This window comes from Amblyraja radiata, chromosome 15 (genome assembly GCF_010909765.2).
Source record: "Amblyraja radiata isolate CabotCenter1 chromosome 15, sAmbRad1.1.pri, whole genome shotgun sequence".
Classification (NCBI taxonomy): Eukaryota; Metazoa; Chordata; class Chondrichthyes; order Rajiformes; family Rajidae; genus Amblyraja; species Amblyraja radiata.
Window position 1 is genome coordinate 48,522,405 of NC_045970.1, and position 128,407 is coordinate 48,650,811.

At 41.1% G+C, this 128,407-nt stretch overlaps 1 protein-coding gene across 1 annotated transcript; it reads left to right on the forward strand.

The window, feature by feature from the left end:
• Positions 1 to 4,576: 4,576 nt before the first annotated feature.
• Positions 4,577 to 116,486, forward strand: pten (phosphatase and tensin homolog). Its single transcript, XM_033034368.1, has 9 exons — positions 4,577 to 5,776; positions 58,345 to 58,429; positions 78,020 to 78,064; positions 92,163 to 92,206; positions 92,807 to 93,045; positions 98,799 to 98,940; positions 101,251 to 101,417; positions 110,550 to 110,765; positions 112,833 to 116,486. Exons 1-9 carry the CDS (start codon positions 5,698 to 5,700, stop codon positions 113,019 to 113,021), a joined length of 1,206 nt encoding a protein of 401 aa, XP_032890259.1. The 5' UTR covers positions 4,577 to 5,697; the 3' UTR covers positions 113,022 to 116,486.
• Positions 116,487 to 128,407: the final 11,921 nt, after the last annotated feature.

Consider the following 128,407-nt stretch of genomic DNA (forward strand, 5'->3'; position numbering starts at 1 on the left):
GAGAGAGAGAAAAAGTTCAGTGTGTGTGTGTATATATATACACTTACTCACAAATCCCCACCTACACACACATATTATATTGGATATCATGCTCCAGTCCAAGTCTCTATTTAAATGTAATTTCTATATTACCAACCTAACTTTTTGTACCAAATTATTAATTCTCGCATTTTAACCTATGGTATTAAATTTAAGCATGGAGTGTTCTTACAACAGTTTCAACTGTAACGGATAAAGCTGCCTCTTTAAGCTACCAGTAATACATATAGGGTGCTTCTTTTTTCCCCCCTTCTATTTTTATCTGGCACATTATCTCCAAGAATGGTGGAAGGCATCCATTTGGAATGAGAAAATAATTTATCATCTTATTTTACTAATCAGTTTATTAGAGACATTAATTATCGTTTAATAAGTCTCTAATAAACTAATTAGTAAAATAAGATGATAAAAAATAATGCTCTCATTCCAAATGGATATCTTCCACCATTCTTGGAGATAATGTACCATAAACAAGTGGAAGCAAAAAAGAAGCACCCTGTATGATATAAAGTGCTGGAATAACTCAGAGGGACAGGCAGCATCTCTAGACAACATTTCAGATTGTGACCCTTCTTCAGAATCAAGAAATGTCACCTATCCATGTCCTCCAGAGATGCTGTCCAACCCGCTGAGTTACTCCAGCACTTTGACATGCCCAAAATTCCAGCATCTGCAGTTCCTTGTGACACCCGATATGACTCCAATCCAAGTGGATGGTCAAATGGGAGAAAATGTTGGTGACAAAGCAATTTTCAATACAGTGAGATATAATAATCCTGTATACTCTCCTCGACACAGCGGTAGTTCAAAATTGAACTGATGAATACATGTCCTGCAAGGACTCTTGGGAGCATTGATGTACAGAGGGATTTGGAGTGCAAGTCATTACCCCCTAGATATGGCAACACAAGTGAATGGGATGATCAAGAAGGTGTGTTGCATGCTTGCCTTCATTGGCCAGGGCACTGAGTATTAAAGTTTGCAGGTTCATGTGGCTACTTGCTCTGAAATGTAGCCTTTTCGGCAACATTTAGAGTATTGTATGCGATTCTGGTTGCCACACTATTGAAAGAATCTAGGGACTGTGTATTGCATGTTCAATGGAATGTTGCCTGGATTGGAGTGTTTTAGCTACAAGGAGAGGTTGGACCAACTTGGCATGTTTTCTCTGGAGCGTCAGTCCTGACAAAAGTATATATTATCAGAATTACGTGAGTCATAGATAAGGTAGATCTTTGTCCCAGGATGGAAATGTCACAAACTAGAGGCCATACGTTTAAAGCAAGTATGGGGAAAGTTGAAAGAAGTCTTTTGTTTACAGACAGTTAACAGATAGTAAATAAAGGTATATGAACCACATGCAGGCAGATGGGATTAGTTTAGATTGGCATTGTGGTGGGAGCAGACATGGTGCGCTGAAGAGCCCGTTTCATGCTCTATGTAAACTGCAAGTTTTGCACTATAATTTTATGTTATGATTTTATTTTCAGGCGAGGAACAATGAGATTTAAGGTTGTGCAGGTCTGCAGGAAACTGTCCAGTCGCGGGCTGCAGTGTAACAGGAATGAAGACGTTTTTGTTTCAATGCTGACTTCACACCCATCCATACTGTAAACTGAGCTGTAAATTCTGGGAATGATAGGACATTTACTGCAGTTCTTTCCCTGTAGGCCATACGTTCATGATATATTCATGAAGTTGAGATGGCACAAGATTATTTTGATCTGAGGAAATGTGTTCAAATGACCCATCATCAGCATTTGGTCTTGTATTACTTCATCCACAATAAGAACAGGTAACGCTAAAAATACTCATCAGGCAGCATTTGTAGAAATAGAAACAGATTTAACCTTTCAGATCAAAGACCCTCCAACAGAAAGGTGAGAAAACAAATTTGTTTCAAGTGGCAAAGGGTGCGTGGGGGAAGAAATGCTAGAACAAAGGAAATTCTCCAAGGATTGCCACAGTGATGACATTTTTTTCATCAGCAATTTCAGGTAGAATGAAGAAATGCAAAATATATGGTAATATTCCTCCCACATCGTTTGTCAAAAATGCAATCAAGCCTATTGCTACAACCATTATTTTCATCTTTTTCCTGCTCCCTTCATTCTCTCTCCATATATTTTTGAACAAGGGCTTTTCCTTCCTATCTACAATAATCTGTCAGAATAATGTTCCTCATGGCCATTATACCGTAAAAGGGGTGGTAATCTTTTTGACACTTTTACTTTATGTGTTGAAAACCTGCTGAGTCAGCACATATCCACCGATCACAAACCTACTAGAGAAATATAGCCTCTGCCAAAAATCAGCAAGATGCCAGGGAACTTGAATAATTATTTCAATATAATGATCAGTAATTTAAATTTTATTTTGGATCTTTAGCATCTGCAGAATTTTATTTTCCCCTGGTTTCTCCACCTATCATTCTGGTTTTGTGTTCCCCTCATCAATGAGCACAGAAATATCCCATGTACTTATTTTACTACTTCATGGCCATTGAAGCTAGGATGAGATGTGGTGGGATGGAGGGGGGTGTTTTCCCCTGCAGTTTCATGTCTTAACCTTTTTTACTTTCCCTGCCACATAATTTGAAAATCAGCAACAAGGTAAAGTCCAAATACAGTGAGAATCATAATTTCTTCAAACTATCCTGCAAAAATCTGATGCTTTATCACCTTGCAAGCAGGAACCTGGACATCTCATTGTCATGCATTTCCAAGACCTGGTTATCTTCTTGCCTTTACTGTCTGAAGAACTGAGTCTAAAGAAGGGTATCAACCAGAAACAAAACTTATCCTTGTTCTACTCCAGCACTTATATCTAGTGTTTATCTGTTGTCCTTTACTGTGGGTAGAGACCCTTCTTCAGATGGAGAGAGAAACTAGAGATATGGACTGATGAGGTGTGAAAACGACAGATTAAAGCAGACGGTGACAAGGCAATGTAGAATGGTTTTCATTGCTGGCTGAGGGGAAGGTGACAAGGAGGCAAACAATCAATAAAATGTCACTAGTTTCACTGTCAGGTATAAACCAAAGATATAGACAAAATGTTGGAGGGTAGACAAAAATGCTGGAGAAACTCAGCGGGTGAGGCAGGATCTATAGAGCGAAGGAATAGGCGACGTTTCGGGTCGAGACCCTTCTTCAACTAGTCCACCAGTTGTAGTCTTAAAACTGTTGGGAGTAACTCAGCGGGACAGGCAGCAACTCTGGAGAGAAGGAATGGGTGACGTTTTGGGTCGAGACCCTTCTTCAGACTAGTCCACTAGACAGTTGTAGTCTTAAGACTGATTGAAGAACTGAGAGTCCGGCCTGAGACTAGTTATAGTCTACAACCAGTAGACTGGTCTGAAGAAGGGTCTCGACCTGAAACGTCACCCATTCCTTCCAGAGATGCTGCCTGTCCCGCTGCGTTACTCCAGCACTTTGTGTCTTTATCTTCGTGATCCTTTACCAAGATGGCGCCGCGACGTCGCCAAAACCTCTACATATAAATTAAAAAAAAAAGAAAACGCGCGCCGACCACATCCTATCGTACAATGGGGAACACGGCCACCTCTTGACACACCTGCTCTCCTCATACAGGAGAAATGGCACCGTCCCGCATAAGAGCAGATCATCAGGGGAGTGAAGGATTATCAGGGTCACAGTTTAAGGATAAGGGGGAAATGTTTTAGGACCGAGATGAGAAAAACATTTTTTACACAGAGAGTGGTGAATGTGTGGAATTCTCTGCCACAGAAGGTAGTTGAGGCCAGTTCATTGGCTATATTTAAGAGGGAGTTAGATGTGGCCCTTGTGGCTAAAGGGATCAGGGAGTATGGAGAGAAGGCAGGTACAGGATACCGAGTTGGATGATCAGCCATGATCATATTGAATGGCGGTGCAGGCTCGAAGGGCCGAATGGTCTACTCCTGCACCTATTTTATATGTTTCTAAGGGGGGGGGGGGAGATGTTCGGTGCGTCACCTTCTCCCACCGAACCACGGCCCTGCCCTCCTCCTTCTACACAAGTTAATCTTCTATCTACCCAACTACTACCCCGAGCGTTCTGCATAAGAATGATTTGCTCCTCTCCGCTTTACTCCGAAGACCTACTCTTTTTTTATTCCGCGTCTCCCGAGGCCGGAGCGGGGTTCCCAGCCGTCACTGACCCAGCCGCCATTGAGCCGGCGCTGCGCTGCCGCGGCCGCTTCCCCTCCTCCCCTATATATAGAAAAAATCGCAGCGGTGGCACGTGACCGCCGCAAGTAGTGCCGACCGTGTCACGCCGCGGCCGCTTCACCAATGTGGTAATACTGATTTAATTCACCTCATAACTCGCCACTCCCCCCTCCCTTCCTTCAACCGCCACCCCCCCCTCTCTCAACCAGAAACTGGTGCAATGCACACCAACCTATACAAATCTGCAAAAATAATCAATTGATTGATGGATGGATGGAGGGAGGGAGGGGAATACAGCAGGGGAAGATCGAGTTGGAGGGACTATGTCTTTTTTTTTAATAGGCGGATGGTTACACTCTCCTCCCCCCCTCCTCCTCTCAGCTCTCGAGGGCATTGCGCTTTTTTTTTTTCCCTGGGAAGCCATGATGGAAGTTTGAGAGTCCGGCGGCGGCAGCAACAGCAATAGCAGCAGCAACAGCGACAGCAGCGCCTTGGAGAAGGAAGCAGGGAGCAGGGGGTGGGGAGCTGGAGTCGGTGCCGTGGCCCTTGCTGCCCCTGAGGGGGGCCCGAACTGGAGCCCGCGGCCTCGGCCATCGAGCGAGGAAACCAACCAACCATCCATCCAGCCAAGAACCGTGTGAAGCGGGTCCCCGGTTTTGCTGCTGCTGCTGCTGCCGCCCCCCCTCTAATTTCTCCCCTCCTTCCTTCCTTCCTTCCTTCCCTCCCTCACACTCTCTCTCCCTCCCTCTTCTTCCCTCCAGTTTACCCACATACCTTTAAATGATTAATTTGCGGGTTGGATCCTGGAGTGTGGATTATATCTCGCCGTTTGACCGAAGCAAAGGACCGGCTGCGGATGTATAGTTTTTTTTTTAACGTAAATATATATATATATTTTTAGGGAAAAGAAACATCTGTTTCGTTTTAACCCCCGAATATCCCCCCCCCCCCCCTCTCCCCTCCCCTCCTTCCCCTTCCCTTCCTCTTCCTTCTTTCCCCCCCCCTCCCCCTTTTCCCCCCTTCCACCTTGAACCACTGGTGAGGGTTTTATTTTCTCCCCCCTCCCCCCCCCCCGGGCGGCAGTAACGGCGGCGGTGGAGGTGATAGTGGAGGAGGAAAATTCGCAGGGAGAGACGGTGAATGTGGCGACCGCCCCCATCCTCCTCTCCTCCTCCTCCTCCACCACCACCACCTCGTCGTCCCGCAGCACTGCTTTCACTTTTGCCCCACCACGGATTATTTCTCTCCCTTCCCCGCGACCCTTCGTCGATGGTGATCTGAGACGAGCCGCCGGAGCAAAACCCCGGCGGAGATTATTAACGGGAGGCTGCTGCGTGGCTTGGATTCGCCGTGTAGGCCTCTGTGTGTGACAGTAGCCGTAATAAACCAGAAGCCAAGAAGGAGGAGGGGGGGGGGAAACATTTCCACATCCTCCTCCTCTACCACCACCACCACCAACCACCTATTCAGCCGGGATCGCACAGACATGGCTTCGAGAATCAAAGAACTTGTCAGCAGGAACAAGAGGAGATACCAGGAAGATGGATTCGACTTGGACTTGACATGTATCCATTTTTGTTTTTTGGGGGGGGGGGGGGGGGGGTGGTTAGAAAATACAGTTGGCAAACGGTTTCTCGTGTGCGTTAAGGATGGTTTGATTGGAGAAGTGCACATAACGCCAAATAGTGTTTAGTTTAATTTTGGATAAAAGAAGCGCAGGCCTGCCCTCATAATTTTTTTTGTTGCATTCCCATACTTTCCAAATTCTGATTTCGCAGTTTTAGGTAATAGGCAAGTGACCGCAAAGAGGTGTCTGGGTGAGTTCTTTAACACTTACATCTGATTAAATATTTGTCGGCCTATGCATTGTAGATTTAATGTGTAATGCCATTATAATCATTTCTTTCTGTACTGAGGTACCTATTGTGCAGATTTAGAGCTGCCATGCGTAACCTCTGCGGGAGGGGAGGGGTGGGGGTGGGGGCACTACCTATTGTATGAGTGCGGATAGATTTTGGCCTAGATAGGAATGACTGAAGTTCTATATCAAATATTTGATTTTTTCTGGCATGTTTTTTATGGTTGGTTTATGTTTTTTTAAAGCTACTTTTCCTCATACTTTTGCATCATCTTTTGTATAATTAGAGACAGTCATATAGCAATAGCTGTTCTTTCATATCACTGTCTTGAGAGATTAAGTAATCCCTGATTTTAGTTTGATTTGTAAGCAATTCCTTTATCTAATGAAATGCTTGTATGAATAGTTTTTATTTAAAAAAAATCAGGTTATCGTGTCTTGAGTGAGATAGATGGTTTTGGATGTTTTAAATGAGTAGGTTGTGTCATCAATTTATTGATCTTGCCAATATCTTTGATCTCATTTTTTTTAGTAGTAGTAGTAGTTTAATGGTAATCAGAAAAGTGGGTTTGCAAGAGGAATTCTCCGACCAGTTTGTGGCTAGTGATGGCACTATGTGTCACATTAAAATTACAGAATACGCTGTCTGATCTTGTTACATTAAGCTTTCTATTTCAAATCCTACTAATGGCTGACGAGTATGTATATTGTTAGATTTAAGTAGTTTTATGCCCTGCAATTTATTTGAGTTTTTCAAAAAAAAATGCAGTGTCCTCTTTCTAATATCATGTAGTATCTCTGACATGTGTCCAAATAAGTAAAACTTTGTTTGTATTTGTCTTGTTGATGAGATGCAAATTATCCAAACCCAATCCAAGATTCACATTTATTTTTATAGGTAACCCTTTGCACTGTGGCTGTTGGTATATTCGTACATTGGCATATTTAGATAATTTTGTTCATTTTCTGGTCTAAGTGCAAGTTATGATGGTTTTGCATCATCAAGTATGTTGAAGTATGGGTTTGATAATTTTGGTCAGTTTTGTAAATGGAAGCTGTAGAGTTCAAGGTATCCATCTCATGACTTTGATTACAATTATAAAAAAAACATGCCACATGCTATTTGTCATAATTCTTGATATGTAAGAAAATATTTCATGAATTTGTTGCATTGTCCTCGGGGAAAATTAATATATTGGTACCAAACCTTCATCTGAAATCTTATGAAATTTAAAAAGTTTGTATTTTGCATTGCAGAGTTTTTCTTGGTTTTGTACAATCAAGCCTTGCTCCTTTGCCATCGTGATTGAAGCGACCTGTGAAGTAATATATGATCTCAAAAAATAAAAATTGGTACTCGAGTAGTTAATACGAAAATGAGTAACAATATGGTAGTTTACAGTAAACATTGCAAATATTGTGCAACTTGTCTTGCATTAGTAGCCTAGTTTCTCATCTATAATCCACGTCGGTAGGAAATATTTATGGCTTAACTGTCCTAGCATTGCAGTTTAAATTAAATAGTGCAATAGCATTCAAATAATTTAGTCACAGATGGCTGTCATCTGTTGGGGACTTGGTGACACTTGATGACATGGGCTGGAATAAGACTCATTGCATTCTTTATCTCTTTGATATAAGGAAGGGGCAACCTATTTTAATGGTGCTATGCAAATGTACGGTATTCTAAGAGTGATATTAGGCTCTGTACTTTATGCTTGTGTGTCAGCAAGGCTTAGCAGTTAGCATTCCTGCCTCTGAGTTGATGTAGGTTCAAATTCTAGTCTTGTATTTAAGCACAATGTTGAGTTGCACATTGAGAATGCCATCCTTGGGATGCAGCACTAAAGAGGTGTAATGTACATCAGATCAATTGCTGCTTGCAGACTTTGACCATTCCATTATCCTCTTTGAAAATCAGCAGGGACATCATAGGCAGGATAGATATTTCTCCTGCATTGCATATAATAAATTAGTCATTTATTTCATTGCTATTACGGGGGCGTTTCCATGTTCGAGCAAGAATACTAATATCTGCCTGTATAATATTTATTGAATTTCACTATACTTCATATTTGAAGCACTTCAGCTTTTTCAGGTAAATATTTGTTTTTACGCAAATGCTTGTGTGAGATCAAAATACAAAACGTTATGGTAAAAAAAATTTTGGTACATTAGATATGAACACATTTGAAAGTAAGTAGCACAATAGAGTTGAGAGGAAGTTTAGAATATGTCAATGTTATCCAAGAATAGGTTGCCATTCATGGAAGGTAGCATTGTACATTATATATGTGATTAACTTTGTCCCTTGAGTGCTTTTTCTGTGATGACCAAGGTTTTGAAGGTGGAGTATCTGTAATGAAATCATAGCATAATAAAATGTATCTATCAAAATAGTTTTGACAATAAATGTTTTTGGGTGCTGTACCTTAACATTTGCTTGAATGGATTGCAGCATGTTTTATAGTTGCTTCTAACAGTACTCTCCATGTTGCTTGGATGAATGCTATTTAGATGCAAATCTTGTAGCTCTTAGGAATTGTCTCAAACCTTAACTGAGTTCTTAGGACGATTTTCTTGAAGTCTGTTTGGCAGTGGGCCAGAAATGAGAATTGAGTTTTGAATAATTTCTCTTTGGCCTCGGTGAAACGGTTTTGTTTCCCCCTAAACTGCCTCATTTCCTAGTGATTCTATCCATGCTCAATAGATTGAAGAGAATTGCCGCTGTGGATTACTTATAGCAAATGTGATTGGAAGCAAGATGGTGTATGGTCATATTATTATTTTACTTAAGTAGGTTTATTTAGTCTCTGGCAAACGAGAAAGTGAATTAATAATTCTCAGTAGAAGAGATTTTTATTATCTGTGGCAAGATAGAATGCAATAAAATACTTCCAATGATTATAAAGTACGTTTTGACTCTACGTTGTATTTTTCCTGTTCACTGTGTCTAATCAGTGATGTGATTTTGAACCAACTAGATTTTAAAAATCCTGATCAATTTTAGAACAGCTTTTGTTCATTCTTTTCTATGAACCTTCACGGCATTGTGACCTGAGACACAAAATAATCAGTGCGTAGTGCTAATTTATCCATTAGGGGTGGATTTATTTGAAAGATAATGTAAACATTACTCAATCAGTTAAAATGTAAATAAAATGGATCTGTATGGTTGGAAACGTTTGCTTTGCATTTTGTGGTCCAATTCAATAGGTTGTTAAGGGAGATTTTCCATTGGAATAGAAAACTAATGAATCACTAATTTTACTTCCAGTAACTATTCAATAGTTTTTTGGTTTTAACTGAAATATTAAAGTGTGACTGCGTTTGGAAATATCCATTGGCCAGTAATAACAGATAACATTGACTCGTGCAGCAAGCAACTGCAGAATTCAAGATCAACATTGATCTGTCTGATTTGGGCAAATAAAATGAAAGTCTAATGAAAATACAATGAAAGGTTATGGGGCTCCTTTCAATCTCTTTAAATTAGATATTATGCAACCCCAACACCATTCACAAAAAGGTATATTTAAAATGTAAACACAAAATACTACCTATGAAGGAGAACATTAGAATTTGTTCTCAATCTCCAACATGGGCTCACTGCTAACAACAGCAATTGTTTTTCTCCTGCCTTCCCCAATTTCTAGACTTTCCAAACAGTTTCTAAAAATAAACAGTTCATGATATCTCGCCAAATTTTTGGTACATCCCCTGGCCTTATGATTTTTAACTAATAGGAGCGACTGGTCCACCTGAACATGTACTTCAAAACAGTCATGGAAGACCTTTCTTCTATTCACCAAGCTCATTTGGATGCCTGAAAATGTGACCTCACCGTTGCCTCTTTTGGGTTGTCTTAAGGACTCTCTGATCATGTGAGGGGGCTAAAACTGAAGAAAGGTGCTTTCAAACTTGGTATTTTTATTTTTTTAATTGGACTAACCTAGCATTGCAATGGAAACACCTGTAGCCTTGTATTCCTGGTTTCAGAGTAAGAGAATTTGTATATTTATTAAATCCCTTTTGTGACTTGATGTCCCAAAGTGCATTGAGGTTGATGAAGTACTTTTGAAATGCAGTCAATACTGCACTGTAAGAAATCTCGCAGACAAGAAATATAGAGGAAGGGTGTGCATGTAACAGTATGGTGATGACCAGATTGCCTGTTTTCAGTTATATTGGTCAAGGGATAACATTACATTGGATACCACTGTGAATGCTGTAATTTCAAATATATATTTCTACATTTGGAGTTTAGATGAGGTCTAGATTTTGTTAGGTTCGAATCTCACTCCAAAAATGTATTTCTGATTTAGAGTACAATCACTTATCTGATGCCTATTTTCCTTATCTGGTTTATGATCTTAAATTGGGTAATGCTGCATGATTTTAATATAAAATTAACAAAGATAATTGTAATGTTGTATTGACTGTTGGACTGTGATAAACGTTGATAGAATTGTAGTTTGGTAAGCTTCCTGCAAGTTTATGGGGTAAAAATTATCTTGCTATGGAACCTAATGAGTCCAGCTCCATCAGCACAGACTAGATTTTCAACCTGTATAGTTTGCTGGATTGAGACAAAAACCAGCATGAGGGGGAAAAAAGGTAAAGTAAGTAAATATTTTGCACACTTAATGATAGCACCAAACTTGGTGGCGTAGCTCACCATTATGGTTTCAGAAACTTGCTGATTTGAAATATAGCCGAGCATTTTTAATCAGTTGGCATATATGGAAGTGCCATTGCGTGTAGTTCCTTTTTTAGAAGGTGGAAGTGATAAAGAATGCTAAGACTTCAGAAAATGAAGAATAAGTTAACTCTTTGGATTTCAAAAAAAAATATGTTGAACATTAATGTGCCTATTCCTGTGCTCATTCTTTTACTTTTTGAGTGTCATGTTTATTTTTCATCACGTGTACATCTTAAATTTACAGAATCCTGTAGCTTATCCACATATTTGTCTGTTTCCATGTCGATTGACCAGTGCCATCTGTTTGAACTTAGTAAAGGAAAACATGTATTCTTCAAAATATATTTTGATAGTTGGCCATGTGAATGCCATAGTTGGCATTGCTGCAAGTATATTGGAGATGACATTTTTTTCAGGTAAGGAAAGGAATATCCACTTGTATATTGGCTCGACGATCTTTCAAATTTAAGGTAGACAAAGATGCTGGAGAAACGCAGCGGGTGAGGCAGTATCTATGGAGCGAAGGAATAGGTGACATTTCGGGACGAGATCCTCCTCCACCTTTTGTAGGGGGTAGGGGTAGGTAAGCTGAGAGGGCATTGTTTTCCTGGCTGATCATGAGAGTAAAAATTAAATGGAATAAGAAAACATTACAGTTTCTAGTTGCTGTGAAGAAGCATTTTGTAGTTAAAAAGACAAAAGTTGATCCAAGCTGTATTATTTGGGCATCCTGGACCATTTGGAATTAGGGATTTTATTTACGACTGAGTCCATTGCTCTTGCAGCAAAAGCCTGGTTGTTCGTGCGTAATGTAATTCTTGTAGTTGTGCAAAGCTCTTAATGAAAGGCCTTTCCATATAAGCCATGTGTTTCTTTCAGATTTGATGATGGTCTGCCTTCGTTAAATACTAACAAATGCGAGAAAGTATTTTCTCATTCCGTATTCACGTTGGTGTATAGGTGGAGGATTTCTCCAACTTAATGCTTAGCTTTTTCATTGGTATTAGTTATTACATGATTCAATTCTGATTTTGAATGCGTGCTTTTGTGAAAGGGTCTGTGCGATTTATACAATATATGTATCAATTGTATCTGTTCTGTACATTTTACCAAGTGAGTGCAATTAATATTTATTGTATTGTGAGCATGTTTATACTCTTAATGCACAACATGGCATCAATAATTTGGCCAAACGTGACCAGTTCAAGTCAATTCTTAGTGGCTGAGGAGACCGTCTCAGAATGGAGAGAGCCATGAACGAGAGTTGTGGAGATGATTCAGATGGTAGCAGAATAACCTGATGTATTGGGATGTGGCTGTAGTTAAGGATACGTTCTATATGTTGAGTGTCAAAGGTTCTTAGTCCATTGTAAAATTTATGGAAAGTCTATTTAGCATGTGAAATTATATCCACTTTATGGAAATTATGGTTTTATTACACTTAGATTAAGGAGAAATGCAGTAAATGTCAGAGTTTTAGTAGTGCAGGTGTTAATTGGTTTTCATGCTTTCATACAAATGAATGTATTGATATTATTTGACAGTTGTGCAATTGACTGATGGTGCATTGAATAGATTTTCCATAGAAGAGTGCCTTGTGTGCTGAATGATTCGTGTTGAGGTTGAATCAGCTCTTGCATATGCAAGATTACGGATTTAAAAAGATAGGTTATAGGGTATTGTGTATAGAAATGAATTTGAGCAATTGTAAATCAAGATTCATGGAGGCAATACTTTAAATTATACCACAATGATTTGTATCACTAAATAGTTTGAGTTTTTGTCTCCAATTCTGCATTGGGAAAATCTTCTGAAACAGAAGGGCATGTATTCTAGTTCATTGTTAATACACTATTGATTCCATAAGTTGGTGTAAAGTTCAGACAGATGTATGATGTGCATATGAAATAAAAAGAAGTGTAAAGTACAAAAGTGCTAATTACCAGAGCACATGCTCCTAATTTGCTTGCAGAGCTTTGTTGATCATTTGAGCATATTATAAATCGTGCTTTATCCGTGCCTCCTGTCTCCACATATATGACCTATGTCAACCTTTCCATCATAAATTAATTTTGTTTGCATCATGCCATAACCCTGTATAGACAATGCAGAATTGGTTTTATTAATACATCTTAGTTTTCGTAATGAAGTCAGCTTTTCATGTTAGTAATTTGTCTTTGTGAACTGACAATTACTTAAAGTGGAAAAATAGTGACCAGATCAAGAACCTACTTAAATAGATTTTTGGGGAGATTAGGAAGGCAATGAGGTATGTTGGATGGATTACAAGATGATTAAAGTATAGGAGTAAATGTGTCTTGATGCAAGAAGCCTTTAGGAGACTGGATTTGAAATATTGTTTATAACTTTAGTCTCCTTGTCTAAAATCAAAGTGTGCCATGGAGGAACTAGAGTGAAAAATCAACTGGCTGATCAAGGGTTGGTGGTTTTGCAGTACGAGACTAGGCTTGTGTTCTCAAGTTTCAAGAATGAGACGAGATCTCAGTGAAACCTGGAAAACTTTGTGTTGACATCATGGCTGAAACGTTGCAAATAAGAGGTTTTGGTCTCGGAATAAGGCCATTTAAGACTGATGAATAGAAATTTCTTCATGCAGAGAATGGTGAACCTTTGGAATTCTATCTGCCCTGAAAAGAATAGGACAGCAATCACGGAGTTCATTTATAATGGAGATGGACATTTCTGCATGTCAAGGAAATTGAGGGATATAAGGATAGTACAGGAAAATAACATTGAGGTAATAGATTACACACGATGACTGGTGAACAACGCTAGAAGGGCTAACTGGCCAACTCGTTATTTATTTTAACCTATTTCAAACAGTTAAGAACCCAAATATTCACCGCAATTGATTAAAATGTTTGGCCAAACTCGATTTCAGAATTCGTTCTTGCCACTTAGAATGAATAAGTCTGAAGGAAAGTTTTGGCAAACTAGACAATTTCTAGAGTGGGCCCACATGTACAAAACTTGCCTGAAGTCAGTATTAAAGAGAAAGCTGAAGCATTGGCAAGGATCCTCAGCCAAAAGCACCAGTAGTGGTTGATTCATCTCTTCCGCTTCCAGTGGACCCAGCGTGATAGATACGTATCTTCGGCCAATTCATTCCATGTGATGTCCAGAAAGGAATTGGATGAAGCAAAGAATATTGTCTCTAAAAACATTCTGCAAATAGTACTGAAGGCTTGTGTTCTAGAACCCTCCATCATTGTCCAAGTTGTTCCAGTGGCACTGGTGTCCACCTGACAATGTTGAAAATTGCCCAGTAGTGTCCTGCCCAAGAAGAGCAGGAGAAATCTAACCAGGCAACTACTGCCCCATTAGTTTATTCTCGATCCTTAGTAAAATTAAGTAGCGACAGAGTTGGACTGTGTGGAAACTGGTCTAACTTGCCAACACCAGGGGCCACAGTTTAAGAATAAGGGGTAGGCAATTTAGAACTGAGATGAGGACAAACATTTTCACACAGAGTTGTGAATTTGTGGAATTCTCTGCCTCGGAAGGCAGTGGAAGCTGATTCACCAGATGCATTTAAAAGAGAGTTGGCTCTTAGGGCTAACAGAATCGAGGGATGTGGGGGAGAAGACTGGAACGGGGTACTGATTGTGGATGATCAGCCATGATCACCTTGAATGGCAGTGCTGGCCTAAAGGGCTGAATGGCCTACTCCTGCACCTATTGTCTATGTATCTAAATATGAGGGATGATCTACAAGATAACAAAAGGCCTAGATAGAATGGATATGGATAGGATGTTTCCAGTAATGGGAGAGTCTAGAAGGAGAGGGCATAGCCTCATAATAGAAAGACGTACATTTTTGAATGGAGATCGGATAAATTTCTTTAGCCAGGGGATGGTGGATCTGTGGAATTCATAGGCACAGGTGGCCGTGGAGAGCAAGACATTGGGCATTATTAAAATGACAGCTCTCCCTGTCTGTGGAAGAGTTTAGGCACGCACAAAGCCAGAGTTGAAATAATTCTCAATGCCTAGGTATAGACTAAGAAATGTTTACTGGTGCCACTGTGAATTCTTAAATATCCTTGGATTTTTTTTTTCTGCCATTTTAGCCTGCACATTTTATCACCAGCATGATTTATTTTGTTGTTGATACAGGCTAACTAATTATTAGCTTGCTCACAAAAGTTTGGATCATTTTTAAACTGAAGATTAGGAGTTTTAAAAAGTTAAAGTAGTTGGACTTTGAAGATCAAAATGCAGCCATGTGTTAACTTTTTGTAACTAAAGATGGATCAACTTCTGGCAAACAGTCAATTTTTTTTTAAACAAGCAATCTACTCGATCTCAGCCGGTCAGACAGCATCTGTTGGGGATGGAGCGGGGGGATGAATTGTCAATGTTTCATTGTGGATATAGTGGATGCATTAGTAATAATCTTTCAAAACTCTTTAGATTCTGGAGTAGTTCCTGAGGATTGGCGGGTAGCAAACGTAACCCCACTTTTTAAGAAGGGAGGGAGAGAGAAAACGGGGAATTACAGACCAGTTAGTCTAACATCGGTAGTGGGGAAACTGCTAGAGTCAGTTATTAAAGATGGGATAGCAGCACATTTGGAAAGTGGTGAAATCATTGGACAAAGTCAGCATGGATTTACAAAAGGTAAATCATGTCTGACGAATCTTATAGAATTTTTCGAGGATGTAACTAGTAGCGTGGATAGGGGAGAACCAGTGGATGTGGTGTATCTGGACTTCCAGAAGGCTTTCGACAAGGTCCCACATAAGAGATTAGTTTACAAACTTAAAGCACACGGCATTGGGGGTTCAGTATTGATGTGGATAGAGAACTGGCTGGCAAACAGGAAGCAAAGAGTAGGAGTAAACGGGTCCTTTTCACAATGGCAGGCAGTGACTAGTGGGGTACCGCAAGGCTCAGTGCTGGGACCCCAGCTATTTACAATATATATTAATGATCTGGATTTGAGGGAATTGAAGGCAATATCTCCAAGTTTGCGGATGACACTAAGCTGGGGGGCAGTGTTAGCTGTGAGGAGGATGCTAGGAGACTGCAAGGTGACTTGGATAGGCTGGGTGAGTGGGCAAATATTTGGCAGATGCAGTATAATGTGGATAAATGTGAGGTTATCCATTTTGGTGGCAAAAACAGGAAAGCAGACTATTATCTAAATGGTGGCCGACAAGGAAAAGGGGAGATGCAGCGAGACCTGGGTGTCATGGTACACCAGTCATTGAAAGTGGGCATGCAGGTGCAGCAGGCAGTGAAGAAAGCGAATGGTATGTTAGCTTTCATAGCAAAAGGATTTGAGTATAGGAGCAGGGAGGTTCTACTGCAGTTGTACAGGGTCTTGGTGAGACCACACCTGGAGTATTGCATACAGTTTTGGTCTCCAAATCTGAGGAAGGACATTATTGCCATAGAGGGAGTGCAGAGAAGGTTCACCAGACTGATTCCTGGGATGTCAGGACTGTCTTATGAAGAAAGACTGAATAGACTTGGTTTATACTCTCTAGAATTTAGGAGATTGAGAGGGGATCTTATAGAAACGTACAAAATTCTTAAGGGGTTGGACAGGCTAGATGCAGGAAGATTGCTCCCGATGTTGGGGAAGCCCAGGACAAGGGGTCACAGCTTAAGGATAAGGGGGAAATCCTTTAAAACCGAGATGAGAAGAACTTTTTTCACACAGAGAGTGGTGAATCTCTGGAACTCCCTGCCACAGAGGGTAGTCGAGGCCAGTTCATTGGCTATATTTAAGAGGGAGTTAGATGTGGCCCTTGTGGCTAAGGGGATCAGAGGGTATGGAGAGAAGGCAGGTACGGGATACTGAGTTGGATGATCAGCCATGATCATATTGAATGGCGGTGCAGGCTCGAAGGGCCTAATGGCCTACTCCTGCACCTAATTTCTATGTTTCATGTCACTTGTTGCTCCAGATTTCAACCATGTCTTTTGTGTCCCTAGATTTTAATTTTCTGTATTTGAAATGCATAGTTTGATAACTTATGTAGTTCTGCTTTGGAATAAAATAGGTAATGGTATTTGTCTTGCTTATCAAAGCATCCTTATTGGTGATGATGACCAATACAAAGTAATTTACAATTCTGGGTGTGCCGTCTCTATGTTGAATTCAGTGATCACAGACTATAAAATATGTGCCCTACCCTGTGCCATAAATGCCTGATGATATCGCATGCTGGTTTTTTTAAATAATTGGTTCGCTGTTCTATGGATTTGCAGGAAGTGGAGATATATATATTAACATTTGTGAGCCTTTTCAACTTCATTAAATAATCTCGGATCTCCAACTCCTTATCACCAGAGGAGATCCTATGCACCACTGATATGGATTACCTCTTTATCCCAACCATCCCCTTCCTCTTTGCATCTCCTTATGATTTCCATGCCTGTGCAGGTCTTTATAATTCCCTTTTTATATTAATGATCATTCTCTTCTCATAGGTAGATAAACATGGCGGAGAAACTCAGCGGGTGAGGCAGCATCTATGGAGCGAGGGAATGGGTGACGTTTCGGGTCGAGACCCTTCAGTCTGAAGAAGGGTCTCGACCCGAAACGTCACCTATTCCAGCATTTTTATCTACCTTCGATTTTTCCAGCATATGCAGTTCCTCCTTAATGTTCCTCTTCTCATATGCTACATTTACTCCTACAGTTCCTCTTCTCATATGCTACATTTACTCCTTGAATTCCTTTCCCCATTTGCCTGATTTCTTGCAAGGGTCACTGAACATTAATCTCATCCTTGTATAGCCTTTTCTCTTTTGCCTTTACTCACAGGAGCACTATTTCTTATTCCCTTACATTTTTCCCAGAAGGAAGGTATTTAGATTTGCTCTTTAAAGATCATCCATTAATCCATTTCACTTTTAGCTCCACATAGAACCATAGAAAATAGGTGCAGGAGTAGGTCATTCGGCCCTTCGAGCCTGCACCGCCATTCAATATGATCATGGCTGATCATCCAACTCAGTATCCCGTACCTGCCTTCTCTCCATACCCCCTGATCCCTCTAACCGCAAGGGCCACATCTAACTCCCTCTTAAATATAGCCAATGAACTGGCCTCAACTACCTTCTGTGGCAGAGAATTCCAGAGATTCACCACTCTCTGTGTGAAAAATGTTTTCCTCATCTCGGTCCTAAAAGATTTCCTCCTTATCCTTAAGCTGTGACCCCTTGTCCTGGACTTCCCCAACATCGGGAACAATCTTCCTACATCTAGCCTGTCCAATCCCTTAATAATTTTGTAAGTTTCTATAAGATCCCCCCTCAATCTCCTAAATTCTAGCGAGTACAATCCGAGTCTATCCAGTCTTTCTTCATAAGAAAGTCCTGACATCCCAGGAATCAGTCTGGTGAACCTTCTCTGCACTCCCTCTATGGCAATAATGTCCTTCCTCAGATTTGGAGACCAAAACTGTACGCAATACTCCAGGTGTGGTCTCACCAAGACCCTGTACACCTGCAGCAGAACCTCCCTGCTCCTATACTCAAATCCTTTTGCTATGAATGCCAATATACCATTCGCTTTCTTTACTGCCTGCTGCAGCTGCATGCCTACTTTCAATGACTGGTGTACCATGACACCCAGGTCTCGTTGCATCTCCCCTTTTCCTAATCGGCCACCATTTAGATAATAGTCAGCTTTCCTGTTTTTGCCACCAAAGTGGATAACCTCACATTTATCCACATTATACTGCATCTACCATGCATTTGCCCACTCACCCAGCCTATCCAAGTCACCTTGCACCCTCCTAGCATCCTCCTCACAGCTAACACTGCCCCCCAGCTTCGTGTCATCCGCAGACTTGGAGATGTTGCATTCAATTCCCTCGTCCAAATCTTTAATATATTGTAAATAGCTGGGGTCCCAGCACTGAGAATTGCGGTACCCCACTAGTCATTCCCTGCCATTCTGAAAAGGACCCGTTTACTCCTACTCTTTGCTTCCTGTTTGCCAGCCAGTTCTCTATCCACATCAATACTGAACCCCCAATACCGTGTGCTTTAAGTTTGTATACTAATCTCTTATGTGGGACCTTGTCGAAAGCCTTCTGAAAGTCCAGATATAACACATCCACTGGTTCTCCCCTATCCACTCTACTATTTACATCCTCGAAAAATTCTATAAGATTCGTCAGACATGATTTACCTTTCGTAAATCCATGCTGACTTTGTCCAATGATTTCACCACTTTCCAAATGTGCTGCTATCCCATCTTTAATAACTAATTCTAGCAGTCTCCCCACTACTGATGTCAGACTAACTGGTCTGTAATTCCCCGTTTTCTCTCTCCCTCCCTTTTTGAAAAGTGGGGTTACATTAGCTACCCTCCAATCCTCAGGAACTACTCCAGAATCTAAAGAGTTTTGAAAAATTATCACTAATGCATCCACTATTTCTGGAGCTACTTCCTTAAGTACTCTGGGATGCAGCCTATCTGGCCCTGGGGATTTATCGGCCTTTAATCCATTCAATTTACCTAACACCACTTCCCGGCTAACCTGGATTTCACTCAGTTCCTCCATCTCATTTGACCCGCGGTCCCCTGCCATTTCCGGCAGATTATTTATGTCTTCCTTGGTGAAGACGGAACCAAAGTAGTTATTCAATTGGTCCGCCATGTCCTTGTTCCCCATGATCAATTCACCTGTTTCTGACTGCAAGGGACCTACATTTGTTTTTACTAATCTCTTTCTCTTCACATATCTATAAAAACTTTTGCAGTCAGTTTTTATGTTCCCTGCCAGTTTTCTTTCATAATCTATTTTCCCTTTCCTAATTAAGCCCTTTGTCCTCCTCTGCTGGTCTCTGAATTTCTCCCAGTCCTCTGGTAGGCTGCTTTTTCTGGCTAATTTGTACGCTTCATCTTTTGCTTTGATACTATCCCTGATTTCCCTTGTTATCCACGGATGTACTATCTTCCCTGATTTATTCTTTTGCCAAACTGGGATGAACAATTGTTGTAGTTCATCCATGCAGTCTTTAAATGCCTTCCATTGCATATCCACCGTCAACCCTTTAAGAATTAATTGCCAGTCAATCTTGGCCAATTCACGTCTCATACCCTCAAAGTTACCTTTCTTTAAGTTCAGAACCATTGTTTCTGAATTAACAATGTCACTCTCCATCCTAATGAAGAACTCAACCATATTATGGTCGCTCTTGCCCAAGGGGCCACGCACAACAAGACTGCTAACTAACCCTTCCTCATTACTCGGTACCCATTCTGGAATAGCCTGCTCTCTCGTTGGTTCCTCTACATGTTGGTTTAGAAAACTATCCTGCATACATTCCAAGAAATCCTCTTCCTCAGCACCCCTGCCAATTTGATTTACCCAATCTATATGTAGATTGAAGTCGCCCATTATAACTGTTTTACCTTTGTTGCAAGCATTTCTAATTTACTGTTTGATGCCATCCCCAACTTCACTACTACTGTTAGGTGGCCTGTACACAACACCCACTGGCGTTTTCTGCCCCTTAGTGTTTCGCAGCTCTACCCATATCGATTCCACATCCTCCAAGCTAATGTCCTTCCTTTCCATTGCGTTAATCTCCTCTCTAACCAGCAACGCTACCCCACCTCCTTTTCCTTTCTGACTATCCCTCCTGAATACTGAATATCCCTGGATGTTCAGCTCCCAGCCTTGGTCACCCTGGAGCCATGTCTCCGTGATTCCGACTATATCATAATCATTAATAGCTATCTGCACATTCAACTCATCCACCTTAATACGAATGCTCCTTCCATTGAGACACAAAGCCTTCAGGCTTGTTTTTAGAACGCTCTTACCCCTTACATACCTTACTAGCCAGGTCCCTTCACATACCATTTAAGTTAGCTTCTGCCTAATTCGGAGTTCTTTGGATTTCCTTTTCCTCTTCCATTATGAATCAAAATGGCCAACCATTTTTCTTTTATGCACCCTCTCTGAACACCTGGAATGTTTTCAAGCATGTTCTCTTTATTTTAGAGCCATGTTTCATTTCTACACTCATAATCCCACATCTTATTCGCAATGACTCGCAATTCATCACCTATGTTTTGTGTGATTATACATGTTCTCAAACAATTCTACATTTTACATGCACTGATAAATAACCATATTCTGGTTTTCAACTGCAGAAGGACCTCTTTGCTCCTATACTCAATTTCTCGCGTTATGAAGGCCACGGCCAATATTTGAGATTTTTGGTGTAGTTTATAAATATCGAATAACTAAGTAATGTATAGTCTATACTAGATATTTCTCCTCTTATGGAGTATATTTAAGTTTGGAGCCTTGTCATGCATTTATACCCTCAAAATAGTCGGCAGGTTATTTGGTAATGTAATGCAGAAGTCCTTGAGGAAAATTTTGCTTTATCAGTTGCATTCCAAAAATTAATTTGCTAATTTGGATTGAACCTGTCACATGGTCTCGAATCCTCCATTGTTTGCCAACTGTAATGGTAAGCATTGGTCAAAATAGTGCAGATTGTGTACCAAGGGAATGATCTTGGGTTTGATTTGTATTTTATGAAGGAAGGAGTCTAATTTATCAGTTTGATAGTCAATGACTTTATTTTGGCAGCAGAAATTGAGTAGAGTGCAGATGCAAGGAACTGATGGAATCTTAAGCAAAACAGTGCTGGAATAACTCGGCGGTCAGGCAACATCTGCGGAGGGAATGGATAGGCGCTGTTTGGGGTCGAGTCTCAAAAAGGATCCCAATCCGAAATGTTGCCTATCCATTCCCTCCTCATCTGCTGCCTGACCCATTGAATTACTCCAGCGCTTCGTATTTTAATCAAATGCAGTGTGTATTTTGCTTATTTACAAAACCAACATTGACTTATTACAATGAAAATGGATTTTACAGATGTTAGATTATCAATTGGTAAATCAAAACATTGTTTTAAAACTATCAAAGTTGATAGTTAAACTGTTAATTTGCAAGTTCACTTGTCTCCAAAGAAACTATAAATCTAATCCAAACTTGAATGATTGGTAGTTAAAACTGTCAATTTATTAGCGCAGTTCCTTTTCTTTACAAAATGAAAAGCAAAATAGTTTCATCAGGTCAATTGATTTGAGCTTCTGTTAATGTGTGATTATAATTTAATCTACTCAGAAGATTTAAATGAAAGTGATAGAAATAAGGATGTAGTACTTGAGGAATGGCATTTGTTCTCCAGGGAACTATTGACTTAGCATTCTTGTGGCAAATTAGACACTTTGAAAAGGTTGAAACTTAGCTGTTCTTGTGTAATTGTGAAGTGCACCAGAAGTTGACCGCCTTGATCCCAAGAGAATCTGCTAAGTCATGGTACTACATATTCTTGGTTTAGAAAGAAATTTGCAACTTTGTGGAAAAATTGTATAAACCATACCATCTACTCGTGTCTTGGCTTAACATTTGCTCCTCTGTGCGTTTGTTTCCTTCAGATATAGCTACTTCAATAGACTTCTGCCAACCTCCCTTGATCACTTAAAAATATGAGGACATCTAAAACTTGCATTAAAACTTGTTCACTCATCATCCATGTACTTGCAGACCTACATTAGCTCCAGATAATACTATTCATCAAATTTAAAATGCTCATCCTTGTTTTCTTTATCCCCATCTTATCTTTTCCGAGCTTTTACCCCGCTGAGCTATCTATGCTTTTCTAACTGGCTTTTCTGTCATCTGTGAACTTAACTATTCCACCATTCAGCCTCTGAAGTCCTCTGTTCTGGAATTCCCTATTTATACTTAGCTGCCTTTCTACCTATTTCCTCCTTTTAAAATTTGCATCAGCACCTATCACTTTGGCTAAGCATGTAGTCATCTGCCTTATTATTTCCATAGATGGCATGTGCTAATTATTTTTGTTAATGTTCATGTGAAGTTCTATGGGTTACTCATTGCATTGAATAAAAATTGTCAACGTATAATATTTCTATTGAAGAGAATGGGGCTTGTGCGTTTGAATTAGATGTATTTAATTTATTTCCGATTCCTATTTTTCACAAGGGATTTCTGTAATGGCCCTGAGCATATAAGATAACATCTGATTGTAGCTATGTCAATGTGAATTATTTGTTGTGACAGAGGTCCAGAATCCAAATTGGACCCATGTCCCTGGAGCTGGGAGGCGGGCATCATAGACTGCTGCCCTTGGAATGGAAACAGTCACTAGATTAGCGTTTCACCCATATATACGACTGGGGGAAAAGCCAGAACATTGTACTGATTTTGGATGATCAGACATGATCAAATTGAATGGCGGTGCTGGCTCGAAGTGCCGAATGGCCTACTCCACCTATTTTTTTTTAATGTTTCTATGTCAAGATAACGGTGGGCCACCACCAGTGTATTCTCTGGCATTACCCTGTCAAACTAAAAGTTCAATTTTCTGTGTCTAGCAGTGGATGGAGCAATTAAATAATTTTACTTGTTCAGTAAATTCATTAATTAGCAAATGTGGCACAGCGTTAGCAGCGCCGGAAACACGAGTTCGATCCCGACTACAGGTGCTGTCTGTACGGAGTTTTACGTTCTCCCCGTGGCCGCATGGGTTTTCTCCGAGATCTTCGGTTTCCTCCCACACTCCAATGACGTGCAGGTTTGTAGATTAATTGGCTTGGTATAAGTGTAAATAGTCCCTAGTGTGTAGGATAGTGTTAGAGTCTGTGGATCGCTGGTCGGTACGGCCTCGGTGGGCCAAAGGGTCTGTTTCCGTGCTGTATCTCTAAACTAAAACAAATGAGGAAAATCTTCCTGATTAATGAGCAAGTTGTCTTGGTTTATTAGGATTATGCTTTCCTGCCGGGTTGGCCAGCCGGTAGCTAATCAGCACAGTCTGCACAATGTGGGGCTTTCTGAGCATAGGTGTCCGATTTCATCTTTTCTTTGGAGGTAGACCGAGGCCATTCACTCTATTGTGTTTATAATAACCCACACTCTTGCCAGTTTTTCCTGCAAGCTAACACAGTTTTGCACCTCAGTTTCAAAGCCGGAGCATTTCACCTTTTTTTAATAAGACGTAGCCACATTAATGTTATGCCCAGCGTACTGTCCTTCGACAGCTGTTCAGTTGGCACTTTGTACTCCTTAGCTTTGACTTGTAGCCAGGGAGTCCAGCAATGAAGATGGCAGCTTGGCCCTGGTGGTGTGAGAGAGACAGGATGAACTTGAATGTCATTTGTACCTTTTTTCTTAGACTCCCACCTGTGTTACTGTGAACCTGTGAATCATTCCTTCACTTCCTGCTCGGATGCACTGGGATGCAGTCACAAATAGTGGACCAGTTATAATCACTGCTCACATTTAAAGGCTTGTCATATCACGAGATGGGCGTTTGTGACTACATGCAATTATCCGCAGTCACCATCTCTTGCCTTGGCCCAGGAGAGGATGCAGGAAGTGGTTTGCTCGTGTTTGGCCCTTTCCTGTTTCTGGCCAGAAGGCATTGATATACATCCCATCAATCAGCCAGAAGCATGAATGATGTTGATACTGCAGCTAGAGGAGGCATTTGCCAATAATAAGGCTGGGAGATTTCACTGGAACATGAATTCTCTGTGGAGCTCAGTATTCCTATGGAGGCCCAGTGTTTAACTGGCTGGGAGATGGGCAGCAGGTACACCAGTGCCAACTCATGATATGAAAGCTTGTTAGTGAGAGTAGTAATTACTGTAGATAGACACCAAATGCTGGAGTAACTCCATAGGACCGGCAGTATCTGGAGATACGGATTGGATGATGTGTCGGGTCGAGACCCTTCTTCAGACCCAAAATATCCAGCATCTGCAGTGCTTTCTTACACGTAGGATGGGGGAGGGATGGAGAGAGAGAAAGGGTTGCGTGAAGTTAGAGAAGTCAATATTCATACCAGTGGGTTGTAAGCTGCCCAAGCGAAATATGAGATGCTGTTTTTCCAATTTCCGACAGTGACTGAAACTGTAATATTACTGTAACTGGCCCACTGCACGTTCCCAGCCTATAGTAGCAAACTTGGTCCCAGGCAATAGCAATACTTGCATGCGCACGCACACCCGGACACCCACTCGCGTGCCTGACTGCCAACCACCCTGTTCATTCTACACTGGTAGCCATATCGTTATACTTAACGTCCATTAATTCCAGTGTACTTGCAATTCTTTCCATCTCTGTAACCTTTCATTAGGAAATGCCAGTTTGAGAATCGTTTACATACTGCGTCTGTACCTTTTTGATCCGTGGTAACTTTCCCATCTTTCCTCGCATCTTAAAGATTTTGTTTCTGCATCTTTCAAGTGCCTTTCCAAACAATTGTCTGACCTTCCAATATATGAACCATTCTTTTATCCCCTCAGGTGTTCAAAATTATGCCTTAAGAACCAAGAAGCTCTTTAATTTTAGGTTTCTAAAGGGCCTGTCCCACTTGGCGATTTTTTTCGGCGACTGCCGGCGTCATATCAGTGTCGCCAAAAGATTTTGAACATTTCAAAATCCAGCAGTGACAAAAATATTGCGACACCTGAAAAAACACTGCGCGTCAATACGCCATCACACCACATCAAGCCGCAAATTTTTCGGTGACCTGATACGTCAGTCAATGATGCCGGCAGTCGCTGAAAAAATCACCAAGTGGGACAGGCCCTTAATATTTGAGCTTGTTATCTGATCTTTAATCCCCCAGTTTTATTCTTCTAAGCCTTTGTGATGCCCTGCACAATAGGACTTAGTTTAACATTTCAAAGGCAAATCAAATCATGAAATAATTGACTAAAACTTTATTCAGTTAATAGCGCAGCATTGTAGATATCATTCCTCTAAAGTTTTTACCTTAAAATGAAAGTTTTGGTCTTGTATGAATAGCTAATTTATAGCCAAAGAGTCTACATTTTGTTCATAGCATCCTAAATTGTAAAATTAAGATCATAATAAATGGTGCACTTTTTTTTCCATGTTCGTTGAAGATTTAGTGGCTTCTGTTAGTTGTTGGAAAGATCAGTTCTATATGTGATAGCGGCACGTTTCTAGATCTCCGAAGGTCACTTGTTTTCTGTGTATGTATATAAAGGAGCAAAATAGCAGTAAATGGAAATTGAACATGGGTGCTGTATAAAAATGAGTGGCCTTTACGTGTATATGAATGGACTGTACTAGGCTTGATCAGCATTTCTGAGAATTGGCAAAGTAAAATAAGGAATTAGGCATAAGGAAATCTTGCTTTTAAAAACATCTTGAATATGTCATACATGGAACAACATGTCGCAGAGGTTGACACTGAGACGCCATGGGGACATTTGTTCTAGTTTCAATGTTGATGAGAGATTAATCCAGGACGTCGGAGTAATTTTTGGCTTTTTAAACGTGTAAAAGATCTGATCAGAATATAATCAGTTATATTTTCTCTGCATACTAGAAATGTATTGGTGGCAGAAGTGTAAAATATACATTCAAAATGACATTGGTAAAGTCCATCGTTATTGTCAATTTGTAGAAACAAAGAACTGCAGATGCTGGTTAATACACAAAATGACAAACAATGTTGGAGTAACACAGCAGGTCACACAGCATTTCTGAAGGACTTGGATAGGTGACGCTTTGGGTCAAGACTCCTCTTCAGACTGATTGTTGGGGGGGGGGGTGGGGGGGAGAAGGAAGCTAGAAGAGAGGATAGGCAGGACAAAGCATTGTCAGAGATGAGAACAAAAGTTGTAAGACTGATCAAGCCATCACTTCACTTTATATAAAATTGTAATTTTTGTGTTCCATTCAAGGTTTAGGTGTTGCTAACTTGAGATAATCGAACCACTTGATTGTGAGATTCAAGAATTAGGCCCTTAATTATCTCTGTGGATCTTGCTTGCTTTCCTGTTATTCTGAAACGGTTACAGTGATCACCTATATCTGGCCTTCAAGATCAGTCGATCCTGCAGATTCTACCCTGAATTCTAAACTTGAGAAATATAATTGCTTGTGAAGTTGGTATGCTTTTGCAGACTTGGAAAGTCGTCATTTGATAGGATGCAAATAATAAAGATATACTTAGTAGCTAAAATGTGTAGGAAAGAACTGCAGATGCTGGTTTAAATCGAAGGTGGACACTAAATCCTGGAGTAATTAAGCAGGTCAGGCAGCATCTCTGGAGAGAAGGAATGGGTGACGTTTCGGGTCGAGACCCTTCAGTCTGAAGAAGGGTCTCGACCCGAAATGTCACCCATTCCTTCTCTCCAGAGATGCTGCACTACCCGCTGAGCTGCTCCAGCATTGTGTGTCTATACTAGTAGTCATTTGGATAGGATCTATTCCTTCTACAATGAGTGTAGTCTGGAGTCGACTCCATTTTTAAGCAAGTTAACACTTTTTTTGTTAATTTGATTATTTTGTACAGTACTTCAACTAGTAAAGTTTATTGTTGCGTGTACCGAGGAACAGTGAAAAGCTTTTGTCGTGTGCTAACCAGCCAGTGGAAATACTATATATGATTACAATCAAGCCATCCAACATGATAAAGGGAATAACATTTAGTGCAAGGTAAAGTCTGGTCAAAGATAGTCCTTGGTGTCTTCAATGAGGTAGATAGTGACTCAGGACCACTCTCTAGTATGTAGGAAGGAACTGCAGATGCTGGTTTACACCGAAGACCACTCTCAAGTAGTTCAAGAAGGAACTGCAGATGCTGGAGAAACTCAGCGGGTGCAGCAGCATCTATGGAGCGAAGGAAATAGGTAACGTTTCGGGACGAAACGTTACCTATTTCCTTCGCTCCATAGATGCTGCTGCACCCGCTGAGTTTCTCCAGCATTTTTGTGTACTCTCAAGTAGTTGATAGGATGATTCGGTTGCCTGATATACAGCTGAGAAGACACTGTCCCTGAATCTGGAGGTGTGCGTTTTCACACTTCTGTACCTCTTGCCCGATGGGAGACCGGAAAAGAGGGGTGACTGGGGTGAGACTCATCATTGTCTCACCTTGCTGAGGAAGCATGGAGTGTAAATGGAGTCAATGGAAGGGAGGTTGGTTGGTGTGATGGTCTGGGCTGTGTCAACAATTCTCTGAAATATCTTTGTCTCTTAAAGATTGGTTACTTAGAGTGACATTGTCAAAGCAACATGAACTTAAATGGGAAAATTAAAATTTCTGTTTGGAAATACTTTTTACACAAATGAATGCCATAGAAATAAATATGTATTTAAAATAATGCAGTGAATGAATGAATATGTTTATTGTCATTGCACAATACTGTGCAACGAAATTCCATTACATCTCCTCCGTTTAAAAAAATACAAACACGACAACCATTGACACATATGTACACTTATTAGTAAAATAATAAATAAGTATTTAAAAAGAATTAAAAAGAATTTGGCGCCATTTCTTGGAATTACATTTTGCTTCCCCAGTGTTCTCTGTTGGAATTAAGCTATTTTATCGCACATGGGTAGAAACTATTTTTTAGTCTACAGAGCCTTCAGAGACCTGAATCGCCTCCCAGAGGGTAGCAGAGTGAAAAGGTGATTGGCAGGGTGGGATGTGTCCTGCTTGATATTTGTGGCCCGGCGCAAGCATCATCATCCAAGGAGGGCAGTTGAGCGTTTGTAATGCTCTGTGCAGTTTTTATAATTCCCTGCAACGCCCTCTGTGCAGTTTTTATAATTCCCTGCAGCGCCCTCCCAGTGCTGGATGAACTCAGCGGGTCAGGTAGCATCTTGGGTGGGAATGGCCAGGTGATGTTGAAACATCGTTGGTCCATTCCCTCCACAGATACTGCCTGAATGAAAGATTTCTTCCAGCATTTTGTTTTTTGCAAGATTTTAGTGTCAAGAGTGTGTTGTCTCCAATATTTTTAAATAGCTGTTTGAGACATTTTGGGTCTAGACCCATGTGGCTTATCCTTTTCAAACGGGATGGTGAAAATTTATTACAGGCCAAAGTGTGCTTTTGGCAAACTTGATTGCTTTATCCTTGATTTTTTATTTTTGGTTTAATAAGATTTGTAGAAGTATAAATTTTGTATCTTTATTTTACTGGTGGCTTTTCTAAGGAATTTAGGGAAGTGAAACAAAATGCAATTTATTTATCTTTTTAATTACTTGTGATTGGAAATTGATTGCTTGTAACATGCTGTGGCAGATATTTAAATGAAATGCTCTTTTAAAGACATTCCTTTGTTTTAAATACTGGAAATTTAGATCTATGTACACAGTGAAATGTCTGAGAAAGTAGTTGTGCTGTCATTTGAAACGGGAGCCTTTGGTAGCAGCATTCCCAACAGGTAGAGTTGGTAAGCAACTTTACCTGATTTTATTTGAGGAGAAATGTGTCTCATGACCCCACAGCCATAAGTGAACAAGAAAGTGGAACGGACCCATTGAGAAACAATATGTTTGAATAATCTGCAGTCTCACATCTAACAGGATTCAGAAATACAACAGCAGTTAAAAAATAAAATAAAATAAAAATTTATTGTGCTCCCTTTATATTGGTGGGGGGAGGGGCATGATATTTTGAATATTAATTTTGTGAAATCATATAAAAATAGTTAACTAGGACATAACTGTGCTGGATATGTTTTGCCAAGTGAGATTTCTGTTATTTGAGTCGGGTCATTTAACGTAGAAGATTCGTATGAAAAATATTCTGTGTTTTTTTTTTGCCTCTGCGTTGTTTATCTATGTTCTCAAGCTGTTTGGATAGTGTTGTAATCCATATTCTTGGTCGTAAAACATTCTATCAATTTGATCCTAAATTGACTTAACAAATAGAAATAAAAGTTATTTTTGAAAATTCTATTTTGCTTTGTCTGTTCTGTTTGTGGCAAATGTATCTTTCGACACTTATTCTGCCATTTCAATAATTGTTGCGTAAAATAGGGTCCGGATTTGTTTGCTAATAGTGAACTTCTTTGGACAAAGAGTTCATCGTGTTAATAATTTGATACATTTGTGCCAAGACAAAGTAATTCTGTAGATTATAAAAGTTAATTGAAGTTGTCAAAACTAGCTGAATAATGTGTACTATTTCTGGTGATCATTGCTCTTGTGTCACCAAGTAATGAAATATTATGTTTTGAGAAAGGGTTTTGTTTTAAGCAGATGCTATCAAAGCATATTGTGTAAAATTCTCCAAAAGTTCCTTTTCCAGGGATGTTGTATTTAATTTGTAATCCGGAGCATTTATTTTTATCACTGATTGCAGTACTATATTGTCTAAAATTATTCCTCTTTAAGACATACAACTACAATTTTTTGAATGCATGTGAATAATTTAGAAATTTCTTGTTTTCTGTATAACCCATATCTGGCTTTCTGCAAAACATTCTGCTTAAGTTATTGAAACTTCCATTTAGTAAGTACATTTTTGAAGTAGAGGTTACAGTTACTCCAATCATGGGACAGCTTCTGTATCTTTCATGTCGCTAAATATTAGGTTGCCTGACTGGGTACCAGCAGCTACATGAGAATTTCAATTCTCTGAGGTAGCAATGCAACAGAAACAACTATTTCATCTTATTTTGCTTAGATGGGGTAGTAATTTTAGACTTCTAGTTCTTAACATCTTCCTTTGAGATTTATCAGATTAATATTAAAGAGATCTATATTTGTTTGAGGCTAAGCTTTGTTTGGACTTATTATTAGCAGTTTAGTGTTTGATTTTAAATTTGTAAACTTAATTATTTGGCAATTTATCTTCCATGTATGAGTTTTCCCAAACCACTATTTACATATATCTCCAGTTGAAGGTCTGAAGTTTTATCTGCCACTGTTGTATCTGGTCTGAGAGGCATTGCTTTGTTAGAAGAGAAGCTTTGTGTTCACGGTATAAACGTGACTTGACAATGTTGGAACTTAAGAGCAGAAAAGTGAATTAAACAATAGGTAAGCTCATTACTCAGTGCACATCTTTAATAGATGCCTGGAGCAACTTGCATTCTGTCTGTATGTTGTGTTGTGCTTGCTTGGTGTGGTGAGCTCAAGCTAGTTTACATACCTACATCACCACAATGCAACCACTTTAATGGATTCAGTTGAAAAGTGCAAAGTATTCACCCCCCCTCCTCCCCCCAATAGTTTCCATTTGATCCTATTATTGTCTGCTTATTTTAATGTGCATTTGGTTGAGATCTGAAGATGAAGTCACATTGAGATTAAGGGCAGAGATCTGATAAAAAGTTTGAAAAAAAAAATTCTGTATTGTATTTCCAATGTATTTGTTTTGTTTCATGATTTAGCAAAAACTGTTTTGTTAGCTGTTAAGGAATGTGCCAAATTAATGCTCTTAATCTCAATATCAGAAGCATAATTTTGTAGTGGTTTTGAAAATACAAGTACAGGTACAATTATAATTATGTTGCTCACAATGATAAACAAATGAGAAAGTGCACCACACCTAACTCAAGAGTTTCTCCAAAACCATTACTTAGACCTCAAAGCATCGATATGTTCAAATTATTGTCCAGTCTGTCAGTGCTCATTGTTTGAAGTAAATTACACACTTCTCTGTTCAAATAAGTAACAGATTGAAACAATACTGAAGTGCAAAATAGATGAGAGCAAACAAGGGTCAGTGGTTCCAATAATAGGAATCCACCTTACAAAAATTGAATACGCTTTGGCAGTGAAACATCCGTAGGTGAATTTCTATGGTGGATCTAACAAGATATCTGTGCTGCACCACTGTGACTATATGGAGGTCTGAGTATTACATTTTGGAAGTAGAAGGTAGCTGACTTTGTTGCAATTTAGCCTATGTAAATCTCTGTGTTCTGTAGATAATTAAATGGTAGATCACAGATGATGGATGATTACTTTGTGTGCTTATTTAATGAGGGTTCAATTTCAATTATAAGATTACAGTGAGGCAAGCAGATGATGCTAATGTTTTTTTTCCATCTGATGAAACAACCATTCTGTGTGGCATCGTGTGTATTCACACTGGTATGCAAAATTGTACTCTTCTACATTGGGTTGTAATATAGTTGTACAATTAATTTAAATCTCTTTGGTGCAGTCTGAAGAGTCGTGTCCTTGAAGCAAGTGAGACCTTTTGGAACCGGTGGCTCAGTCAGTTTGGTGACGAAAAATTAAAACTGCAACAGATTTACTTGCAACTGCTGAATGAGTTAAGTTGTACGTGATCCAGGAAACTGTTGATGATCAGCACGGCAGCTTTGTTCATATATGGCAATGCAGGGATAGAGCCGTCCCAAACCTGGTGGACGACTTTCTTGCGTTGAGAACCAGGTTCACAAGTGGAACCATTTCCGAGGGCCATGCACATGAAGGCAATGTTATTTTAACCATTTGTAAGCTGATACCAATTTCAAGGGACCCGACTGTTGAAATTAGCAATTCATCTTCAGATTGCTATCAAAGAGAAAAAAAATGTTTATTTTAAATGCAGTATCTTTGTGTGCTTTGTCATATAATTTGTTTGAACTTCTGTTTTAAAACCCTTACCAGTGGTGCGCATTCACCCAAATACAGTCTCCCATGTTGTGGTTTTCACAAGTTGCATGCAGGTTTTCTGATTTTGATGGAGATTACCAGAGTCAAAGGTGACCAAATATGCACAGGCGCCCGCTCTAGTTCACCCAAATAAAACAAGATGGCTTATCCCAGTAGTGGTGATGTTCCCTCCAGTGGACCAGCTTTTTGTCTAGTCTTTCTGGCCATATCTGGGGATTGCAACTGAACTAGAGAGAAACAACTGGCAGGTCAAAGTTTGCCTATGGGTTATTATAAGTCACTACACCGAGAACAGGCCTTTTTCATGCACATTCTGCATGCAGTGCAGTGGGATGGTTCTGTATGTATGGTCAAATAAATGTTTATAGGTTCTTTGCTGTGGTCATAAGTGATAGGAGTAGAATTAGGCCATTAGGCCCATCGAGTTTACTCCGCCATTCAATCATGGCTGATCTATCTCTCCCTCTTAACGCCATGTAGTTCTAGTTTTTGAGCATGCTGAGTGCAAGACTCGGCTTTGGGATGCTTAGTGAATGAGCCGGTGACTGTTTTGGAGCTCGGCTTTAAACAAGCGTAAATGTAACTGTTGCCTGCATGTTATAGCTCAACTACTTTGGTTAGAACAACGTTGGTCTTGGATTATTTTGCTGGAGGTAGAGCGTTATTTTGTTACAGAAAAACTCCAATAATCTGTAATCGGACCGCACAGAAATTCCATATTGCAAACCGCGAGTCCATGCATTACGAGCCATACCGAAGCCCTATGTGAATAACAGAAGGAGCGCACCATCGCGTAAACCACCAATCTGTCTCTGCTGCCATGTGCTCCTGGACCTGTCTGAGAATGGATCTGTAGTTCTCCAGTCAGTCTTGAGTCACCCCAGAATCAACAGGGAGGGAGTGAAAGCAAGTCATCCTCTGACCCAGGGACTGCCGAAGAAGGTGGTTTTCACTGGATGCATTTCAGCAGTATTCTTGCAAATTGTTTGACTGCCTGCAAACTTTGAACTTTGCAAACTTAAAGTTCTGTAATTTTGGGTAAATGGAATGTGTTCGCCACGTGAGCAACCATGTTTTAGTTTTTTTCGGTTTAATCTTAAATTATGTTTTTTTGTGTTTCTGATATAATTGAGCCTTTAGTTATTTGATACACCTTTTTGACTCATTTATATCCATCAACAGAAAAACAAGCTTTTAGACAAAGTATCTTCTGTGATTCAAAGGTTGCGAGCTGTCTTCAAATCACTTAATTTAGCCATTATAAATGTGCTTGGACTTGGAAAAACGTTTGTGGATCTGTTTGCAATCTATTTAATGTTCGACAATATTTCATTATCACTAGTGTAGTTGTTGGGAAAGCAGTAAGTAACCTGCTGGTTACTGCATGGAAAACTTTTAATCTGAAATTTGCTGAACAAATAGTGGGTTTAGTTCATAAACCCAGAAGTTATAGGGGCAGAATTGTGCAAAATCGGCCTATCAGGTCTACTCTGTCATTCACTGAATAGCACGCAACAAATGCTTTTCACGGTACACATAACAAACTAACCTCAAGCTCAATCATGGTTGATCTATTCATTATCAGTCGAAATGCTGCATATAAAAATAAATTGGGGAAAATTGACGTAAATGTTAGGGTCATTTTCATCAACATCGCTGCATTTAAAGTACAAACTGCATGTACGACCATGTCAGCTGAATGCAAGAGTTGAATTTGCCAAATTTGTTGGCAGGAATTATGCAAAGATGGCTTCAATCTTTCCCCATGGCAAACACAATGCATGTGGTTTTAGATCTGTGGCCATCTGATTCAATCCCACAAATTGAGTTCCATGTGACAGGTGATTGCAGCATATTTGTGTCATGCATCGTTTTCAGTGTCAAATAATTGCTGTAAGACTACCACGATGTGACAAGTGTACAGAGCACTGATAATGTGGGCACGTAAATGCACACATTAATGTAATAAACAATTGGTTAGAGGCTGAGATGATCTGGATCTGAAATGCCATTGGTCAGTCCACGTCCCTCCACAGACTCTGCTTGACCTGCTGAATTTCTCCAGCAGTTTGTTTTGTGCTCTGGATTCCAACATCTGCAGTCTCTTGTGTCCCTGATAACCAATGATTATGGGTTGGATGTAATTGCTCCTCTTCCTGACAATAAGGCTCGAACAAGAGACCAGCACATCAATGTCTTTGTGTGTGAAAATGTCACTAAAATGACTTGTACTGCACTAAACTGCATTGTGCCCAGAAATGTTTGGTTTTCCAGTGGGCCAGGAGTTCTGATGGTGAGGTCAAGTTGGTGACTTATACGTTAAAAAAATATGCCAATGTATTCAATTTCTAAGCTGTATTTCCTCCTTGAACCGAGGGCGCCGCACGATAGGCAGCCCCGTCAACGGTCTCTTTTTTTGTCTTTTTTAAATATTTTTAGTGCGTTTTAAAATTTTGTGTAAATGTTCTCCGGTTTGTTTTATGTGGGGGTCGGGGGAAACTTTTTCCGGTCTCTTAACTTGCCGGGGTTGCGATTGTTTTCCGGATCGTGTCTCCGGTTGCTCTGTGGCCTGCCATCGATGGAGCTAGGGGCCTCCTCTGACTGACTTTGAGTCCCACTGCGGGGCATGGATGTAACATCGGAGTCGATCCCTTGCCTGGGATCGCTCCAACTGCGGCCTGTGGACTTTACATCATGAGCTCGCAGTCACGGGAGAGGCTAGTCGGGAGCTCCAACGAGGCAGAGGTTCGACCAGCCCTGACACGCGGTTCGATTGCCCGGCGCAGGGGAGCTGACATCCCCCGATGATCTCACCGATGCGGAGGGCCAAAATGCCACTGGCTACTGGAGTCAAGATCGTCCCATCAACAGAGGGTTCGAGGCCCCCCGACCGCGGGAGAGCAAGGAAGGGACGAGATTTGAACTTTTTTTCGCCTTCCATCACAGTGAGGAATGTGGAAGAGTCAGTGTGGTGGATGTTTGTGTTAAAATGTTTTTTGTGTTACTTGCTTTTTATTTGTATGACCAACTTGGCAAATGAAATTCCTCATAAAACATACTTGGCTAATAAAGTATTATTGTGATTGGGATTGTTAATCAAAGAATTATAACAGCAGATCTTTCTGTTGCATCTTAATGTCATTTACAATAGTGTTTATTACAGCAGAAACTCAAGCTTACCAGAATTTTAGAAGTCTTGAAAGTACTCCGTTGTACAATCTCTAGGTTCATTTTAAAATGCAGGGACAGTTGTGGTATGTTGTGCTTTTGTTCAGAACCAAGTATCAGTCAATTATATTTCTCTGGAAGACTATCGTGGTTGTGATTTTTAAGTTGCCAATTTTTGCCTTCTGTCTGTGTTTTTAGTTTATCAGTCTTCAAACCCAAGATAGATCTTCTTTCTAGTTTAGAAATAGAGCGCAGAAACAGGCCCTTTGGCCCACCGAGTCCCTGCTGACGAGCGATCCCTGTATACTGCACTATCCTACATACTAGGGACTATTTATTTTTAGTGCAGAATACACTGCTGCAGTGTTAGCTCCAGAGAGAGTGCAGATAAAAGAAAAGTGCAAGGGCTGCAAAGAGGAAGTTTGGAGATTGGAAACTACAACCCTCATTTTATGAAAGGTCTATTAAGCAATCTGATAACAGCTGGGAAGAAACTACATTCTGATGGGAGAAGAGGAAATGACAAGGATGCAAGTTGTCCTTGATTATGCTGGTCTTGTTCTGTGACAAGATCGCAATGATAAATAGGAATCCATAATACCAACATGTCCTTCATGAAATGACCGCTGTGCTTTTGGTTTTAGTGAACCAAATAGGGGTGAACACCAATCCATTCCGTAATCAATTAAAAACCAGCTACATTCTTGATACTTGTGCAAGCAAGAACTTAAAGCTTCAAAGAACTGTTAAATTCAGCATTTGCAACTGACCCGAATGTGAACACAATCTTGATGCAGTAGACTGGATTTAGCAGTTGTAATGACAGTGCAAGTTTTTGCCTTCCATTATTTTGAGCAACTGAGCAAATTTGGGTTTAAAGTGAAAATCCAAAGATTGCCATCAGTAGTTTGGCATTCTTCTGTCGGTTGTGCTATACAGGGAACCCGATAAATTTATCAGTGTGTCTTGAGCTATTGTCAAAAAAAAAAAACAGCAATAAAATGACAAAACAAACATCAGATGCTCATTTACAAAATAAGACAGTGATGGAATAACTCGACGGGTCAGGCAATATCTCTGAAGAACATGGATAGGTGACATTCCGGGCAGAGGGCCCTTCTTCAGACTGACTGGGTGGGGAGGAAAGGGGGTGAGGCAAGAGAGGAAGAAAGCTGGAAGAAGAGGGACAGGGCAAAGCAAGGCTAGTGATTAGTGGATGCAGGTGAGGGAGGGTTTTGTTAGGCAGATGGTTGGACAAAAGCCAGAGATGAAAAGACAGAAGGTGTGAGACAAAAGCATTAAAGGGTTGCAAATTGTGAAGCTAGAGGAAGAACTGTAGGCGGAGGGGAGAAATGGCTGCGAGAAATGGCTCTCTCCCTGCTCCTCACTTGGAGGAGCAGGGAGAGAGGAAGCGGTGGTGGAGGGAGAGGGGATTTTTTTAGTTATGTACAATTGGCATTTTAATTCCTCTGCCCATTCCCATACTGACCTTTCTGTCCTGGGCCACTGTTAGTGAGGCCACACACAAACTGAATGAACAGCACATCATATTCCTCATATGTAGGGGGTGCTTACAACCCAATCATATGAAAATTGAATGCTCTCATTTTAGATAATTAAACAATTCTTCCCCCTCCACGTAAATTCCTTCCTCCAACTTCACAATTCACATCATCAATCCTTTTGTCTCACACCTGTTTTTTCTTCTCTGGTCTTAGTCCAACAATCTGCCTATTTACCCCCCCCCCTTTCCTGTATCCACCAATTACCTGCCAGTCTTTGTCCAGACCCTCCTCTCTTTTCCATCTCATTTTTCCCCTTCCTCACCCCCACAATCAGTCTGAAGAAGCGCCCCATTCCGAAACATCACCTATCCATGTTCGTCACAAGTGCTGCATGAACCGCTGAGTTTCTCCAGCACTTTGTTTCTTTGGTACAACAGTAAAACACGTTGAAAAATTTAACATTTGCTAAAGTTCTCATTGGTGCATTAATTATAATTAGTGTTTAGCAAATACTTTTGACCCTTGAACCTAATTTTATTTATGTTCTAATTCCCCGATGTATCAAGATTTTTTTTAATGAATCTTAGTTTGCACAGGTTTGATAGCTTAAATGTACATTTTTCGGTCTTACTAATGTTTAATAACATAAAAATCCGCATAAATATTTTTGCTCTCTGCTATGGTACCTGTATCTTTTAGAATTTAATGTAGTCAGATGCTATGAGAGGCATCTGCTAGAACTAATGGAATCAAGCAAAAATTTGCACTGAGTTTGTTATAATCTACTGGGGAGTTTTGGGGTCAACATAAAGCTTCATTGTTACTCTGACCTGAAGTGTTAGTAACTATTCACAGATTAATGAAAACTGTAAATGGTACAAAGAAACTTCTGTGGCATCTTCCATCCTTGTCTACATTGCTTTTTCAAAGCAGTGTTTGTGGTTTCTTTGGTCGATAGTTTTTCTGTATATTTGTGATAAACTTTTTAGTTTTATCATTCTCAGATTACAAGTTATATGAGTGGAATTAATAGCACTTGATAAATTAAGATGCATAACCGAGTAAAACTATAGTACAACAAATGTTGCTTTATTAGTAGAATGTAGTTCATCTTGTTGGGTGAATCAGTGCGAGCTGATCAACGTGTGTGAAAAATCCTCTGGTCTCTAAACGTACTTTCTATATCTGTAACAACCTTATCATCAACACTTACCAATTCTGTTTCTTGTTCATTAGTGCTTCTACTCCATTAATTATGTGTGGTCTATTATTATACCTTCATGTGATTACTTGCTGCCCTTTAGTCTTCCTTATTAAATTGTTAATGCCACCCTTTTATTGACATATTTGGCCCCTCGCTGGTTTTATGATCTCAAAACTTTGGATTCGCGCATGGCCCTCAGCAGACTATCTGTATTGAATATTTTTACATGAACGAATATAGATAGAACTGTTAAGGGCAGCACGGTGGTGCAGTGGTAGAATTGCTGCATTGCGGCGCTTGAGACCTGGGGTTCGATCCTGACTGGGGTGCCGTCTGTACAGAGATTGTGCGTTCTCCCCGTGATCTGCGTGGGTTTTCTCTGGGAGCTCCGATTTCCTCCCGCACAACAAGGACATGAAGGTTTGTAAGTTAATTGGCTTGGTAAAATTGTCCCTAGTATGTGTAGAATAGTCGTAGTGTGTGGGGATCGCCGGTCGCCGTGGACTTGATGGGCTGTATATCTGCGCTGTATATCTAAACTAAACTAAATGCAAAACAGCAAGACTGAGAGGTTCAGAATGTTAGGGAGAGCAGTGGATTAAGAACTGATTTGAATGAGGTGAGATTATTGACTAGATGAAGTGGCAATATCTTTGTTACAATTAGTAACTTATTTTAATTTTAAAATGTAACCAGATTTGCAGAGATTATGAATTGAGAAGATGCCTGATTAATCATTGATAGATTTGTTTTTAATCTACACAATAAATGGAGCTATTTATCTGTAGTTGATAGTCAACAAATGTCATTAATTTAATGGGATGTGGTGATAAAGAATTGACATTTTTTTCAGCATGTATGGTTGTGAAGTGCCTCAGAAGTGATTCATTCTTGAAGAACAACTTTTGTATAAGACCTGGAGCATGCAAACAGGGGTAGTAATTGTCGAGAATGGTAAAATTATCGAGATAGTGTTTTTTGTGCGCTTTGCGTAGGAATTATAACTCGTGATTATGACTCGTGATTATAATTCACTTATGATTTAGCTAATTGTGAGTTCCAATTAGTTCCAGAGATTGGAGTGTACAATCGTTGCGTACAACTTGGTGCAATACTGAGGGTATGCCTTGGTTAGAATTGGTATCATTTTGCTGTGGTATTAAACTTGTGCTTTGTTCACTTCCGCAGTTGATGTGATTTATGTCATGGTCTAATTTAATGAGCATTGGGATTCTCTAGTTCCTGACTAATATTCACTTTTCAATCAACATTTGTCATTCGTTGTGAGTTTGGCAGCACATTGGTTGCCATATTACAGTTGTAACAGGTTCAAAAGTGCTTAAATGACTAGAATAATAGTATGCAAAATGGCCAGATTGACAATCCAAATCTCATCTGCGGGCTTATTGTCCATTGTGTTGTGTTTAATTGTACGCTGATATCTTTAGTTGCATGAAAACCACACAAATGCAAGTTTATTTGCAGCCTTATTTCTATTCTGACTAGTTACAATTAGCCAGAAGCCAATAATAGTTTTCTTATTTAAATAGTGGTTTGTTTTGTGTTCGACGATATAATTAGTTTGAGCTTGCTTCTAGTCCTTATCAGACTTGAAGTCTGAAAGCCACTTTGGATCTATAGTGACATGGCAATCATTCTTGATTTTAAAATGTTCATTACTTCAAGTAAATTAAACTTTCATCATTCAAATAATATTTATTTCATTGGTGTTTAGCGTTTCATTTTGTTTAGCGTTTTGTCCATTCTCGTGTGCGCCTCTAGCAAAACAGTTTCCCAGTCAAACGACATAAATTTCAAAATGTTGGATCTTTTTTCCCTGATCCTTTTCTTAGCACCCCACCTCTACTTTGCTCTTTAGTTTCTGAAGATAATCCGGCATGTGTCCACATGGATCACTAAAAGAATGTCGACGAACTATACATCAAGTTCTTCTGGAATAAATCACTGGAATAAGTTCTGGAATAAACGAACCAGCTAATGGAGGCGAAACATGTTGAACCCAGAACACGCAACTAAACCCCTAGATCCAGGTGGTATGTTATGCCATATACTTTGGATAATTGTGGCGTTTCTGCTTGTGGAGATGGAACACAATTAAAAAAATATATATAGGAAAGAACTGCAGATGCTGGTTTAAATCGAAGATAAATACAATATGCTGGAGTAACTCAGCGGGACAGGCAGCATCTCTGGAGAGAAGGAATGGGTGATGTTTCGGGTCGAGACCCTTCTTCAGACTAATGAGTGGAGAGCTTGTGTTTGTCACAATTCTCCCTCCCTACCTCATGGAAACGTTCAACAGCAATATTGGCATTAAATCCCAGAATATTTCAACAAGCTGGATCTTCAGAATCTCCCCAGAGACCAAATATAAATGGCAATCTTTGGTAAAATGAGAAAGGATGCTACAAGAAATATTCTGCCTCAATTCATTCTTTAACTTGCAATTGTCATTGATCTGCAACCATTGGTCTTCAACCACTTTTACAAATAAAAGTTTCTCCACCTTGACAAATTTACTCGAGATCTCTTAACTTCCAATTGTGCCATTTTGGAAAGAGTTACGATAAGCTGTCTACCAACGAGTGTTTTTCTTGCTGGAATACATGATAGATCTTTGCTTGACAGCAAATAGAATTGATTGCTCTTTTGCTGCTATTTTCACGTGGCTATTTGGCAATGTAGAGCAATCTGCAGACAAACAGTTTCTGAATCATTGAAAAATGAAATGCTAGATGGGCAAGAATGGTGTTGGCTTCCAACCAATGCTAACATGCTGTGGTTGCAAGCTGGAGGTGGCAGTTTTAATTATAAGATGTGCCATGCAATTGCCAAATTTCTGAAAAGAGCAGTTGTGTTTTTGACAGACGCTTAGTGTTCATCATTCAGATAGAAAGAGAGGAGCCAACCAGATGAGTTCGTTACCACCCTCCTCTATGTTGCTGTTTCTGAGGCTGCAAATGACTGTGCCCACCATTGGTGGTGAGTTTTGGGACACTCCACACTTTCACAATACTTGAATGGACAATATAAGTGCACAAAATTGACAGCATAAATGCAGGGTTTAACTATTGGAACCAAAGATTGTATTTTGTTGGTCTCCTGTCACCTAACCTGTATTTAATAACATTTGATTATTGAGTAATCAATGAATATTTACAGATGCTCTCAATCTGCTTTATTTTCAGCAAATATTAATTTATCATCGTTTAAAACATTAGCGACACAGTGGTGCTGGTTTGCAACGGGACCGGTGGCGGATGCACCACACATCTCTGTCCTCCAGTTCCTGTGGACTTCCGCTGCTGGAAGTATAGGATTTTGGTGTGTGTGTGTGTGCACTTTATCATCATTCCTTGCAATACCATGTACGACAGTGATCGCAACTTCTACTGAAGCGAAGATGGCCTTTGGCTCGCTAAAACCTCATCCGCCCCTTGACAGGTCTTGTTTTTGGTCCTGCTGGGGGTCCACAGCCTCCTCCTCACCTGACAAACCAGGTGGAGGAGACGGTTTAGACGCCGACTATCCGACCATGGAGCAGATAGCACGGGATTGTATATTACCCGTGGCGGAGGGAACTCCCCCAGGACCTGACATGAAATACCAATTGACCAGTCGACCAATGCATGAAATATCAGCAAATACCATGTTTGATGATTTCTTAAAAGTTGGTGTCTGAATTGGTCTGAAATGTGAATCTAATTAGGGTTATGTTGCCAATCTGAATGTAATGGTTCTATTGTAATTCCTGCAGATATATAATCCTAGCATTTAAAAAACTCAAGCTCTTTGCTTATTACTTTGCACTTTTCATTATTAACAGGCTTGATAATGTAGATCTTATTTTCTAAAAAAGTTCAGATGTCATAAGTTTGTTAGGTGCACTGTTGCTGCAAATACGATGCATTTCATATGAAGAAATTCCAGCGTAAAAGTCCAATGACCTGAGAACTTGCAAAACTGTTTGGGTAGAAGTGGGGTGGTGCCAGAATATTGGTGAGCATTTGTTTCATGTCCTGTACCAGCTGGGACATGTGTAAAACCACAAAATAATTTAAAGACGAGAATTTTGAAGGTGGACTAATTAAAGGTGTGAGTTGTGATTACTGGGGTGATGGTTATACAGGATAGATAGATTAAAGGTGATTATTTTGTTTTTCAGTGAGTTTTGTGTGACAAAAAATAGTCCTATTTCTAATTGTTGAACCCATTGTTATATTACTAATTCATAATGTCTAAATGGATAGGTTAGAGCTGTGGAAAAGGCAGAGTGGTATTGGTTGCATTTTAACGAGATTAAAAATTAATAATTGCTCCTTATGTTCTGAGCTTCCTGTGGTAGCAGAGTAACAATATGAATTGATTATCCCAGCCGTTTACAATTATATTTTCTTGCTTTTGAGAAATTTCAAAAAACACATTTTTGACTAGAACAAAATGTGTGTACCCTTTTATGTGTTGGTTTCACGTAGGCAACTGTGAATTTCTGTACTCGCTTCCTATCTTGTACTCCAAAAAGCAATTGCATTTACTCCAAAAACAAATGTTTTTTTAAGGAAATTCAATCAAAATTTACTTTCAAAATAGTTATTACTAAAACACTCAGAAATATATATAAATGGTCAAACAATAAATTGTGTTAAATAATGCAATCTAAATCTTGTAATGGATATGCTATCCATTCCTCCTATTACAAATATGGGATGTCTTGTGTCCATATGCCATCCCCAAGGTCCTTTGAGTATAATCTGACATCTCGTGAGTGATCAAGTCTTCTGGGCTTGAGCCTCTATTTACACACTCTTGCTCCACAACATGTTACAAATTTCTTCAATAATAAAGTAGAGAGAATGGTTGAGATGCTCAGCAACTCGGGCAGTGTCTATATATATATATATATATATAGAGAGAGAGAGAGAGATAGAAACTGGGTTAACAGTTCAGGTCAGTCACCTCAGGATGTTTGGGAGTGGCTCCATCCAAGACCTCAAGAAATTGCAGAGAATTGTGGACACAGCCCAGACATCACACAAAACAAACCTCCCTTCCATTGACTCCATTTATACCTCAGGCTGCCTCGGCAAGGCCAGCAGGTTATTTCAGGCCTGAGTCGCCCACTCCGTCTTCTCTCCTTTCCCCTCTCCCCTCTCCCATCGAGAAAAAGGTATAGAAGTGTGCAAACGCACACCTCCGGATTCAGGGAAAGTTTTGTCGCAGCTGTTATCAGGCAACTGAACCATTCTACTACAATTAGAGAGCAGTCCTGAACTACTATCTACCTCATTGGAGACCTTCGGACTGCCTTTCATCGGAATTTATTGGCTTTATCTTGCACTGAACATTAACCACGTTATTCATTTTATCATGTATCTGTACACTGTGGATGGCTCGATTGTAATCGTGTATTGTCTTTCCACTGACTGGTTAGCACGCAACAAAAGTTTTTCACTGTACCTTGGTACGCATGACAATAAACTAAACTTTCCTCCCAGATACCCGAAAACTGCGATGTTGCACAATTCTGGTTTCAGCCGTGCTCAGCAATGTGTCCTAGTTTCTCTGTCCAGCTTCAAAATTTGAATGGAGAAGTGTGGGAAGGTTTAAACCAAAGGTAGACACAAAAAGCTGGAGTAAGGCAGCATCTCTGGAGAGAAGAAATGGGTGATGTTTCGGGTTGAGACCCTTCAGACTGGTTAGAGATAAAGGAAACAAGAGATATAGATGTAGAGAGATAAAGAACAATGAATAAAAGATATGCAAAAATGTAACGACGATAAAGGAAACAGGCCATTGTTAGCTTTTTGTAGGGTGAAAACAAGAAGCTGGTGCCCGAAACGTCACCCATTCCTTCTCTTTTGAATGGAGAATGTGTTTTGGGTCATTGTTTTTGGAAAAAAAGCTACATTATTGGAAGTCTGGTTATTTGGATGAGATATTACTTCCCCTCTTGCATGAAAACAATATCTCGGTACTATTCAAAGAGAAGTAAGAAATTCACCCAGAGACCCTGTTAACATTTTTTCTCTGAGCAGCTTCTTTTAAAACTGGCTATCTGGACATTTGCCTCCGGGATATTTTGTGCATTTTGCTGTGGCAATTAATTTATCATACTTCCTCATATTACAACAGTGACTTTTAACCAGTACTAACTCAGATTTTTTTTGTTTTAAATATTCTGAAGATGCTTAATTTATCATTGTATCTCATAATACACCTTGTACTGCTAGTAAGGATTGTGGCTACTGGCAATGCTGCTGTAGGTTTAGTTTAGAGATGCAGCGCGGAAACTGGTCCTTTGGCCCACCGAGTCCGCGCTGAACAGCAATCCCCAGATACTAGCGCTATCCTACACACACTCGGAACCATTTTTTAACATTTTTATGCCAAGCCAATTAACCTACAAACCTGTACGTCTTTGGAGTGTGGGAAGGAAACAAACTTCTCGGCACAAACCCATGCAGGTCACGGGGAGAACGTACAAACTCCACACAGACAGCACTTGTAGTCAGGATCGAACCCGGGTCTCTGGCGCTGTAAGGCAGCAATTCTGCCGCTGTGCCACCGTGCTGCCCTATAGGTCTAATATATTTTGACATTTTTTTGAAATCGTGAATATATGTCTGATTTCCATGTCTTCCAGTCACGTATCCATGGAACAACATCCAACTTATTCAAGCGAGTCAGTCACATTGATTTGAGTAGCATTTTCCTTTATCAAGAATGTTAGATCAAGGCTTACGGTCTACCTTTAATTCAGTACAACTAAACAAAACCTACAATTTTTAGTCAGTAAATTTGTTTAGTTGGGTAACGCCCTTAAAATCTTTAAAATAAAATGTAAATATTGGCACTGCATAGTTTGGTTCCACAGATAATGAATTACTTGCAATTACAGATTATTTTGGGGCATCTGGTTGATTAGTTAAGGGCCTGTCCCACTTTGATTTTTTTTTTCCGGCAACTGTGGCCGTCAGTGACTGACGCCTGCAGTCGCCGAAAAACAGTCAAGTTGTTCGACAGGCTACGACATAGTTGACGTCACGATGCGACAGTCTACGTTGGCCGATGTCCCCATTTACAGCGACAACATACGACAGCACCCATGACATCCTGTGACCGCACAGACATCAAACCGTGACAGCCAAAGTCAACACACGTCCACCCGCGACACGATATGGCAAGATACGATGGGCTGCGTCACTGTCTACGACACCTTTGACTTTGTCCTTTACCATCTGGACGCCCGCAGCTACGGCTGCGGAGGGTGGAGGTCCCGACCACGGGGGAAAATGGAGGAGGCCTGGCCAAGTTCTGTGCCTTCCACCACAGTGATGAATGCTGTGGTGGATGTTTGTGTTATATTTTTATTGTGGTTGTGTGTTCTTTGTTATTGTACCGCTGCTGACAACCCAAAATTCCACCGACCCTGGTTGTGTGGCAATAAATTCAATCAATCAATCTCAGGACAACAGGTTGACGCATGATGATGCAGGCTGTCGCAAAATGAATTAACCAAGGTCATGACCTTGCATCGCCGGGCGTCACCTGCAGCCTACGTCAGCGTGCGACAGGGCGCACGACATGATAAGACACGCAGGTGTCGCGGAAAGATTTTGACCGTTCCAAAATCCAGCGGCGGCAAGGAGCCATTGCGCGTCATTACATGTGTCACGCCGTGACAACCTCTTTTCAGGCTGTCGCTGAAAATGTCGCCCAAGTGGGATAGGCCCTTTACTATCTCTGTCCCTTGACTCCCATTTTACTAACTACTTTGTGCCGTTTTCAAATGTCCAATTGAAAAATTGGTGTCTTAAAACGTGGTAGGATTTTTCCTTGGCCTCTCAAGTTGATAACTCTGGGTGACGTGCCAGCAGTATGAAAATTGAGTGAGTGACGTCTCTATTATAATAGTTGTCAACAGAGGTAGTGCTGAAATCAAATTTGACACCAGAGAATAAGACATCCGATGACGAAAAGCTTGAAGCAGAGCAAGCAAACAATGGGAGAGGCAAAGAAAATCTAAGGCCCATGGCAGCTGAAAGTACAACTGTCATGCCAGTAATAGAATCATTAAATTAGACATATATGCAGAGGCTAGATTTGGAAGGGTAAAGATGTTTGAGAGAGGTTGCGGTGAGCAGATGAGGTCCTTTTCAGACTTCAAACTAAGGATGAAGATTTTAGAAATTGGGCACAGTCTGTGGGATCTGGTTCAGATCAGCTAGTGCAGGCATGAACAAAACTTTCTAAAAAAGCAAAAGCCCTGAGAACTAGCATGGAATGAAAGTACTATATTTTCATATTCACTATTGGATATGAAACCTGAATGAGAAAATGACTGCATTTCCTTGAGGATTAGCTTTTGTCAATGTTTCAGTGGGACAAAATGGCCGTAGCAGACAAAAATCTCTTCAAACAGCGTTTTTTCTCCCCCCCCCCCCCCCCTTACTAGTCTGATGTGCTTTGAGATGCTTTATGTTTACTGTTATGCTTAATGCTCTAACAGTTGCTTGGAGTGTCAATAAAGGCCTTTGGCCGATGAACTAAGGGTGCATCCTGGAAAACAAAAGAAGGTCGCTGGTCTGTCTAGTTTGAATTTCACAAAGGGACAACGTGTCCTTGGCAAATTTTCTTCGTTAGTTTTAGGGTCATGATAACTTTAACCTTAACTGAGGGAGCACATACTTTAAGTTGAAGTTCATAACTGGATTTTTCAATTATTGTTAGCTTTAAGTATTGGAGAGAGAGGTTAAATAGTCGAGGTGGTTTGTTAATCCAATTAAACTGATCGTGGTCTTTAGCTACCAGTTTTACATATCCCCAAAACCCTTCTGCAGTTTACAAAGAAACATTTATCCTACTCTTGAATATACTAAATGACATTGGTCTCAGGTAGAGTATTGCAAACATTTGCAATGGTTTGATTGAAGAAATTTCTTATTTTAAAGACTCACTATTTTAATATGAATTCTCCTTCAGTCTTAAATGGAACATAGGACAGTACAGCTTCAGCCACAATGTTTATGCCAAATGTGATACCAAGTTAAACTGATTTCATCTGCCTGCATATGATCCATGTTTTACTGGCATCACCTTGCAATCGTCTATGCCTATATATAGGCCAGAGTTACCATGTCTCTCCTCATAGAAAGTCCTTTAATCCCCAAAATTCATTTGGTGAGCTTTTGCTGCATAGCTTCTGAACAGGTATATTCTTTAAATAAAAGCACTTGATTGTGCGGTTCATCAAGTATGGTTTCGCCAAATTCTGCACCGCAATAGCAAGCTTAGCTTGCTTGTATATTCTGTCCTCTTTGCAATTAAGTTAATTAGGAGGAAAAGTAGAATCTTTAATTACTGTACCTGATCACACTGTGCATTCCAACAAATAGTCTATCGCCATTTGACATGCTGCTTTTCTAGTTTTCTTGATGGCAGTCATGTATTTTCCTTTTATATATTCTATATCAGCTGTCCTTTTGTCAACCTTACCTGTGCATATCTGTGAGGCACTCCACTGGTCAGTGTCTGCCAGCTTGGAAAAGTGACCTGTTTTCCCCTCCTGGTCATGTGCAGTAAATGTTTGTGCTCCTAGTGTTTTGCCATTTATACATCCAAATATACTGCATCTATTGCCTTGTCGTAAATATTTTCAGCACAACTATTTTTAGTGGCTCTGCCGACTCACGTTATGCTTTTCTAAGTTGTGTTAGTGCCACCTTACTCGTGAATCCAGCATTGGTCCACTACTGCTGACGTTTAGCCCACTTGTTTATAAATTCAATTATCTGTATCCCTCTATCTTAATTCAGACATGTGTAGTTTAGAAATGCAGCGTGGAAACAGGCCCTTCGGCCCACCGAGTCCTCGGTGACCAGCGATCCCCATACACTACCACCAGTCTACACGCTAGGAACAAATTATTATTTGTACCGAAGCCAATCGCCCTACAAACTTGTTCGTCTTTGGAATGTGGGAGAAACCCCACATGGTCACGGGGAGAAAATACAAACTCCTCATAGACAGCATCCGTGGTCGGGATTGAACCCAGGTCTCTGGCGCTGTAAGGCAGCAACTCTACCTCTGCCCAAGATGTTACATTTGCTGATTTGCATTATTTGGAACCAGATTCAATGGAGTATCCCAGTTAATTAATTTGGCTTTCTGAGTTTTGTTAAATGAGCACGTTGACTGGCTTTAAATGTTCCCATTAGATAAACGTTCATGAGTTTAGCGCCAGTTTGTGTAAGTGGGTGAAAATATTGTTATGTGAAATGTCGAAGGGTAATCATATTGTAGCATAAAAATCCTGATCTCTCATGACAGTGCTCGCTGATGCAAGTCAAAAATCATGTCCAATGTCTCAATCGCACAGGACTGAGAAGGTCCCTCTCTCCCTCGCCAGTTCTGTCAGACAATGTAAGTTTTTTTTTTGATGGACCTGCTATGATGATTAAGCAAGATGTTTGCCAAAAATAATTTTCGTATGTTTTGTGCATTTATTTTATTTTTTCATTTCATGTTTAATGGTAGCTATCTGATGCCTGATAATTTGCATATTGCTTACACCTCTTGGCCTTATTAAATCTCATGATTGCTCATTCTGAACTCGAAGTTATGCTTTTTAAGGGTTTGAAGAATATTGGTCTTTTCTAGTGGAAAGCATAGGGAAAGCTTCTGAGTGACCTCAATACACTAGAGGCACTGCCCCGACTTGCGTAATAGGCGACATGTAATCTCGCACTTGCCTAAACAATTCTTTAAGCCCGTTGCTTTATTTTCCAGTTGCTTGTCCCAGTAGCAGTGGGCTGCTGCCGTCATATGAGGCCGTTTCCGCAAGCCAGCCAGCTGTTGACATGAATGCTCCCATGTGGTCTTCCGACTTGCGTAACATCTGACTTGCACAATAATTCGCAGGACGTAACCTTACGCAAGCCAGCGAGCGCCTGTATTTGTTAAAAAAAATAAAGGGCACAAAGTGTTTGAATAACTCAGCGGGTTGGGCAACATCCCTGGAGAACATGGATAGTGTGGCGGCTCCCAAGGGTCGTGCCATCATACTGTCGAACCCCTCGGCACGGGAGTGGTTCAGTCCGGAGGCGGCCCTTAGCCAGAGGGTTTAAAGGCAGGGGTTTGGGTGCCATCTTTCTCTTGTTTGGTCTTCCCTACAACCGGGAGGCCCAACCTCGGCCTCGAGGGCGCCTCCCTTCACGGCTCCCTCCGCCTGTCATTCCACCTGTCCTCCCGCCGGTCCCTCGACCAGTCCCTCGACCTGTCCCTCCACCTATGTCTCCGCCAGCCCCACAATCGGCTGACTTCCGCATGCGGGCCGGCCGGGTCGTGCGCCCGCCGGTGCGTTTTGTGCCTCTGGTTCTGGGGGGGGGGAGGGGGTCCTGTGGCGGCTCCCAAGGGTCGTGCCATCATACTGTCGAACCCCTCCACACGGAGTGCACAATAAAGGGCAGAAAGTGTTTGAATAACTCAGCGGGTAGGGCAACATCCCTGGAGAACATGGATAGTGTGGCGGCTCCCAAGGGTCGTGCCATCATACTGTTGAACCCCTCGGCACGGGGTTTGGGTGCCATCTTTCTCTTGTTTGGTCTTCCCTACAACCGGGAAGAACATAATTAAAGGTGCCTCTCAAAACACTGGACTTCGTGCTTCCTTTTGAGACCCACGCACTACATTGGTGACCCCCGACGCTCCATTGGCGTCATGATGGAGAGAAGAGAAAGCCCTACCTCCTCACAGGCTGGCCCGGCCCTGTCTCTGGACGCGGTCTCGGTGAAACTGCCCAACTTCTGGACCACCCGGCCGCTCATCTGGTTCCAGCAGGCGGAGGCCCAGTTCAACCTGCGGGGCATCACAGTCGATGCCACCCGCTTCTATTACCTGGTGGGGGCCCTCGACCAGGACACGGTTGAAGAGGTCAAGGACTTCCTCGCAGCCCCCCCGGACACTGATAAATATCTCGGCCTTAAGGAGCTCCTGCTCCAGATTTATGGCCTAAGCAGGATGGAGCGTGCTGCTAGGATCCTGCATATGGAGGGCCTAGGCGACCGACGGCCATCTAGCCTCCTAAAGGAGATGGTGGCTCTACTGGATGGGCACACGCCGTGCCTGCTATTCGAATATACATACCTGCATCTGCTGCCGGCCTACATTCGTCTGCAGCTCACAGACGCCTCCTTTGCTGACCTCAGGGCCCTCGGGAGGCGCGCCGACGGGAGTGGTTCAGTCCGGAGGCGGCCCTTAGCCAGAGGTTTTAAAGGCAGGGGTTTGGGTGCCACCTTTCTCTTGTTTGGTCTTCCCTACAACCGGGAGGAACATAATTAAAGGTGCCTCTCAAAACACTGGACTTCGTGCTTCCTTTTGAGACCCATGCACTACAATAGTAGACATTTCGGTTTCGGCAATGGAATATGGCATTTCTGAAGGGCCCCGGCCCAAAACTGCGCATCACCTATTCACGTTCTCCAGGGATGTTGCCAACCCCCCCTGAATTACTCTTTGCAGTCCCTTGTTTCTACACTATTTGTAAAGTATAATATTTTCTTTTGAAAATATTTTCTTTTATCCGATTTCTTTAAGGGTTCCAGGCCAGTAGTTGGGAAGCAGTGAATAGTTAAATATTTTTTCTTTCAAGTTTAATTACTTTAAATACTAATAAACATCAGGAAGGTTAATAATAATAATGTGCCTTTGATTAAGGAATAAAATAAATCTCTATTTGCCAAGCCCAAATGTTGGTTAAGATGCATAACTGAAGCATTCACAAGTAGAATGAGTCAGTTGATTTAAGATAGAATGCAAATCTTGGAATCAGTTCAGTAATTTGTGTAAAATATTGTGCACCAATAGGTATATCACAGCTGTTTGTAATTAAGTATATGAAATAAATGGTTATAAAAAAAATAATTGGAATTTTGTAGGATATGTTAATGACATTGCCAATTTCAGCATATTTTGATATTTGTATTGTCATTTACTGCTTGCTGCAGATTTCATTTAACAGTCAATCTCTAATTGCTTGCAGATTTCCACTATTTGCAGATTTTTTGATTCTCAACTTTCTCATAGTCCTCTTTGAAATGTGCAAAATATTGTCAATTAGGCCCAATTGTACCTTTGCCCAGAAATATTATCTGCCCCCATAATGCAAAACCCGAGTGGCTAAAGGTTAAATTGCTATAAATCGCTTTGCTGATGCCAAGGTCACACTAAGCATTTCTGCACATACTTGTCTTTTGGGGGGGTTTTCCTGAAAGGATTATGTAATGATTAGAAAAATTATGATATGCCTTTTGAATGTGGAGAAATTTCCACAATGTTTTTTGGCATTATCAAACTAGATTGAACATATTAATTCAGGTGACCCAAATGCTTGGCCATTGGCATATTTAACAATGCTAATGATGAAAGGGAATAGAGTCAAAATTCAAGAGAGTTTATTGTCATGTGTCCCAGATAGGACAATGAAATTCTTGCTTTGCTTCAGCACAACAGAATTATAGAAAGCATGAATACAGAACAGAACAGTGTGTCCATATACCATTGTATAAATATATACAAACATGAATAAATAAAACAGATAAAGTGCAAAGTTTCAGTTGAGTTCAATAGCCTGATGGCTGTGGGGAAGAAGCTGTTTCTGAACCTGGACGCTGCAGTCTTCAGGCTCCTGTACCTTCTACCTGAAGGTAGCAGGGAGATGAGTGTGTGGCCAGGATGGTGTGGGTCCTTGAAGATGTTGCCAGCCTTTTTGAGGCAGCGACTGCGGTAGATCCCCTCGAGGGCAGGGAGGTCATGAAGTGTTGCACAGGGATTTCTAGAATTTGAGGTTTATGCGGCAGAAAGCATGGCTGGCAATGGTGGGGTTGAAGAAAATTTGTGTGAGGCGATTATTGGAGAAGCAGAGAGATCTTGCAGGGTATGGGTCTGGAGATTGGAAGGGTTGGGGAAGGAAAAAGTTAGGAGGGATTTGAAAAGAGCAATTAGAAATTTACAACTCGGCTCCTGATTCTGCATCATAAGTCCGAGGTGAATGGGGGCTAATCATTGGGAAAAGTAGCATCAAGCATGTTTTGCATGAACTTGTATTTAAGGAACTGCAAAGTTGGAGAGAGCAGGAGAACTGTCAGATTCATTGGAAGTTACGCCAATAATGAGTTACGATCAGCAAATCCTATGAGGCTAATGTTAAGCAGGTAGAAGTAGGTGATTGGGTATTAGAAGGAATGATGTCAGAAGATCACGTAATCCATGATGGCCAGAAAAATACAGTGGAACCTGCGTGTTCATAGAAATTAATTTTGCAGTGGAACATGCTATTTTTTGTTCACATGGAGACAAAACGAATGCTTGATGTGTTGCTTTGTTCATGTCGTACTTAGAGGCAGCTAAAGTCATTATTTTCGGAGTCATCGATGCAGGCTGTGCTCTGATCTGCACCTTTTCATACCTCTTGTTTCCCCCTCCCCAACTCTCAGTCGACCCGGCAGCAATACATTTGCTGCTTGGATTTCTCTGAGGAGCATTGCTCTAAAAAGGACAGGTGTCAAAATATGTGGTAGACAAAGATACTGGAGAAACTCAGTGGGTGAGTCGGCATCTATGGAGAGAAGGAATAGGTGATGTTTCGGGTCAACGCCCTTCTTCAGACTGATTAGGGGGGGGGGGGGGAGAAAGGAAGTCAAAATATATGGTATTTTGCAGCCAGGCTTTTGTATTTTGTTACCAGCTATAAGGTGGGAGGAGAATGAATGGACATCTCCAAGCCCCAATTTACAGTCTAACATTTTCTGAAGGAGTCTGAAGACAGGACCAGTCCCAAAACGTCGCCCATTACTTCTCCCCAGAGATGCTGCCTGTTCTGCTGAGTTACTCCAGCATTTTGTGTCTACCTAACATTTTCCTTTACCTTTTGAAACTGACTATCCGTGTCACCTTGACGAATATGGACAACATAAAATTATCATTTTGTACCAAGTTAATAAATGCAATTGTCTTGCATTCAACAAACTCAATGCCAATTTAGAAAAATTGCAATGCTCGAAATATGACAAAAATGGAGATGCTGCCAATATTCAGTTGGTCAAGTGGGATCTTTTTCCCCACAAATGCTGTCTGATATCGTTTCCAACATTTTATTTTATCGTAAGCTAAATGCCACATGAACCTGCTAATTTTCTGTGTTACCGTGCTTGAATTAGTTCTGGTTAATGAGTTGTAGTGGGGAGGCTGACAGATTCTCAAGGGACAGGTGTGAGCTTGGAAAGTTAAGACACTGGCACTGCAGGTTCGACTCACCTGAGGGGGCTTTAGGAGCATGTTTTAGGGAGTGACCAATCATTGGTTTGTGATAGATCCTGGATTTTTGTAGCAAAATTCTACGCTGTTTTGAAAACTGATATACCCAGCTAATGATGAAAGCAATGTCCCAATGTATGAGAATTCAGCTCATCTTTCCTAACAGCCAATTGAATTTGTGTATGAAGGAACTACAGATGCTGGTTTACACTGAAGCTAGACACAAAATGCTGGAATAACCGGGACAGGCATCATTTGTGGAGCGAAGAAATGGGTGAGGTTTCAGGTCGAGACCCTTCAGACTGAATTGAATTTGCCTAGTGTAAAGAGTGAACTTTCATTTCATCACCAGGCAATACAGTATTTCATTGGTTTCTATTTCAGCTGCAGCTGATGTATAGGTATTTGTGTACCAGTGTCGGAAAGTGCGGATAGAGAAAAAGTGCAAGGGCCACAACAAGGCTAGGTTGGAAGATCGGGAATTCATCCCGAGCATATTGAAGGACCATTCAAAAGTCAGATAACAGCTGGGGCAGACGTTGTCACAAAATCTGGTGGTGCATGCTTTCAAGCTAGCGTATCCTCTGTCCAGTAAGAGAGGGGAGAAGAAAGAATAACCAGTGTAGGAGCGCTCCTTCATTATGTTGGCTGTCGAATATAGATGGAGTTGATGGCAGTATGTGTGGAAGGCGTGGTGTGTTGGGGAGGCTGGTTTGTGTAATAGCCTGGACTGCTTTGACAAGTCTGAAGAGGATCTCGACCTGAAACGTCACCCATTCCTTCTATCCAGAGATGCTGCCTGTCCCGCTGAGTTACTCTTAACATTTTATGTCTATTTTCGGTGTAAACCAGCATCTGCAGTTCCTTCTTACACTCAGTAGTTTCTTGCTGTATTTGGCAGAGCAGTTGCCAGACCAAGCTGTGATGCATCCTGACAGGATGCTTGCTATGGTATCATGGAGTTTCGACGGTGTAAAGTCACCCACCTCTGCACTCTCAATCTTTTCACTTAAAATTGGTGCCAGACTACAAACCCTATGAAAATATGGGAATGGAATACTTTATTGTCACATGTGTCGAGGCACAGTGAAATTCTTTGCTTGCGTACCCAAGGTATACCTAAGGTGTTCTGGCAAGCCTAGCGATGCACTGTTCAACTAATTTGAATATTTATTAGTCACTTGCTGTAACTTGACAACTAAAATATTCAGCTGAGTATTCTGCAGCAGAACTTGTGCAAGTTCTTCCTCTGGGGGACTGGCATCTGCCATGACCTTGTCTTGTGACTTGGATATAGACCATTTGTGGTGTTGCCCAGAGCACACTATTCTCAACGTTATACCCAGTATTAGTATTTAAACTTTTGCCTGTAAGTGTGAAATCAAGTGATTGTGCCTCTATCAATATCTTTCACCATTTTAATCTCTGGTTTAATTTTTTGGACATAAAATTAAAATTTTGCAAGGATAACATTGCTAGAAGGGGAGAGGTACATGCCACACCACCTCCAACATACACATTAAGTAGATTTTTAATTGCTTGAAGGAGTAGTAATGAAATGCATTCACCTTCTATTACTTCAACATTTCTGTTGGTCCTGGTCTTGGCCATAGCTGCTGTTTAGTTTAGAAATACAGCGGGGAAACAGACCCTTTGGCCCACTGAGTCTATGCTGACCAGCCATCACCCGTACACTAGAACACTAGGGACAATTTACAAATTTTACTGAAGATACTTCATTTACTAATTAACCTACAGACCTGTATGTCTTTGGAATGTGGGAGGAAACCGGAGCACCCGGGGATAGCCCACACTGTCATGGAGAACGTACAAACTCGGTGCAGACAGCCCCCGATTTCAAGATTGAATCCAGGACTCTGGCGTTTGTAAGGCAGCAACTCTACCACTGCACCACGGTGCAGCCCCTGTGCTGTTGTGGCATTGGACCTTTTTGACTGATATGTGAATACATCCACATTTGTCCCCTGCTAGCTCGTAGCTACTGCCATCTTGACCTATGACGGGTAGATTTACTTGAGTGTTGAGCAATGTGGCTGTCAAGGGTGAGCAGCAGAAAAATGTGCACAGATTGTGGAGATGTGAGAGTTGTGGAGCAAGAAAAGTTGGATTGAACTATTATATGAAATAGATTTTGGGCAAATGAGTGGTGGGGAATTTGGTGAACTGAGCAGTTGCAGAAGCCAGCCAGGAAGATATGAGAATATTAAATGTGCTGACGTTTTGTGACACAGCATCCAGCACTGACTAGTGGCATTGAACTGTCATTGTAAACTGATAACCCTGCACTCTGAATACTCTCTGGATGGTCGCCTTCCCCAATGTATTTACAGGCACTCTGGAAGCTCTGTCATTCTACATATAGACATTGGCCCCATATTTTGTGGTTATTGTCCCAAGAGTCCAGATACTATTTTCAAAAGTAGTTCAGTGTATTGTCACGTGTACCAAGGTACAGCGAAAAGCTTTTGTTGCATGTTAACCAGTCGGCCGAAAGACAATACATGATTACAATCGATCCATTTACAGTGTATCGATACATGATAAGGGAATAACGTTCAGTACCAGGTCTAGCCAGCAAAGTCCGATGTGAGGGTCATCAAAGAGTAGCCCATGTATCTCTTTCAGTCCTCTTGTAAACTGATGCTATAGAACAATGTTATAGGCAATTCTCTTGCTTTTGTAAGCTATTTGTTAAGATGCCTTTCATTATCTGCTGTAGATAAAAATGCTGGAGAAACTCAGTGGGTGAGGCAGCATCTATGGAGCGAAGGAATTGGTGACGTTTCGGGTTGAGACCCTTCTTCAGACTGCTTTCATTATCTGCTGATCTCTGGCTCACTGCATTCAATGTGTACAAAAACCCCAGCCTCGCGTTTGTGATCATCTGAAAATGTTCATAGTTCCTGAAAATGTTTATGGTACCTTGATTACGTGCGTGGAGGCTGCGTTTATAATGCGTAAATGTTTTAATAGATTATGTTGTGAGCAATTCCTGCACCAGAAATGCAAAAGACTGAATATTTTAAGTTCTGCACTGTTGGAAGTTCTATCCTAGGTGTTGATTGCTCCTTTCAAATTAACAATTAGATGTTTAATTTTTACAAACAAAGCTTAATTGCTACACTGTCTTGTGTCACACAGGAGGGGCAACACCTATCTTGTGAAGTTTCATTCCCAATATAATGAATTTAAATTAATGCCAGCGTTTTAAAACATGGTTGATCTCCCTCTGTAAAATGTTGGCTCATAGTGGAATGACGATAATTCAGTGTGGAATGACGATAATTCATAATTCTTGAACACTTTGTCTCATTTTTGTGTACCATAATTCAGTGCACTTCAGGTTATACCAAAGAAAGGCACAAAGTACATTCTGTTTTCTCTTCAGATCGTATAAATCTTTTGCCTTTTACTAAAGACACAAAGTGCTTTCAAAGACACAGGCAGCATCTCTGGGGGGGGGGGGAAAGGATGGGTGAAGTTTCGGGTCGGGATCCTTCTTCAGTGAGTTACTCCAGTACTTTGTGTCTATCTTTGGTATAAACCAGCATCTGCAGTTCTTTGCTTCTACACTTCAGGTTAGACATCCCTCCCCTCTCTTTATATCGACCATCTCCCTTTTACAGTTTCAGTCCTAATGCAGGGCCTCGGCCGAATGTTGACAATTTCTTATGCAGGACCCCACCTGCCTTGGGAGAGAGCCCAATGAGTCATTTATCTGATGCTAGTCCTCCTGTACCAGCTCCTTAGGCATGTATTGAACTGTACTGCTTCCTATTTCTTACCTTGCGCTAGGTGGCACAGCTAGTAATCCTGCGATTGCAATGCTGGAGGTTCTGTTTATTAACCTACTCACAAACTCCATGAATTCTCTTTGCAGATCAAGTCATTGGTCCCAATGCGGCCCTTAACCTCTGGCTGCATGCTGGCACCTCTCAGAATGTCTTGTGCCTATTCATAAACATTGACTCCGGCACCAGGGAGGTAACACACCGTCTCTGGAGTTTTGCTTGCAGCCACTGAACGCTCGTCTCTGTCCTTGACCATGGAGTCCCCTATTGCTATCGCTCAGCTAGACTTGGCCCTATCTTGCTGTTCAACAGAGCATGATATGGTGCCACTGTCCTAGCTGCTGTTCTTTGTCCCTCAGAAGCCATCAACCCCAGCAGTAGAAATTTGGCCAGTGACTTTCATCTAATTAATATGGCAAATAAACTTTTAATTGTTGGAGAAAAAGAATAGGAAACATTTTGGGTCGGAACCCTTCTTCAGACTCGGTTCTGACCTGAAACGCAGCTTATTATTTTTCTTGTTAGATGCTGCCTGACCCGCTGATTTACTCCAGCTTATTGTGTCCGTCTTTGTTTAAAACCAGCATCTGCCGTTCCTTCCTGCACGACTTTTAAATGTTGTTGTTTTTATAAGTTGATTTATTTAGAAGAACTAAATATTTGTATGGTTAAAATGCATGGGGAATTACTATTCAGTATGTATCTTAAAACATGAGCTTCAAACATTTTAGCTCTTAGTGAAATTGTATATTGCTAGGGTCCAGCAAGTGAAGAATGGACTTAACATTTTAAGTTGTAGTCATCAGTTAATATCTTGTTTACTCACATTATATGAACCTGCTTTTCCAATTAAAAGCAATTTTATTATGCATCTATGAATAGCTATTTGCAGAATTATCCATTTTTCTTCCTTAAATATATTTCTGCAGAATATTCACTTTCATCTTGCTGTAATCTAAGGACGATTATCCAAATAAAATGTCAAATCTGTATAAATTTTCAAAATGAGTCATTTGCATTTTGATCATTTGTTCTTTACATTACTAGTTTTTTTTGACTATCTGCCACAAATGTTATTGTCCTTAATTGAAGTTGTCAGATATTTATCCAAACATCATTGCCATGGGATTTCCAGCTGAGAGACTTGAAGGCGTCTACAGAAATAACATTGACGATGTCGTGAAGTAAGTACCTGAAATCAGAAGTAATTTTTCATCTTGATAGATTTTTAAGTTTCTCTCCACAAATTAAGATGGAAAATTGTCAACTGAAACCTCTAATAGCATTTTGCCGCACAAAAGGATAAAGAAATTAATGTATTTGATGGTCTTATATTTTACCTTGTGTCTCAATTTTAATTTAATTTACTCTTGGAGAGATGGGAAGAGATTGTGTGATAAAATGACTGGTTCATTTGATGATTGTTTTAAAACCCTCAGCATCTGAATTTTAAATGCTCATATTTTTACTTTTTTGAGAAGGAATTTGAATTGCATCTTTTTCTTAAAGGTTCTGTGGCGATCTTGAACTCTACTTTATATCTCTTTACCATAGGTTAAATGATTATTTAATGGTTTTAGATTCTTGTAAATGCACTGCCCAGTTCTAATCCATTTTTTCCTAAAAATATGCTTGAGATAGGCTGACCAAGAATTGTTAGAAAATCTTGCGTCAGGGATTTTTTTAAGCTATTTCATTTACGTCAGACATCCTGTGCATCAACATCACAAAATAAAAACTGGAGGATGAACATTTTCCAAGCTACCCTGTGGAATTTCTCAGTGAAGTGCAATGACTTTTGATGCTTAATTTTGCTGATAAAATGTTTTTATTACTGTTCCTGTACTTAAACTTGAAAATCACTGTAAATCTAAAACTACATGAATGCAACAAAATTCTTGATTTAGCATGTCACTTATCTTAGAATAGATTAATTGGGTATCAATGTCATGCGAGATTTTTTTTTTTTTTTGCTATCCTTTGTTGTAAAATAATGTACTTTGCCATTTATAATTCTAGATATGCATGTTCAGTAGCTCTTAAATGTTTTCAAAATTATTAAGTAGTGTTGTTTTTAATAACTGGAACATTTGTTTTGGCGAGGCCAAACATTCTATCAAAGTGCATCTCAATGATGTGGTTGATACTAAACTTGAATTTATGACACATATGAAGTTTTGCAAATGTTTTATGTATTATCACGTCCACATGTGTGTCTGGGCAATTTGCACATTGTCTTTGGCCTTGAAGTGCCAGCATGCGTTGTTCCTGCAGCATTTTGGAGCATTGCTGCGTGTAGCCAGAAAATGTTGCTTTGTGACTGTGGCCTGAAAGACATTGCAATGCATTAAATAGTAGTAATTTGTGCACCTCTTAAAATTAAAATTGACTTAATAAAGGAAAGGTTGAATGCCATGTCACAGAAGTTGATGTTGCTTACAGCTTGCAGTTGTTTAGGAGACAAGATAAACTCGGAGTTCTTCATTGCAAGAGGAAAATGCCTCTCAAGCTGATGCAACCTGATTATCGCCAAATGAGGAAGTATAACTGCAGAAACAAGGAGCTGCAGATGCCGGTTTACAAAAAAAGACAAAGCTGGAGTAATTTAGTTGGTCAGACAGCATCCCTGGAAAAACATGAATAGGAGACGTTTTGGTTCGGGACCCTTTAGACAGTGTAACTGCAGGTTGTGTTATCGATCTGAACAGATGTAGTTAATTATCAGGCGATTGTATAAAATGTCTGAATTTATGCATTTCACCACAAATGACAGCTTGCCTACTTTCAATTGCTTATTAATTTTCTATAATCTTTAATCTCCCTTTTTAAAATAGTTTTCCAATTAGCTGCAAGATATTTTTTGACTTGCTTTAACCATATCCTGCAGCATAAAATCCTCCATTGTAGGTGTCCTCTAAGCATGTTTCTATATTTATTCCAAGCATAGCCTAAAATATTAAACTTGCTCTGGAAATGATCAGTTATTGTGTATAACATCTTGCAATCTTAAGAGCTTCATAACATATTTCCCTTATGTTCCAAATAAACTGTTTTTGCTTAACTATGAATGAATGTTTTTTTCTGCATAGAATTTCCTTCTTGAAGATCAATACACATTTTGCACTCTGACAAAATGCTTTCTAACATTTCTGCATGACAATTATTTTTTTTCAGTTGTTGAGCAATTTAAATGGGAAATGCAACACCTGCACCATCACACATTCACCACCCAACACAATTAAAAGGCCAGTCTGAAGAGTGCTGACCCGAATCATCGCCCATCCTTTTTCTCCAGAGATGCTGCCTGACACACTGAGTTACTCCAGCATTCCAGTTACTCCAGGGTCGGCAGAGGGGTGGCACGGTGGCGCAGCGGTAGAGTTTCTGCCTCGCAGAGCGTGCAGCGCCAGAGACCCGGGTTCGATTCCGACCACAGATACTTGTCTGTGCCATGTTTGTACGTTCTCCCCATGGCTGTGTGTTTTCTCCGAGATCTTTGTTTTCCTCCCATACTCCAAAGATGTACAGGTTGTAGGTTAATTGGCTTGGTATAAGTGTAAATTGTCCCTCGTGTGTGTGTGTAGGATAGTGTTAATGTGTGGGGATCGCTGGTCGGTGAGAACTAGGTGTGCTGAAGAGCCTGTTTCCACGCAATATCTCTAAACTAAACTAAAAACATGGTCTAAATCTTCGGAATATTCAGCATCTGCTGTTCCTTTCTACACAATTAACATAATGTTGCTTTGCTTCCTGTTTGGTTTCATCTTGTCCTTTTTCCCTTCATTTTGTTCGGTTTCTCTTTTAAATGTTTAGTATGTGTTTTTGCTCTGGGAAAGCTACATAGCTGGAAATCAACGTGTTTTCCATCATAGATATTGCCAGTGATATTTCTATAAGTTTTCTCCTTACTGAGGATTTCGTATTTCGCTCACTTCTCCTACAAGTGCCACCTTAGATTAGAAAAATCTCAATTCAAGACTGCCTTTGATTTTTTGTTTTTAACTTCCTGTCATAGTTCTTGGACATCAAAGATCAGTTTTCTTTCTTTCTGTCCACTGCTTTCAAGGGATGATTGGTTGCCTTAATCAGATTGAACTGTATAACACTCTAACGTGGTGACCTCATCGTTGCAATTTATTGATCTGGGTACACAGTTTATCAGCCTGTGTCCTTTGTGGTGTCGCAGTTTCTGATTTAACATGGATATGTTGGGTTGGTATCATTTTCCGATATCTCTTCCTCAAATGCTTGAGTATTACTTAAAATGTGTGCCATAACTAAATTTATTTCTTCCACTGTCTTAAAGTCTTTTACATAACTGGGGCAATTTTTCTAGGATTAGTGAAGCCAATCTTTAAATTGTGAAAGAGGCAGTATGGTGCTATGATTTGAGTAATTGTGGGTGGTTAGTGATAAATGAGCTAACTTGGCTTAGCGCAATTCACTCAAAATAGTTACTGTCATTCCAACAATCGGAGATGCTGTGCATCTCAGGAGAGTAATCTTTATTTAAGAATAAGGGGTAAGCTGTTTAGAACGGAGATGAGGAAATACTTTTTCCACACAGAGTTGTGAGTCTGTGGAATTCTCTGCCTCAGAGGGCGGTGGAGGCCGGTTCTCTGGATACTTTCAAGAGAGAGCTGGATAGGGCTCTTAAAGATAACAGTCGGGGGATATGGGAAGAAGACAGGAATGGGGTACTGATTGGGGATCAGCCATGAGCACATTGGGGAAACTGATCATTTTCCCAACTTGACGCCATTTAGATAGTAATCTGCCTTCCTGTTTTTGCTACCAAAGTGGATAACCCCACATTTATCCGCATTAAACTTCATCTGCCATGCATCTGCCCACTCCCCCAACCCGTCCAAGTCATCCTGCATTCTCATAGCATCCTCCTCACAGTTCACACTGCCACCCAACTTTGTGTGATTTGCTAATGTTACTTTGAATCCCTTCATCCAAATCATTGATATATATTGTAAATAGCTGCGGTCCCAGCACCGAGCCTTGAGGTACCCCACTAGTCACTGCCTGCCATTTTGAAAGGGACCCGTTAATCCCTACTCTTTGTTTCCTGTCTGCTAACCACTTCTCTATCCATGTCTACCCCCAATACCATGTGCCCTAATTTTGCCCACCAATCTCCTATGTGGGACCTTATCAAATGCTTTCTGAAAGTCCAGGCACACTACATCCACTGGCTCTCCCCTGTCCATTTTCCCAGTTACATCCTCAAAAAATTCCAGAAGATTAGTCAAGCATGATTTCCCCTTCATAAATCCATGCTGACTCGGACCGATCCTGTTACTGCTATGCAAATGTGCGGCTATCTCATCTTTTATAATTGACTCCAGCATCTTCCCCACCACCGATGTCAGGCTAACTGGTCTATAATTCCCCTAGCTATTCCACATAATTTTTAGTTCATTCCTCAGATATGGTACCCAAAATTGCTCACAATATTTCAAATGCGGCCTTATCAGTGCCTTGTAGTGTCTCAGCATCACATCCCTGTTTTTGTATACAAGCCCTCTTGAAATAAATGCTAGCATTGAGTTTGTTTTCTTTACTACTGAATCGACTTGCAGATTAACTTTTTGGGAATCCTGCAACTTTTTGGGAATCCAAGTCCCGTTGCACCTCCGATTTCTGGATTCTCTCCCCATTTAGAAAATAGTTTATGCCTTTATTCCTACTACCAAAATGCATGACTCCACACTTTGCTTCACTATATTCCATTTGCCACTTCTCTGCCACTCTCCCATCCTGCCCAAGTCCTTCTGCAGAGTCCCTGCTTTCTCTACACTACCTGCCCTTCCACCTATTTTTGTATCATCCGCAAACTTGAACACAGTAATTTTATCCATTTATCACCACACCTGGAGTATTGTGTGCAGTTTTGGTCCCCTAATTTGAGGAAGTACATTCTTGCTATTGAGGGAGTGCAGCATAGGTGTACAAGGTTAATTCCCGGGATGGCGGGACTGTCGTATGCTGAGAGAATGAAGAATGAGAGAATGGAACGACTGGGCTTGTACACTCTGGAGTTTAGGATGAGAGGGAATCTTATTGAAACCTTATATAAAATTATTATGGGTATAATTGTTATATGTTATATGTTATTAAGGGTTTGGACACACTAGAGGCAGGAAACATGTTCCCGATGTTGGGGGAGTCCGGAAACAGGGGCCACAGTTTAAGAATAAGGGGTAAGCCATTTAGAACGGAGAGTTGTGAGTGTTGAATTCTCTACCTCAGAGGGCGGTGGAGGCCGGTTCTCTGGATACTTTCAAGAGAGAGCTTGATAGGGCTCTTAAAGATAGCGGAGTCGGGGGGATATGGGGAAAATGCAGGAACGGGGTACTGATTGGTCCGCCATGATCACATTGAATGGCGGTGCTGGCTCGAAGGGCCGAATGGCCTATTCCTGCGCCTATTGACTTTTTTCTATTTTCTATCCAAGGTAGACAAAATGTGCAGGAGTAGGCCATTAGGCCCTTCGAGCCAGCACTGCCATTCACCGTGATCATGGCTGATCATCCACAATCAGTACCCGCTTTCTGCCTTTTCCCCATATCCCTAGACTCCGCTATCCTTAAGTGGTCTATCTAACTCTCTCTTGAAAGCATCCAGAGAATTGGCCTCCACTGCCTTCTGAGGCAGAGAATTCCACAGATTCACAACTTTCTGGGTGATTTCACAGATTCACATGCTGCCTTCCATGCAGTTTTATTTGAGAACTGGGTATTGCCTACTACCTATGATGTTTGTACCTGCACTAAAGAAGTAACCGTTTATTGAGTACAATTGGATTCCCAATGAGCTGGACATTTTTTGTATTTGTAATGGTCAAAGCGAAAAGGTTAGGAAACCTACTAATAAACTATTACATTGATGGCATGTCTTGTATAATTTGCTACATTGCTATGCCGCAAGAAGTGATAGAATATGGGTGCAATTTTCATCCAAAACAATTAAATATCTGAGTAGGAAGGAACTGCAGATGCTGATTTAAACCGAAAATAGACACAAAATGCTGGAATAACTCAGCAGGACAAGCAGCATCTCTGGATATGAATGGGTGATGTTTTGGGTTGAGGCCCTTCTTCAGACTGACTGTCAGGGGAGAGGGAAACGAGAGATATGGAAGGGTAAGGTGTGATAACGAGAGATCAAAGGAGACGGAAATCAAGGAAAATTACTACGGTGGAATTTTGCATCATGCACAAGTTTTGATTAAAACCCATTAATATCTGAATGAAACAAAACAGTCTGAACTAAATAAAACTGGTCAAAATTGACAGTTTAACAACTGTAGGATTATAAACTTGTAACAGTGCATGACTGCGCATTATAAGGATGATTAAGAATTTTTCTTTAAAAACACTTATTGTAAACTAATGCGTTCCAAAATTTAGAAACCGCATGGCTCATAAGTTAACTTTTTTTTAATAGATTATGTAAAGAATTGGTGAGGAGTTGAGGCTGGAGGAAACAAATTGACAGATGAAGAGAAAATGTAGGCGTTATTTAAGACAATGTCACGGCATATTCAGGACGAATGTATTCCACTGCAAACGAGAGTGAGGGGCCATGGATAAGTAGTCATAGAGTCATACAGCACAGAAACAGGCCCTTTGGCCCAACCTGCCCATAAGGAGAAAAATCAGGTTCATATCTCAACTCTAACCCTTTTATCAGATCTGAAAAACCTGAGGTTTGTAAATACTTGTTTTCAACTCTTTATAGATTTTAAGTAACATCATTCACGATGTTAAATGTTTCTCCCTCCGATGTTGTCTGACCTGAAGAGTGTTTCCAGCGCGTTATTCTATTTTAATCGTTATCCGCTTTCAGGTGCTGATCAGTCATTCAACTATTGGAGTTTTACTGCTTTTGCCTCCTAAATTTTGAATTTGCTTTGAGCCATTCCTAAGCCATACTTTGGGCATTGTGCAGTTATGAATTCAAGACCCTGAGAAGGATTTGGAGTGCTGAAGAAATAACAAAAACTGTGTAGGTTGGTGTTACAAGAATTATGTATGATGCTGCTGGTGCGACTGAATAGACCATACTTTGTTTGGAAGAAGAAAAATGAAGAAACATCGCAACCCTTCATAATAATCAATAGGACATAATATGAGATAGCCACCAACAGATCAGATGAAGAATTTGGATTAAATGCATTTTCTCACGGAGTTAGATTCTGCATTTGTGACCAGCAGTGTAATTCTGGGATTTCGGCATTTGAGAAGATTGATGTACACATAAAAGAGAATAGGATGAAGAGGTGAATTAATTGGTGTTGAAAGACTTGACACTTTCCTTGCCTTGCTGGACCTCATGGCCCATTCATGAGCTGATGAATCTAGAGGTTGAATATTACAAAGAAATGGTGTTTATGCAGAAAAGCTCATTTTTAATAGTTTGGCAATGTTTTTGAATGTCTCAACGTAAAACTTTAATACAAACAAAAAAACCCCAAAGCTGAGTAATGTCAAACTATAATTGTTGCCTTGAGGTAACAAAGTACTGTGCCAAATTAAAGTTTAATACAAAAGGATATATTTTACAAAAATATTCTTCTATGGAATTTCTAGTTAATATATTTACAGGACTTGTGGTTCAACGTGTCCAGTTTAATATTTGTTCCGTGAGCTGCTACCCTTTCATCTAATCCCATCAACATATCCTGCCATGCTCATGCAGCTTCCATTTCAATACACCTGGTGGCTTCACCTGTTCTTTGTCCTGGCAAGTTCTATATTTTCTACACAAGAAAATATTGTCTTCTATTTATTGCCTCAAGTTCCGTCTCCCCGTTAGTTATAACAACACCACCTCGGTATCTATCTTGGTCTCCGTAAAGAGTGCAAGAACTCTAGGCAGTTAAATTTCTCTTGACAAGCAGAAACCCATTGATTTTTTTTTTTTTTAATGGGCTGCCACAGTGGGCGCAGCGGTAGAGTTGCTGCCTTACAGCGCTTGCAGCGCCGGAGACCCGGGTTCGATCCCGATTACGGGTGCTGTCTGTACCGAGTTTGTGCGTTCTCCCATGTCCCCGTGGTTTTTCTCTGAGATCTTCGGTTTCCTCCCACATTGACGTATAGGTATGGAGGTTAATTGGTTTGGTGTATGTGTAAAATGGTCCCCAGTGTGTTTAGGATAGTGTTAATGTGCAGGGATTGCTAGTCGGTGCAGACTCAGTGGGTCGAAGGACCTGTTTCCACGCTGTATTTCTAAAATATTTGAAGAACTGAATGGTTTGCATTGCTCCAGTTCTATGCTACTAAATTATTTCTCGTTAAAACCAAAACTTGACGCAATTTTTAAAATGGCATCATTAATCCGTCCTGTTCATTTTAGTGGTTTTATATTCCGTGACCCTAGATCTTGTTCACTCCGTGTTTCACTTGTTACTCATTCGTTTTCTGAGAATTCTGCCTCCCCATTATTCTTCCAATTAAAACATAATTAATGACTATGCTATCCAATGTATGAAATGTGTTCAAGACACTTTATAATAAGTGCACCTTGCTTCTATTCCAAGTTTGTTCTGAGTTTGTTCAAGTTCTGAGTTGCAGAACTGTCAATTGGAATCTGCTGACGGTGAAACATAGTCTAATAGTCTTGAACTTGCATTAGGAGAGTCTAATGTATTGAATTTTCATATTTAGTTTGGGTCAATTCACTGTCACATCGAATGATTTTTAGTTTAGTTTAGAGACACAGCGCGGAAACAGCCCCTTCGGCCCACCGAGTCCGGACTGACCAGCGATCCCCGCACATCAGCACTATCCTACACACTATTGGACAATTTGTACATTTATACCAAGCCAATGAATCTACAAACCTGTCTGTTTTTGGAGTGTGGGAGGAAGCCGAAGATTTCGGAGAAAACCAACACCGTGACGGGGAGAAATTACAAACGCCGTACAGACAGCACCCGGAGTCAGGATCGAACCCGGGTCTGTGGCACTGTAAAGGGCCTGTCCCACTGTATGAGGTAATTCAAGAGTTCGCCCGAGTTTAAAAAGAAAAAAATCAAACTCATGGTAAGCATTTAGAAAGTACGTAGCGGGTACGTCGGAGCTCGGGACGTCCCTTAGCGGCTCGTAACGCTAACGGCAGGTACTTGGGAAACGCGGTAAGCTCGTGAAGACTCGTGAAGATTTTTCAACATGTTTAGGATAGTGTTAATGTGCGGGGATTGTTGGTCGGTGCAAACTCAGTGGGTCGAAGGGCCTGTTTCCACGCTGTATTTCTAAAATATTTGAAGAACTGAATGGTTTGCATTGCTCCAGTTCTATGCTACTAAATTATTTCTCGTTAAAACCAACATGTTGAAAAATGTCCACGAGAGCCCCGAGTACCTACGAGTGGCTATTACCGTAATTCTCAGAGTTCGAATCGGGAAACTTGGGAGAACTCTTGAATTACCTTGTACAATGGGACAGGCCCTTTAGGCAGCAACTCCACTGCTGTGCCACCCACGATTCATTCATGATTGAGAAATAATAGCATCATCCATTTTCAGGCTTTGCTAATTAAAAATGTAGGAAACATTAAACATTGAAAGCAAACGTGCCACATAAACTTAGACGTTACATGTCAGTCAGTCAAATTCAGTGGTCAGACAACACTGGTTATAATATAGACAAAAATACTGGAGATACTCAGCGGGTGAGGCAGCATCTATGGAGCAAAGGAAATGGGCTCTTATTTCCTTCGCTCCATCGATGCTGCCTCACCCGCTGAGTTTCTCCAACATTTTTGTCTACCTACGATTTTCCACCATCTGCAGTTCCTTAAACACTGATCTAATAGGTTATTTGATTTACTTTTGAGGTTACTTTTTTTCAAGTAAGCGGTTAAATAATTTGTACGTGAACTTGATCTGACCTATGCGTTGCATTGTCTCAATCATTTCCTTCTGTTTCAAAACCGGACATCTGTCATAAGAAATGATACAATAATGTAAGAGCCAATAATGAATTCCATTAAATAGTAAACAATGGGCACAAATTCACTTGAACAGGGAACTACAAAAGTCACCAATTCTTGATGCCAGCAGCATAATCCTGTGAGAGTTGGAAATGAGTATAGGCAGAAGGATGGGGATGGTTAAGAAAAGGTCAGATTGAATAGATTATGGAAAATTGGTTCTATTTACTGTTAAGAACAGAGGGTTGTTTTAATGTGGTAGGCTGGTAAAAGTTAGTGTACAAAGGGATGTGTGTGTGTGTGTGTATGTATGGGGGGTACATCAGAATCAGAATCACACTTTATTCACCAAGTATCTTTTGCAACATGAGTTATTACATTGGCCAGGTCAGTCATACAATTAAAAGCAACAGATCACTCAAAAACACATTTTAACATGAACATCCTCCTATACATTCCTCACTGTGATGGAAGGTGAAATAAAGTTCAAGTCCTTCCCCTTAGTTCTTCCTCGGTCGTGGGCCTCGAGCCTCTGTTGACGGGATGGTCTTAACCTCCGTAGCCGGCGGCGTTCGGGCCCTCCCTGTCGAGGTGATCCGTTCCCGCATCGCGGGGGGATGTCGGGTCCCCTGCGCTGGACGATCGAACCTCGCGTTGGGGCTGGTCGAACCTTCAGCGACGTTGGAGCTCCCGACTTGGCCTCACCCAAGACTGCGAGCCCTTGATGTTGATTCCGCGGTGGGAGTGATCCCAGGCAAGGGATCAGCTCCGATGTTACGTCCGTGCCCCGCGGTGGGGCTCACGACAGTCCGAGGAGGCTTCCAGCTCCATCGATGATAGAGCCCGGGGAATGTGATCCGAAGATGATCACATCTCTGGGAAGGTAAGAACTTGAAAAAAAGTTTCCCCCGATCCCCTTCCCCCCTCCCGCCCACATAAAACAAACCGAAGAACATTAAAACAAAACTTTTAACAAACTAAAAAATAATAAAAAGAGTGAAAAGACGAACACACTGCCGGCAGAGCTGCCATCTCCCCGGCGCCTCTGGTGGTCATGAAATGCTGATACAAGATGGATTTAAGGATACACTTTGCCCATTGACAGATTTTGGAGCTAAGTCCAGTATGTTGTTGGAGTGAGGGACAAGACTGGCAGGAGTAGCGAACCCTGAATGATGAGAGAATTTGAGCCCCTGGCCGGAGGTAATAGGACTGAAGGGCAACTTTATTGCACAGAAGATAGACACAAAATGCTGCAGTAACTCAGACTGGGGCACACATATGGAATGAGCTGTCAGTAAAAGTATATTGAGGCGCTAATATTATTAGACATTTGGCCAGGTACATGGGTGGGAACGGTTTCAAGATGCCAATCAAACCTGGCATGGACAGATTGGGCTATAGGGCCTATTTCTGTACTGTATGACTCAATGACTATAACCACAGTTTTCATCTTCTTCATGTCTCCATGAGACAGAGCTATTAAGGTCATTGGATGTAAAGCATTTTTTTTTTTTCTTCAGCCTTTGAAATTTCAAACTTGTACTAAACAACAATCTTCACTGAATGTAATCTGGTTTTTTTTCTGAGCCAATGCAGTCAAACGGATGTCAAACCAAGCCAAGTAATACCTAAACTAAAATTCCTGTTTTAAGATTGTAAGATCATTAGAATCCCCCTTGTGGATCAAAGTCACAGTTGCTATCTGCTTTATTGAGTATGTTCATAACCTAAAACAGGAAAAATTCCATGAAGGTACTTTAAAAAAGAAAAGTAAATTCTGCCACTGTTTTCAGTGTTTTTAACCTTTGCCACCTGGATTATGGGGTGAGCATTTCATAATTTTATTTTGAATAATCTTGAAGGGTACATTTACTATAATTACTTCCTATTTTATATTGCTCCACACAATGCATTTAATTTGTTTCTACTTAATCCCTGGGTGTAATTAAAGTTCAATCTTTAAAATGTCACCTCTGATTGCATAGACACAGCTAGTTTGAGTTTCGCCATAAACTGGGGTAGAACCTATTTGATTCAGTTCCTGCACACAGATAAAGTGAAGAGTGTGGCACCAGTAAAGAAAACTAAACATAAAGCCCGTCAGCAGAGGCAGTGAACCGGTTATAGGACTACTTCGAATCTGTGGACTGGGCTATGTTCAAGGATTAACGAGACTAATGAGACGAGTCAGAATGTGGGCGTGAGATCGATCGACTGACCAAATGGTGCCAGCACAACATCCTGGCTCTCAATGCCAGTAAGATCAAGGAACTGGTTGTGGACTTTGGAAGAGGTAGGAAGAGAACCCATAAACCTGTTTATATCGACGGGACGATGGTGGAGAGAGTCAAAAGCTTCAAATTCCTGGGCGTGCATATTTCTGAAGATCTTTCCTGAACCCAGCACACTGATGCAATTATAAAGAAAGCACATCGACGCCTCTACTTCCTGAGAAGATTACGGAGATTTGTTATGTCAGAGGATTCTCTTGAACCTCTACAGGTGTACGGTAGAGAGCATATTGACTGGTTGCATCATGGCCTGGTTCGGCAACTTGAATGCCCAGGAGCGAAGAACACAGCCCAGTCCATCACTGGTACTGACCTCCCCAGCATCAAAGGGATTTACCACAGTCGCTGCCTCAAAAAACCAGACAGCAACGTTGGAGACCCACACCACCCTGGCCGCACACTCATTTCACCCCTACTATCAGGAAGAAGGTAGAGAAGCCTGAAAATGGTTCAGGAAGAGCTGCTTCCCTACAGCCTATGAACTACACTGAACTTTTTTCTTATTTATTATATTTATAGTGTACTATGTTTACATATTCTGTTGTGCTGCTGCACGTAAGAATTTCATTGTTCTATCTGGGACATATGACAATAAAACACTCTTGATCTGAATAAATACATCATAGTCATCGCCGACTTCTTGAAGAAATGTGTGTATCGCAAAAACATTCCAATCTTTGGATGAACCAAGTCAGGTACGGCCTCACGAAAGCCACAAGAGCGAAAAGATAATTCGGGACCAAGTTGGAGTCGGGGCTTGAATGCACCATGGTCTGTTTTGGCGACTTTAACACCCAAGAGAGAGCAGAGTGGTAGACGAAGGACACTGAGAGTGGTAGACTGCCTGGCTCATCGCAAATATCGTAAGGAATCCAGAGGAGGCAGTACCTCAAAACGGCAGCCAGTTTCATCAAAGATCCACATCACCCTGGCCACACTCCCATTTCATTCCTATCATTGGGAAGAAGAGACTGAAAACCCTGACCACCAGGTTCAGGAATAGCCTCTTCTCAACAACCACTACACAACACTAACGACAACTATAAACTTATTGGACATTTTCATTTTATTTATATTATCTGTAAGGTGTTTGCAGGCCGTTATGCTACTGCAAGTAAGAATTTCATCGTTCTGTTGTTGGTGCATATGACAATTAAACAACACTCTTGACAAACCTTTGACAACCAGATGAATGGAAGGAGCTTGAAGCCATGCATTTATCACTCTATTCTCACCTGTCATACAAAACTAGCTCCTGACAAAGTATAGAATATTTTAAATTCATAAAATTAATCTTTGAAATGTGCCGTGCTGATGGGAAGGATTTTAGGTTTACAGAACTCCATATTTTCATAATTGGGGAGGGGTGCAGGGGAAGGAAAAAGGCATATTTTAAATTGAGATGGGTTACATTATTGATGTCATCAGCATGCCAGTACATTTCCAGTTAAATATTTCAGGCCACATTTGGAGAATGAGCACTTTTGGACCCCAGATCTGAGGAAGGATGTGCTGGCTCTGCAGAGGGTCCAGGGGTTGTTTACGAGAATTATCCCAGAAATGAGTAGGTTAACATGATGATTGTTTGATGGCACTGGGCTTGTACTCGCTGGAGTTTAGAAGGATGAGGGGGAACTCATTGAAACTTACCGAATAGTGAAAGACCTGGATAGAGTGGATGTGGAGAGGATGTTTCCACAAGTGTGAAAGTCTAGGACCAGAGGTCATAGCCTCAGGATTCAAGGACCTTCCTTTAGGAAGGAGGAATTTCTTAGTCAGAGAGTGGTGAATCTGAGGAATTCATTACCATAGAAGGCTGTGGAGGTCGTCAATGGATATTTTTAAGGCAGAGATAGATTCTTGATTAGTTAGGGTATCGGGGGTTATGGGGAATGGGCAGGTGAATGGGGCTAGGAGGGTGAGATAGATCAGCTCGTATTGAATGGTGGAGTAGACATGATGGGCCGAATGGCCTAATTCTGCTCCAACCACTTATGAACTTACAAACGTATAATATGATTTTAGTTCTTGTGCACAAAGTATATCCCTGCACAACCCCATGATAGTTGTGGGACTTGTCTTGGTTTTCAGAGCTGTGCATAAGCTTTCAATACAAACAATTTACTTGTATTTTCACTGCATCTGCAGTGTCATCAAATGGCATTTAATGGACATTACTGATAAGCTGAAGCTGGACTGGTTTTAATAACCTTAGGGACATGGTGGCAGAGGGGTTCATGACAAAATGGTGGAGCACGGAATCTAAATTTGCAAAGGCGGAGGAGCCAGTTAAGGAAAATGATTGTACTCGGCATTTAACACAATTATCCCCTCCAAGCTGGTTACCAAACTCGCAGAACTGGGTCTCTGCGCATCCCTCTGCAATTGGATCCGCGACTTCCTCATTCACAGACCACAGTCTGTTCGTATTGGTGGAAATGTGTCAGCCTCGATAACAATCAGCACGGGAGCACCTCAAGGCTGCGTGCTCAGCCCCCTGCTATACTCACTCTATACTCATGACTGCGTAGCCGGTCACAGTGCGAACTCCATCATCAAGTTCGCTGACGACACCACTGTTGTGGGACGTATCACTGATGGGGATGAGTCGGAGTATAGAAGAGAGATCGAGCAACTGTCCATATGGTGCCAGCACAATAACCTGGCCCTCAACACCAGCAAAACCAAGGAACTGATTGTGGACTTTGGAAGGAGTAGGATGGGGACCCACAGCCCCGTTTATATAAATGGGTCGATGGTTGAAAGGGTCAAGAGCTTCAAATTCCTGGGCGTGCACATCTCTGAAAATCTTTCCTGGTCCGAGAACACTAATGCAATTATCAAGAAAGCTCATCAGCTTTCTGAGAAGACTATGGAGAGTCGGTTTGTCAAGGAGGACTCTAACTTCTACAGGTGCACAGTAGAGAGCATGCTGACCGGTTGCATCGTGGCTAGGTTCGGCAACTTGAGCGCCCTGGAAAGGAAAAGACTACAAAAAGTGGTAAACACTGCCCAGTCCATCATCGGCTCTGACCTTCCTTCCATCGAGGGGATTTATCGCAGTCGCTGCCTCAAAAAGGCTGGCAGTATCATCAAAGACCCACAACATCCTGGCCAAACACTCATCTCCCTGCTACCTTCAGGTAGAAGGTACAGGAGCCTGAAGACTGCAGCAACCAGGTTCAGGAATAGCTACTTCCCCACAGCCATCGGGCTATTAAACCTGGCTCGGACAAAACTTTGATTATTAATAACCAATTATCTGTTATTTGCACTTTATCATTTTATTTATTCATGTGTGTATATATTTATATTATAGTATATGGACACATTGATCTGTTTTGTAGTAAATGCCTACTATGTTCTGTGTGCTGAAGCAAAGCAAGAATTTCATTGTCCTATCAGGGACACATGAGAATAAACTCACTTGAACTTCATGGATTGTTATGTGGAGAAGAATGGAGGAAAGGAATGAAGGGATGTGAAAAGAACATGATCACTTTAGATTGAGTTATTGATGCACCAGGAGAGCAGAAGTTAGATGAATGAAACCAGATGTGGGTTAGATTATTGGCAGCAGTATTTTTAAAAGTTGAAGTCTGCGGAAGATATAAGATTTGAGCTTGCCAGAATGGAGTTGAAATAGCTGAGTATTGAAATAAAGCACGGATAAGGCTGCAAAAGTTAGTGGGCATGAGTTGCATTTGTGAGGGAGAGCATTTTGGGCTGGAAGCATATCTTGGCTTGTAACCCAGAAGTTGACTGTACGTATCTGTCCTCAGAGATTAAATTCTTTAAAGTATATTCATTGATGTAATAAATTAATGTGGTAATCTGCCGCTATAAAAGCACGAAGAAAGCGCAGTTGAGCTCAATCTGATTTTGCTGCTTATAATGCCAGCTGTAACGTTACTTTTATGCAAATATCTTTTCTCTGCAAGATATTCCTTGTTCATTGCAGCTGGAATTCAAATTAGTTTACGTTTAGAGATGCAGCGCGGAATCGGGCCGTTCGGCCCCGGGTCCGCGCCGACCAGCGATCCCCACATATTAACACTACCCTACACACACTGGGAACAATTTTTACATTTATCAAGCCAATTTATTTGCATACCTATACGTCTTTAGAGTGTGGGAGGAAGCTGAAGATCTCTGATGAAACCCACAGTCACGGGGAGAACGTACACACTCCACACAGACAGCACTTGTAGTCAGGGTCAAACCCATGTTTCCTGCGCTGCCAACACTGTTAGCAAGCAACTCTACTGCTGCCGGCCTTGAATTTATTGAAAACTTTGCTTTAAATACTTTTGTTCATAATCCAATATGAAATACCGTTTGATATTTGATATTTCAAATGACGAGTACACCCATACAAAATGTTACACCATACAAAATGGTACAAGTTTTGGATTTAAGGATGCTCCACGTGCTAGTGGTAAAATATAGCTTGCTCTTTTGGTGGGTAGGAGGTTGATGGGGGATAAAAATATTAGGATGCAATATAAATTATTTCTTGTCTGCACATCATTGTCTGGTGCTGTCAGATCATCAAATAAAAATGTTTGTTTTTAATACTTTGTTGCAAGTTGAATTGGAACAAAACTTTCACCATCATTCTCTCGGGTTAGATCGGAGAGTTTGTCTAGGATTTTCAATATCCAGCTGTACCCCAGTTCAAAATGTTATGTTATTGATAGCCCAAGTATTGGAAAGTCCAACTGTTGGAGGAACGTGGGCAGCATCTGCAGAGGGAAGCAGACAGACTGATGAAGGGTCTCAGCCTGGAATGTCATCTGTCCATTTTCCTCCACAGATGCTACCGGACCTGCTGAGTTTCTCTCAGTTTTACAACTCGTGATTTCTGCATCTGCAGTCTCTTGCATCTTTATTGGAAAGTCAATGTGATCAACACTCAAGAATTTACCTTCGTGCATTGTGATGTGTGGACCTGATTGTTTATTATACAATGATGACTATTTATTGTTTTACTATTTACTATTGCAAGGTTTTAAAAACATTTAGACAGGTACATGGATAGGCCAGGTTTAGAGGGATATGGACCATAATGCAAGTAGGTGGGGCTAGTGTAGATGGGACATGTTGGTCAGTGTGGGCAGGTTGGGCTGAAGGGCCTGTTTCCATGCAGTGACTCTATGACTATAAAAGCCGCTTTGTTCTTGAAATTTAACCTGGGATAAGTAAAACACTGTGTAATATTTGGAGGAATCACTATGGTGGATGTTTATGTTAAAATGTATTTTGTGTGTTCCATTGCTTTTTATTTGTGTGACTGACTTGGCAAATTAAATCAATGAATTAAGTAAAACTTGTCACTAAAAAAAAGTATGGTATGGCAAGCATGAAAATACCATGTTGCTATTAAAAACCCCCCATCTGCTTCATGGTTGCTTTTTCAGGAAGGAAATATATTGTCCTCTAGTAACTCCAGACTTCTGGTACCTGTAGTTCACTGCTAACTTTCCACTCTGCTGAGGCGCAGTAAATGGTAGGACTAATTTAGATGACTACAAGCCATAGAATGACGGTGTGGAAACTGGTTATTTGACCCAACTCATCCATGCCAGCCAAGTGCCCAACATGAATGAACAAAAGAAAACAGTTGTATTACCTTCGCTTGGGAATGAATATTGACTTTGTGCTCTTCTAACTAAAAGCGTTGATACTTTTTGTTTGCCAGTTTGCACTATACCTGCAAATAGTTCCTCTTGAGTTTGTGCCCATACATATAGAGCAGCCAACTATCTTCCAGTGCAGTAAAAAAACGAATAAAGCAAGGGACTGGAGTATTACATTGTAATAAAATACATAAAGTGCTTGAGTAACTCAGCGGGTCAAGTGGCATCTCTGGAGAACATGGATAGGTGACGTAATGTTTATTTCCGTGTAGAATTTAAGTTCTCTCAGCTAAGCAGTTTTTACTCACCAAGGACTAAATGAGCAGAATGCTTTTCAAATCTGCTTGTTTTCAGTCGTTGGCAAAATTAACAATCAAGTAATATAGCATGACTTTGACTGGATAATTGGTCAGTCTCTGCAATTCGTGGCACTGAGGGATACACTTTGGTCTGTTTTATTTAGGGCAAATTGAGATGTTCTAAATGCAGAGAAAGATTTGTTCAAAACGGGTCAACACGTTCATTGCATCTGGCTAGACCATGCATGACATTGCCAAATGTTCACTGGTACAAGTCCAAGCAGAGAAACTGCAAATTTGTTCTTATGCTGAGGATATGTCAACCGAGCATCCTATGAGCTGAAGGCAAACACAAAGGGTTCAGCTTCATTTCTACTTTGCAAACTGTTTGAGTTACCTGGGGAGGACGTGTATCGCCTTTGGAAGTTTCAAGGGGATTAATTTCTAAGAATTTTGATCAACCAAACCCTTTTATGGGTGGTGTGCAGTGCATGTCTTCAAATGAAGCATCAAAAACTATAAAGTCTGAAGAAAGGTCTCAATCTGAAACGTCCGCATGGTAGGCTGCTCTGGAAGGTTAAATGTGATCATTCGTGTGTTGCCTTGCTCTGACAGTGGAGAAGGCCCAGGTCAGAAAGGGGACACTCAGTGGTGGATCTCTATTTTATGTTTCAATCTGAGAAGCTTGTTGTGCAAATGAATCGATTCTGCAGATTTGTCAATCAGGCCTACAGTAAGTGAGTTGAATGCATATCATGGATTGAATTTACTGTTAATAGTTCTCTATTCCCACTGCTGTATTGACTTCTATCATCTGCCTCTGTATCAAATAGTAACCATTGTGATCAATTGTCATGCTCATTCTACAGCTGCCATTTACACCAAGATTTTATTTTGTCCTTTGTCCACTCTTAACTTGCTGCAGCTCCTGCACCATTTTAATCCATCTTGGTCATCAGAAATGTTTCCGTTTTGTTCTTCCTGTCCCTCCACTTGTTTAAATATTATCACATTCGCAACACTTTCTATTTCGGATTTAAGATTATTGAAATATCAATTTTGTTTCTCTTCATGGATGCAGCCTGACCTGGTGAATATTTATGGCTGTTTATTTTTATTCAAGATTTCTAGCATCTGCAGTAATTCATTTTCCTTGCCATTGTGTTGTTCTGACTTGAATCCGACTCGTATAGTTTTAGTGCATTCATAGTCTATGTGACTTTGCCAATATATTTTGTCATTGTAATACCTTCTTTCTACAAATGGCGATTAATGGAATTGTTTTATATTTGTGTTTTATATATTTTTTGCAACAATAAAGAGCCATCAATCCTGGTAGTTTTACTTTCTTGCTGTTTTCTAATCGCATATCTGTTTGAATAAATCTTTGAAAAGAAAGGTTGGCTTAATCTTGAGCAAGCGAAGACTAACTAAATTACCTAAATTGGTAAACGTGTTGTTTGTTGAGAAATGCAAAAAAGATTAAAGTTAATCCTCCAACCGGTAGTTTGAAGTGAAATTCTGAAGAATTCAATTGTGTATTGAAAATATCATTTTGTCAAGCCTAAAAAAAATGTTTTTTTGTCTTAATCCAGGTTTCTCGATGCAAAACATAAAAACCATTACAAAATATACAATCTGTAAGTATGCTTTTACTTATACCTTTTATGAGTGTTAAATGTAGAAGTCAAATTAAGGACAGTGTTTCGAGACCAAACTCTGCTTTGGAAAAATATGACGTGTTTCAACTTTTTTAATCTGTGCCTGTCTTTCAAATCTTCATTCACTGGATGTGGGCATCACTATCAAGGCCACCATTGTCTCCCTAATTGCTGTCAAAACTCACGAGAATGACTTTCTCTTTCTAGGATAATTAAATGCTATTTTTTGAAGTGCTATTGTTCGTGTGGTGAATTTTAATTCCCAGAGAATTTGAGTGTTTTGACTTTCTGCAAAGGAAAGACGGTGTTCCATTTGAAATCATGATACATGATTTGGACTGACACTTGGTGGTAGTACCATGTGCCTGGTGACTTTGTCAAAGCCCTGTAGACAGTACAGAAACACGACTTTGAGGACCACTTCATTCATGCTGACTATCATGCTTATTTACACTAACCCTATGTGTCGACATTAACAATACTCCTTTCCTTTCTAAGTACCTGTCCAAATACCTTGTATCTGCCTCCACTATGCCGCCTCCTCTGCATGGGGAAAAATTACCCCCATGATCTAAACTCCCTTCTCACCTTACCCTCCAGCCCTGAACTTCCATGCCCTGGGAAAAATATGTTGTCTATTTATCCTATGTGTGTCCCTCATTTTTTTTAAATTTTAGTAAAAAGATTAATTTCTCTCCCCCCCCCCCCCCCCCCCACACCTCCTACGTTCCATTTAGAATAAATTCAGCTGATTCACTCTTGCCATAAAACTGCAGCTCTCCATTGCAGGCAACATCCAAATGCATCTCTTCTGTACTCGTTGTACAGTATTCTGTAGTTGTACAAAATGTTGGTACAGAAGTAATGTCCCAACTGTTATACTCAGTGCCTTGGCCGATGAAGGTGAGCGTACCAAACGCCATTTTTACTATTCTATACTGTGTCGTAACTGTCAAAGACCGATGGACTTGCGCCCTAAGGATTGTCTTCATAGCAATGCTCCCAAGGTCCCTGCTATACATCCTAACAGAATTGCCCTCCCATAGTGCATTACCTCACATTTGTTTGAATTCCACGTGCTACCAGTTCAGCTAATCTATGTCTAATTGTAATTTTAAATAGTCACCTTTATCTACAACTCCACTCATTTTGGTTATCAGGACTTAATCATACCCACTGCATACGCTTGGTCCCAGCACCAAACCTTGCAATACACCTTTCCTTACAGATATCAGTCAGAAAAACACTGATCCACCATTACCCTCTGCTTCCCGCCGCCCAAACAATTTTGGATCTGGTTTACTGACAAGCAGCTGATCCCTTGTGTCAGACCCACCTGCTGGGTAGTACCTCGTTTAAAGGCTTGCTAAAGTCTGTACGAGTAGAAGTTGCAAGTTTAGGAAGTCTTATTGAAGAAACCTTAACACCGGTCTTTTAGATAAACGCTTTGCAGCAAGGTTCAATCGATGCACAAGGAATTAGTTTATATAAGGTGATGAATGGGGTGAAGTTAACTATTTTCTCTTGGTATTGAGCATCTTGAGTAAGAAGATGCTGGTTTACACTGAAGATAGACACAGAATGCTGGCTTAACGCACCAGGGTCAGGCAGCATCTCTGGAGAAAAGGAATTGGTGACATTTCGGGTCAAGACCCTTCATCAGACTGATCTCAACCCAAAACATCACCTATTCCTTTTCTCCAGAGATGCTCCCCGACCCGCTGAGTTACTCCCAACATTTTGTTTCTATCTTCTGGAGCATAATAAATGCTGTTGAAGTTGCACTCACCTGGACATGTGGAGAGTATTCTATCAGTCTTGGTGTGTGTGCACCTTGCAAATGACATTGCTTGCTGCAGAATGCACAGCCGCAGGTTTGCAGTTGTTACCTGAGGTTGGTTGATCCAAATAAGCCACAGGCCAAAGCCACAGTGATTCCCAGAATGTTGAATTTCAACAAACACGCAATATGAAATTATTTGCCTAGGGATACAGTAATCGAGTTATTGTCTCAAGTAAATGAGTCCTGATCAGAACAGCTGATTTTTTTTTTCCCCCAGCTGACTTGCTGAGCTTTTCCAGTATTTTCCATTTCGGTTTTCAAATGTTTGTGTTTTGGTTAGCTTAGCATACAATGATTTCAAATTTCGATAGTTTCTTCATTATAAGTGAATTATTATAAATTGTGCTCTAAATACCCTGTGAGGAGAGATTATGTCTGATCACCAATGAAGTTCTCGCTCTGCATGATTCACAGTTGTCATGGGAATATTATCACACCCAGCAATTATCCGGAATTTTACAGTAGACTTTAAAAATCTAGTTTTCCGAAGAATCAGCTGGACAGCACATAAATCTGGTGAAAGCATCAAGGGCAGACTATTGGCAAATTCTGAGCTCGTTTAAGGAGAAGCTAAGATGACACTGGATTCTAGGGAATGTTGTAAAGCGACCTTCATATTTTGTATTTGGATGGTGTTTGTGATTATTCCATTGATTGTGCAAGCCTGCTCTTGAAAGTAGTACCCCTGGGTGACTGAGAGATACCGTAAAGATCTGCTGATGTGAGAATTGGCAACAGCAGAGAAGTTGAGGTTTTTTTAAAACAAGGTGACAGCCAAACTGAAGGTTCGGTGAACAATGTTTAAGAAGGAACTGCAGATGCTGGAAAATCGAAGTTAGACAAAAATGCTGGAGAAACTCAGCGGGTGAGGCAGCATCTATGGAGCGAAGGATCTCAGTCTGAAGAAGGGTTTTGACCCAAAACGTTGCCTATTTCCTTCGCTCCATAGATGCTGCCTCACCTGCTGAGTTTCTCCAGCATTTCTGTCCACGTTTGGTGAACAATGTAAGCTAACATGAGGGTGAGGAAGGGAGATTGACTAGTCAACTGCTCAGTAGAAATGTTACCATGGGTTCTTTAGGGGAAATCAAGCTTAAAAGACATGAAAGAAAATTATAAATTGATGTCAAGAGTGTTTTATTGTCATATGTCCCATAACGGAACAATGAAATTCTTACTTGCAGCAGTACAAGAGATATGTGAACATTGTACTCTGTAAACACCATAATAATAAAGAAAGTTTGGTACGGTAATAGTGCAAAGACAAAATCATTGTCCCCAAGTCGATGTAGTTTGGAACTTATATGGAGGTGGTGGTGTTTAATAGCTGATGGTTGTCGGGAAGAAGCTGCTCCTGAATTTGGATGTTAGTTTTCAAGCTCCTATCCAACCTTCCTGATGGCAAGAGTGAAACGAGAGTGGCTAGTGTAGTGAACAGTGTAGGCTGCCTATTTGTGGCAGCGTCCTGTAGATCTCTTTGATGGTGGGGAGGACTATACTCGTGATGGACTGGGCAGTGTTCACCTCTTTGTGCAAATCATATTCATTCCTGGGTGTTTGAGTGGCTGAACCGTGCCAAAATCCATCCAATCAATATGCACCTGTATAACTTCAAGAGAGTATTCGTTGACGTACTAAATCTTCTCAATCTCCTGAGGAAGTGATGGGCTTTCTTTATGATTGCTGGGTCAGTGTGCTGGGTCCTAGACAGATCTTCACTTTAGAGTTCAGGAAGGAATAAATTTGTAGACTGGTCTGGTGACGTGGAGGAAAGAAGCAGATTGTCATAAATTAGCTGATTGGTCTCAATCCTAGCCCAGTCGTTGGAGGCGAGAGTGATGGATTGGGAGGATGACAAAATTAGTTTCAGTGGAGAAAATGAGGCAAATTTATTTTTGCAATCCAAGACAAACCTGAAATTGGCAAGAGTTTTGTCAGCAAATGCTCAGCTGTTTATCATGGCCCAGTGAAATGTTTAAATAAACTACCTGCAAATCCATTCAACTTGGTAATTTGGACTGAAGGAAATGAGATCATGGCCGAATAAGGAGAGTGGTCAGAGTGATAACTTTATTATTAATTAAAGATCAAAGATAACATCTTCTGACAGGGTACCTTTAGTCACATTCTTTACTTAAAACTGTATGTTCTCTCTGGCAAGTAATAGATTATTTTAGTTGCTGCAGAGATTTAATCAACGTAATTGGGGTTGATGGTATGAATATTATGCGTTGTTTCATAGATTATTTTCCAGTGGAGTCGTTTATTTCTTGGAAGATTAAATAACTTGGAAGATGATTCCAATTAGGCCTTATTTTTCAGCTAAAAATAACTTTGTTCTTAAATGAGTGGTATTTGATTGTTGCTAAAGATTGACTGGAGTGCCACAATTTAATAGCTGGGCCAGAGAGCAGAGAAACAGGCTCTCTGGCCACGATGTCTGTGACCAAGTATGTATCTATACTAAGCCAATTTACTGGCATTTAGTCCACCACATGTGTCTTGCTGATGAAATTGCGCATCCAGCTGTTTTTTAAATGTTCTGAAGTACCTGCCTCCACTGTTCCAGATTTCCCCTACCTTCTGGGTGAAAAACAACTTTCCTCAGATTCCCACTAAACCTACTATTCCTGGCGTTAAACATGCACTGTGGTCTTGGACACCTGCCATAAGGAAAAGTTTGTTCTTATCCACCCTAGCAACGACTCTCACTTTTACCTTTCAGGCCCCTCCTCGGGCTCCTGTACTCCAAGGAAAACTAACGTAGCCCGTTCAGTGTCTCCCAAAAATCTCTTCTCGTCCTCTCCCGTGAAACCTCGTCTTTCCTATAGTGCAGGAACCAGAACTGCACACACTATTCAAGCTTTAGATTAATAAATGTTTTGAAAGCCATACCGAGTCTTGCTTTTATATTCTGTACTCTGGCTATTGGAGGCAAGCTGAATGCTGCCTTCACCTTATCTACCTGCGCTGTCACCTTTGCTAATCTTTGGACTTGCACACCAAGGTCTTCCCCGAATTCCGTTGCAACCCCAATGTATCTCATCGGGTCCTGGTGATTTATCAATCTTTTAATGCCTGTAAAGACATCAAGACCTCGTTTTTAATCTTAATTTTCTCCAGAATTTCATTATTCCAAATAAAATTCCTCACTGCAATATCTACAGATAGAACATTTTCATTAAAGGCATCCTTCTGCACACATATAGATTAGCCCTTTGGCCCCTAGTCTTACCCTGGTTACCCACTTGATTCCAATATGTGTAAGCACCGTAGTCACTCTTGGTCCTCCATTCTTCTTTTTTAATCTAACACACATGAGGTGCATGTACAAGTCGGATGCTCTTTATTCCTGATGGGCCTCTCCTGTTTTCAATGTTCTACACCTATCGTATCCTTTTTTTTAATCAAACCTTTGATATCCACAGATTCTCAGAACTTGCAGACTTGCAAATTGGCCCTGAATTCTGTCTATTTGTCTATCAATAGGCACTCAATTCCCCAATGTAGATTCACCTGTAAGTAGAAACAAAGAACTGCAGATGCTGGAGATACCAAAGACTGGCACAGTGCTGGAGTAACTCAGTGGGCCAGGCAGCATATTTGGAGATAAAGGATGGGTGACATTTTGGGCATGACTCTTCTTCAGACTGAAAGGACTGAATTAATCGGAATGAATTTAATCCTGTGTGAACAAACACACAACCAAAAGTACACAGCACCTAAATTGGTGCTCTGACTGTGTCCACCACCCTCTATAATCTTTTTAAGGCTTGAGCAGAACAGTTGCCATACAAAGCTTTGCATCCGAACAAGATGCTTTCTATGGTGTTTTTCTGGACATTGATGTCATTGGAGACATGTCAAACTTCCTTTATTCTCTGAGGAAGTACTGGGATTGGTGTGCTTTCTTGGCCAGAGTTTAATGTGGTTGGACGAGGTCAAATTGTTCGTGCCATTTACACCTCAGAACTTAACTTCTCGTCTGCCTCCACTTCAGCATTGTTTCGGGCTAAGGAGTGTACTCCGTCCCGTTTGTTGAAATTGATGACCAGCTCCTTGGTTTTGCTGACATTGTGAGAGAAGTTGACTTGACAACATGGTACTAAGCTCTCTGTTTCCTTCCTGTAGTCTGTCTCGTCATTATTTGAGATCCACCACTACTTTGGCGTCATCTGCAAACTTGTAAATGGAGTAGAATTTGGCTGCACAATTGTGAGTGCATAGAGGGCTGAGGACACAACGTTTCAGGTCACCGGTGTTGAGAATTATCCTAGAGGACGTTGTGCGCCATTCTTACTGACTGCAGTCTATGGGTCAAAAAGTCGAGGATCCATTTGCAGAGAGTGGTTCTAAGTACAGGAGTTTTGAGATGACTATGTTTGGAATTATGATGCTGAAGGCGGAGTTATTTTCAATAAATAAGAATCTGATGGAGGTGTCCTAGTTAACCGAATGTTTCAGGGGTAAGTGTAGGACCAGAGACATGTCTGCAGTTGCTGTTGTGGGGGCGTAAGTTGATATGCGCTCTGAACAGATTTTTGAAGCACCAAATTAGTCATTATTGTCTGAAGAAGGACCTGACGTGAAATGACTCCCATCCATATACTCCAGAGATGCTGCCTGGCCCGCTGAGTTACTCCAGCACTGTCTTTTTTAGTCATTGAGACATACTACTTTGTTTCTCTTTGGCCAGAATGATAGTAGTCTAAATACAAGCGGAAACCACAACCAGTTTGATTTTTGACAAAGGTCAGTGGGGTTAGTAAGTGGGTTTTACCAGTGTTTTTAATAAGCTCACATTAGTGGTGTAGCTAGAAAACTTGGTTGTTGGAATCTAAAGAAAGTAACACATTTGGCTCAGTAGTGGGAAAGGTTGTTTTTAAGCGTTTTTTTGCAAGGCTCAAAATAAGGTTCTTAGCTTTTACATATTGTGTATCGTGATTTGGCCTAAAATTCAAGGACCTTGAGATATCCAGGAGGTACAAAAATTGTTGTTGATGCCAAAGAAGGATGCAGGCAATGGGAAGATGTCGATGAACAAGTCAAGTGGTCAGAATGTTGGCAAATGCAATTCTATCCAAAGTGTGAGCTAATGTGGTCAGAATCAAACCCGGTTCTCTGGTGCTGTAGCGCAGCAGCTCTACCACTGTGCTGCAGTAACTGCCCCACCATGTCTTGATTTTGTGAAAACACTCAGTAAATCCAAATATATTTTCACTTGTCTTAGTGTAGATAGACATCAGAATGTACCATGATTGCTAAATCGCTGAACTATATCTTTTCCATTTCACCACTGCATTATTATATATTTTACTTGAATGGCGTGTATAACGTCGGTTTGCCTTGCATTTAATTTTCTATTGTTCGGACCAGTCACATATCTTAACGCACTTCATTGTTTGCCTCTCGTATTTCTGGACTTCTGTGTTGAAACAAGCTGCTTTTTGGGTCCATCTCAGCCTCTCTAGTTCCTCATTCCCACAGGTTCTTTGGGGCATTATTTTCTTGTGCATATAGTCAAGCAGTTGTATCCAGGCCATACTCAAATTTTATCAAGCTTTAATTGCCAAGCAGAAATTGTTCTTGCGCAGCTGATAGTGGCGATCTAAATATCATTGCATGAAAAGTTGTTAGCTGGTGTGTTTGGGTTTGGTATGGCAATTCAGTAAAGTTGGGCTATTATCTATCTATCTTCTATATATTACTGACACTCTCATCTTGTTTGTTTCTATGTGTGCGTGTTTGCCCTCTCTGATTCGGTGATGTCACCAAATTACGCCAAAACGGTGGGTCAGGCAGCATCACTGGAGAAAATGGATAGGTGATGTTTCAAATCAGGGCCCTTCTTCAGACTATCTCCAGAGATGGTGCCCAACCCGTTGAGTTACTCCAGCACTTTTTTTGTTGTCCTTTTTTGTAAACCAGCATCTGCTATTTCTTTTTTCTATTCTCCCCTCTAGTCTGCCACTATTCATTCTTGGAATCATTATCTTACATAAACAAATGGCAATTCCTGATTTATTTTGTTAGTCGCGTACTGTGCAGTTGTTCACCAAATAGATAAAGTGGCTAATGGGGTCAAATAAATTGTTTGCTTCTTGTAGTTCCAGAGTTCTGTGAAAACAATCTAAATTATGGAATGCTCAATGACGGGACCATAATTTAGCCTGTACACTGGTTGCATTTATTGAACAGTTATGTACCGAGTGTCTACAGTTGAGTATAACGGATAGCATTAGTCATCTGGAAACCTGATGCAGCTTGTGTACCTTTACTAAACTTTAATCTAGATCATTTTGACTTTGAAACTGACTCTCATAAAATGATAGCATCTATCTTCAGCCTTTGCCTGCCTAATTAGATTGCAGTAATGTTAAAGGATACATTGCGACGAACTAGTCTGAAGAAAGGTCCCGACTTGAAACGTCGCCTGTCCATGTACTTCTCAGATGCTGCCTCATCCGTTGGATTAATCCAGTCTGAAAAAGGGTCTTGACCTGAAACTTCACCTATTCCTTTTCTCCAGAGATGCTGCCTGACCCGCTGAGTTACTCCAGCTTTTTGTGGCTATCTTCAGTTTAAACCAGTATCTGCAGTTCCTTCTTATACACCGTGAAGTTTCAAATTTCAGTTCAGTGTTACACAGCCTATCTTAATATGAGCAGAGGCTCAATGGACAGATTTAGAGCAGAGTAATTTGGTGGGATTTTTGAGGAATCAAATTGGGCTACCTCTTGTGTAATGCAGTCATTCAGAGACATAAAGAGCCTCAGTTATACTTTTCACAGCAGGCTGCCCCACAAATAGGTCACTGGGAAAGAATGTTTGCCTGGAAACCTATGCCCAGACATTAGTGCCATTGGAACTAAATTTTAAGGCAGAGTCCATCATGTTGCTGCTCCCGGTTTCATGCCTTGTATTGCTACTAACTGGAAATATCTTACCAGAAAAATGAATTTGCAAAGAAAATCATCTGACTTTTCCCAAGACACAATAAACATTGGCAGGTGTACTAAGGAACTGTAGTTGGGGTGGGATTTAGACGTAGTCTGAGGCGTGTTTGCGGCTGGGATTCTCGCGCAAGAAGAATGGGGGTGAGGGCATAGTTTTCGACCATGCACGAGCATGACCACGAGTATGATTAATATGTACTTGTACAAGAAGTTTGGATGAATTATCTTACTGTTTTTACCACTACAATAAAGAAACTATTAATCAAGTGACTGTGTTTGGACGATTCATCTTTCGACGGCTTTGAATGTCTCGGGGAGAGCTCATGGGTGCTTATCGATTATCTTCTGATCCCCTGTCTTCAATTAAAGTGACTAAAGGACTAAATCCTTGAAACAATATAAAAATCTGTCACCACACCAAGTTTGCATCAAGTATTCAAGAAAATATTCATGTGATAAAACCCTGTGAACCAAAATCATCGGCTTGAGACTTTGGCCACAGCCAAGTCATTGGATGGGCGTGCATGTATGACTGTGTATGCTTGGGAGCACTAAAGTTAACGACCATCATACAATGAAGACCGCTTCACCAAGATTTGGAAGGAAGCCCTCATTGTCTACAGAGGAATTGCATCTTTGTAAATCCATTGCACCAAATTCACGGCAGAATGGAAGCCTTGTCATGGTTTACAACCTTAATTCAAGGAAACAGTAGTGAGAGATTAATGTTATTTAGTTTGTTGTTGTCACGTGTACGGTTGCAGTGAAAAGAGCTCCTGTGTGCTAGAGAAAAGACTATACATGATTACATCAAGATGTCCACAGTGTACAGTTACATAAGGAATAACATTTAGTGCAAGATGAAGTCCAGTAAAAACTGAAGTCCAGTGATAACAAATAGTCCATGGGCCTGCGATGAGGTAGATGGTAGATCAGGAGCACTCTCCATTTGGTGATAGGATGGTTCAGTTGCCTCAAACTGTCCCTCAATCTGGAGGTATGCTTTTTGTACCTCTTGCCTGTTGGGAGAGAGAAGAGGGAATGTCCGCGGTGAGATTGGTCCGTGATTATGCTGGTGGCCTTGTCGAGGCAGCGTGAAGCGTACATGGAGTCAATGGAAGAGGGGTTGGTTTGAGTGATGGTTTGGGCTATGTCCACAGCTCTCTGCAATTTCTTGTGATCTTGGGTGGAGCTCATCAGTGATGGTTAATAACAAGTCTCAGTGGAACAACAGCAGCCTGAACAAAGACCTCATCACGACTGGTGGAACCATACACGATATGGCAAGCTCTAAACTTGATATGAACCAGACAAGGACGATCATGGCCATTCTTACTGTCAATGTAAATGCCTCACGTTGTCCAGTTCAAAAATCTCCAGCCGTGGAACACGCCATCAAAAGACTGCAATCATTTTCAGGGAGCAGTGCAAACCTTCATACATGCACACTGTATGCAGTAATTATGGGAATAAAAATGGCATGAGTCAGAATTGCCATTGAACTTAAGACTCAGGAAACCAGTAAAGGTTTTGATATTTTGAGACGCATCAAGCCAACTAAAGTAAAAATGTTTCAGGCAAGGAGAGATATATCATCCTGCTATTGATATTATTCATGCCGTGTGATGCCATTTAATATATTGCTGTATAATATGTATAATATACACACACACACACACACACACACACACACACACACACACACACTATAATATATATATATACACATATATATATATATACAGCAAATATATTATATGTGTGTGTGTGGAGAGAGAGCGAGCGCTTGATGGAACGATTGGAACAAAGAGATGTGCTGGAAATTGCAATCCATTGCACCAAATTCATAGTACATTGCAGTCTCAGCTCAAGGAAACAATCATGTGAGAAGCTAAAAGGAATCAATGGTGGTTAATGATAGGTCTCAGTGTAACAGCAGTGACCTGAACAAAGACCTCATCACACACTCATGGAAGCAGCAGTGAAATAAGCAGCAGCACAAAGTATGGCAAGCCCTTGACTGAATGGTGATCTTGGTCAACACAAAAAGCTGGAGAACTCAGCAGGTCAGACAGCATCTCTGAAGAATAGGAATAGGTGCCTTTTCTGGTCTGAAGAAAGGTCTTGACCCGAAATGTCATCCATTCCTTTACTCCAGAGATGCTGCCTTACCCGCTGAGTTATGCCCCTGTCCCACTTAGGAAACCGGAACGGAAACCTCTGGAGACTTTGCGCCCCACCAAAGGTTTCTGTGCGGTTCCCGGAGGTTCCCAGAGGTTTTTGTCAGTCTCCCTACCTGCTTCAACTACCTGCAACCTCCGGCAACCACCTGCAACCTCCGGGAACCGCACAGAAACCTTGGGTGGGGCGCAAAGTCTCCAGAGGTTTCGTTCAGGTTTCCTAAGTGGGACAGGGGCATTACTATCTTTGGTTTAAAACAGCATCTGCAGTTCCTTCCTGCACATTGTGATCATGGTAATTGAGCCTGTAGTCAATTAAAGCTTTCTCTAGCAAAATTCATCCTTGTGGTGATAACTGCCAAAATGAAATTCACATGTTCTGTTTTATTTTGTGATTGCTGTTGGTAGTGAAAGAGTTTACACTTTGCAAACCGCAGGTGTGGTTTTCAAAGTGTGAAATTCCTCATTACACCAGTGTTGAATGTAGTTGTTCATGTTTCACTTATTGCTTTTATCAGCCAGGTTAAACGATCTCTTCTAGTTTGAAAAATAAAAGGTATGCGGAGAATAAAATTAAGGAAAGAATGAAAATAACAATGACTTTCTTTTGAAGTCACTTGAACATCTTTATGAAACTGATCTTAATTAATCTTTTGCCAAGCAGAAAGTAGGGGGCTCTCTGTTCACAGTTCAATGTTGGTGTGTTTATACGGTCAAGGACACTTGCAGTACAGGTAGTTCTTCTGTAACGCAATAATTGCACTCCTAAAAAGCATTGCAGTATAGAAAATCACATTATTTAAACAATGGTGTCAATGGGGAAAGGGGGGCTGAGAAGCAAGAGTGCTTAAGACTTGCAATAACAACATTTTTATTTACTGCAGAATTTTCAAAAGAGCTTTAAAAGCTATAAGTTTACTTCTACTTCAAGCTAAAAATAGTAAAGGCTGTATGTTACCTTGTGTAATGGAGTGTAGTTGTTTATGTGTCAATGGAAGGGATTGCTTGTCAATTTCAATGGCCACCTAGGGTGAAACTGGCAGACTCTTTGTTCTTGAGTGGTAAATGATTACTGTGGAGAGATATAGAGACCATAAACTGAAATATTTCCCCCCAAGGCAGCTATCTTTCTGTTTGTCAATTTCCAAAGTTCTTTTCACGGGCTCTCTAGTTCCCAATCAAAATCGCGTTATAACTAGTTTGCCCCATGTAATGCAAACAGTGTTCCCTAATTCAATGATTGATTGCATTATATCTATTGGCAATATGCAAACTTCAGTTGTACCAGAACGACCTGTAAATGGGTTTCTTGTTAACATTATCAAGTGTCGACAGCTCTTCACATTTCATTCCCTCTTCTTCTCCACTTCATTGATATACAAGGTATTAGAGAATTAGGTGCCGCAGTATTGCTATTACAATGTCTACGTAGCAGTGAGAAGGAGCATTCTGAATGTTTGAAAACCTGACCAACATATAGAAAATATTCTGTGTACTTCAAGTACAAAAACAAGCCATTTAACCCAGCTTATTTGCCTGTGTTTGTGCTGTATGTTAATGTTCTTATCTCGCTATCTCGCATACTCTCCTACCAATTTTGTCTTTGTAGTGTGGTACTTTGTACTGGGGAATCTCACCATTCCCTTGAATTCATCCATGTCATTTGATTTACCTTGTCCAAGATGTAGTCAGTACCATCTTCCAACCATTTCAAGTTCCTCTTGAATTCCCTGTGAGGCTTATTGGGTACCGTTTAGTATTTATACCCATTGTTTGAAATGCATGTGGGAAATTTTAAGACTTTTGGATAGGTTATCTGTACTCTTCTCATTTCTAATGATAAAATATTGACTGTGCCATTAAACATTCATTAATGCTTAAATAAGCCTTGAACATCTTTGGCATGTTTGCGAAGTGTCTTTTAAGTAATCAACCATGCCAAACCAAGTATTTCAATAGACAATAGACAATAGGTCCAGGAGTAGGCCATTCGGCCCTTCAAGCCAGCACCGCCATTCAATGTGATCATGGCTGATCATCCCTAATCAGTACCCCGTTCCTGCCTTCTCCCCATATCCCCTGACTCCGCTGTCTTTAAGAGCCCTATCTAGCTCTCACTTGAAAGTATTCCGAGAACCGGCCTCCACCGAGGCAGAGAATTCCACACTCACAACTGTGTGAAAAGGTGTTTCCTCATCTCTGTTCTAAATGGCTTACCCCTTATTTCAATGTTCAGGTCCTCAAAGTCCTTGGTTATCATGGTTTCTCAAGGAACAAGGCGGTTTGGACAGCAACAGTGTAATTTCCATGTTAAGCCTTATAAGTATCCTGCCCAGAGAAGTTGCTGAGGTTCTTACTAATACTTCTATAAAACATGTGTCAAAATATGCAAACAATATAGTTTATAAAAATCACTTCATTTCAATGGTGCTTATTAAGTTTGGCCATTTTTTGCTATGAGGGCAAAATAATTAATATTTATCATATTACTCAAAGTTATTAGATCAAGTGGTGTTTACTTACTGCCGACAGTGCAAATGCAGAAGTGATACGCTGCTCAAAGCATTTGAATAAAAATCATTTGGCAAGGTGTTTAGTTTAGAGATACGGCTTCGGCCCACACGAGTCTGCACCGACCAGCAATCCCCGCACACTAACACTATCCTACACACAAGGGATAATTTACCAAGCCAATTAGCCCACAAACCTGTGGAGCAATGCCTAGGCAGGTCAAGGGGAGAATATACAAACTCCGTACAGGCAGCACCGTACAGTCAGGATCGAACCCCTGTCTCTGGCGCTGTAACTCTACTGTTGCCTGTGTTGTTTTTCCCCCAAAGCCAATAAGAGTGGTTCATTTCCAGCAATGACTAATCATACATCTGCCTTTGCCTTATGCTTTTGTGATATTTGGTGCCTAATTGGTTATGCTGGTGTCAGCAAATATTGAGTAATATGTAGGAAGATGATCTTTGGTATGGAACATTATTACTAACCAAATACTGAAAGTATGTTTAATAAGATAAATGCATTGTTAACACAATTTTATATTCTATTTCAGATGTAATGATTAACATGTTTTTAAATTTCCCTTGCAGATGTGCAGAAAGACATTATGATGCTACTAAATTTAATTGCAGAGGTGAGTGAACTATTACTAAAAATCTTCCATTGCAGATTATTATAATGGGTAAAACCTCGTGTTTATCTTACCTTTTGCCAGAGTAGAAATATGTGGAAGTGTGCATAAAAGAGTATAAAAATTGTTGTCATTTAGCATAGGTAACTGATGGTAGAAACCACAATATATTGTACAGATTGATTATATAGCAAGTAAAGTAGCAATAATAATGCTCCCCTTACATTATAATGATTCTAAATCTTAGTGATAGAAGATACAAGTGCATAGCAAAATTATCAAATATATGCATTGGATTCATCTTTCGATACTGAATACCTGTGATCCTAATTTTATTAGAGCAGTTAAATAATGGTGTTGGTACATATAAATAAAGTATATCCTAAATTTCTGTGCAGTATTCTTGTATATTTGTGTTAATGGCCATTTGTGTCATGTTGTAAATTTTTTGAAAAGATCCCAAAGTCTCTACAAAATTGAATATTTAATTTGCGATCAAGTCGTCAATTTTTTTGCTGTGAGCTCCGTGCGGATTATTTGCACAATATCATTGTTCATGTGTTAGCTTATTTTTGTAAATCACTTATCTTTTTTTCTTCTTAGTCGCACAATATCCTTTTGAAGACCACAATCCACCACAGCTAGAACTCATAAAGCCATTTTGTGAAGACCTAGATTACTGGCTGAGTGAAGATGATAATAATGTGGCAGCAATCCATTGCAAAGCTGGAAAGGGACGGACAGGAGTAATGATCTGTGCTTATTTGCTTCATCGTGGCAAATTTTTAAAAGCACAAGAAGCCCTAGAATTCTATGGCCAAGCACGGACTATAGACAAAAAGGTCAGTGGAAGTGGGTTTAGAAGAGTACGGGCCTGTCCCACTTGGCGATTTTTTTAGGCAACTGCCGGCGACTGTCATAGTCGTAGCAGGTCGGCGAAAAACCGGCGACAACCTACGTCATCCCGGCGACAACCTACGACAGCATCTACGTCAGGAGAAGTCAAGCTGCACTCAATGGCGTCAAACCCACTGTTGCTGAAAATTTTTCAACATGTTAAAAATTTAGCGGCGACCAGAAAGACGCTACGACTTTTTGTGCGATTGAGGAGACTACTCTCGGCGAACATAAAAAATCGCTCAAGTGGGACAGGCCCATTTAGTTGTACAAATACGCAACTGTAGTACATGATTGAATAGCAAATTAATATAGAGCTAATATTTGTTCTTAGCATTGGAATTTTGGAAAGGTGTATGAAAATACCGATGTAGCTGATTTATGTGAAATGTCTTCAGTTTAATGAGAAATATCAATATATTTAATTGTCTTTTGCATCGCGCATGATAAATGATATCATTGTATGAGCATTTGACTGAACTTTATTGTAGGAAAATTGGGAATGTGGTGGCGTTACTAACAAGCTGGCACATTCTGTTCTGGAGCAAAACATGGAAGTAAACAGTAATATTTATATGATTTGAGTTTCCTAACACTGAAGAATGGTGGTCTTAAACGCTTTTATGGTTCCAAAATAAGTTGTTTAGCAAAGTAATAAACAAGTGCGATGCAATTCTTTATTCCAACAATTTACAAACCACATTCTGGTCAATTTAAGGAGCTGCATATATTTCTTTAACATTTTTAATATTTAATGCTTAATTTATTTTTTAAATTGTTAATATTCTAGCTGGATGTTTTTTCAACTTTATTGCAGCTTTTGGTATCTTATTCCTTTATTTATGGAAATAAGCAAGTGTTTTAAATAGTGGCCTCAGCTCGATTGGTCACTTCCGGGACTTGCATAAATAGACTCCTAGATCATGGCACACCAGCCAAGTTTATTTAGTTTGTCTCCTGTCACTTTCCTAACCAATTGCATCTCTCTTGCATCTATACATTTAAATTTTATCTGCCATCTGTCTCCCACCTTTATCAGCCTCAGCGTCTTCCCTTTTTCCCAGTTATTAAATTTGTGAGTTTAGTTTCTATCGTTCGTTAGTTTCTTAACCATTGTCTTATCCACATAGTTACAGTATTTTAATCTGATGGAGTTAGTGCATTTTTGGCACAATTTGACAGACTTTTATCAACTACTTTTATAAACCATGACATCAAATTTCCCTTCTTGAACTCTCCCTCTTTTGTTAAGGAACAAAAGTTAGCTAAAAATAATTTGCTTTAAGCCGGCTTAGACTAGATGTTAGTTAGCACTTTAAAGTGCAGGTTTTTTTTCTTCCCCACTGTCTCTGAAAAATTTTCCACTGCTGTTTTTGGCATGCAATGGTTGAAGTTCTCCCTCTCCTCTTTTGAAAAAGAATCGTCAATAGCTGTCATTTTCATATCAAGGGTGTCTTGGAAGATTTTGGCCAGAGACTGCAGTTTCTACCTATGCTTCCTTTAGTAATCTAGGATGCTTCAGATGACATTCTACCTTTTAACTGACTGAGGTGTCGTGGGCCGAACTCAACAAAACACCAGTGAAAGGAGGTGCCCACTTGATAACCCCAATGAAAGCGAATGGTATGTTAGCTTTCATAGCAAAAGGATTTGAGTACAGGAGCAGGGAGGTTCTACTGCAGTTGTACAGGGTCTTGGTGAGACCACACCTGGAGTATTGCGTACAGTTTTGGTCTCCAAATCTGAGGAAGGACATTATTGCCATAGAGGGAGTGCAGAGAAGGTTCACCAGACTGATTCCTGGGATGTCAGGACTGTCTTATGAAGAAAGACTGGATAGACTTGGTTTATACTCTCTAGAATTTAGGAGATTGAGAGGGGATCTTATCGAAACTTACAAAATTCTTAAGGGGTTGGACAGGCTAGATGCAGGAAGATTGCTCCCGATGTTGGGGAAGTCCAGGACAAGGGGTCACAGCTTAAGGATAAGGGGGAAATCCTTTAAAACCGAGATGAGAAGAACTTTTTTCACACAGAGGGTGGTGAATCTCTGGAACTCCCTGCCACAGAGGGTAGTCGAGGCCAGTTCATTGGCTATATTTAAGAGGGAGTTAGATGTGGCCCTTGTGGCTAAGGGGATCAGAGGGTATGGAGAGAAGGCAGGTACGGGATACTGAGTTGGATGATCAGCCATGATCATATTGAATGGCGGTGCAGGCTCGAAGGGCCGAATGGCCTACTCCTGCACCTAATTTCTATGTTCTATGTCTATGATATACTGGCATCTACAAGATTAGTTTGTATGTGTTTGTTAATATGTAGTCAGCTTATAATTGAATATGGAGTTAGTTATTGTCCTATAGCATAAGTGTGTATAGGAAGTTTACATACTCTGTATAGAAAGGAACTGTAGATGCTGGTTTAAACTGAAGATAGACAAAAAAATGCTGGAGTAACTCAGCGGGGCAGGCAGCATCTCTGGAGAGAAGGAATGGTTGGTTTGAAGAAGGGTCTCGAAAGGTCACCCATTCTCTCCAGAGAAGCTGTCTGTCCCGCTGAGTTACTCCAGCATTTTGTGTCTATCTTCAGTTTAGATGCTACTTTGGCTTTGGGCTTGGTTTTCTTCGTTGAGTGCTTATCCTGGTGTTATAGCACACATACTTTGTGTTTTAAAAGTAATTTAATATGCTGCAAACCCTTGTAGAGACAGTTCATTATCCACTTTCATACTTCTGATTGAAGTATGATTAGCGGTGTCCTCTGTGCTGAGGCCAATGCAACTGCCTTCCATATGATTTATTTTATCGCTAATTTCCCCATTCTTTACAAGTGTTGCCTTTTTAATCCATTTATTATTGATAAGGTTATCATGATTATCCATGATTTTAATGTTCCTTTTTTTATATTTTGGATAAGTCTCATTACCCTTTATTTTCCTTTCAATTTTTCTGTACTTACTATATTTAGGTTGGTTCACCATTGTGACCAATCATTCATTAAAATACCTTTAATCGTCAGGGAAGGTTTAGTTTTGGAAACTCTTCCTTTCCTCTTCATTGTACTCAAACTATTACGCTTTGCTCATTTATTATTTGTAATTATTTAGAGCTGCACAGAATCATGGCTGGTAGTGCTGTCACCTCACCTTACTGCTACTCGTGTGTAGGTAGTGGATTGGGATAACACAGAACTAGTGTGAATGGGTGACCTCTGGTCAGCGTGAACTCAGTGTGCCGAAGGGCCTGTTTCCATGCTGTACCTCTATACTAATCTAAACTTTCTTTCTAATCCACCTGGACTAGAACCATAATCAAACCACTGAAGGTACCTTCTGATGAATATGTTCACATTTGAGTGCTCCTTGATTTTTTTCAATATCAATTACTCCCACAATATCTGGTATTCATTTTCGTTTTGTAGTGTTTACCAATGTTGTTTGTTCTTGGTCTTTGTATTTAGTTTGGGAACTCCAGAAGCTAAATATGCTTTAGAAGTATACTTTAGATATATACTCCAGAAGCAAAATATTTAATGGTTTAATTACAATAATGTTAATTTCATCCTGGTTTAATAATTTTAGAGCATTTATCAGCAAATTCCCACCCATTTAGTTAAGATTAACTTAGGCTGTTGATAGACACACAATGCTGGAGTAACTCAATGGGTCAGGCAGATTTCTGGAGAAAAATAATACGTGGCATTTCGGGTTGAGACCCATCTGTCTCAACCCAAAATGTCACCTGTTCCTTTTTAAGTTAGACCACGCATTACAAGATAGTGCCAATATATTTCCAAAAAAATCACCTGATATATCACGGCGGCACAGTGGCGTAGCGGTAAAGCTACTGCCTTACAGCGCCAGAGACCTGGATTCAATCCTGACTATGGGTGCTTGTCTGTATGAAGTTTTACGTTCTCCCTGTGGCCCCCATGGATTTTCTCCTAGATCTTCGATTTTCTCTCACACTCCATAGACGTGAAGGTTTGTAGCTTAATTGGCTTGGTATAAAAATGTAAATTGTCCCGAGTGTGTGTAGGATAGTGTTAGCGTTCGGGTATCGCTGGTCGGTGCTTGACTCGGTGAGCCGATTTCCGCGCTGTATCACTGAACTAAAACTAAACTTAAAGAATCACTTCACTAGAGGTGGAAGTGCTTTCCATGCACTTGCTGCCCTCTCCTTTGCAGGTAGTATTTGTTGTGTCTTGGGAGATGCTGCAAAGCACTTAGTAGACAATACATGCTGCGGGCATCGTTTCACAGCATGAAAAGCATAAATGTTTAAAATAATGGATGAAATATCCCTACGCTGCTTCGCCGGAGTGCTATTGAAGCTGCACACATGTTCCATCAATTTCTTGACACACTTGCTCTAGATTGTGAAAGGCTTTTGTGTTATTAATAAAGACAACAGCCTCTTAATGTGTAAGAAGGAACTGCAGATGCTGGTTTAAACCGAAAAGCTGGAGGAACCCAGCGGGTCAGGCAGCATCTCCGGAGAAAATGGATTGGTGACCTTTCGGGTCGGGACCCTTCACCATTTTCGTCAGCGATGCTGCCTGACCCGTTGAGCTAATCCAGCATTTTGTGTCTATCTTTAAATATAAACTAGTATCTGCAGTTCATTTTTATTTTAGCCTCTTCTTTAATGTCAGCAAGACAAAGCAGCTTCACCGAAGCCACGGCTAAAACACGATACCAATCCCCTTTATTCCTTCAGAGATTAGGGAAGCTCAGCATCTCCCATGACTCTTGCCAGCTTTTACAGATGCATCGTAGAAAGCATACTATTGGGTTGCATTACACAGCTTGGTTTGTGTACAGCTCTGCCCAAGACGGCAAAGAATTACAGGGAGCGCTGTCCATCAAGCCTTCTGTACCTTGGCATTTCAAGTGCTCGTCTAAGTTATGCTTCACGTAATCTCTGCATTCCTCTGTGAGGTCGCCATTCATTTTCTAGATTAAAATAAACTAACCCAGCCTATCCAGTCAGTCCTTGTAACTCAAATGCTTCATCCCAGGAGCACATTCTGGTGAATTTCCTCGGCACTGCACCTTCTCTGGTGCAACCACATTCTTAAATCACTAACTTTACGCAAGAATATTTCATAAGATCATGAGTGATAGGAGCAGAATTAGGCCATTTGGCCCATCAAGTCTCCTCTGCCGGTACACAAAATTGCTGGGGAAACTCAGCGGGTGCAGCAGCATCTATGGAGCGAAGGAAATAGGCGACGTTTCGGGCCGAAACCCTTCTTCAGACTCGTCTCCTCTGCCGTTCAATCATGGCTGTTCTATCTCTCCCTCCTAACCCGATTCTCCTGCCTTCTCCCCATAACCTCTGACATCTGTACTAATCAAGAATCTATCTAACTCTGCCTGTAAAATATCCACTGACGGCCTCCACAGTCTTCCGTGGTAAAGAATTCCACAGATTCACCACCATCTGATATTATTGTTTGTCTTGCTTTTAGTGCACTGGTCGTACACTGTCTGTCGTCTCAAATATGTTATATTACTGAGCGGAGAATTTGGTCCATGCTAATTGATGCGGTGAAACTATAGAATATGGCGTCATCTTTTTTGCTCCTGTTGCCAGATGTAAACTCGCTGCCATTTTACTCGGGGTCTAGAATTTGAGCTACTCAAAGCAATGATGCTGTATTATTCAATAATGCATACATTTTTGTTTTTCTTCAGGGCGTAACAATTCCTAGCCAGAGGCGCTATGTATATTATTACAGCTATCTTTTGAAGCACAGATTGGATTACAAACCAGTGGCATTACTGTTTCACAAGATGCAGTTTGAAACTGTTCCAATGTTCAGTGGTGGAACATGCAGTAAGTTTTAATTCCTTTTCAGAGATCAGAGATAATGCGAAAGGTAATATTATTACATTGCTGCTTCAGGTTTATGGTGGTCAGATTTGTTGATCAGTTAGAATTGAAATGCAGAAAATTATCTAAGCAAAGCTCTCGCATATTCTCAACAACATTTAAACTATAAGCATTTTAAACTGACCATTCCAATGCTAGTTAGCATTGTTTGCCCAATAACCTATTAGACTGCTCAACTGAGAAAAATCTGAAAAAAAATTATTGAATAGTCATTTATGAGGCTATGTGGAATATACCCAGATTATAAGGTCATGAATCATAAAGCTATAAGTGATAGGAGCAGAATTAGGCCATTCGGCCCATCAAGTCTACTCCGCCATTCAATCGTGGCTGATCTATCTCCCTCCTAACCCCTTTCTCCTGCCTTCTTCCCATAACCCCTGACACCAGTACTAATCAAGAATCTATCCATCTCTGCCTTAAACATATCCATAGATTTGGCCTCCACAGCCTTCAGTGGCAAAGAATTGCACAGATTCGCCACCCTCTGACGAAAGATATTCCTCCTCATCCCCTTCCTAAAGGAATGTCCTTTAATTCTGAGGCTATGACCTCTAGTCCTAGACTCTCCCTCCAGTAGAAATATCCTCTTCACTCTATCCAAGCCTTTCACATTTCGGTACGTTTCAATGAGGTCCCCCTCATTCTTCTAACCTCCAGCGAGCACAGGCCCAGTGCCGTCAAACACTCATCATATGTTAACCCACTCAATCCTGGGATAGTTTGGGAGGGACTAAAACTAAAGTTTGAGCAGATTGCTGCTCCACATTTTACCCACAGAGCTATTGATTAATACATAAAACTTAATTCAGGTGGTCAATACCGCGTAGGGTGATGGTGGAGTGATAACAGTTGACTGCTCCTTAAGATTGATTTGTGCGTACCAAACTAAGTCCTATTAGCTGTGGTGATCTATTAACTGTATGTGCAGGATGTGAATTGGCTGGAAATAATTATTGCTATTTTCAACAAAAAAAATTATTTGGCAATTTCATTTCCTGCTGTTCCTAAAATTTCAATTAGCAACTTGAATATTTTGGAGATAGACATAAACTGTTGGAGTAACTCAGCGGGGCAGGCAGCATCTCTGGAAAGAAGGAAAGGGTGACGTGTCGGGTCGAGACCCTTCTTCAGGTTGAGAGTCAGGGGGGAGGGAGTCTTGAGATATGGAGGGGTATGGTGCGAAAACGACAGATTAAAGCAGACAATGATAAGAAATGTAGAATGGTTCTTTGTTAGCTATGGGGAAGGTGACAAGGATGCATACGATCAGTAAAATTAATCCAAAATTAATATTTTGGAACCCCATTGCAGCTTGAATATGTCTATTTACAAACCAATTTACAAACTGGGCTTCTCTGAAATGCCAAATTATATAAATATTTCACAATAGTATAACCTGACTTCATGTAGGGTCCATTGTAAGAAAGGTTTTTATTCTCCGGACAGAGTAGATTTACACCAATATCCCACAATTACAAGGCCATGTGCTAACTCGCTCTACTATTGTTATTCTTCCTTTCCCACTCAAAACATATCTTTTAAAAAGACGATTCACATTTAACCGGACTTTCACAAGTTTCTGACAAATGCTCAAATTGATTTGTTTCAAATCCTTTGACACAGTTGAGAAATGTTAGTTTCTATAGTTGTGAACAGTTTGGCACATCCTACTCCTGTTTCACTAAAAAAGATGTGCTTTAGAACGATTCTAATACAAGCAAGTGAACAGAGAATGCAATAATGGAGCGACGAATGCAAAATTTCCTTTCGTTTTTCAGGATCATGCAATGCTGATTCCCATAATTTTTGCTTAATTGCATGCCTTTATATATAAAAGTGAAACTAAAAATTACACCACGTGAATTTCTGAATTATGAATTCACTTTTTATAGCATGCCCTTTTATATACGAGGAGCTCATGATCAACCATTATGGAGATGGTTTATTTTTGCAGCTGAGTTACTGGAAGATAAATGCTATGGCAGATTATATCTATGATATTGATTGACTTTATTGTCACATGTGAAATTCTTTGCATGCACACGCAAGGTAGTTGCCGTGTAATGGGCACTTAGAAAGTTACATAGTATCCTGCTCCAAGTCCTCTTCTTCTCCCTCCATCACGGCTGTCCCCCCCCCCCCCCACGCGGGGTCCTCCTTTGTTCTTCCCTCCCACCCCCACGCCAATCCTCAAACAAATACCTTTAAGTTTGGAAAGACTGAAAAGCTAAATATTTTATTTATTCTTAGATCCTATGTTTGTGGTGTCGCAACTAAAGGTGAAGATCTTCACTTCCTCTTTGGGACCGACCAGGCGTGAAGAAAAGTACATGTATTTTGAGTTTCCTCAAGCTCTGCCAGTATGTGGAGATATTAAAGTGGAATTCTTCCACAAACAGAACAAGATGATGAAAAAGGTTTGTTTTTATTCATTATTAAGTCATTACATGTCAACGGTACAACTAGCTTATTGTACACCAAAGAGTGACATCTTTTTTTTTTGTGGAGTTTCATGTTTCAATTTCCATGGCGTTTACAAGATGAGTACAAATATAAATAATCATAACATTTTCTACTTGTTTGATTTTTTTTTCATTCCTCCAATTTAATCATCACTTGAATTTGAATTTGATTCCTTTATTGTCATTGAAATTACGTTGCCTGCAGTCATACACAATAATAATAAATAACAAAACATACAATAAACACAAATTAACATCCACCACAGTGAGTTCACCAAGCACCTCCTCACTGTGATGGAGGCAAAAGTCTTAGTCTCTATCTCTTCCCTCCTTGTTCTCACTCTGCGCTGAGGCGACCCAGGCCGAAGATGCCGCCCTCCAGTCCAGCGGACCTCCGTGGTGATGTCGCCGATGCCGAAAGCCGGAACGCCGTCTCCGCTCCGAGTCGGCCCGCCACAGCCTCTCAGCTCCGAGTCCCGCTGCCTCAGCGAGTCGGGCCACCGCTGCATCAGCTCCGAGTCCCGCTGCATCAGCTCCGAGTCCCGCTGCCTCAGCGAGTCGGGCCACCACTGCATCAGCTCCGAGTCCCGCTGCCTCAGCTCCGAGTCCCGCTGCCTCAGCGAGTCGGGCCACCACTGCATCAGCTCCGAGTCCCGCTGCCTCAGCTCCGAGTCCCGCTGCCTCAGCTCCGGGTCCCGCTGCCTCAGCTCCGAGTCCCGCTGCATCAGCTCCGGGTCCCGCTGCCTCAGCTCCGAGTCCCGCTGCATCAGCTCCGGGTCCCGCTGCCTCAGCTCCGAGTCCCGCTGCATCAGCTCCGGGTCCCGCTGCCTCAGCTCCGAGTCCCGCTGCATCAGCTCCGGGTCCCGCTGCTTCAGCTCCGAGTCCCGCTGCCTCAGCTCCGAGTCCCGCTGCCTCAGCTCCGAGTCCCGCTGCCTCAGCGAGTCGGGCCACCGCTGCATCAGCTCCGAGTCTCGCTGCATCAGCTCCGAGTCTCGCTGCATCAGCTCCGAGTCCCGCTGCATCAGCTCCGAGTCCCGCTGCTTCAGCTCCGAGTCCCGCTGCCTCAGCTCCGAGTCCCGCTGCCTCAGCTCCGGGTCCCGCTGCCTCAGCGAGTCGGGCCACCGCTGCATCAGCTCCGAGTCCCGCTGCATCAGCTCCGAGTCCCGCTGCCTCAGCTCCGAGTCCCGCTGCCTCAGCTCCGGGTCCCGCTGCCTCAGCGAGTCGGGCCACCGCTGCATCAGCTCCGAGTCTCGCTGCATCAGCTCCGAGTCCCGCTGCATCAGCTCCGAGTCCCGCTGCATCAGCTCCGAGTCCCGCTGCATCAGCTCCGAGTCTCGCTGCATCAGCTCCGAGTCTCGCTGCATCAGCTCCGAGTCCCGCTGCATCAGCTCCGAGTCTCGCTGCATCAGCTCCGAGTCCCGCTGCATCAGCTCCTAGTCCCGCTGCCTCAGCTCCGGGCCGCTGCCGAAAGCTGGAATGCCGCATCAGCGAGTCGGGCCGCCGCCGCTACAGCCCTTCAAAATAATTCAAAATAAAATAGCACTTTACTAATTGAAATGTAATTTATTTGGCAAAAAAAAAAGCACAATACTAACCATTGCCAGACAACAATATAACTGTGAGGCATTGTAAAGATCCAGGGGCTTTAAACAGGATCTGTGGAAAATGTAAACAAAATGTCCTCTGGTCTGAGCCGTTGCAGCTCAGTTTAGTTTAGAGATATAGCGCGGAAACAGGCTCTTTGCTACCGATTAGGTGGTCCCTACACATTAACACTATCCTACACACGCACTAGGGACATTTTTTACATTATTTTACACCAAGCCAATGAACCTGCAAACCTGTACGCCTTTGGAGTGTGGGAGGAAACCAAAGATCTCGGAGAAAACCCATGCAGGTCACTGGGAGAACACACAAACTCTGTACATACAGCACCCAGGATCAAACCTGGGTCTCTGGCGCTGTAAGGCAATAACTCTACCACTGTGCCACCATGCCTCCCGCTTGGACAAGCAAGGCTGAAAATCCACTTGTGTTATCTAATCTGTCTTGATATCATCTAGTTTTACAATAGAAATTTTATTTCTATTTGTGATGCTGGACATTTAAGGAAAATTCTCTTGCTTGTAGTTTTCTCCCACTCATAATAAAATTACCATTTTGAGGCAATTATTACTTGGAAATATGTCCTTTGTTTGAAATGCGAAAATACCACAACAGTGGCTGAATTTCAAGTTACCTGAGGCAAAGAACTGAAAAATTCATGTTCCCTCAAAGACAGCGTGGTCAATTTTTGGCAACATATCAGAGGAATGTACAGTTGTTAACTCTCTCTTATTGTCTTCAAATTATGTGCATTATCAGATACAGTGAACAAACAATAATCCAACAATGCATTTTAACTAGTTTTATTTAATTCCGAATATCTTTTTTGCTGTTGTTGCAACTGACATATTTTGCCATTTTATTTTTGTTTTGCATGACTGGAATTTTTCATAATTAAAGATGTGTTAGCTCACAATTGCATGTGTAATGAATCTCTGTGCTAGAGCATAAACTAATGCAGCGAGTCAGGCCCAGAACTCCATTCTTGGTACCTGTGTTCAGATTAATATGATTGCAATCTCTTTCAGAATTCTGCAAAAACTGCAGAATTTTATAACACAAAAGTTATTGTTCAGTTCGTTGTGTTCGCTGACTATATATGCTGCAGAAATGCTTCCTGCTCTTTGGTTGTAACTTTATATCTTCCTATGCAACGGATTGCTTACCATTTTTGGTGTTCTCTACAGCTCCAATATCTATCCTGTATCAGTAAATATCAATTCTGGTGTTCCAATCCAAATCGTTAAAAATATTATGTGAAATATACCCACATTTCCAACTTCTCCTTTAACCTTTTGCATTTATGAAATGTGTATCAGTTTACATTAACTAATTATTTGGTTATGACACCATTGCCTCAAATTTCTAATTAATTGTTAATCCGGTGTGGCGGCGCCTTGTGGCAGCGGCTCGACTGCAGTCCGTCTGTCGTCTTCTTGTCCTGTTAGGTGTATGTTTTTGGTTTTAGTTTTACTTTATTTTTAGCTGTGTATATGTGGGGGAGGTGGGGTGGGGGAAACTTTTTAATCTCTTCCCTGAACAGGGACGCGACCTTTTCCCTGTCGAGTCTCCGTTGTTGTTGGAGCCTAACATCGTGGAGCTGGCGGCTCCAACCGGAATCGACCTGGGGCTCCAGTCGCAGAGCCTGCAAACTCACCATGGCTGACTTCGGAGCGCGGAGCACTTTGGTGGCGCGCGGCTGCTTCGGAGGCTTCGGTTGCAGGCCCTGTGGACGGTAACATCGGGAGCTCACGGATCCCCGGTGGTAGACCGCTTTTCGGAGCTCCCGCAGCGGCAACTTCGCCCGCCCGAATTGAGGGGTTTAAATCGACCCAGAGCGGGGCCTGACATCGCCCAGCGCGGCTTAAAAGGCCGCGGGACTTACCATCGCCTGCCGGGGGCTCTAACATCAAGAGCCTCGATCAGCTCGATGCAGCAGTTTGACTGCGGGAGAAGAATACAGAACAGAGCACAGGGAAGAGATAAGACTTTTGCCTTCCATCACAGTGAGGAGGTGTTTGGAGATTCACTGTGATGGATGTTTGTGTGAAATTGTGTTAATCGTGTGTTTTGGTTTTTTGCTGTTATGACTGCAGCAACGAACATTTTGATTGAGCCTTGTTGTTTAAATGACAATAAATGGCATTCTATTCTATTCTATTCTAATCACGGAGGCAATTGGACAGCTGATTCTGGGAGAGAAAAAAGTTGGAAGGTATTCTGAGTGTGGAACTAAGATCTGTTGTTTGGATTGTGATTTAGTCTGTATTTGATTATAGATTAGGAGCCGAGTGCTTAACTAGTCTTGTGACTTCAGTGTTAACATTGATGATCTAAACTCACACATTTAAACATGCATGCAATCATATGTACAATTTTTTTGTAAGTAGATAAGTACAGATAGACAATGGGCGTTACAGTACAAATTGTCATGTGTAACTGGGCTCTCTTTTTAAAAATTGGCCCGTTATAGATTACTCGTGACCGTTGTTCATCGAACTACAGCTTGGCATTCAACGCTATTGTCTCTTCCATGCTCCGTGTAAAATCAGGGAACTGGGCCTCTGCTCCTCCCAATGCAACTGGATCCTCAACTTCCTTATTAGCAGACCTCAATCTCAGTACCGATTGACAACTTCTAGTTGAGCATCAGGACAGGGCCACCTTGATCAGCCCCCTGACCTACTTTCTACACCCTTGACTGTAGCTAGACCTGGCTCCAAATCCACCTTTAACTTTATCGAAGATAGACACAAAAAGCTGGAGTAATTCAGCGCGTCAGACAGCATCTCTGGAGAAAAAGAATAGGTGACGTTTCGGATTGAGACCCTTCTTCAGTCCATCTCCAGAGATGCTGTCTGGCCCGCTGAGCTTTTTGTGTCTATCTTCGGTTTAAACCAGCATCTGCAGTTCTTTCCTACACTTTAAATTTATCAATGATACCAACGTTGTTGTATGTAGAACAGATAATGCCAAGTCAGAATACTGGAAGGAGATACATAACATAGTTCAGAGATACCAGAATAACAATCTTGCCCTGAACATTCAGAAGACCCAAGAAGGTCATTTTGACTACAGATAGGATATACTGAGGGAACTATGCCCCAATCCTCATCGGCCGAATGGCAGTGACAAGGATCAATAGCTTCATGTTATTTGGGCATTCACATCTCTGACCTGCTCTGGGCCCAGCACATTGTTGCATTCACTAAGAAAGCTCGCCAATGCCTCCCTTCTCAGAAGTTTAAGAAGATCTTCTTTAGTCAAAGGGTGGTGAATCTGTGGAAATCTTTGCCACAGAAGGCTGTGGAGGCTATCAGTGGATATTTTTAAGGCAGAGATAGATTTTTGATTAGTACAGGTGTCAGAGGTTATGGGGAGAAGGCAGGAGAATGGGGTTAGGAGGGAGAGATAGATCAGCCATGATTGAATGGCGAAGTAGACTTAATGGGCTGAATGGCCTAATTCTACTCCAGTGACATGACCGTATGAGATTCAGCATGTCACCGAATATGCAGGATTCATTGCCACAGACAGCTGTGGAACCCAAGTCAATTGATATTTTTAAGGCATTGATTGACAGATTCTTGATCAGTAAGTGTATCATGGGTTATGGGAGAAGGCAGGAGAATGGAATGGAGATGGAAAGATAGATCAGCCATGATTGTGTAGCGGAGTAGACCTAAAGGCCTCATTTTGCTCCTAGAATTTATGAATACTCTTGAACTTCTACAAGTGTACGGTAGAGAGAATACTGACTGGTTGCCACAAAACCTGGTTCGTAACTCGAGCGCTCAGCCAAGAGGAAATCGATAGAAAGTGGTGTAATTGCCAAGTCCATTCTAACCTCCCCAACATAGAGATCTACAGGAAGTGCTGCTTTAAAAAGGTAGCAAATATCATCAAAGGCTATTTGCACCACCCTATGCAAGGTTCTCTTCCTGTTGCTGCCATTGGGAAGAAGTGCAGGAACATGGGAACTGTTAATCTCTCGTTCAAGAACAGCTTCTCCCCATCAACCACAAAGTTACTGAATCACCCTGCACAACCGTAACCACAATCCAAACTTGGCAGGGAACCACTGCAGACATTGCACAACTTTGGTTGCACTATGTGCTTTCCTGGTCTAATTTACAATGAATTCAGTTATTCAAAGTATATTTATTGTTGTTATGTTGCATTTAATGTGTCTGTAAAACAGCGCTGTAAGAATTTCATTGTTCCGGTTCATGGCAATTAAATACTTTAGATCAAAAGCACAAATTTATTGAAATCTTGCTACGATGAAAATGGCTGAGAAGGCCATAATTAGTTGGTACATTTTAAAGAAGTTTACTTTCGCTTTGTGTAATGAAATTGCAGTCCATATTTATGCCATTTAACCATGTGAAAGTAGTTTCAGTATGAAAGAGGTCTTTTTTTGGCATAAGACATTGCAGGTATTTTCAACAATCTGCAGGTAACATAGAAACATAGAAAATAGGTGCAGGAGTAGGCCATTTGGCCCTTCGAGCCTGCACCGCCATTCAATATGATCATGGCTGATCATCCAACTCAGTATCCTGTACCTGCCTTCTCTCCATACCCCCTGATCCCTTTAGCCACAAGGGCCACATCTAACTCCCTCTTAAATATAGCCAATGAACTGGCCTCAACTACCTTCTGTGGCAGAGTTCCAGAGATTCACCACTCTCTGTGTGAAGAAAGTTTTTCTCATCGCGGTCCTAAAGGATTTCCCCTCTATCCTTAAGCTGTGACCCCTTGTCCTGGACTTCCCCAACATCGGGAACAATCTTCCTGCATCCAGCCTGTCCAACCCCTTAAGAATTTTGTAAGTTTCTATAAGATCCCCCCTTAATCTCCTAAATTCTAGCGAGTACAAACCGAGTCTATCCAGTCTTTCTTCATATGAAAGTCCTGACATCCCAGGAATCAGTCTGGTGAACCTTCTCTGCACTCCCTCTTTGGCAATAATGTCCTTCCTCAGATTTGGAGACCAAAACTGTACGCAATACTCCAGGTGTGGTCTCACCAAGACCCTGTACAACTGCAGTAGAACCTCCCTGCTCCTATACTCAAATCCTTTTGCTCCTATACTCAAATCCTTTTAGCTGTTTTAGCGGTATTAGCTGTTCCTCCAGCACTGGTGATTGAGAGAGTTTACCCCTAGCTATTATATACCTGCACTTGTGTACTTTGTGTACAGCAGTGTCATTTAAATGTGAGGTGTAATGGCAATTTCTTAACTTTCCAATGTCCAACTTTGATAGCCATTACTACTCAGGGATGTAGAAGAGATATAGCTTGCGCACTCGCAGATTGTAAAAACTAATCTTCCAGTCGTTGTTTCTTGATTAATTAGTCTTTTATTGGAGTGATTCATATCAAGTATTTCTTATTCCAATACAAATTGTATCTTTTCATTCTTACTAACTGTTTCATCCGTGTCGTTTGAGAGTAGTAAAAAAACTCTCGTCTCAACCATCCCTCGAGGCTAAACTAAATCCTAATCTCTGGCTACGCCAGCCTCCTCAGACGTAGACACACCCTACTACGTATTAAATCCCACCCACAAGCATACAAAAAATATAAAACTAGCTATAGTATACTAACTTAAGCATAAATGGCTCCTACATGAGGTGTTCACTCTTGAGTAGAATCTTTTCTCCACTACTCTCAATGTCACATTCTCATGCTCGTGTGTATTTAGTTGGTAGTGCTACTTCCAAGGATCTAGTTTTTCTTCTCCAAGGGTCTCCTCCAAGGATCTAGGTTCTCGTCCCCAGCCTAGATCCATGAGGGCACGAGCACATTTTGGCTGAAATCGGTAAGCTTGGCAAAAAAAAAAAAGGAAAATGTAGTCAGGAAGTGGGAACATATTTGGATAGTTTCCTTTATTTCACCCATGCTCATAAACCCCAAATTCACTGGTTAAAGTGCTGGAGAAGATGGTTGCATCGCCTCTCCTCTTGATTTTTCTCTCCTTTAGGACATGCAGAACAAAAGCCAATCTTCTACCAGGTCTGTATGAGCACCTTGTATTTATAAGTTATTAGACCAAGTGGGACCCGTTGGGTCCCGTTCCCCCAACGCAATATTCCCCCAGTAGCACTTGCCTAACTGCGCAGGTGTGGCTGGCAAGTGGTAGTGCGACTGTGACGTTTTTAAAGTTTAAAATGGCAATAACATAAAATATAAGATCAATGTGACTGCATCTCACTCTCCCTCTTCAGTACCCTATTCCCCTCCTCCATTATTCTCCCTCTCCCACCCTCCACCAACCTTCCTCTGCTTCCCCCCCCTCACCCCCTCCCTCCCCTCCTCCATTACCTTGCCATCCCTCTTCCTACCTCTATCCTCCTCCATTCCCCCTCTTTCCACAACCCTCCCTCTCCCTCCTCTTCACCCTCCCTCTTTCCCCTCTCCTCTCCTCCCCTCCCCCTCTCCCTCCCTCATCTCTCCCCCCCTCTCCTTTCCCCTACCCTCGGTCACTCCCTCCCTCCCTCCATAACCCCTCCCCTCCCTACCCTCCTCCTCTCCCTCTATCCCTCTGCTCCCCCACTCCTCATCTCCCCCCTATCTCACCCCCCCCCCCACAATGACAATCGCATTGTTTTAAAATGGAATTCTCAATGAAAATGTTAATGAAAACGGAAGAATTTGATTAAAACGAAGTTTTTTTTTAAAAAACAACAAAAAAAAAACAATTTCTGTAAATGAGATTCGGGATCCCATTATGAAGTCATTGTGACGTGGATGACGGGCAGGGCAAGTGGAAAAGTGTTAAAGTGGTTTTTGTAAAGTAAAATGTCAATAACTTGTAAAATATAACATCAATCCGAACGGAACTTGTCTCTTTTACATCCCAGGACAATGGTGAGTAAGGTGGGCCAAAAATTGTAGCACTATCGTGTACCGTTTTGGCGGAGTTTTGAAACGTCACGCACTGACACGTATAAAACAGAGAGTTTTAGTAATATAGATTCATTGCAATTTAAAAAATATATAAACAATTTAGAAACTTGCTAGTTTGTCAGATTTTAATTGTAGTATTCCTAATGGCCATATGCATTTTCCTTTGGTCTCTTTCCCAGTATAATTAGACAGATATTTAGACATCGAAAAGAGGGTAAGACTGGGTAAATTACAATGAATTAATCTTCATTTTCCTCATCTCCAGAAGCTGAAAATACTGTTGAAAACATCATTTAATACTTGCCTAAAATGTGCTCTACAATAGATGCTTGCAGCTTATGCCGGAAAAGTTCTAAATTACTGGATAAATGTACTCTCATGTTGTAACTTCAAACGTGGCTTTGCTCTCAAACCCTGGCTTCCAACTATCCAGAGGATTTGGTAGTTTGCCAAGCTGTTTCTCTATCAGCAAAGGTTTATTTTTTAATGTAAATATTGGTATCGTATTAGGGTCACACATGCCAACTATTTCTTGCAACTGACACCAAAAATATTTTCTTTCTTCAGGATAAAATGTTCCATTTCTGGATAAATACATTCTTCATCCCACAACCAAATGAGAACTTAGATAAAGTAGAAAATGGCAGCATCGTTTCAGACAAGGATGACGGTGGTTGGCGTACAGATAATGACAAGGAATACCTGGCCCTCACATTGACTAAAAATGAACTTGACAAGGCAAATAAAGACAAGGCCAACAGATACTTCTCACCAAATTTCAAGGTTGGTGTTTCTCCTTGATATAAAATGAACAAGATGTGCTGTTGAATTGTACTTGTTGCATTTTCCCAGTTGGTGCAAAATGTATTTTGTACTTAATCTTCAAAACTTGAACCCTGTTTTGTTTAGTGCCTTGATTGATGAATTAATTGATTCATCAAAATCCTGTTTTATTTTAAATCTGCAGAGCCATATTAGATGTTGGTAAATAGATATAATAGGTACTGATAAAGAAGCAGAAAGTGTCATATCCAGTTGTTAGCAACATAGAATCATAGAGTGATACAGTGTGGAAACAGGCCCTACGGCCCAACTGGCCAACATGACCGACATACACTAGTCCCACCTGCCAAGCTTGGTCCATATTCCCCAGCCTACTCAACCTCTCCCGATAGCTCAGACCCTCTGGTATGTATCTGACATGTAAAACAAATTGACAATCAAATCGCTCAAACTATGTTTTAGCCTGCCTTGATTCAGCTGCGGGCATCCCAGGAGGATCCCGGTTTTTCAGCAGCAAGTTCCTTGAATAGAATCCTTGGAGGCTCATTGTGACTTTGAAAAATTAAATACATTTTCCTGACAATTTACCTAGATTTGAAGTTGCAAGTTCATTGAACTGAAGGGTAGAATTTTATCCTCGTTAGCTTTCATAATGTCCTGCTTGCAAAATGTTATTGCAAGGAATCTAGCAAGGACAGGTTTCTCCAACCAAGTATATTGGAGCACAAAGGAAGCCCGAAAACCTCTATATTGATCCTCTCTTCTGCCCCCATTCATTACTCTCTTCCTTTGTCTATTGCATTAAAATTATTGCCAGTTTTGGTATTCCAATTATTCTGAGTTTAAGTTTATCAAACGCACTGAGAATAGCATGTGCAAAACGCCGCAATTCAGTAAAATTATAGGAGCAGCCAGCTGCATGCATTACTCCAAATGCGGCCTAAGCAAAGACCTATTCAGACTGAAGAAGGGTCCCAGCCCGAATCGTCACCTATCCATTTTCACCAGAGACGCTGCATGACTCGCTGAGTTACTCCAGCATTTTGTATCTTTCCTTGGTAAACCAGTATCTGCAGTTTCCTGTTTCTACTAATGCAATGGGTTACAACATTTAATAAGGATTGACTACTGTCAGTTATAGAATGTATATAATATTGCATAAGGCATTTAATAAAGTATTTCAAACAGAGTAATTTTTAGAAAAATTAAGGCACATGGTTTCGAGCACATGTATCAGCAGTTTTAAAGTTGGAACACATTGAATTTTTTTAAGGTAAATGAATGTTCGTTCCCTTAATTGGTGTCTCATGGATAGACTTCTGATACGTGTAGATATAGATAATTTGGATGCAAGTATGTGGAGCACAATCTAGAAATTTTGATGACACAACAATAGTAATCTTGTCAAAATCTTGGAAAGGTCTAAAATGCTTCCAGAAGAAAGTTTAGCAGAATGTAGGAGATTGGTCTGTGTTGTGTGACTTAAAACACTTGAGGAAATAAAAAACAAAAGACTGCAGATGTTGAAATAAAACATAAAAGCCTTGTAAACACCTCGGCAGATCAGTCAATATCTGTGGATAGAAAAACAGTTAATGCTTAAAGTCGAAGATCAAGAGATGTTTCTTAATGGTTTTGCTTTACACAGAGGCTGTCTGATGCCACCCCTCCCCCAATGTCTCCAAATGTTATTTTTAAAGCAGAGTATTTGAGCATACAACCAGCAAGACCACCTACTTCAACTTGTGTAATATTGCCTGACTCCAGCATATTCATTTGCTGCTGAAATATCATTTGGTTTACTGCTACATCACTTCTTAGTAAATCACAAGAGTCACAGCTTGGACTCAAATGCATTGCTTGCGTTTAAATGATAATTATGTATAATTCTCTCTGCTGGCAGAAAAGTCTTCTCTGAGCTTCTGGTCCCTCCTTGCAATAATTATTCCGGGTTGTCACTAACGATGTCTTAGACCCTCCCTTTAGAATTTCTGAATTTTAAAAACTCATTAAAAGTAAAAATATATGTCATGTAACTAATGGGTGATTATTTTTTTAATATCACAGGTGAAGCTGTTATTCACAAAAACGGTAGAGGAACGACAACAACATCCCATGAGCAACAGTTCAACAACAGTAACGCCAGATGTTAGTGATAATGAACCAGAGGACTATAGATACTCGGACACCACTGACTCTGATCCAGAGAATGAACCTTTTGATGAAGATCAGCATACACAGATAACAAAAGTCTGAAATATTTTTATGGGAAAATTAAAACTGCAAGAAAAAGGAAACACACTTGAATAAACTGAAAGCAAGTACCTTTTTTAATGGCAATAGGACAATGTGTCAAGTAAAATGCTACACCAGTTATAGGAACAATGATCTTTTCCTGACCAATGTTGTTTAGCCCCATACACATACATCCACGAGGTTTTGACACTGTTGTCCAATGAAAAATGATTGCGTAGTTATATATCTATATACATTTTTTGTGTGAAATGACGCACAAAAGCGCAATCAGGATAAAAGAGGCACTTTCCCGTTTAATTCCAGTTTTATAAAAAGTGGAGACAGATCTGGTGTGTACGTAGGAAATCTTTTCCTTTTATGTTATGTTGCCAACAGTAGGTGCTCATTTACCTGTACAAAGGTTTAAGCCCTGCCCCCTTTAAATCTATATAACAGTAGATCAGTCTGTTATCAGCCAGGAGGATCTGAGAAGGTTTGCATAAAATGCATGTTTTTTGGTGGGGAAAAGGGATTTGAGAGAATGCACAGAAAGGAAGGGAAAAAAAATCCATAGTCTGGTTCCAGTACCACCGGCGGCCTTTTGCACCTTTTTGCGAGCCGTTTGGCCCGGCAGGTTGTGCAATTGGCCGGTACTGCTGCTTGCTTTTTGTGCTTTCAAAGCACACTGGTGCTAGAAGAGGCAGCTGGATTGAAAAAAAAAAAATCTTTCTGGGAGGAGGCTTGAACCCTGGACAAAAAGACCCAAAATCTGCTGGTCCACAGATGGTCAGATTGTGGAGTCCGTGTAGGGCGAATTTTCAAGCTTTTTCCTTCCTTTCCTAAGGGATGTTGCAAGATGGTGTCCCTTGGTAAAAAAAAAGGCTCAATTTTATAAATGTGGCAGCATGCCAGCTCAAAATATGACAGTTAATGTAAAAAGGAGAATTTTACGATGATTTAATAAGTTAGCTAGAATTATTTTAATTGGTGCTGCTCCACATGTCCTTTGTAACCAAGGCCAGTGCTTGAAGTTGATCACTCTTTTGTTAGTACTGTTTTGGACTATAAGTCAGTATCTATATAACTTATCTTCATTATGTTTGTGTAGTTCTAGCTGTTTTATTTCTATTGGCAAGATGCCTTCTTTCTCCACATCTCATATTGGCATTTGATACTTGGTAAGGGCGAATTTTGGATTGGGAGTATGCAGCATGTTTAGGTGGCATGTTTCAGGGACATAAATGTGTGTTGTATGGAAGTAAACAGAAGTCACAGCCAATGTTTCAACAGGGTAAACTGATTTTAGCAAGGTCGCAGTATGCACAGAATTTTAACATGAAAATTAAGAGGTTTTGTATTCATATTCTAGGAAGCTGTTTGTACCTTCCTCATCTGTAACAGCATGAAATGAAGTCTCTTGTGTTCTGTTGGTTTATGTGTTAAGCCAGTAGTTGTCGTCATTTCCTGTGTTTGTCAGAAAATAGAACTGCATACTCCCACGGGGCCTAACCAAATGAAGTGACGTAGCCATGGTGAAAGTCTGTGAGAAATCTTTCATATTCTCTTGTAAGGGACAGAATCAAGGCTGTGTTTTAGCTATGGAAACCTGTATTTTACTGGAGGGTTAACGCATTAAATTGTACCTATTATTTTCATTACTTCAGCACGAGATTTATTCTGCTTGGCCATTTGGTGATGGACAACTACAATTACAAAATTGCGTCTGGCTTGGGCTGGAAGTAACTTCCCAAAAAAACATTTAGTGTTGGTTAGTGTCTAGATGTTTCAGTTCTGGTGTCTGTTCTTGCTATAAACCACAAATCTTTTTTTTAAATCTTTCTTTGTAGTGGTGCTTTAAAACTGTCTAAAGGCTAATGTGAAGAGCATGAGTTGTGCAGTGAAAGAGAGATGGACAAATGTAGCTCAAGAGGGAAGGAATGCAGGTTTATAGATCAAATTACAAGCTTCTGTTGACAGTTTTCTTTTATTGATGGAACTTTCCTTTTAACTTTTTTTATTGATTTCCCCCCACCCCCCTTCAAAATCCGTTCATTTCTGTTGCTAAATAACTGAACATTTGAGACATGCCACTTTTGAAGAGTTTCCTTATGTATATCATCTTTCATAAAGACGTTTACCACTAAATCTTATTTTTATATTGATAATAAAAAGGAAATTTTGACAACCAGGAGCAGGCAATAAACGCCCGTTTGTAAAAGGTGCACACAAACAAGTGAAGGAAAACTTTCCTGCCTTACATGCCTTGGAAATACTTAGCTTGGCTTCAGGCAAAGTATTTATACAGCTTTATTTTCCCTTCAACATTAGGGGGCAAAGTGGCAGCCCTTTCATCTTCAAAACACTGACAATTAGATTCAGTGTCACTTGGAACGCTAAGGAGCTGGGGGTAAGAGCAGCTACATATTGTACTGGGCTTTTGCACTGTAAGAGTTTTTTTTTTCATTTTCTGTTGAAAATCGAGGGTGTATTGGGGTCCATAAACAACTTTTCCAAACCTTCCAAAGGTTTGCATGCTGAAGCTGGAATAGGTGGCAATAGTATGTTTTCATATTCTTGTATTGATACCATCCTTGTAGAGTCAGACATACGTTACTTTGACTGAAAGTTGTCCAGTCTCTTTTTTTTATTTATGACAGTATTCATAACTAGTCTGGTAAAGACTTTCTGTAGATTATCTCTCTTGAGTTTCCAGACTATATGCTTAATAAAAAACAAATTCTTTGGATGTGCAGCAGCTTAATGTCTGAAATTGTTTGTTGACAGCATCACTGTAAAGGAATTTATTTTGGCCATCTTTAGTCATCTGTAGCCCCACTGAATTATATTTGCCACGGTAAAAACACGAAGGGCAGTTGCATGGGTAGCCTCAGGGGTCGTGCACTGTGGCACAAGTTATGGACCGAGTGGATTTCACAGGCAACATCAAATATCCAAGTTTCAGCTTTAAACTATTCATAAGGTGCCAGTGTTGAGAGTCCATTTCATTAGTAATACCAGATTTGTGCAATATGTTTAACAAAGCCTGTGGTTGCCACGAAGTGCCTCTTGTTTACTTAAAATACTGTTCAAAAATTTGTCATCATGCATGCAGATGGAGAAAGGTGGAACTGTGCACTATAAAGGGGCTTCACTGCAGTGTAGGACAATGCTGCCTGCTGCTCTACCTGTTCAGATTTGGATTTTGTTTCATATAAAAGATGTATACAGAAATATATTTTCAGCCTGTAAAACAGCCTTTTCCATTTCAGCCTGTTAAAGATACTATTGTGCTGTGCAGCTATTTGCTCTCTGTGTAATGCCATGCACTGAGAATACACAAAAAGTAAACCAACAAATGTAAATTGTACAGGTTATCGATGCTCATAAAATCCAATGTCCATTTGTTATTGTATGTGTTGTTTGTTAACAACCCTTTATCTTACTGTTATAAACTCCACTTAAAACCAATTAAAGATTAAAGTCTCATTCTTGTCATTGTGCAATAGTTATAGTATTTAACCTTAACCATTCTGTCTTCATTTTCCTTTCATTTGCTTAAGTAATGTACCATTTGTATAGGGGAAAGAATGTAAAAGATCACCTCCAATTTTTGAAGGTGACTGGTGAAGGTTCCGACCCGAACCGTCGCCTATTCGTGCCCACCAGAAATGATGGGTGACCTGCTAAGTAACTGGAGCACTTTGTATTTTTTTTTTTTTTTTTAATCTAGCATCTGCAATTCCTTATGTCTCCAATTTTTAAGACTGGTGCCATGTCTTCTGTGAGATGTGAGGAAACTGTTGGCACAAATACTTCAGTGATAGTCAAAGGGCTGAAAGAACTCGGCAAGTCAGGCAGCATCTGAAGAGAGAACGGACAGGTCATGTTTCGGGTTGGTACCCTTCATCAGTCTGAAGAAGGGTCTTGGCCCGAAACGTCGTCTGTCCATTCCCTCCTAAGATGCCGCCTGTCCCATTGAGTTCCTCCAGCACTCTGCGTCCCGCCCAGGATTCCAGCATCTGCAGTTCCTTTTGTCTCTACTTCAATAATATGACGGATGCAAGTAAAAATGCTACTGTCCTATTTCCACCTATTTAATGTTTTATCTTCGCCTTTCATGTCCGATCCACTCTGTTCCATTTTACATTTTTCCTGTGCTCTAGTAAAACATGACTGTTTATCTACCAGCAAGGAAATGTTCTGCTCTTGAATAATTCCAGGCATTTTAGAATTATTTTCCTCCCCAGAGGTTATTTACTGTACTCATTGTTTATTAATACAAAAAGTGGCTTTCTGTTACTCCACAACCAATCTCATCTATGCCAATTTGAATTTTGTATTGTTTTTAACTTGGTACGTTCAAGTTCGTCCTGGACTAAAACTTTGAGCTTGCCTTATCTCGTCTATCTAATACTTCCATATTTGAATGTTTCTCCAGATGCTGTTCTTCAGAGCTGAAACATCTAGGTGTTTTGGCTCTTTCCGGTAGCTCTTTGGTTCTCACACTTGATGCCAGCATCATTTCCAGAATTTGAAGCTGGACCTAAGCTCAAAACAATAATTGAGTTGGATTTTGACCACAGCATTGTAAAGTCTCAGCAAGTCATCCTGTCTGAAGAAGGGTCTCGACCCAAAACATCACCTGTTCCTATTACTTTTCTCCAGAGATGCTGCCTAACCCGCGGAGTTACTCCAGCATTTGTGACTAACATCCTCTGACTTGATCTGTTTCAACTAATATAGGGAATGTGAATGAACCATTTTCAGACTGGCATGCTGTAATTAGTTGTGTACAACAAGGATCAGTGTTGGAGCTTCCATTGACTCCCTTTATACCTCAGGTTGCCTTGGCAAGGCCAGGAGCATAATCAAGGTAGAGTCGTACCCTGGCCACTCCTTCTTCTCCCCTCTCCCATCAGGCAGATGTGTGAAATCGCACACCTCCAGATTCAGGGACAGTTTCTTCCCAGCTGTTATCAGGCAACTGAATCACCCTACCACAACCAGAGAGCAGTGCCGAACTACTATCTACCTCATTGGTGAGCCTCGGACTATCCTTGATCAGACTTTGCTGGCTTTACCTTGCACTAAATGTTATTCCCTTATGTATCTATACACTGTAAATGGCTTGATTGTAATCATGTATTGTCTTTCTGCTGACTGGTTGGCATGCAACCAAAGCTTTTCACTGTTACACCTGACAATAAACTAAACTGAAACGGGTAGCGTTGCGGGTCGGGGGGGCTTCTTCAGACCGACTCTGAAGTGTCCCGACCCAAAGTGTTGCCTGTTGATTGCCCTCTCAGATGCTTAGCGACCTAGATGAAGGAACACCATTGTTAGTCAAATTTGCTGATCATGCCAAGAAAGGCGGGAAAGTTAAGTTGTGTGAACACTACAAAATCTGCAAAGAAATATATAATATGTAAGGTGAGTGAACACAAAATTATCCCCTTGAGTCGGAGAAATGTAACAACGCAGCATATTTAAATGGCAAGACCACAAAATGATACTCCATGAGTGCATCCAGTTATGTGTATAGTACAGGCCTCAAGAGACTGAGCTTTAGGGAGAGACTGAGCAGGCTAGGACTCTATTGCTTGGAGCGCAGTAGGATGAGGAGTGTTCTTATAGAATTGTACAAAATCATGAGAGGAATATATCAAGTAAATACAGTCTTTTGTCCAGAGTAGGTGAATCGAGAACCAGAGGGGTAACTTTTTTTATGCAAAGAGTGGTAGATGTATGGAATGAGGTAGTTGAGGCAGGGACTATTGCAATGTTTAAGAAATAGTTAGACGGGTACATGGATAGGATAGGTATAGAGGGATATAGGCCTAATGCAGGCAAATGGGATTAGCTTAATTGGGGCATCTTGGCAAGTTAGGCCGAATGGCCTGTTTACATGCTGTATGACTCCGACTCTACTGGAAGTAATTTAAAAAGCAATATAACGTTAGCCTTGATTGCCTGAAGAATGCCCAATAGAAATAGACAACATCTTGTGTACAAAGAGCTGGCGAAACCACAATTGAAAGATGGTTTTGGTTCTTCTAAGGAAATGCCGCTGGATTGAGGCGGAGTTATTTCCAAGCCAGCTTTGTGGGTGCCGAGGTGGCGATGAGGTCAAGGTTGGAAATGCAGACTCTTCCATGGGTGGGGCAGGTTGTGGTCAATGGGGTGGTCGGGAACATAATTTGTGATGTGGAGCGATGATTCTGTCAGCCTCACAGGCTCAAAGTGTTCTGGTATGTGTTTTTGAGGTTCTTGGTATCATCCAGAATGCCCACTCCACTTTGAGTGACTGGGGGCCAAAATTCTCGGCAGATGAAGTGGATGTGGCAACTTCTCCAGATGGTTCTATGCACATTCTTGAATCTTTCCATCTGGTGGCCTCAGGGTGGCATCTAATTCATGGGACTGGAATGCAATGGTGTGCCCAATGTAACTGAGTACAACTAGTGTCTCTGTACTGGGTATATTGGTGCAATAGACAATGCTAACATTGGTTCCCTTGTATTTGCAGTCAATTTGAGGAAAGGACACTATCTTCGCAAGCCCTTTTGTTTTGGTACTGCTATTCATTCTTTTTGTATCTACTTATAGATCCAACTTCATCTTTCCACAAAATAAATCCCTTCTGACTAGAAATGGGCTGAAAAGACTTAAAATGAAAGTCCGGGTGCTCTGATATCCTCCCTCATTCCAAAGACGTGTGGGTTTGCAGGTTAATTGGCTTCTGTAAATTGTCCCTAGTGTGTAGAATAGAACTCATGTGCCTTTGGTCGGTGTGGACTCTGGGCCGAAAGGCCTGTTTCCATGCTGTATCTCTAAACTAAAACTAAACTAAACCTATCCATGTTCTCCAGAGATGCTGCCTGACCCATTTCTAGTCGGAAGGGATTTTTTTGTGGAAAGATGAAGTTGGATCTATAAGTAGATATAAAAAGAATGAATAGCAGTACTGAAACAAAAGGGCTTGCGAAGATAGATATATTTTCCTTGGTTTTGTGATGGTGGAGGGGGGTGGTTGAATCTAGAATCAGTGGATGTAGTTCAGAATAAGGGATTGCTCATTTAAGAAGGTCATGATGAAGAATTTGGTCGTAAGTATGGAATTCTCTTAACCCGGAAAGCGTGCAGGTTATTGACTATATTAAAGACTGAGATGGACATATTTGTACAGAAAATTGGCCAACAGTTATGGAACGAAGGGATGAAGTAGAATGAAGGCCAAGGTCAAGTTAACCTTGATAATTTTCAATACTGGGTCCACATGGGCTATTCCTGCACTAAAAATGTCCTTCAGGGTTCAAGTTGTTGCATTTACTACAACTTCAATCTATAAACATCTTAAATGTTGAGTCCAACAACACTGTCCACCGTTTTGCAACTTTAGCCTTGGATTGTAATTCAAAATCCATATGTGGTCTGGTTTTATTTAACGTGCGATACTTGAATATACCTTTTTTAATTTATAGGTAGCCAAAAATGCTGGAGAAACTCAGCGGGTGAAACAGCATCTATGGAGCGAAGGAAATAGGCTGAGATAACATTCTGCTGGTTTCCCAGTTTGTCATCTGTGTTTCACTTGGGCTTCTTGGAAATTCTTTGCTCATTTACATTAGAAGGGCAGCACACAAGTGCTGTTAGTAGAACTGCTGCCACACAGCGCCCGAGACCCGTGTTTGATCCTGACCTTGGATACTGTCTGTGTGGAATTTGCACGTTCTCCCTCTGACCGCATGGGTTTTCTCCAGTTACTTCCACACTCCAAAGATGTGCAGCATTTCAGGTTAATTGGTTTCAGTAAATTATAAAACTTTCCTTGGTGTGTAGGATAGTGCTAGTCTATGGGGTTATAGCAAGTCAGCGTAGACTCAGTGGGCCTAAGGACCTGTTTCCTCACTGTATCTCTGTATAGGAAAAAAATCTACTTTGCAAGTTATTGCCTGACTAACAGTAGTTGCTTTGGTATTAACCATTTTGAATTTGGGATATTTCTTTTGACACCAAGGCATTTGTCTCGCCGCTCGCTAATACTTCATGAAATTCAGCCCGGTATAAATAGGATAAATGCAGTGGGAATAGTTTTCTGGGATTTTCATCTCAATCAGAGTAAAGCTATGACAAACTTGGGATATCTCTTGGAATGCTTGTCCTCCCATATGAATAAGCCAAGAATATAAAGACAAAAGTGGAAGAAAAAAAACATTTAACATGTTGGTTCCAGTTAACAATCGGCTCAATACTTTTAAAGGTTGTACTGGATCTTTAAATCAATTAACTTTAATAACTTTAATGAAAGTTATCACATTAAGTATATTACATTCATTTATAGGTGACGTTATGGGTCGAGACTGAGGAAGGGTCAGACCCGATGAGTATGGCTGACTGACTCCAGCATTTTGTCTACAAGGTCATAAGTGTTAGGAGTAGAATTAGGCCATTTAGCCCATCGAGTCTACTCAGCCATTCAATCATGGCTGATCTATCTCTCCCTCCTAACCCCATTCTCCTGCCTTCTCCCCATGACCTCTGACACCTGACATCTTAACCAGAATCTGCAATATCCATTACATTCTTTTATGATCTTTTGAGGTGTTGCCTCTATTCCCACTCGTGTATAAAATAGTTTACTGCTGTACATTCACTATTTGCTCTATTCATTTTCTGATTCCTCTACACTCCAGGTACCTGTGTACTGAAGGCTCACAATTATCCAACTGCAATTTCTTTCTGCAGGCCTTGAGTTTAGTTTTATTTAACTTTGGATCCTCAAGTTACTGTTTAGTATTGAGCCTGTGAGCAATGGGCGTGCCCTTGCAGAATCCTCAACCTCTGAACACTTAAAGGATTACAAAGTTATAAGTGTTTGTAACACTCATCCCATCCTATTATTTACTTGACCACAGCCATTTTTTACAAATTGTATGTCTAACCTCTGGACCATAATCTCAAAATAACAGTGGTGGTTACAATGTGATCATTCACCTCAGGGTACCATTATTTTCATACTTTGTACGTGCTTTCCATTGTCAAATTAAATGTATAGACTGTTTCAATTGTTTTAAAGTGTACTGTATTACAAGTTTTCATACCTTAACTTTGTGGAGATTAGGGCATTCCTAAGGTCTTGGGCAGATTTCATCCCAGCGGTATGAACATTGACTTCTCTAACTTCAAGTAACCCTTTTTCTCTCTCTCTCCATCCTTCCCCCTTCCCAGTTCTCCGACCAGTCTTAGTGTCTCCGATTACATTTTATCTCTGTTTGCTTTGTTGTTACCTTCTCCCAGCTAACATTGATCTATACCACATTTTCCTTGATCTCCATTCCCTTTCTCCTATTTTCACACCTTACACTTCCGTATCTATGCTTCTACCTCTCCCCTGACATCAGTCTGAAGAAGGGTCTCGAACCGAAACGTCACCCATTCTCTCCAGAGATGTTGCCTGTCCCGCTGCGTTACTCCAGCATTTTGTGTCTATCTTCAGTTTAAACCAGTGTCTACAATTCCATCCTAAGTTAATGTTGGGTTGTTTAAAATATTCCTAATAATCAAACGCAGAACATTGTTTCAGACAAAAGCTGGCGTTTGTTTCGCTGAACACCTGAGCTCGGTCCACCTTGGGCTACGTAAACTCCCGGTTGCCAAACAATCTAACTACCCTTCCCATTCACACACTGACCTTTCTGTCCTGGGCTGTCTCCATTGTCAGAGTGAGGCAAAACACAAATTGGAGGAACCTCTTATTTCGTTTGGGTAGCGTACAACCCAGCGGTGTGAACATTGTTTTCACTAACGTTAAGAAACCCCAACATCCTAGTTATCCTACTAATTCCACTTAACTAGTTATCCTATTAGTTCCACAGCCCTGTACCCCCTTGTTATCACCTCTTCCTCAGCCAACAATGGGCCATTATGGGCTACACTCTTGGTCTTCTATTCGAGGTTTGTTCTGGCCTTTTCCTACCTCCAGTCTCTCTTCCCCCCCCCCAACCCACTTTCAGTCTGAAGAAAGGTTGCACCCCGAAACGTCACCCGTCCATTTTCTCCAGAGGTGCTGACTGACCTGCTGAGATACTCCAACGCTTTGTGTCTATCTTTGAAAAATTCTCAGTTCTATATGCAGCATTGTGATTGCAAAGGGTTAAGAGCTTTTAAATTCCATTCTTTTCCATCATTCTGTTCTTGCTGGAGGTTGAGTAGTGAGAAATGGGTGGGTGGTGGTGGAAGTCACGACTGCACAATTATATCAGTTACAAAATCTGAATCCATTTTACCTACACTTTAACATAGAATTAGGCCTCTATCCAAAAGTGATGACCATTGCAATATTCCTGCCAATTTTCATTCACAGCTGTATGATCTTCCCTGATGTGCATTATTAGTGAGGAGTCCATCCTTGGGTCTTTTTACCCCTCTGTCAATACTCTGAGATAGAAAATTATTTGTAGTTGCTCAGAAGCAACTATCCAGCGGTATGAACGGGCGGCACAGTTGCGCAGCGGTAGAGTTGTTGCCTTACAGTGCCAGAGACCCGGGTTCGATCCCGACTACGGGTGCTTGCCTATTCTCCCCGTGACCATGTGGGTTTTCTCCAGGATCTCCGGTTTCCTCTGACACTCCTAAACTGTACAAGTTTGCATGTTAATTGGCTTGGTATAATTATAAATTCTCCCTAGTGTGTGCAGATTGGTGCAAGGGTGCAGACATCTCTGGTCGGCGTGTACTCGGTGGGCCGAATGGCCTGTTCTGGCACTGTATCTCGAAACTAAATCTCTTAAGCTAAAAAGCTGTTTATCTCATTTCTGGAATTACTATGATTTAATCTTCACCGCTTTTACATAGTTTGGGCAACTCCAACCCTAAAAGAAAAATTTCAACCGAGCATACCCATGATCAGTACGTAAGGTCTTGTTGCATACTAGGAGACTGATCCTAATCACATTGAGTACTGAGATGCCAGTGGAAAATGACTAACAATATGTTGAATGCGAATACTATTTGGAATTTCATGATAATGGATGTAATCATACCTGGTGGCCTAACTAATTACTTGTTTCCATTACAGCTTCCTGTGTTTAAGTTTAAATTAGATTATAATCACGTTGTGTCTGGCAAGGAAACCCTTGGTAAGTTAAATGAATGGAGCCAGAGACCTGGATTGTTTTAGCGTTTAAAAAAAAAAAAAATAGGCAGAAAGAGACAAATTGGTACCTTTTGCGTCGCAAATAAAAATGATGGTACACTTTACGGGGTTGTAACCTGAAGAAAATGATTGCCAGGCTATAGAATTAAATACTTTAATTGCGCAGCGGTAGAGTTGCTGCCTTACAGCGCTTGCAGCAGCGGAGACCCGGGTTCGATCCCGACCACGGGTGCTGTCTGTACGGAGTTTGTACGTTCTTCCCGTGACCGCGTGGGTTTTCTCTGAGATCTTCGGTTTCCTCCCACACTCCGAAATTCGTACAGGTTTGTAGGTGAATTGGCTTGGTGTGTTTAAATTGTCCCTAGTGTGTGTAGGACAGTGTTAATATGTGGGGATTGCTGGTCGGCGCATTCGGCCCATCAAGTCTACTCCGCCATTCAATTATAGCTGATCTATCTCTCCCTCCTAACCCCATTCTCCTGTCCTCCCCATAACCCCTGACACCCATCACCCATACTAATCAAGAATCTATCCATCTCTGCCATAAAAATATTTCCATTGACTTAGTTTCCACAGACTTCTATGGCAAAGAATTTCACAGATTCACCACCTTCTGACTAAATAGATTCCTCCTCATCTTCCTATAAAGGAACTTCCTTTAATTTTGAGACTATGACCTCTGGTCTGAGACTCGCCCATTAGTGGAAACATCCTCTCCACATCCACTCTATCCAAGCCTTTCACTATTCAGTAAGTTTCAATGAGGTGGGCCGAAGGGCCCATTTCCATCCTGAATCTCCGATGTCTAACGCAAGAAATGTATATACATACGTTAAACTTTCGAATTTAATAATATTAGGGAGTTTGTTCCTATGTACAGGGGTCCATAAGATGAATACTAGTAATACTAGTCCTGGTATTAAACTCAGCTGTTGATAGGATGATAAGTCAAAGACTTTCAAAATACATATCCTCTGATTTCAAAGTTCAGGAGGAGTAATAGTTTCCAAATTCAACTACAATTTTTTAAAAAAAACGATCCCCACCTAAATCACAGTCCACTTTATAATCTCCAATTATTGGCTGATTTTAAGATCCTTACATCAATGCTCTTTGCCTGCAGCCTTTTATCTGCTGATAAATATACCAGCGCACAAGTTGCTGTCTATCTCTGATCTAGGTTTACTGCTGAATGTTCACCTCACACCCTTATCTGTTATTGTTCCAGGCTATCAGTCACCTTAATCGAGAACAATTGGCACGAGTTTTTAATCATGTGAAGAAGGGTCTCAATTCGAAACGTCACCCATTCCTTCTCTCCAAAGATGCTGCCTGAGATGCTCCAGCTTTTTGTGTCCATCTTCGGTTTAAGCCAGTGTCTGCAGTTTCTTCCTACACCATTTTTAAAAAAAGTGTAAAATAGGTGGCACGGCGATAAGTTGCAGCCTCGCAGTGCCAGAGACCCGGCTTCGATCCTGACTTCGTGTGGAGTTTGTACGTTCAGTTTAGAGATACAGTGCGGAAACAGGCCCTTCGGCCTACGTGTCCATGCCGACCAGCGATCCCTGCAAACACACACAATAGGGACAATTTACAATTTTATGGAAACCAATTAACCTACAAACATGCACGTCTTTGGAGTGTGGGAGGAAATCGGGAAACCGGAGAAAACACGCAGGTCACGGGGAGAACGTACAAACTCTGTACAGACAGGATCAGGATCAAACCTGGGCCTCTGGTGCTGTAAGGCAGTAACTGCCGCCCCCTGTGCCTGCGTTGGTTTCCTCCAGAGTAATTGGCTTCTGTAAATCGCCCCTAGTGTGCAGGGAATCAGAGGATCAAAGACTTTCAAAATACATAGCCTGCGGTTTCAAAGTTCAGAAAAGTATTTTGAGGAAGAATAGTTTTCGTTCAACTACAAGAAAAAAATAAACCAAGTGTGCGGATGACACAAAGCTGGGTGGCGAAAAAATCAAACTGGGATGGTGGCTCAACCGTGGCTGACTGAAGTCAAGGATTCAGATTCAGATTCAGATTCAGATTCAATTTTAATTGTCATTGTCAGTGTACAGTACAGAGACAACGAAATGCATTTAGCATCTCCCTGGAAGAGCGACATAGCAAATGATTTAAATAAATAATAATAAGTGATAATAAGTGTCCGGGGGGTGGGGGGGTGATTGGCAGTCACCGAGGTACGTTGTTGAGTAGAGTGACAGCCGCCGGGAAGAAGCTGTTCCTGGACCTGCTGGTTCGGCAACGGAGAGACCTGTAGCGCCTCCCGGATGGTAGGAGGGTAAGCAGTCCATGGTTGGGGTGAGAGCAGTCCTTGGCGATGCTGAGCGCCCTCCGCAGATAACGCTTGCTTTGGACAGACTCAATGGAGGGGAGCGAGGAACCGGTGATGCGTTGGGCAATTTTCACCACCCTCTGCAATGCCTTCCGGTCGGAGACAGAGCAGTTGCCATACCATACTGTGATGCAGTTGGTAAGGATGCTCTCGATGGTGCAGCGGTAGAAGTTCACCAGGATCTGAGGAGACAGATGGACCTTCTTCAGTCTCCTCAGGAAGAAGAGACGCTGGTGAGCCTTCTTGATCAGAGTTGAGGTATTGTGGGTCCAAGAGAGGTCATCGGAGATGTTGACTCCCAGGAACCTGAAGCTAGAAACACGTTCCACCTCCGTCCCGTTAATGTGGATGGGGGTGTGCGTGCCGCCCCTGGACTTCCTGAAGTCTACAATGAGCTCCTTGGTCTTCTTGGAGTTAAGGGCCAGGTTGTTGTCAGCGCACCATGCTGCTAAGTGCTGGACCTCCTCCCTGTAGGCCGACTCATCGTTGTTGCTGATGAGGCCAATCACCGTTGTATCATCTGCATACTTGATGATGGTGTTAGTACCATGTACAGGTGTGCAGTCATAGGTGAAGAGGGAGTAGAGGAGGGGGCTCAGCACACAGCCCTGTGGAACGCCGGTGTTCAGGGTGAGGGTTGAAGAGGTGTGCTTGTCTAACCTAACAGACTGGGGTCTGTTGGTTAGAAAGTCCAGTATCCAGTTGCAGAGGGAGGGGTCGATGCCCAGGTTACCGAGTTTGGTGATCAGTTTTGATGGTATAATGGTGTTGAATGCTGAGCTGTAATCGATGAACAGCATTCTTACGTAAGTGTCTCTGTTGTCGAGGTGGGAGAGGGCGGAGTGAAGTGCCCTCTGGAGTGGAGGATAGTGTTAAATCCAAGGAAGAGGCATATAAATTGGGCAGAAGAAGCGACAAACCAAACTGGGAAAAAATTAGAACTCAACAGAGGAGGACAAAGGCGTTAATTAGGAGGGGGGGGAAAAGAGCATGAAAGGAAGCTTGCGGGGAATATAAAAACTGACTGAAAGCTTCTTTAGTTATATAAAAAGGAAAAGATTAGTGAAGACGAATGTAGGTCCCTTACAATCAGAGACAGTTGAATTTATAATGGGGAACAAGGAAATGGCAGAACAGTTAAACGAGTACTTTGGTTCTGTCTTCACTAAGGAAGACACAAAGAATCTCCCGGAAATACCAGGATCGAGGATCTAGTGGGAGGGAGGAACTGAAGGGAATCCACACTAGTCAGTAAATGGTGTTTGGTAAACATGGGACTGATGGCAGATAAATCCCAGTTTACAATCTATATAGCTGTGGGGAGGATGCTATGAGGCTGCAGGGTGACTGGGTGGGTGAGTGGGATGATGCGTGGCAGATGCAGTATAATGTGGATAAATGTGAGGTTATCCACTTTGGTGGCAAGTACAGGAAGGCAGATTGTTATCTGAATTGTGTCAGATTAGGAGAAGGAGGTGCAATGAGACCTGGGTGTGCTTGTACATTAGTCACTGAAAGTAAGCATGCAGGTACGGCAGGCAGTGAAGAAAGCTAATGGCATGTTGGCCTTCATAGCGAGAGGAGTTGAGTTTAAGAGCAAGGAGGTCCTACTGCAGTTGTACAGGGCCCTGGTGAGACTGCACCTGGAGTATTGTGTGCAATTTTGGTCTCCAAATTTGAGGAAGGACATTATTGCTATTGAGGGAGTGCAGCGTAGGTTCACCAGGTAGATTCCTGGGATGGCGGAACTGACATATGTTGAAATAATGGGTCGACTAGGCTTGTAATCGCTGGAATTTAGAAGGGTGAGAGGGGATCTTATAGAAACATATAAAATTCTTAGAGGATTGAGCAGGGTAGATGCAGAAAAGATGTTCCTGATGTTGGGGGAGTCCAGAACCA

Coding starts and splice junctions, on each gene's coding strand:
- pten (XM_033034368.1), top strand. CDS start 5,698: ATGGCTTCGAGAATCAAAGAACTTGTCAGCAGGAACAAGAGGAGATAC. Junction 78,065..92,162: donor CATTACAAAATATACAATCT/GTAAGTATGCTT, acceptor TTTCCCTTGCAG/ATGTGCAGAAAGACATTATG. Junction 110,766..112,832: donor ACTTCTCACCAAATTTCAAG/GTTGGTGTTTCT, acceptor TTAATATCACAG/GTGAAGCTGTTATTCACAAA.